The 144,179-nt window shown below is 34.5% G+C and overlaps 4 protein-coding genes across 6 annotated transcripts in view; 3 read left to right on the top strand and 1 right to left on the bottom strand.

Moving 5' to 3' along the window:
- Positions 1-1,871, top strand: part of LOC113391465 (B1 protein-like) — a 3,193-nt gene extending 1,322 nt beyond the window's left edge. Inside the window, exons 3-6 of one of the 2 annotated variants that reach the window (XM_026627434.2) lie at positions 1-138; positions 221-247; positions 1,163-1,408; positions 1,543-1,871. The exon at positions 1-138 is cut by the window's left edge and continues 102 nt beyond it. In XM_026627434.2, coding sequence (XP_026483219.2) covers positions 94-138; positions 221-247; positions 1,163-1,408; positions 1,543-1,689 — 465 coding nt within the window. In that variant the 5' untranslated portion in view covers positions 1-93 and the 3' untranslated portion in view covers positions 1,690-1,871. Of the gene's footprint in view, positions 139-160; positions 248-1,162; positions 1,409-1,542 lie in introns of those variants that run through there. The other variant, XM_064217964.1, reaches the window with a different exon arrangement.
- A 1,089-nt stretch (positions 1,872-2,960) lies between these two features.
- On the top strand, positions 2,961-34,787 carry LOC113391462 (uncharacterized). Of its 2 annotated transcripts, none has more exons than XM_026627427.2 (3): positions 2,961-3,208; positions 31,750-31,810; positions 31,942-34,787. In XM_026627427.2, the coding sequence occupies exons 1-3, from the start codon at positions 3,166-3,168 to the stop codon at positions 33,905-33,907; spliced, it is 2,070 nt and encodes a 689-aa protein (XP_026483212.2). In that variant the 5' UTR covers positions 2,961-3,165; the 3' UTR covers positions 33,908-34,787. The 2 variants fall into 2 exon arrangements, with proteins under 2 accessions (XP_026483212.2, XP_026483214.2); XM_026627429.2 differs by lacking the exon at positions 2,961-3,208 and adding an exon at positions 20,794-21,272.
- LOC113391463 (transketolase) lies at positions 34,674-43,763 on the bottom strand. The gene is made up of 12 exons (XM_026627432.2): positions 43,531-43,763; positions 42,372-42,489; positions 41,073-41,290; positions 40,770-40,920; positions 39,424-39,651; positions 39,128-39,315; positions 38,585-38,780; positions 37,493-37,641; positions 37,184-37,301; positions 36,973-37,084; positions 36,563-36,682; positions 34,674-35,491 (listed from the first exon to the last, which is right to left on the bottom strand). Exons 1-12 carry the CDS (start codon positions 43,626-43,628, stop codon positions 35,322-35,324), a joined length of 1,866 nt encoding a protein of 621 aa, XP_026483217.1. The 5' UTR covers positions 43,629-43,763; the 3' UTR covers positions 34,674-35,321.
- A 29,544-nt stretch (positions 43,764-73,307) lies between these two features.
- Positions 73,308-127,576, top strand: LOC113391456 (homeobox protein Nkx-6.2). The gene is made up of 6 exons (XM_064218149.1): positions 73,308-73,708; positions 74,347-74,354; positions 77,685-77,732; positions 91,279-91,425; positions 127,040-127,233; positions 127,387-127,576. Exons 1-6 carry the CDS (start codon positions 73,402-73,404, stop codon positions 127,574-127,576), a joined length of 894 nt encoding a protein of 297 aa, XP_064074219.1. The 5' UTR covers positions 73,308-73,401.
- The last annotated feature ends 16,603 nt before the right edge of the window (positions 127,577-144,179 follow it).

Here is a 144,179-nt window from a genome sequence, read left to right as displayed (position 1 = left end):
ATGCACGCGCGAGTACGACTGTAAGCGTTGCTCGGGCTGCCGCTGGTTCCTGTGCTGCGTCTCGTGTCGTTGTTCCTGCTACAGGGAGGAATCATGATTGTCATTTTTTTATTTGCTATGTTTTCTGGAATCGATCAGGTTACTACAGGAATACATTTCGATGATTGTTTTTTACATATTGTTTCGTATCGTGTCTCATAAATTGCTTATATTTTTTCAGATATCAGCTAATTGCAAAAACTGTATGGTACGTATACCACGACGTTATTTTTATTTCTTTGAAAATCAGAATAAGATAATTAAAAAAAGGTCTGGCACTTTTTTTAATTATATCTTATCGGGTTACCTTAACTCTTGGATAACTATGTCCTAAATCGGGAAAAAATATTTCCGCCATTTCGCAACATTATAATCAACTCTCGTAATACCTAAAGTAGTCAGACGAGGGCGTGTAAATATTAATTTTTCTCCTATTTTCTCAGTACATTTCGTATTTAGGTATTTCCTATCTGTTTGGTTATGATATTGTTCGGCACGTGTTTGTGGTTTTGTTTAAGGTATTTAAACGGTTTATGAACTCGTTTTGTTCCACAATAAACAAGATCTAACGTAATTATTTTGATAGAACTTTCGATTAAAGTCTGTTTATCAAAGTAACTTTTGTTATTACTTGGTGGTAGGGTATTGCAAGTCTGTTTGAGTAGATTCCACCCACTCACCATATATTCTACCGCCAAGCAGCAATACTTTGTAATGTTGTGTTCCGATTGGAAGGGTGAGTGCAACATCAGGTACAAGGGACACAACATAGCTCGCTAGCTTTGTGGCGCAACGGTTAGTATTTCTTACAGTGATAATGTGGGCGTACTATCAGGTGGTCCATTTTCCCGTTCGTCTAACTATGACATAAAAAAGGAAACATAACCGCAAATATTAATACTAAATCATTCGAAAGTGGATTTTTCAAAGTGCGCATCTAATATAATAATTAGTGCTCTTCACTCCGTTGCTCCGGGGCCTCCAATCCTCTTTCGCTTTAGGATCTCCAGGACTTTCGTGGCCTTAAGACCTTTCTATTGAAAGGTCCTGAGGTAAACACACATATGTAACTATTGTAACAGTTATGAACAAAAATAACTTCCGCTACCACACCCATTCACAGTTGCTTGGTAAAGATGAACGAGCAATGTTCCGCGCGCACTCCGACGCCTGCCGCACACAGTCCCAGGTGGAACACCAGCTAATCGACAATATGCTTAATGGCAAGCTGGTGGACGACCCGCGCTTGAAAAACCACGTCTATTGCGTACTTCTTAAATGCAAAATAATCAGCAAGGACGGCAAGCTGCAGAAGGCTGCGGTTCTGGGGAAGATGGGTACTCGCCTCGATGGGAAGAACGTCACTAAGGTAATACCGCTCTAATTTTAGCCGTATTATTATTATAATTTCAGAAAAAAATGAAAAATAATAGTAAATTAAAAACTCATAAAGTACAGATCTCGAAGCTATTTTAAAATTATGGACTAATATTCTGTTATCAGGTCCTAGAAAATTGTGCTAATCAACCTGGTGAGAGACCAGAGGACCTAGCATGGAACCTCTTCCGTTGTGGTTACGACAAGAAGGCCGTACTCTTCGACTTCATGCCCGCAGGGTCGAATGGAACGGACGAGAACGACGCCTTGTAACCAACTCTTCTTCGACAGATGGCGTTATATTGAAATTATTGTGATTGTATTTAACGAAACTTGTGTTATATTTTATTCATTGTTCTGCTATAATACTCTACATATTTCAAACAATTTAATTTTTTTTATACAATTTGTGAACAATACGATTTTATAATAAATTGAAACTGTATTTCCCACCATCTAAATTTTCTATTAATAATAACAAAAATGTTCTCGCAAGAAACAAGACAAAGGAATAATTATAAGAAATAAAATATTAAGTTAAATAAAACTCATTGAAACGAATACGTAAACAAAATATGTTGGTTAGATGTTTGTCCTACGACCTACGGTCACGTTGTTTAGTACTATAGGCTAAAGGAGTGAATTACTGACAGACAGTAACTAATGGAATTTAAAATTTAGCACATCGAAATATTAATTGAACACGGTTGCCACGAGTCAATCAAAATGGCCCATTGATTAGAACGTGTGAAGTTTATAAGTTTAAAGGTCCGGTACATGGCGAGTTCAGAACCTTGCAAGTTCCGCTGTATTTTAATGTGTTTATCACCTCGTGCTCGGCGGTGAAGGAAAACGTCACATGTATCGGATATATATCTGCCACGTGTGTCACCAACCTGCATCGGTGCAGCGATTTGTTACGCAAAGGGGAGGAGGCAGTTACTACCAATACAACTCTCTTAAGCATTGTTGAATCGCATGAAATTTTACCACACGTTTCTCGGCCAACTTGGCAACACAAGCACAGGCCACACCGCAGCGGCGTGGTGGCATAAGCGCCAACGTTGAGAGGAGTGGACGCGTTTGCCCAGCAATGAGTTATGTATAGTCTGTTATCGCTTTAATTAATACTTTCTTATACCGTTTATCCTCGGAGTTTTATGGCAAATAATTACCTTAACCAATACTTTAAGAGTTGCAAATCTAAAAGGATAAAGTGAAAGTTTTAACGTATTACTCTTATAAATCCTTAATAAAATAGAATTTAGACTACGATCAATTGCTAGCCTATTTTGTAAATACCTAAGAATATATAAACAAGGGTACAGCTAGTAGAAAAATAATTAAAACCATTGACAAAGTAAATTAAGAGAAAAACAGACGCACAATAGTAACTATTCTATGAAATATGCTCGTCACAATATGACCCTCAATATCTGTTGCCATACAATATAGTAATACTTGATATTACACGTAAGTGTAAATTATGTACGAAAGAGCTGTGATCTCAGTGTAGGCTGTAGGCGTTGACCCACAAGTGTAGAGCCTGCACGCGGAACGCTGCGCCAGTATGCACGTACCTTTGCCCAAACGCGCCACGAATTGATTAAATTTATTTATTATTTGAGCGCGAACTTTTTGTGTTAATGTAATGCTGTGTTTTGTGACGCAAGATTCGATGAATAATTCTGTGTCTTTGAATTTAAATTAATTAGTGTAGTGCTCGTTTTTATAAAAGTGCCTCAACTAATGTGTGGAATCCGAGCGAGATTTCGAGGGATCGTTCTTAAGCGTAATTATTTATTTATAACTATTTTAATAAATTAAACTATTCTTACATTTTTTTTAAAATAGTAGTTGTTCATTTGTTTCTTTTAAAAATTGAATTTCGCATTCAACCTTAATTGGAAATATTTGAAATAAGATATGTAGGTATTTTCACTGAATAGTTATTATATGATTTAAAAAAAAGGTAATTAGAATATAATTCAATTAAAAATTCATCTCGTGAATGAATGTTGTGATTCTTTTTATATACGTGCAATATATTGTACGCCTCTTTTATATAAGCTGGATCCATGTTGTATTTATTTATTTTCTCTGTGAGGTGTACAATAAAATATAAAGTAGAGTAAATGTTATTTTTTCTAAATTATTAATGAGATGAGATGAATAATTAACGGAAAACATTTTTATTAACGAATGATGTGCTTCAATTATTTCCAATGCAGATTAGTAATAAACATTCTGGAAATGCAGCAGTTGCGCGTTATACTTCAGCTCAAATCATTTCCAATTACCATATTCATGTATCTAGAACTGCAATCATCAATTCAGAATTTAATAAGCAAATGCGAGTAGGCGGTTATGATAATATCTAATCAGTTATTGTAATTTCCAATACACATTACAATATATTTGCTGTTTTTATAATTCTTCTAGAAAGAGCGATAACTTATTTCGATAACGAAATGAAAAATAATCCTTTAATCGTTTACAATTTTATAATAGTCTATTAATATTAATAAAAATGTTTGTTTTAATATAGTAAAAGAAAATTTATCCATCTTTTTATACAAAATGGGTGCCTGACCGAATATTTGTCACCGGATAATCTCAGGATATACTGTAGTGCAAAAGTGAGCGCGCAATCACAGGTGCACTCTATCTTCCCTCTTTACAATCTGATAGAGCAGAAACCCAACAAGACCAGCGAGAGATAACCTGCAGGCTTTACGTACTTTGCGAGAAACGAGAGAGCGTTAGTCTCGCTATTTATCCAATTGTATGAGATCTCTGTGCCTTTACAAGCATTTCTGTTCTGTCGTTATTTATCTAAGTTTTATAAAAGTCAATAATATACTGGGTACATTACTGAATTATATATATACATATATATTTAAAGGAATAGTTGCAATGTCCCAAATTAATTAAGGAATAACTAATATTGCTATTTACCCGTCCTTTTAATCACTTGTGTTAGGAGTGGGCACGACAATAGCGCAAGCGGTCAGGATCGATCCTGCGACTTTTCCATCGCTAGGCGGCCGGTAAACCATTGCGCTGTTGACACTTATATGCATTTAATTTTATATACATTTAATGCTCCGATGGGAAGAACTGAAAAGTAATTCAGTGTTAATATATAAATAGATATCATACTATATATAACTATATGCAAATAAATCTAAGTATATATCCTGCATTTAAATCAACCAATCCAATTCACACATTAACCTTCAAATGCCTAATTATGTTTTTATTAACAGACTCTTTTATTAATATAAGCTCAAAATTATCACTAACGTAGTAGTGTCACTTTGATTCTGTTATCGAATTGCAAAATATAGTACGAATGTGTTATTTTTTTTAAATGTAAAATTATGCTCGGCATATACAATGCGAAATCTTGAAATATAAAATAAAATAAAAAACTCGAAATCGAAATATACCTACTTTATTCTAGCAGGTTCCTATAAGAAATTTGAATAGTCATTTCATTTAAAGCTACCACCGGTTCGGAATGTAGATTTTGCCGAGAACAATCGGCAAGAAACTCGATAGATACTCTTTTTCTCAAATGAAATAGATATACGGATATACTTTATATAAGTACATGTGTACTGCTTGGAAATCAACGAACACGGTCTCCACGGCTTTTAATTATCTATTACTCATGTTTTGCATAATAATCCTTATTGTTTAAAATTACAAGAAATTACAAGTGCGGATTTTTATAATAGAAACTAACACCTTGCCCCTAGAATTAACAAAAATTAACAAAATAAAAGTTATCCTGGTTCATTATAGCTTACGTTTACTTCTCGTGTTTATACGAGGATTGTCGCAGACTCTATCAAAACGAACTATATTAATGTGGACACTGTAATAATGACTGTATCCTTACAATGACTACCTAGACATTATTTATATTTTGATGTACTCGTAACGGGACGGCTCTTTAACTAATACTGTAACTTTTCACAAGGCAATTTTAGAATTCCAATCGCTTGCAATTTGCCTTTGTGAGAGTTAGGAGTTACAGTTAGGAGTACAGAAAGTAATGAAGTAATTATGCTCGTTTTTAAGGCCGGTTAGGGTAAACTGTTCAGTGTGGTTTGCTAAAGTCTGAAATACCAAAGTCATATACAGACACGTGACCTAAAGTATGACGGGGATATGGACAGGGAGCGCGATACCATGTAGCCCTGAGGACGTGAGAGGGACCTTATTCGAAGCTTTTTGACGGTGTTTACACCTGCCAGTTTTGAATAAAATTTATCAATCGCATCTACAAAACCATAAGAATACAATTTAAAATGCTTTTCGCTTTCTAATGAAGCAGTCGCGTTTCTGCAGTGCCATGTAATGTCATCTTAGCTGCTGCGAGTCCCGGACTTTGCCATTCTCAGAGCTAGAAAGACTTCATTCTGGCAAAGACTGGGACCGATAGTTAAGTAAGCCTTTTCCAAAACTTTGATGTAGTCTGCATCGGTGTGGGACAATGCATTTATTTGAATTTTATTTTCTTTCTTTAAATGTAATATTTTTGTACTTTTTGATGTCTGTATATTTCTAAATATAGGTTTGATTAATGACCCGAAACAGTAGTTATTATTTTTATTACATAGTATATATCATAACAATACTGGATTAACTTAAGTGCGTCGATACACGTGATGTTCTATGGCACTACTTCATTACCACACAGCCGCGTGGGCGACACGCGGGCTCGGGTTATGGTCTGATCTTTAATGCTATGTCTTCAATACTTTGACTCGGGATCAAGAAGATTAATGTATATTTAATAATATAATGAACTTAACAAATAAGACATATTACTTAATACAAGACTATATAAATAAAGCGTGGTATTTGTTGATTTTCATGAAGCACTTTTTTCATCATCAATTTTATTTCCTCGCTAATTTCAATAAAATTTTCTATAATTATATACTTACTATGTAATGGAAGACTGCCTTTGTCACGAGTATTGTGTTATGTAATAGGGCGCCCCATATATATCACGGTAAAAATTTATATACTTATGTATATAAATTCGATTGTATATAATAAGCATACCTAATTAATTTAATTGGTCGAAAAAACTAACTAGGTGCTTTATTTCTTGTCGATTCTTCTCGATATAATTCATTTCGACAGAAAGCTTTAAGTATAGTCTTTTAAAATTACTATTCAACGATTCTTTTAAGATTTTTCTTAGATAAAAGTGTGTCAGTAAAAGTATTCAATATAACTGTGAGTTCGTTTGCTGGTGTTTGATTACCGGTGTCTTCTTAAATGTATTCATCTGTTTCCCTTAAATCTAGATCTTAATTTTTTTAAAGAAGTTACTTGTTAACTATGGTAACCCTACCACCCTCAACCCGGTAAAAATTACTGGAGAGGAATAAACGAAATTCAGTAAATTTCTTGGTTTCAAGTATTTTGTGATCTTATATAAAATTTGAGTTTTGATTGTGAGCGACGCATTGACGGTGTAAGGAGTGCATTCTACTTCTTCCAGTGTCCAAGCCTTAGGGCGACAGTGATAATGACCACTTGCCATCAGGTGGTCTGTTTGTCTCTGTCTTCCTACAATAATTTCAAAAATAGAACCTAATTTGACAACCCTGCTTAAATCAATCATTAGTCATAAGACTTCAGACCATATTATTGTGCTCGTAAGATTCTACTTATTGTATTGTAAAATACCACCATGACCATATTATTGTACTTGTAAAATATTATAGTGTAGGAGTCGCGTACACTATCATTATTCTTCTTAATGTGTTAAGCAGATCTATGTCTTTATGTTAATTACGTAGAGATATATTATTATTTTGCGATAATCGTTATTATTTTTGACTGCCTTAGTCGTCGGCTTAGTCATCACGGTTTAGTGACAAGCTTATAAAGCGACCGATCCAAAGGTCCTGTTCGAATTCAATTCCCGGGTCGGGCCAGTGAGTTCTCAGTTTAGTATTTGGTCATTGTATTGGTAGCTTGCATTCTAGTAAAGTACGTGAAGCCGTTGTATATGCAATTAAGCCTTTTAGTCGTGTAGGATTGTCGTGCAAAATTTTAGTTTCGCTTGAGACTGATTGCCGTGGCAAGGCGGACGAAGTCATTTTTTGTTCGTTGGATTTTATCGCGTCTCCTAAGTCTACTATTAATAAACAAGTCTTAATTAAACAAGTATTTCCCATCTTATAATATGACAAAGGTTTGGCTTTCATTTAAGGTTTTGTCGTCTTTATTTTCATTTTATCCCTTAAGCAATTCATTTAATTTTCGATCTCGTATTATTGTCCTCCATATTCATTTATTATCTTGCAATATAGATAAGGGAATCAAATTGTGAACATTTCCTACATATTTTTTTTCTTATTACGTGATTAGGATAGTTAAAATAATAATATTTATACTAAAAGCATTTAATAAAATAAGTACTCCCACGATCTACGTATCTATTAGCATCACTAAATAAACATATGTTTTTTATAGACAGATTTAATAGACATAACGGTCGATTGGACTAGTGATATAAATCAGTTTGTGATTCCAATGTTTTTGTGAAATGTTTGTTATTGAGCAGGTCAGTGCGCTGCACTTTTGATTTCGCGCCAAAAATATTAATGAGTAATCGAACCGAAGATGGCGTCGACAAGATGGCGGACCATAAACCATAACCGGGCAGATACAATGCTATCTGCGGAAAATTCTCAATAAGTATGGTATTATTGGCCGGTTATAAGGAAATAAAGGCGAGGACACGACCGCTTCTGGTCGACGTTCAAATTGTATAAAATTTATTGATGCTGCTTTTGGAACGATCGGCAATTCCCGCTCCGCCGATTTGGCATTATTATCGGTACTCGGGCGAAATATGACAGCGGTTTAATAAGCACGATGGAGTCATTCCTGTTTACGGAATTCAGTGTTTTAAATCAAACATTTTATTATTTTCCTAATGTTTATTTTGAAAGATTGACAAAATAGGTAGTTTTAACTTATACCATATTAAATTATGCAATGAGATCGCTTTGATAACTAGCAATGATTTGTAAACAGTCGTTAAACCAATATCGATGATGTCCTCCGGATCGATATCGACAACGGCGGCCACTGCACTGTGGATATGATAAAATCCGATGAGATCGCAAACCCGACCGGAATTGGACCGAAGAAAGATCAAGCGCACGACCAACGGCTTTACGTGCTCTCAGAGCTACGAATGCGTAAATACTGGAATTGTATTTGCAGTTCTGAGCTGCTGCTGAAATTTCTTGAGAAAAAACTCAATGCTATCCTAACCCATGTCACTATATATATATAAATAAAAACGCACTTTATTTTTATAAATGAAGTCCTTTGTAATAATATTCTCATCCATTTCTTGAGTAAAGTGGTTGTTAGAGCGTATGCTTAGCTTCCAAGTACGAGTAGAAACTGTATGTACACACGTCGAGTCGGGCGTCTTGTACGAGGCACGCAGGCTCCAAAAGTGAATCCCACGCGTGCGCTAACACGACCCATCGCAGCATCGTTATGAAGAACGTTAAGCCATGATACGAGTTTAGTTCTATTGTTTATGACACATTATGACCAAAAACCAAATATATGTTTTTATGCCATATTTGACCGATTAAGATGTACGTATAATAAAAAAAAATGGGGACACAGTTGAGCCTTTTCAGCATCACAAGAACATCACACACAAGTACTAAGACGATTTAGATCAATATTATTATGTTTAAAAGACATAAATTAGTGTATGTCATCTCACTGTATATATATGGGCGCAAGTCGCCATTTATCGGCAATGGTTTAAAATATTAATAATATAAAATAATAATTATATATTGTCAAGTATCATTTTAATGTTTATATTTTATTATGTAAATTTCTAAAACACTATTATTCAATAAGTAAAACTTAATTTGGATTCGTCTTGCAGCGCCACTTGTAATGTGTCATAAAGGACTATGTAATAAAAATATTATATTATTTTTTTAAGTAATTCAATTGTAATTAATTAAGAGCTATATTTAATAATAAGAACCAAATATATATTCATTTTTAATGTTACACTATATTTTAAGAATGAATTTGCAGTAATTGCATTAATTTATTATAAAAAGTTGTAGTTGTGAATATCCGTTTGATTCATTCGAAGAGGACGCGTTAGAAACGGGCATTGTTATAGCAACGCCGTATTGCATTGACACATTTTGTGAAAAGACAATAAATTGTTAACATAACGAATAAAGATTCTTTAAGTTAATTGCGTTTCACTGCGATGGAAGCTATAAACCCGACTACTTCTCCGACATATACTATCAATATAACTAGTATTATATAACTGTACAATTGTGCGTTTGCGTGCGTGTGTGCGTTTCGTTCGCTTGGAAAACTCGCGACTACATATATACCTAATATATATCTCAAAAAGTATGACAGAACCTGCCCTACATCCACCCCTTGCAATAACCTATGTCCATCCTAAATGTCCCTGCTGGGTTCTTTTTGTGGTTTCAGATTTAGTGCTCACTCCACCACCCTGCTCCAATGACACAGATATACGTGGCTCATTTTTATCCGCCACATGCAATCTTCATGTTCTTTACCAACGACCACGAGATCATGCATAGAATTATAAACACAAATTAAGTACATAAAAAAATCCGTTGTCCATACCCGGATTTGAACTCGAAATCATCGGTTAAGATTCACGTCTTCTAGCCGATGGACAATCACGGCTTATAATCAATCAAAATATAAAACTTCCTTTAATATAATAAAATGTATCATCAAAACAAATTATTTTATCCGTCAAAAATAATAATATAACTCAGCCTACTGGAAACCCTACAATCGCCTTTAGAATGGTTTTAAGCATAATAATAAAAATTAATTACGATCAGTGAACAATCAAGCATTGCCTAATGCGACATATTCCTTGTAAGGGCAGGTATTGTGTGCCACGTGGGCGACGCTCGCCGCCCAACGCAGCCAGTGGGCTTTAACCGCCCATTTGACACGTATCGATGACAAGTATGGCTTTAAACGAGGCGGCACATCGCGGTCAGACCAGTCACGTGTCATTCATTTAATTAAACGCTACTACTGACCTATGAAATTTAATCTAATTATCTCTCCACAACCTAACGTAACGTGGGCTGAAATCTTGAAATTAAATCATTAATTATTTATCAGAATCGATTTAATAAAAATGTAATGTAGTATGGTATTATTTTATTTTTTGATTGCACATAAGATTATTTCATATACTTAACGGTTTATAAAAAACAATGTCATTCCGAACCAACCAGTACGATGCGAATGCAATTTCTTTGTATAACTGAATGTTAATCAAATAAAATCTGTCTGCAGTTTGAAACACAAAAGCTAATTGCTACACTGCCAAATATTGGGAAGTTCGAAGCTTATGAGCCTATGGCAATAGTCGTACCGTAACTTGGCACAAGTTTTACGTCTTAGTTGGACTTAGAAGGACAATATTTTAGTATTATTTGTAAAGGCTCATTAAAGGTAATTTATAAGTAACGATTATCCTCCAATACATGGTAGCGCCGCGTAGTACTGACATACTTTCTAATCCTGCTTCTTGACAATAGGACATTAGCTGATTGTTATTTAAAAATATATATATCTGAAAGTAAGACGCGTAATCACGAGGAGTTATTTATTTATTTATTTATTTAATTGATACACCACAGTATTTGAAATATAGCACTTAAAACAAGAATACAATAAAATGACAGATACAATTTCAAACACTTAATAGGTATATACAGCATTAATAGTTACGTTAGCCTCCAATAACAATTTTTTTAACAATACTCTATTTAATAAATACTACAGACTGCAATATAGACGCTTATTAATTATTTAACATTTAAACAATTAGCAGAAAAATTAAATGAATTAAAAAAAAAAAAAATAACTAACAATAATTACAACAATGACAAATTAAGATTTTTAGAGATAAATCCATAGTTTACAATGTTCTAATATTAAGTAGAATATAACAAACTAAATACAACAGTAAAGATATCAAAACAATAAGGCTCCCAGCGTTAATTTTTTGCAAAAAAGTGGTAGTGAGTCGTGAAAAATGTCAATGCCTTCACTGTTGACTTTATTATACAAGTTTATGAGGTGGTTGAGTGGAGAGTATTTACCTATATTTGTTTTGGAAGTGCGAGAGGAGAAAATTTTTTTTAGAGGTTGTCTAGGTACAGTACGTGGCACTGCTATGTTAATATCTTGTAGTAGATCTGTTGCATCCAAGTGGTTATTCAATAATTTATAGAGAGTAATTAGAGAAGCAATTTCGCGGCGTTTTTCTAGAGTGCACAGTCCAAAATACTTGAAACGTGATTCATAGTCGGCCTTATAAGGACAACTGTTACTTCTACTAGCTAGTAATTTTGTAAATTTGTGTTGTATGCGTTCCAACCTTTCAATGTAAATCTTATAATGCGGATTCCATACTACAACCGCATATTCTAAAGCGCTACGTATAAACGAATTGTACAAAGTTATGATAGTTGCCGGTCTCTTAAAATCATTGCAGTTACGTCTGACAAAACCGAAGTTTTTCCAGGCCTTCGTGGCAATATGATTTATGTGAGTGTTAAATTTAAGTTTGGCGTCGATCATAACACCTAAATCACGAACAACCGAAACTTCTCCGAGCGGTTTGCCCTGTAAGCTATACTGATGTCTTATTATGTTTTTGTTTCGCGTAAACTTAATAAACTGGCACTTATCGACATTTAGTTCCATTCCATTCAAATCACACCATTTTTGTATAGAGTTTAGATCGTCTTGGAGCAATTTGCAATCATTCATGGATGTTATAGAGCGGTAAATCTTTAAATCGTCAGCAAAGATGGAACATTTGCTGTTCTTGATACAGTGTGCAATGTCATTGATAAAGATGACAAATAATATTGGGCCTAGGTGTGATCCCTGTGGAACACCAGAGGTCGCAATAAACTCGTGAGATTTGTAACCACCGAGTGTAACTCTCTGTACTCGATCAGATAAGTACGATCGGAACCAAGATAGCAGGGGGTCATGAATACCGTATAACCTAAGCTTGTAAATTAAGATTTTATGATTAACTTTGTCAAACGCGCTACTGAAATCGGTATAGATCGAGTCAACCTGTTGTTTATTATCTATGCACCCAGAAATGTAATGTATGTAAGTTGTGAGATTTGTAGTTATACAAAAGAAAAATATTTCAAACAGTTGTATTGAGTCGTTACAGCACTCAATCGTGTGTTTTCATTGTTTCCAAATACGGCCGAGTATCTGATGGATAGTGTTCGAAGTGCGCCCACGTCGAGCGCATTGCGCCCGCGCACTCCGCGGACATGCGCTAGGGCTGCCCCTCGGTATGAGTGTGGCTGTTTTGTTGATATTATTGCTTTTAACATACAAAAAAAGGTTACAAGCCTGCAGGACCTGAGGTGCAGGTTCTAAGCTCGAATAACTACTGACTTGTTTTAAAACACGCCGAACTATAAAAATTAAGTCTTATTCGCAAAATAATATGTTAGGATACATTTATGGACTTTACAACAATTGTCTATAAATAAAGAAATTGGCGTCATTTATAAGTTGAAAGTTATACAAAAGTATCAGATACGATGAATTGTTGTTTAAATAATGCAATGCAAGAAACACACCAGTGCTCTGATTACGCAAAACTAAAGACTAACGAACCGCAGCTGTAATAAAGTTTACCAAATTTATGAATTATAACCTCTTTGTTCAATTAGCTGAAGAGTAAATTTAGCAATAACCTGGATTTTGTTACAAAAGAAGTTTTTATAAAAATAAAAAATAAAATACCGATGTTATATATTATAATAAAAATGACCTCGTGTAACCAGCCCTGCAATACTTCTAGCTCGTGTCGTACCCACGACACGAGCGTCACCGCGGCATGCGTTGTGTCGACATGCACAAATTGCCGCGCACTTTTTGTTCTAATCATTTTATTAGCTCATTATGTTAATCGACGATCATTGTACTGACTGGTGGCGATCGTCGACCTCATGTAGGTTGGGAGAACAGCAGACATGAGTAATCTCGAATTTGTCATAGACGTAACGCATCATTAATAATGCGCACGAGCGATTTTAAACTATCACGATCATTTTCATCAAAAACAAAACGTTCACCCCATTAATTTCTTTGCTGGGCAACAGCCTCATAATTCTTGGTGTTTATTCCACCATTCTGCTAACGTTGTAGCGACACACGTGACAAAATGTTTCCTTAAATATTGTTCCATTTGTTAAGTGACTGTACGAACACTTAAGGTGGTTTAAATCTTTATCATTTTCGTATTCGTCATTACTGACCGAAGTTAGGGAGCAAAATATGTAGAAGAACTAACCCCTTCTCAAGAATTGCCCATTACAAGTTACCAGACTGATGATATAGGGTACACATTATCAGAGAACAGCGCCAAAATACTGCAAGTCTGCCTAATATTGGACGGCGTTTTCTTTTATAATTAAGTATAGCACTACAATACTCAAATTTCAAAGGGAGTAATAAATATTTTTATTATATTTCGTAATATTTAAAAGAAGCAATTTAAAAAAAACGTAATGCTAGCGAAATAGGCTCTTAGTTTCCATGTAAAGCTTTCATGGCTTATGTCACTTTGAGACATAACATAACATAGACTCGAGCCCTATTTTGAGAATGTTAACGATAATCATTAAAGTCACCATCGCTTAAGTAATTTATTGTCAATAATTGCGCTTAATAAAGATAAGAGGTTTGAGGAAAATTAAGTTATAAGGAAATATTTAATAATAATATTTTAATATTTTATATAAGGACTTCACTTGACAATGAGTTTATTTTATTGTAATTGTAAAAGACAAATTAATCATTCAGATTCATGTTAAATGGAAACATCATTTTCAATTATAATAAGTAATTAATTTTTGAGGAAACTTAATCGAACTTTTAATCGTTTAAACTTTATTGCTTCTGTAATGTTTATTGACTTGCAGTTTTTGTGTTCGAGAAATATAAGCCCTGTTTAACGTATTCGCTAGATTTTTATAAATTTTTAGGATGCTACGTCTCTAAAGAAAAAAAGAACCCTTATAAGATCACTCTGTCTGTCTATGCGTTTGTATGTATAAGTTAAAATTAATACCAAAAACTCAAGTTTGCAGTCTCTCGGACTTGTGAGTCATAATCATCAAACCTCTAAGTCTACGAATGCGAATCCGATTTACACTGACCCGTTTTTTTAACATTGCAAACATAAACAACAGTGTGTATTCCAGTAACCTTTTGCATGCATATGAGCATGCAGCATCGTTACTTAAGTAGCCTTACTTTACTCCTCAAAAACTCAAAATAACTCTTTCCGATTCCAGCAATCGCTTCCTCCGCATCTCTGCCATGTATTGAACATTAAAGTGTTAACTTACTCTTTAACTACGTATCCTCCTACCCATTACCTGGTCCAATCGAGAAAGGAGTTAAACAAACAGATTTGACCAGTCCGTCCGATGTCCAGCTCTACTATAAAATGCACTACAAACAGTTCTTCATTAATATACTCGTACCTTATTTCAATTTTACTACCAAGTTTCGAAGTTTTTTCAACATTCAAAACGTTATTTCTTCGCGAATCCATAATTAAAATCATTGATCAATTAAGAACTCGACCAATGATGATGATTTAATATCAAAGTTAAGTTTAATATAAAGTTAAGTCCTCGTGTGATTCAAATAGTAAATATTGACAAAATATATAAAACTGATTATTTACACTAGAAATATAAAACGTAATTGTTCTGGTATAAGTTAACGGTCTCTATTCTGATATATGTTTAGTAGATTTTATACAAGCACCAACAGGCATTTAGCTGCGTGTTGGCATAAGCTCTAAGCGTTATCCTCAAACAGAGAAACTTTTATTTGACTTTTTACTCTTAACATTAAGTAACTAATAATACTAGATCAGTCATTTAAATGTTAAATAAATAAATTGACGACAAAAAAATACTTCAGTTTTGGCTGATTCTTCTCCATCTAGATTCCAAACGAACTTATATAATTAGGGACTCAAAAGTATATTTTGTTTTAACTTCACTGTGACGTCATTAATGCGTTGCTATATATTATTGTATTTTTGAAAGAGCTCTATTCGAAATGACAAATACCGATAGTATCATAAGGCCCATAAATATAAGAGCCGGTTCAAAGACTTGAAATACCTGTAACTGCACGCAGCCGACCACTCTATTAAAGTATTACGTCCGTACATAGTACCGTAGTCCCAGCACCGTCCATACTATATACAGATAATTTTATTATATGTGTTAATTACATAGCTATGACATTCCTGTGTTTTTGCGGGGGAGTGGCGATTTACCGCGACACGCCTGCGAGTGCGCAGTGAAAGGTGATACGTGCGTGTACGTCATTCCAGCAGTTCAATAAGAACTCACTTCGTAGCTCATTCGTGAAATGTTAAAACCAGACTCACGCATTCACGCTGATACGCTATTTGAATCCTTTAAATGATTTAATTATTATAGTAAATTTCACATATTACTTTCTAACAATTTAAGACTGCGATGAGTTTCGAGTTACAGAATAACTTTTAGAGCAATAGCTAAACATTCTTACAAATATGTACGAATGTTTAGAAATCAGAATAATGAGTTAAATATACCTAAGTATTAATATTTTTGTGGAATAAGAAATGTTCATTGCAACCAATAACTATCAGCCCGACCCGGGCCTTGAGCCCAGGACCTGCAGCCATATCAACTAGCCACTAAACCAACGAGACAACGTTTAAGTGTATACTCGTATATTGCAATTCTATAAAGAAAGATGGTGCTAATTAAATAATAATAAAGTTTCTGAATCACGCAGGGTAAGTACTCCTTTGTTTCATTTAATATACCGAATCCCGATTATACTACGGGTATATTTAATCTGCGCTCTGCTGTTATTAATAAGTCTTGTATTCGATTGTAATTTCTAATAAGTACTCAAAATGAATATGTTATGTGAAATCACTGAAGCGAGGAAAACTAGGAAGAAGAATACGCATGATACATTGTGTAGTTTATGTTATTACGGCTAATAATAACTACACATTTGGCAAGGCGCGCCTTCCTTAGAGTCTATTTTAAAATTTAGGGCATTATGTTAACTGTCTTGTAGCCATGCTTGTACATGGAGTACAAATCAAAATCGTCTTAATATGTCAACATTCTTTCACAAACATTGTCTGTGCAAACTGTGCCGAGAAGACCCAGTGGCTAGAACGAATATTAACCGAAGATTACGAGTTCGCATCAATCATCTCTCGCTCGATGGTAATGGAAAATATTGTGAGGAAACCTGTTAGTGCCTTATAAAATCCTGACACATGTGTTTCCACCAAACTCCAAGAAATGTCTCCAAGAGAAGAAGACACAAGACACGCATTCAAGGACACATTCCGAATGTCCGTCTGGAATCTACTTCTTTTGCAGACAGACATTTATTTTGCTTATATCGGTCCGCGGAGATAAATATAAAAAAAGAAAAGCTGAAATCTTAAGTGATTAGTACAATCAGTTAAAACTGAATTTATGGATTATTTAGTAAAACATTTCACGAGATATATTTTTGTTATGATATAGGTACGTCAATATATTTTTTCTTTTCTTATATGCGTATAATAACGCAGTTATATGATATACGTGTTTTGGTCGTCTGGTAGGGAATGCAGTTAATGCCACCTTTAGTGCAATTGAATTTTGATGTGCAATACACTTTTTAAGTAAATAGATACAGTGTTGACTTATTTCTCACCTAGAGAATTATTGTGATTGAAAAGATAAATACCAGGACGAGGAACATATGCTCTGGAATATACAATTGGGTTTCGTGCAAACCCGACTCCGTCCGTGCTTAGTATTGTTGTATTGCGGTTTGGCGGTCGATTGAGCCAGTGTTATTACAGATGCAAGGTATTTTTAACTTCTTCGGTCTCATAACGCCAATTTCTATGGGCGGTGGTGACTACTTAACATAAGGCTCATTTACCAGTGCGCCTGCATGTTACGACCATAAGAAAAAACTATATCTCATAAAGTTCTGTTCCAAGGTGAAGGGTCCGTGTACCGTTGAGCTTTTGCGACATTGCTACTTGTCAAATCATTTCTAAATAAATGAATATATGTAATTTTAGACGAACGAAATAAAAAAAAAACTCAGCTTCGTCAAATTCATACAGAATTACTACTAACTAATAAAACTTATACAAACAGCTTAAGAAATAAACACAAAATACATCTTTATAATCCTAGAACTAAATACGGCAGTAGAAGCGTTCGGTATGACGGGGTAAAATTATATAATAGTTTGCCGAACAGTACAAAAGCGTGTACAAGTATAACTGATTTTAAAGAGAAACTAAAATATATGTTAATAAAATTAGTAAATATCATTCACAAATTTAATTTGCTGAAATTTAAATTTTTACATAATTTTTTTATATTTTATTTTTTTCTTTTCTTTTTTGGGCAACGTGAATACTGCCACAGATTCTACCACTAAAACAAACTTTATTTATAAGTTATATGTATTGCTCAATGTAAAGTGAACTGTAAGGTTCTTTATAAGTAATAAAGTTCTTTAACCTGAAATAATAATATTATTCGTAATGATATACAGAGTGGGTCCAGTAAGTTGCAGTTGCCAAAGTTATCCGTAATGGTGTCAGTGGAAGCCAGAGGCGTTAGTTTATTATTAATATCGAGTCCCACGTAAGCGAACAATTAAATATGGTCAAGGCAGTTCGTACAGTCGGCTGACTGCACACAGCTTGAGCGTTTGTACTTGTAAGCACATATTGTGATACAACACCAACTTATGATATTGTGCGTGATGGTTATATTTTTTTATTTTATTTAATCTGTCAAATCACCATAGTCGTGTAGTCTATGCTTCTGATGACTTTTTTTCTATTATTTTGATTGAGTCTAGTAGTTTAATGTAAAAGTTTTTATATAGGCAACTTCACAATAGAAATTCCACGATTAATAATTTAATTGCCTGCTATGGTCGATCATGACATAATTATGGAGATACATTTAAAGGTATCGTATGAACGTGTGATGCGGAGGTTAGGTATGAACGTCGATGTCTACAAGGTGAGAGGTGAAAGAGACATTAGACTTATGTTTATGTATTTATTTTTCATTCCACTCCATTTAGCGAAACAGGATTATTGAATTTCATTCACATATGTAGGAGAAAAAAGGTCGGATTCTACAAAGTAGCATTATTTGTAAAATTTATTGGTTTTTAAGTTATATAAACACCCAAATATGCATGACCTATATTAGTACTTAAATAAATTTGTTCAACGAGTTTATTTATAAACAGTCTTTTGTATTTATGGGAAGTAGATAAAAAAAGAGGGAGTGACTAATTAGACTAAAGACTGAGATAAAATGAAGGAAACAGCGCCTAACATGAATCAGAACGAAAGGCAACGAAGACTTTATCTATATTAAAACTTTCTATTAATGAATGAAGGCCCAAATTCCTTGAAATTTATAAAAGTGGTAGTATCCAATTATATATTCTCGTTTAACTTTGACAACACTAAGGCCGCTAATTCGGAATTATAATTTTCTTGATGCAAGACGCCATTAAATCTAAACTAATAAAGAGGCGACGTTATTTGTGTTTCCTCACTGAAAAACTACTAAACCAAGACAAGAGACCAAGAAATTTGATTATATCAGAAGATGCAGCGCGTTTCGGAAAAGTTTCAGTACACGGCAGACAACTACAGCCGACAGTTTTGCTTGTCTCACGTAAAATATCTTCTATCTTAACTAATTGCCCAGGTATTTATTTCATCTGAAGCGAGTTTTTTTTATCAAATAAATATTTTGATCAATAAATCGACATATCAAAGTGAATAAGTAGGTACTAAACGACTGCATTAAAACGTCAGCGCATTTTAAATCCTCATTTACATCTGGCTTTAGGTTTTTTTGTGTAATGATCGAAAGTAACAAAATACAAAGTATATTTAAATTCCAATTTGCGAATACGTGGCCGACTGTACTCTTTACCGTCGACATGCAAATTGTAGGCCTATAGGGACTTAAGCTCATGCTAATTGGCCGGAGTTATGCATAAAGCGGTCTGACAATTATAATATGAAATGTGAACAGGCGAAGCGGGCTGCGCGATAATGTTACCGGCTCTTTAATGAAGCGATGCCTTTAATTAGACGGCGACTTATGTTTCCACGTTTTGCGTATTCGCATTCATCAGTACCTTTTAATTTATGTTTTGGATAAAACACTTGTCGATCAACAACAGAGATCGCTAGTTTGAATACGCACAAGTGGAACTGACTACTGATGCGGTTGCTTGTGTTTATAAAATTAATCTGGTACTAAGTCGGCGAAGGAATTCTCATGAAAAACGTGCAGAATGCACATGTCGAATGAAGTTATTTCGTATGTATATCAACAAACCAGTAGTAGAGCGTGGTGGAATAAGCTCCAAGCCATCTCGGGAGATAAGGCACTAGCCCACCCATCCATAGATGATTTTTAAATATGATATGATATAAGGAAAATTATGATAGAAATCAGAACGGTCAGTTTATGGTTTTGAGGAATTATTTAATTTCAAATAAAAACTACGCTGCAGTAGGTATCTCATTTAAGCAACGAAAGTATCGTTGTTATTGTCAGTTATTGGTATAAGAGCTTATGCAAAAACATTGGTATTTAATTCAATATTTAACAATGTGATGCGAACGAACGCTGCATCCCGGGGTAGTCTCAGAGGCTTGTAAATCATTAATATAATGATTACCTGATTTATTTATTACCGTATCCAGTTCAGCTCTGACGCAACACTATCTTATCAGTGATGCATTAATTTACTTCTAATATACGCGCGCCGGCAAGCAACTGTAACGACGAATATAGGTCAGTACTCTGCGTGGAATTGTCGTTCATTTTGAGTGCTTATTAATATTTGATCGAACCATTGCTTAAATTGTAAAAATCAAATATTACCGCGTACGATAAGCCAATGTTATTGATTATACAAGTAAAAATGGATTCTAAATTTACGACGGCAATAAATTTGATTTCCAATTGCGTCGTCCCGTTATTCGTAGCGTGAAAACGTATGACTATATATGGTATGATCCCGCGCATTGCGGCGCCGGCGCGGTCGCAGGCAGCGCAAGCAGCGCGCCGCGAGCGCAGCGGAAGCGGCTCGATTTAGCCGCGCGGTGCGGGCGCACGGGGCGCGCTCGCCGAAACTAAATACCCAAAAGCGTCTCTGATCGCACGCCGCCAAATACGGCACGAATCTCGGGTTTCCCGCGCGCTGGCACGGCACCAGCCTCCGCGAAAACGCTCTCTATTCCCGTCTAATACTCGTGAAAAACACGTAAAAACGCATTTATTTCTGTAGCGAGCGGCCTCTAAATTTAGGCCGTATGGAAACCGAAAGCAATACGAGCGATTTTGGTCGGGGCCGCGTTGTCTGTATTTAGATTAGACGGCGCGAACGCAGCGCGCGCGACTCGCCTCCGACCCCTGTGCTGATAAGGCGCATCGGCAGTGCATCGTGCTCGCAGACCACCCGTCACCGGCGGTCACCGCCCGCACCGCCCGCCACCGTCCGTCACCGTCCGTCACCACCTGCGCTCGCCAGCGCGGTCGTACGGTCTCGCGAGTGTTGTCCTCTATCAGAGATTTGGATGTCGCAAATGCTACCCGATGCCGGAGGTGATTATGAATTTGCATTCGTTTTAATCTAAATTCGCAGTGATTTGTTTACGCGTTTTCGAAAAAAAAAATGGAAGTGAAACAGTGTATACGAGTTGTACGTTCGATTCATGTGGATGTTTGTAGTTACTAGCCGGTGCTTGGAATATTCATTGACACGGTAGCGATCAGCAATATCGAAACAGATGTAGAGAAATATCGCGTCACGTTGAATTGTTGATCGGTGATTGCAATTATTCATTGTCTCCTAATCCGAAAACTTTTAATTCTTAACAAAGTCAATAAAATTAAAAAAGATCAATCAGTCATTTGAAGTGAATGTTTTTATATTTATGAAGAGCATTGGCTGATTTAAAAACTTAGCGGTACTTTTGTAAAACACACAAATATCGAAACTCGAAGGTTAATCTTCTTTTCTATTACCTATGTCTGGCTAATAAATATTCTCAGAAACAGCGACGTTAATAAAATACGAATGCAAATATAAACAGTTATATTTAATGTCACTTACAGTTGAGAAATTTGTTTGGTCGTTTCATTACATCGGAAAAGTTCAGCTAGCGGCTTGCCCGTATACGGCATGTGTCAAAACGACTCCCGCGGAGACAAACACTTAACGAGTGCATATAATTATCACCTCTATTTGATCGCAATTGTGCTCACAATGTATTACGTGTGATATCATAGTGTAGAGCTGGAACTCTTCTAAATATACCCTCAGAGATTCTTATCAATATGATTGTGTAATGCATTACAAATACAATATTTTACTAGTTTTCATTAAAATACACTCTTATCCCGAACTTTTGAATCGCTGTGTTGCAGAATTAAAATGAATGTATAGCTACCACCAGTTCGGAATGTAGATTTGACCGACAAATACTGGCAATAAGCACAGTAGATACTCTTTTCTCAAATTAAATAAACAACAATATATTCAGAAGTATCTAATTTGATTCGGTTGGTTGAAGAAAACAGAAAATGATAAGCATTTGTAAAGAAACATTTTCCTCAATGGTTTTACGAAGAATGTGATGGATTTGCTAACAGATTTTACTTTATTACTGCTATAAAATCCAACTAGAGATTAAAATATACCTAAAGTGAATCACATAATTCTTTGTAACACAAAACTAAATTATGTAAAAACCGTTCTCAAATTAGTAATTCAAATTGTCTATTTGGAATGGAGTTCATTCATATTAAAAAGAACTTTTATTTCAATATTTCAGAATTTCCGAATGGAAAACAGTATATAATTTATATATTTAATAATAATAAATTTCATTTGTATACAAAACAAGATTTTTAATTCTCTTAAGTATTTAAAATAATTATTAGAGATCTTGGAGGGGCACACTGTTGACATTGTCGTAATTCTCTATTTCTTTGACATTTAAGATTAACCTGACATTTGCAAAACAATGATAATCAATCATAAAGTACATATCCATAATTTCATAAGCTTTGTCCGAATATAATGTAAGCCACTGCGTGTAGCAAAGCATCGAAAATAGGAATAATAATATACCATTTCCGGGAACTGGTCTTGACCAGATAAACATCTTATACATATATGTAGATTAAAAATTGACCGAAAGTTGAACCTTCAGAAACGACCATTTGCAATATAAGAAGGCACTTACTTCTTATATTTGCTTAAAACAATAATTTTAAAATGTTTGTCGACACTGGCGTAATTAATAAATTTGTCAATAAGTGAAGCGTTTATTGTTTACGTCACTGCGTAAACATTCAGTAACAACACTCAAACAGAATGCATCTCAATTATCAACAATAATTTATGCTTCTCTAATACAAGTTACATTCTTATTGTAAAATTAAGGAAAAGAAAAAATAAGTTTTACTAGTGTTCCACAAAACTATTGATTTATTAACCATATCAGAATATTTACGTTTTCGGTTCGATTTTGTTGTAAAAGCAATAAATAACGCATCGTTAGTCAATAGTCTGAGCAACGCTGCCACAATTTTTATAGTGGATTTGTTTATGGGAAGATAATATTAAAAATATATAATATAGATATTAAAATTGCTTGTACTAGTACGACAGTTTGTTCACCGTACGCGTCCTACGCTCTCCTTATGATTCACGCGATAAATTCCGTTTTCTGTACACCGTATATGGATGCTATTAAAATTCCCTTTAAGATATTTGACTCTATTATAATGCGGAATCTTTACAAAATAATAAAAAAGTGAAGCGAAGCGAGATGTTCCTTCGGATAAAGTATCAGTGTTCTGCAAAAAACAATCGTAGGTGTTTTGCATTCGCAAAGGAAAGGTATTGGAATAAAACACTACTTGCCTAATTTCTAGTTATGAAATATATCTGCAGGTGCGCTAACGAATATTAATAAAAACTAGTTATCGCCCGTGGCGTTAGAGGTTGGTTGAAAATTGTAGGTGCAGCAATAATACAATTAGTAGATAGAGCAAATTTAAGTGAAACCTACAGTAATCATGTAATTATATTTTAGTTTATGTAATTATTTAAATAAAATGCATTAGAAATGAATAGCATAGTTCTTAATTAAGACTTTGTTTCGTACGAGTAACGTTTAGTACTATCTTCTTTACTTTCTACTTAAATAACAAATTATTTACTTATATTACGTTGCAACATCTGTGAAAGAATATACAAGGAAATAGATTTAAACAAATAATTCATATATACATATATATATATATATATATATAAGTTGAATTTTAATATAAAGGAAACAAGCGGTTGTTTTGGATGAGCAAGCTCCATTTCTTGTGAATGAAAATTTGTAATTTCACAAAAATCGCTGATGAAATATTTATTGCAATCATAATTTTAACTATTTAATTAAGAATATTTATTTTCTAAAAATCATTTCCCATATGAAGCATAATACATAATTGGGTAAATTCGTGACTTGTGTCAACGTGTTGGACGCGCGCCAGCAGCTACGAGTTCGTAACGCGTGCTCGTGAGCGTACGATTACATCATAGAACTTTTTATATTTATTCGGATTCCCACTAACATTAATATTAAATCAAAGTTGGCTAATTGTGATTTCTTTTCTAAGGTAATAAAACTGTATGATCTAATTTGAGTGCAACTTTGGCGTGTACCGTTTCTGACGCCAAAGGATTTCTTACTTTCATCACGGGTACTAATTTGCTTGCGTCCCTTTTGTACATATGAACAATAACACGTCCTATATAATTCATTGTTAATAGTTCGCGGTCGTAAGAAGTCGTAACATCTTAACGCGATAGTGAGACTTCGCGATAGTTAGCATATTCGTAATCGCGTTGCAACATTCAAATTATATGTAAACTACGAGTGCATTACATAATGTATATAAAATATTAAGACGCGCTCAGGCTAAAACAAATTAGTCTCAGTTGAACCATATTATTATTTAGTAGCAAATCGTGGTAGTGCGTCGTGGTAGTTTGTGCAGGCTCGCCGGAGTCAGTATCATTCATCAGTTATTTAAACGCCAAACATAAATGGTTTGTATTGCTGCAATCCGGATTTAAGCATGGGTGAGCCAGTGTAATTATGGGCACAATGAATATAACATATTAGAACTTGTAGTTGCACATTATCTGTGCACAGTCTTTCTTCCACAGCTGTTATTACACATAAAATGAATAGTAATTATAGTATCGTAAAGTTTTGGTGCCCCCTTTATTTATTTGTATGACGGAAATGAAAAACTGATAGAAAATGGATTATTGCTGTTGTCAGAAACCCAAATAATGACAAATGAACTTCTCGTTTAATTTATCGTTGACGCATTCGACTCGAGAATCGACGACAACAAACATGTTCCCGTCCAAATATGGTTATATTACAATTTATCCTCTGAATTATTGTTTGATTATTAAAATACATAATGTATCATGTAGTATGGTCAAACTAAATATAAATTTTAACTATTCTTGTTATATATGACAAAAGGAAACCCAAATATAGTTTTGTAAATACAACACCGCGCAGACTGTGGAAAAAACGACTTTATAAAGAAAATATAAATAATAGGGACATAGCGCCGGCTTTCCCTCTCCAGAAACACAGAAACTACATAACAATAGTTTGCATTTTGTAATAAATAGTAAACTATGAACGTTCTTCATATTAAATTATGTTGATTTGCTTTATTATTGATGGTGATGTCCGCCTCACCGATTTCCACCATGGGGCCCAATCTCAACTTTATTATATAGTGCTCTGTTAATGTATAAGCACAGGTGCCCTCTCTCATCAGATGGGATGACAATCCGACACTATCGGAAAGAGTTCAAGCACGGAGTCTAATGGGCTTACTTCCAAACTTCGTGCTGCTACTGAGCACTCTTTGACATGTAAGACCCGAAACCTCCACGTTAACTCCGCAGTCGAATAAGATGCCTCTAGGGCAACGAGTTGAGGGCAAAATAATATAAAGCACAATTATAAATAAACGGACGAGCATCAGTTCGAAGTGAATCATCGGAGTCGGTCGCGCTCTCGTCACTTTTTGCAAACGAGTAACAATTCATCCAAGTGAGGAAAGTACATTTTTATTTATTCTTATCAGATTATCGACTTCCGTTTTGTGTGAAACCTACACGTGATGGATGCTCAGTACATGTGTGTCTGACAGCACGCATAGCTGCGTGGTGAAACCCTCTCCTCAAGAAGAGAGGAGGCCTTGGCCAAGTTACGGTGACAGGCTGATACTTCACTTTAAAGGAGATTTTTATGGCTATTCACTACATGGCTGTCCTCCAGTTATTGAATAGAGCTATATGACATTCTGGAGATTTATTCTGGATAGAATTTAATTCAATTATTATAATATAAAACATTTTTGTCGCAGATTATTGCTGAAGTAATATAAGGTTTGGATTTCTGAAAATTAGCATACGTCTATATGTCACCCCCTTATGGGATTTTAAAGAAAACTTCATGCCTAATTTTATCAACATTAATTCAGTGATAAAATGTACATCATGACATAAGACTCAAAAGAAAAAAAATGGATTCAAAACACAACATAATAAATTGATTATTAGGTATCTGTGCCTTGTAAGGCAAAATATTCGGAGGCAGGATGATTCACACAATTTGCTGATGTTTGGGCTAGTCCAAAAATAAATGAGAATTCAGATTTAGTTTACGATTTAGTGCGAAGATTACGACTACATTAACTGACCACCCGCGCAGACCGTGTAACAAAGCTCGAAGTATTTTTTTAAATTCAGTAATTTCTCGCTCCCAGACAGTCTCCTATAAAGAGAAGTTAAACCATACTGCTGCAAACTGGATAATTTTTTTCATAAATTACAAAATAAATTATATTATTACTACTAATTAATGTTCACACGATGTAGAAAATCAATAAATATAATTTTTTAACTTTTTTGGAAAATAGATATGAATTTAATTTATTTTGCCTATTTATATAGATAAGACAACAGAAACCAGAGACATACTGTACATGTATATCTATATCAGTAACGTATATCCGTCATTTCGTTTGAATGAGTGTGTTGTAGGGTATGTGTCGCTTTTGAGTTTTGGTATCTTATTACGTTTACAACAATAATAACATTTCATTATATGTTATGAATATGTGTTGTTTACATTTTACTTAAGATTCAAATTTGTTTCATGAGCATAGACTCGAGTGAAACTAGGTCACATATATCACTTATCAGTGTCAAAATATTCTGGAAATTATGTTAATTGTGTATTTGTAACTGTTGCTTTGATGTTTTTGATTTGAAACTCCAAGACTCACTATAATTTATTACGTTTATTAGCCAAGGACTCCAATCTATATCCGTCAAAACTCTTCCTGACTGAGTTATATTTCAGTGAATTCGTGAAAATTTATAATATTTTAAAGTCGAGATGGTCCAGTGGATCTTAAATCAGATCGCGAGTTGAAATCCAGGCAGCACCACCGAGTTTTACTTTGCTTAGTTGGTGTTTATACCTACTTACTCATCCGTGTCTGCGCACACACTTATGCTGTGTTGTAATTCGAGTGTGTCCCGCGTCGGCTGGTCGCATTTGGCCGCCGTAGCCGAAATCGGACAGGAGGATATCGTGCTTATCCACCTTTCCACTAACGCGTCGCAGGAGCACGATAGAATAAGGTTCAAGCCTTCGTCTTATGAAATAATGCTTTTGCCTTTGATTTTTTTTCTTTCGCGGTTTTTAGTCTTATATCAAAAGTTAGAGATGGGTAAAATCTGAAATCTTATATCAAAAGTTAGAGATGGGTATATCCTGGGTATATTCAACATTCGTTACCACTTTTTAATAGTTTTTAATCGTTTTAATCGTGTCGAACGCAAACAAATTACATGTTTAATTAGTAAATAAATTGTTAAAAGTCAAATTAATTAAAAAAATTTTAATGAAAATAATATTCACACTTTAAGAAACATTTCCGTAACATATGACTCACTTTAATGAATAGTGACAAGTCCACATTGTATTTTTTTATAAACAGTCATTACGTACGTATTCATAATAGATGAGTCACCTAATACGAGATGAACATCAATAGACCTAATCGTTTAATTACGTATTTACGTATCATTTGTATCTCATTAGGTATTCTGAAGGACTTGTACGGTGCTCATTCATTTTATTAATCTTTAATTCATTAAATAAATAATTTAATATACTTACCTATATGTATTTATACGATATATATATCAAGTAAATATAGATGTAGGTACTTATATTATTTTCGTAAAAGTTAAAAAAACGACAATTGTTTTCAAGCAATAACTGACATGTCTATTTAAGCTTCGAGTTAAGTATAAAGCTTCTGCTAGGAGTGGGGATAGTAATCCAACGGAGCAGGATCGAACCTGCTAGTGTCAGAACCACAAGGGGCCCGAATACCGTTGAGCCATGGACTTTCCTATTTATTATATTTCAATTTTACCATTTATTCTACTTTTTTTTCTATTTTTATCATTTTCCTCTCTCTCTCTCTAAATCTTCTGAAATCTTCGATATTGTAGGTTAGTTATCGAAGTTTCGTGGGCTTCGTCTGTTCATGTCTGCAGTTAATCAGCTAAGATCTCCACTCCTTAATATTCCTTTCTTCAGGACTCAACCTATCTATGGACCAAATCAAACTAAATTTTGTAGTTAGCTATAATACAATGTTCTTTGAGCACTTAAGCTCGAATACGCATTCAAATACAAATAACAAAACGGCTACTGTAACACTAACCGGATCTATAAAAAGTGAAGTAAGCAGTCGCTAGTACCCACGTCGTTTGTATGTTTTGTATTCAATAAGATATACTGAAGTACATTTTATTTGTTATGTTGCATTTTGCATCTTTGATAACTTGAGTCTAGACCGATTTCGGCAACGGTGACCATTTTTAACGTAGAAAGTCAACTCTGCAGGACACATTACAGTCCTCACTCTCCTAATCCGACAGAGTTCAAGCTGAAGCCGACGGCTTACCGTGCTCCACGAGATTTTCTTAACAGAAAGACTGGATTTGAATCCAGAACCACGTGGATCTGCCGGAAACGAGGAAGTCTAACAATACCAATATATCTAGAAAATAAAGATCAAAAGGAGGTTTACTTGATATGGATATTTTTGCAAGGTACCACCATACGAGAAGCCTTTGCTATGACCTCTGTTCCTCTAATTACACTAGCTATGATTTCTGAGACTAAGCACAATGCGTCTTGTTAGCAGTACATTGACGCTGTTAGCAATAGTTAAAAAAAATAGATCAATTGTGGTAAACTTACCTTTAAAACCTATTCCCGTCTACCTTTTTGAATATATTATAAATTAAAAAGGTATACTAATATACTAATACAATTTCTAATTCGAGACGTGACGATTTGAACAAAAGAGGTTTATTTTTATTGAATTAGAATGTTTGCTCAATTCTATTTATTGAGGACCTGATCAAATAAATACCGTAGGTTTTATTAGGATGATTTCAAGCGTGTATTGATTTATTCGGCGTTGATCCAGCGACGCGCTGTGAGTCAGCGATAATATTTATTTATGTCTGACGCGTCTCTCATTACGCGCAACTGGATTAATGGAAGATTGCCATTAATATAATGAACTGTTTTAGAAATTTACGTGTTCACGGCATCATAGTAATGTAAATGTTTAACGATGCTTGTGTTAGTGTTTATACATATTGCAAAACGTATTTAAATTCCTTTTGTCCCACACTTACGATAACGACGTAGGAAGTAATAATTAATATTATCCATTTAAAATGCATGAAATAACAATTTTGCCAAATCTAATGTCTGTAAGGTTCGGGTTTTATAATTCTTATGAGAACATTTACTGACGTTACCCAAATGAGAATATTGTTTTTGTTTTCACCGACTACAACATTTTATTGACAACTTTAGGAAGTCAGAACATCTTACAATAATTATGCAGAATTAAAAAGTCTCTATTTACACAGTAGTATTATTGAAAAATATATATTTTCCTTAATGCCTCATCGTAAGCAGTTATAGAGTGAGACGTAGGCTAACTGAACGTTTGTTTATAAGTTAATTTAATTGTTTTATATAAATGAGATAATGGCCCACAACAATTAATCCTATTCTAAGTACATGCATTACGAGTTCATTGTTTCAAGAAATATACTTTATATAAATTATTATATAATTTAATTCTTGTTTCGATGAATGCATTCAATAAAATAATATGTAATTACATATTATATTTAAAAAAAAATTAGAATCATTAACTTAATTTTATTAAATTTACATGACGTATGCACTCCGCGCCCGAGCCTTGCATAAATTAGCAATTAACTTTTTTTGTTAGAGGAACCCTTGATTTTTTATTATAATAACAATATTTAGTCATTCAGCAAAAGGAAACAATAGTTACATCTTTTTAGTGTAATATTTAGAGCTAATGAATACAGACATTTTACCCATTTAGAATTTTTAGTAAATGACATTCAATATAATGAAAATTAACAATTTTTAGATAATAGAGGCTGCTCTAAAATATCCCATATGGAATATTCACACGTAGAGTGCCTCTAGTACAGTAACTCTAGCTGGTGGTGAGAATAGCCCATACCATCTTCGGGTGTGTTGTTGCGAAACCCGTGCTGCATATTTCTGGCGACTACTCACCGCTCGGGTTACGAGCGACCGATTAAGACACGCTGACTGACTCGGATGCTCCAGTTTGGGATTGGGGTATTGGTTACGTTTTGGCATACCTTAATATGTATATGGCTATAACTATTCATAGGCCTAATTGAAATCTAACTTTAACTCATATGTAAAGTAAACACAACACGTTTACCTAAATATTCCAAGCAAAGTTTATTAAATATTCTTCTTAAGTGAGAGATATCGGTTAAACATGCGATGAGCCCCGGCTCGCGATTGATCATCTTTGGATCAGTGCAACAAGTTTCATAATTATTGCGTCTTTCTTGGTTCAGGGTATTCGATTCTATAATGTTTCCCAGAACAATTTATTTAATTAAATTATATCTAGCAGCCAGTTCTACTTTTTCCGAGTGAAATAAGAATTTTATTTCGATCGCAGCGCCACAAACTGGTTTCCAATTAAACCATCCACGGGTCTCAGTAACAACCGAAAAAAAAATGTTCAACATCGGTCCAACCGTTAAGGTGTACACACCACGTACACATGTATAAACATAAACAATTAAGAAATGCGTTTTATTTATACAAAATTAGCTCCTAATTATAACTAGGGATATTGATATGGAGACATTGCAAAAGCAAAATATATTTAATTCATACATACATCCAGTTACTATTCAACCCATATTTCCCCTCTAGTAGGGTAGATTTTCAAAAACACTGACACATATTTTATTTTTATTTCTAACCAGAAGTTTGTATATGAAAGGTCGTGTTCTTACTCCAAAAATGTCGGACTCCCGTATAAACTTTCAAAACCTATATCAACCCTTTAGGGGTAGAATTAGTGATCGTCTACTTTGAGAAAGGAGTACGCTAAATAACAAGTCAGTCGGACTTATAAATCGGGTTTCGCTGATGTTCATACAGGATCATGCATATTATTGTCTATGATTATTCCATATATATTTTTTGGTCGAGGCTCTCTTCTCATCATAAGCAAGAATGATTTTCCAAGTTATATATATGTGTAGCATAAATATACTGTTAATAACTATTTATTCAAATTCATCGAATATTGTTTATGTTTATTATCAAACTAGGGTATTTTAATAATTTCTTATCATACAAAAATAACATGCGAATCATATTTCAACACGAGCTAATAATTATTAAGTTTCAAAAACACTTTTTTCCGAGAAAAGAGATATTATTCCTCAATTCCACAATTGTTTCGCATCGACTTATGAGTTTTTTTTAAATTTAAATAACAAATATGTCGGCAGTTTTAACGAATAGATAAATAAAGTGTACGTTGGTTGTTCCAGAAGTGATGCGGCGCGCGGCGTGCGGCGACGCCGGCGGGCCCGCGCCGCGCCGCGCTGTCGCGTCAGTACCCCTCTGTACTATACTAATATCTCGCTGAATATTTATTATTCGTGACCTTTTAAAATGAACAAGTGTTGCTCTTTCAGTCATTGATCGGTGTGTATAATTGAATTTTATATAAATTGTTACAGTTCGTCTGAGAATAAGGAGCTTCTTCGTCGGCAACTCCTCTCGGCCAGTAAGGAGCGGAACGTCGATAAATCCGACCCGCCCAAAGTGAAGCACACGCGGAGCAGGCAGAAAAACCGGTGGAAGTTAAAATTCCACCACCAAGCGCTGCCCCAGGAATACTTGGACCACTACGAGCAGAGCCTCCAGAGGGCGAATAATAAGAAGAAAACCCCAGAAAAACCAAAAGACTCGGCCGTTGAGAACAATTTCACTAATGAGACTTTCAAAATTTGGGCGCAGAGATTAGCCGGAGTTCAGAAGGAGACTGGAACGCTGACCGTGCCCCAGGCGTCTGTTTTGAATATGGCAGCTAGAAATAAGGAGGAGAAGAAAAAGAAGGCTCCTGCTATCACACCCAGCAAAATCATGACGTACGAAGATCTACCCTATATGGGGGAGATGACGTTAAACAATTCTAAGCCACGACGCGGTCGAAAACCGAAGAAGGCCGATATTTGTCATTTAATCTACGAGAACTATGGAACGGTTGTACCGGGTCAGCCTCCCCCTCAAGAGCGACTAAACCAAGGAAATGTATGCCCGGCGTTTAGGAGTACAAATACACCTCACAACACGTCAAAGACAGATTTACAGAACAAGATTATTTCAAGCCTTCTGGAAAGAAAACTGTCACAAGAACAAAAACGACGTCTAGAGAATCCTTCGCCGCCACGATTCTGCAGCCCCGATGAACCAATGCCGGAGGCGCCGGCCACAACGGCCGGCCCGCTGCATAGCGACGACGAACCTCTCAATCTATGTATAAGAGATCTACATGATTTAAAGTTACAAATTCAAAAGAAATTTGGCAACATTTACACAACGCCTGAAGTTAAAGCTGAAATAGAAGACAGTTTAGAACAGGAAAGTTTAAAAAGTGAACAACCTAATGCTATCTCTGTTATACAACGGAATACAAACGTGCCCCCAACAGCTAGCAGTTCACCTGATCTCTCTCGGCAATCGAGGAACATATCCCCGACTCTATCTGAACCGGTTCAGTCTACAGTCAGCCCAGACGACGACAAATTTCCAGGCTACATATATTGGCCAAATGCAGGTATATACATGCATCCTTTAGCGTTACAGACCCAACTGTTATATTACCAAAGGCTAGCAGCTTCTGGGCAGCTCCCGTTTTCTCCCGAAGATCGCGATAAAGTTTCAACGCCGGGCAGTGAAAGCACTACCACAGATGCGTCGCCGGATGAGGGAAAGAATAAATTAGTGCTCAAACAAATATCGGAACTTCTGGACCCAAAGGTAATAAAACAAGTCGAGGAAAGAAAAAGTCCAGAATTTGCGAAGAAGAGAGCATCGCCTAAACTCGTCCAAGGACCTGTTAAGAGAAAAAGATCAGCAATATTTATTCCTCCAATGCCGGCTAAAAATAGTACCACAACCCCGACCACAGAAGTTAGCATTTGTAAATTCAAATTCACAGGCGGCTCGAAGCCGTCCTTGCAAGAGAAGAAGATGCTGTCAGTGGACTCCGGAGGGAACTTCAGGTATTACAGTGGGACGGGCAATAAAGGAAACAAAGGTTACGAGTACTTACAAAAAGACTCGACCCAAGGAAGAAACACTGAATCCGTACCGTCGATATCGACAGTACCCAAAACCGATCCTCAAAATAACGCCGCGCTCAAAGATGACTTGAACAAAAAAAAAAGAAAGTCAAGGAAGACATTGCAAAGGGAGAAATTAGAACAAACTTTTAAAGAAAAGGGCTTTCTGATCCAGACCCAGCAACTGCAGTCGGCGGAGGGCGCCACGTACTGCAAGTTTAGACAATTAAGGAAGTTTACGAGATACCTCTTTAGGAGTTGGAAAGACTATTTGCCGGGAGAATTAGATGACAGAACAAACGACCCGCCAAGCGAGCAGCCGCCGCCGGCGGGCGAGGCCGGCGCAGAGTGGACTTAGGGCTCTCGCTAGTGGTTGTTGAGAAGGCCAAAGACTTGAAGCCCCTTCGCGAGCTGACTTGCATTTATAACAAATCATCGGTATATAGTGAGACTTATTAATTTCGATCTGTTTTCATTCGTATATCCGTCCATATTTTTTTATAAAATTATTATCACGTTTATTAATAATTCGGCGTCGAATATTAGTTTTTTTAATAAGAAAATCGTGTACTATAAAATATTTAATATATTGTTGTTTTGTTGTTGAATGAGTGATTTGTGTCTTTAGAAGAATTAACTATGTTTCGTGGAGACAAATGTTGCCGAAAGATTGTTGTAGACACTAAAATTATAATTAGTGTTTTAATCTGTGCCTTATTAACTAGATTACTAACTAGTCAATTGAAACCTCTAACATAGTTTTATAACATTATTTTGAATGTGTACAAATAAGATTTTATATTTAAGGCTGAATAAATGGGACTATTTAAAAGAAATTGTAATACGAAAATTAATAATGTTAAATTGTATATACTTTTTTTAAATCCATGAAGTAGGTTTCTCTATGAATCAAGTGAGTGTTGCCAGTGAGATTTGTTTCAGAACAAGTTATTTATATCCATTTAAAATGTTTTAATGTAATATTTTTTTGGAATTTAATAGTTTGAACTAAACTAAGATCTTAAATGTAAACCAATCGAGTTATTCTAGTCACTGTTGTTAGTTTGTATTGATAATGTAAATATAAGTTTAAATTCGTTAATTAATTATAAAATAAGACTCAATTTTGTACTCAATAAACTTTATTAAGAAAAAAAACTCAAATAATTCTGTGATTATGAAAAAATGCAATTAAACAGGAATGTAAAATGTAAACCAATAAATTAACCAGATTACAACATTGTGATTTATTTAACAACGGAAGCCCTGTAGCCAGTTAACATTAAACACTTGGTCCCTATTATAAAACTCCAACATCAACGTCAGCGGTTTTGTGCGCCATAGAAAAGTATACAAAATTATCCTTACACTAACCCTTCACAAAATTCCATTCGGAAACCGTGCGACATATAAAGGCACTCGACACTATACTATAAAACGATAGAAAACGTCAACTTCACCGTAGACTGTATATAGAATACAACATGTATAACGACCGTGCCTCTCATTTAACACAAAACGAGATTTATTACAAGCAGCTCATCTCGCCACTAGGTTTTAGGTATTTTTGTAGAGCGTCTCCGATCGCTCGTCGATTAAAAAAATATATTCTAAAAATGGAGGTCCCCGCGGTAGGAACGTCGGATCGGTCCGACGAGCGAGTGACGAGGAACATTTCGACCACAGAGATGTCCGGGAATGCTTCGACTTCGTGTCTAGGGAATGTATCGGCGACGGCGACGGCGACGGCGACGGCGACGGCGACGGCGACGCTAGTGCTGCAGCAGGTCGCGCGCCGCGGCCGCCACGTGCTGCGCCGCCAGCCCGTGCGCGTGCAGCAGCTGCGCCGGCGCGCCCGAGCGCGGGACGCCGCGCACGCACAGGTGCCGCAGCACCGACCGCTCCGCGCTCAGCGCCGACAGCACGGCCTCGCCCAGCCCGCCTGCGGACCCACGGGTGCACTCGAAAACGGACTTGCATTATCGATACTCCTCTATCGAGAGACGATCTGAGGTCTATCGATAGTTAAGGTGTGAGATAGAATCTTTCTAAAGATAAGTAATTCGGTATGCCAAGTAGTGATTCTATATTTAAAGACGTTTAATTGAACTTGCACCAATAAAGAGTAAAAGAATTAGTACACTTTGTGCAAGAAACGAAGTTTAAATCTGTGGTACTGATCGAGTGAACCAAAACTAGTAACGCTGTTGCTATCAAATTTTTTTCTTAGATTAGATAAAAAACAAAATATTAAAAAAGTATTGTATTATAATAAAGATACATTTAATAAAAAAAGCAATACCAACGAATCAATCAATCACTGGCTATCGGTGCTCCAAAATCATCGATACTATAGATAGTATCGTTGTTATCTAAGTATTACCTCCCGGAGAGCTATCGTTACTATCGAGTCTCGATACAAGACGACACTATCGATTAGAGGTTCTCCGCCGCGTCCCAGTTATTGTTTTTAATCGACTTCTCGGTCGGCGTATTTCGACTGGTGCGAGTGATGTCTCTTAAACGTATCTACGATGTGAATGTAATTGACCTATTCTATGAATTCACCAGAGCGTTTGAATATGCGGAGCACGAAACGCCTTTAGAAACAGTATTACAGTGTTAAAGATGTAGCTCTTTATCGCATTGATTTATACTTTAAGACAAGTAGTTCGACAAGTTTTCATTAATGGAATAGTTTTCTGTGTGGATCTTTGCAAAACGGGGTGTTGCACAGGGATCAATCTTAGGTCCTTTTTAATTTTTAGTATATATAAATGATCTTCCTTTATATGTTAAAGATATTGTATTGCTGAAGATACTTCGTAGCTTTTAATAGCGGAGGACACTTTATTGAGGTATTATGAATAAATAATTTAATTTTAAACTACAATAACAATCTTCAATCTTTTAACAAATGTACTTTTTGATCATTGTTAAAAATCCGAACAAGCTGTCTATTACTGTTTCATTAAGTAATGTAACGCCATGCACATGGTAACAAGTAACCTACCGGCTTGGTAGTGGTCCTCGACCACCACTATTCTGCCGCCGACGGCTTTCGTGTGTTTGCGGATCGCGTCCTCGTCAAGGGGCTTAATGGTGAACGGGTCCAATACTCTAGCCTCTATGCCTGAAACGTGAAGTAATCGGTCGATCAGTATACCTTATCTACTAAAAACTTTAATTAGGTATGATTTGTAATTTAAATAATAGTTTCTTTCATCTGATATTTTTTGTAGGCAAAATCTCTACTTCTCTTAAATTAAAAGATCGACTCTCTGACGATCTGACTCGACTCAAACGTGTGTGCTTCTTTACATGCGTATTGTATTTTTTTCGAATATGTAACAAAACAAGCAAGCCTGTTTAGCGTAATAATGGGGATTAAATCACGCCACATATCAAACAAACGTCACCGACCTTCCTTCTGCAGCAGGTCGGCGGCGGCCAGCGCCTCGTGCAGCGTGACCCCGGCGCCCACCAGCAGCACCTTGTCGGCCGCGCTCTCGCGCACCACCTTGGCCTCGCCCACCTGCAACGCGGCCGGTCAGTGAGTGGGGGAGACGGGGCGGCGCGGGGCGGCGCGGGGCGGCGCGGGGCGGCGCGGGGCGGCGCGGGGCGGCGGCGGTACCTTGAAGCTGGTCCCGGCGGCGTAGAGGATGTCGGTCTCGGGGCGCGACGTGCGGATGTAGCAGATGCCGCGCGTGTTGGCGGCCAGCTCCACGGCGCGCTCCGTCGACACGGCGTCCCTGCGGACGCGCTCGCCTTGTACACAGCCCGTCTAGCGCGGCTTCATTTTTATTTATTAAGGTGAAAGTTTTGTATGAACCGCGAGGCGGGCTGTCTCGCGGGCTATCGGAGCGGAGATGCTCGACTGGGCGACGCCTTCGCTTCCCTTCTCTGCTCGTGGGGGGTACGGCTCACGCGGGGTAGTACTCACGAGGGGTAGAAGATGGTCGCGGTGGGTACGGCTCTGAACATGGCGAGGTCCTCGAGCCCCATCTGCGAGGGTCCGTCCTCTCCGATGCTGACGCCGCAGTGAGACCCCACTAAGTTGATGTTGCTCTGACTGATAGCTCCCATGCGGATCTGAACAGAATTATGTATCACATAAACTTTTACTTAAATTATAACCACGACCAATGAAGTTTACTACCACATGAGCAAGTATAATAATAATTGTTTGTTTTTTTTTTTAAAAAAATTTTTATACTAATAAATGTTATTTTGACTTAACAATTCAAATATTATATAATGCTTAGAAACAATCATATTTTACAGATTATAAAAAAGCAAAGGCCAATATTATTATTTGATAACAAAAATTGTCAATAAAGCCAGCATTACCGGTTTTCAATATATTGAAGAAATTATGTATTATATATAGTTCAGACTGTGCATTAAGTAAAATGGTATTCAAATCACATTCAGAAAGTTGAATAACAATGAAATGGAATGATTAAAAGTCCATGGGAATGAAACGATCTCCTGGGGGGCATTTCTAATAAGAATATATGTATTTTGATATTGTAATGAACACAATTATTCTACTCTTTAAAAAAACCGCTGAATTTCTTTCGCCGGTTCGTCTCAGGTCGGCGGTATTTATTTCCAAGTAAATTTTTGAAAATCAATTAGTGTATATATAGTAGCCTTTATAGTAAATAAAGGGTTTTTCATTGACTTCTATTAATATGAAATATTAAACACAGCGTAAAGCAAATATAAATTATGTGAAAAATGCAATTCCACAAGAGAGCAAACAGAAATATTTATAGAGTAGAGCGTATTTAATATGCAAAAAATATTTGCCGTTTTAGTAGCATTACAGGTGAGAATAGTTTGAGCAAAGCAATTTGTTCGAATGCAAGACATACAAGAAAAAATATAGTGGCAAGTGACTGAAATGAAAAGACGAAAATTGGACGAACAGAAAGTAGAAGAGGTCAGAAGGGAGAAGCAATGTTGCCGTTCATAATGTTCGGTTCAGATGTTCGCACTAGCAAAATTAGAGTTAACATAAACGTTGCACCTGGTCGAAGGTGCGCGTGAAGAAGGCGGCGAAGGTGGACGCGAACACGACGGCGCGCGCGCGGCACGCGGCGCCCGTGGCCACGCCCACCAGCGTCTGCTCCGCGATGAAGCACTCCACGTAGCGCTCCGGGTACGCGCTGCGCAGCTTGTCGCTGAACGTCGAGTTCTTCGTGTCGCCGTCCATCGCTATCACTCTGCGGGCGCAGTCGATTCGTCAGCGGGCGCGAGGGCTCGACGTGAGGTTCCGGGTTCGAACCCTGGGTCGAACCAATGGAGAGTTACTGGGTTTTTTGAGGTGCTTCTGCACCTGTGGTCTTTCCGGTCGTGTCGGATTTGCGATCCCATCGGATTACAGGAGCGTCAACATAGAGGGTGCGCCTGCGTCTGCGCTCGCACTCGCGCACTACAATATATCCTTCGTGGTCGGCTGGCCTCCCGCGATCCCGAAATCGGCCGGCCGAACGTCGAGTTCTCATATTCTCACGATACAAAGAAGCCACGCGTAAAACACGGGAGCAGCGAAACAGAGGAGGGGACTCGCCTGAGGTTGGTGTCGGCGATCTTGCGCAGCGCGGTGCCGTAGGCGAGGCGCGTGGCCACGCGCGCGCCGCGCTCGTAGGCGGGCGGCGCCGACAGCGTGATGTCGGCCACGTGCACGCGCGGCGCCTCGCACTGCGGCGCGCTCACGCGCGGCTTCCAGCCCGGGTTCTTGATCTGCGCCTGCAGGTGCTGCAACCACAACCGAGCGAGCTCGAGCGTTACTGCCGTCGGCTCCGCGGTCGCGCCGACTCGCTCATGCTGCTGCCTCTATCGGTACCTAAATAATTGACAGTTTACCTTGATGATCTTGTCTCCCTCTGCGCCCAGAGCCTTGCCGTGCCAGTTGTCCTTGTCCTCGATGCCGGGGAAGCCCTTGCCCTTGAAGGTCTTGGCGACGATGGCGGTCGGCTTGCCGGAGACCGTGGCGGCTTCGTCGAAGGCTTTGATGAGTTCGCCGACGTCGTGTCCGTCGACGACCAGCGAGTGCAGGCCGAAGGCTTTTAGTCGTGCATCATAGACGTCCATCTAAGGAATACAATAATATGTTAATCCCATTATTTATAAATAGTATGTGTTGTGACGCCTCTTTACAATTTTTTAATAAATTATTATCCGTCATTACAAACTCTACTACTATGCCAGAATGATACTATGAGAATGCAATAAAAGAAACAAACAAATATTAAGTTTTTTATTCTTAAATGATTAAAACAAAAAAGTACGGGAGATCAAATTTTCCGTAGAATATGGATTGTATATCAAATTAGCATGTGTATTAAACTATTTAAACTGAAATAATGACTTAAAATCATTAATAAAGTGATTTGTACATATTCAGTAATAATATAGGTGAAGGCATATGCAATATATTAAAATAATTACATTTCCCATGAGTTTATATATTTCTTAGAACTGTGTAATTACGACGACGAAAACGATAGGTCGAAAGTCAAAGTACTTAATTAACATATTATACAATGTCATTTTATTGCAGAGAAAGAACAAGTTCTGAGTCATGTGAAGTTCAGATTACACTGCCTATTAGATTATTTGCTTTACAGATTTCATATCTGTAGAGATTTTATGTCTCAAAGTAAAATGCCATTTTGATTTATGTATTCATACTCTTTATATTGATTATACAATTATGTAGAATTGAAAAAACATTACTCAATTTCAATTCAAAGGAAATAAATAACCTCGGGAACGGTATGAATATAATCACTGAAACGGCGATAACATGTATTACGTAAATGTCGAGAGGTTAATGTCGCGGCTTATCAGTTTATCACTGTATCTGTAGGTATATATCTGAGAGGCAAAGCTATGCATGTCTTACCGATCACATAATGCTAACAGCATATTAGCATCATATCTCACGATTTAGATGGCTTTTGTGCTAAATAACATTCAACATTCTGTGATTTGGTAACTAAGGAATTAATTATGACATAATTGTGATAAAGAATAAATTACAAAAACATGCTGAATGCAAGGACAGATAAGCAACAATGCATAAACTTACTACTACAATGCACAATAAGGAAAAAAAAATTGACACCATTTTAATAATTCATCATTATTTATCTTTACATGAGAATTAATTAGTAAATTAATTTGCTGTTGCTATCGGATGGAGTTACCTGGTGCTGTAGAGAAGTGGGCTCAGATTGTCCAAGACGGTTGACATCAAAGATAACAACTAAGTTGTCTAGTTTGTAGTGGCTGGCAAAGTGCAGGGCCTCCCACACACTGCCCTCGGCAGCCTCACCGTCTCCCACCAAGCAGTATACTCTGTAAATTAATAATTACATTCAAATTCTTATCCTGGGCTAAGTTCACGTGAATATATGATAGTAGTATACATATATATGCTGGAATATATTAAAGAATAATTTATAATGTTGATGATACAAAATGCGTTTATCGATCATTTCTTTACAAACCTGTATGATGTCTGGTCAAAGTACTTCCCAACGTACGCCATACCGGCCGCAACGGCCAATCCTTGGCCGAGGGAGCCAGTGCCTACATCGATAAAGTTCAGTCTTGGAGTAGGATGACCTTCTAAATCAGAGTCGATTTTACGAAGGTTTTTCAAATCTTCGAGTGGGAAGAGACCAGCTTCTGCCCACGCTGCATATAGAATTGGTGCTGCGTGACCCTGGGGAAAATAATTGAGGTACATTCAGATATCACTCATTCCATTTTTTGATACATACTGACTACAAACTAGTGTATATATAATATAAAGGCATAGCACAAGTGGCCTAGATAGAACTTGTTGCTTTTACATCATAAGGTCATTTGTTACTGACTACCACTACTACGAATAAAATAAATTTATAATATATACAACTAAAAATATTTATTATTATTTTTCACTTAGATATTATTTAAATATTGAATTTTAATTTTTAATACGATGACGAATGACTTATTGGCATTCCATGGTAAAATTATATACATACTACTATTAAATACTAACTTTTACTACTCTGCCTCCATTGGTTGTAGCATGGTGTTATATAATGTATATAACCTTTTTCAATGACAAATGTTATATGTTTTATATTCCAAGATTTAAAAAAATCTTATGCTTTATAATATAGATTAATGAATTAGTTATATATATATTTTTTAGTTGGTTTTAAATATAAATCCTGTCATAATTTTTTTTATGATATCATTAGGTGGACATGTAAATGGGCCTTCTGATGGTAAGTGGTCACCACCGACTATATACATTAGCTCTGTAAGAAATATTAACCATTCCTTACAATGTACCACCAACATTGGAAACAAAGATGTTATGCCACTTGTGCCCATTGTTACACTGGCTTACTCATCCTCCAAGCCAGGACACAATATAAGTATAGCTGTTTGGCAGTATATTTGATAAGTTGCTGGTACCTACTAAGATGGGCTTGCATAAAGCACTACCGCCAAGTGGTAGTATTTCATATCTTAATTTCATATTCTAATATATATGTAAAATAACATTAACAGTTATAATAAACTTCGTTCCACCAGTGACTTTGCCTTCTTGGGAAGGGGCACCCTTTTCTGTACCCTGACAATATGTATGCAAAATTAGAAGATGATCAGTTGCATAATTACATTTTAAAAAATCATGAAATTTTGCAAAAGCTTAACAAACAAAATCACTTTTGTATGTCTATATGATACTACATAATCTTATTTGGGATGATTCCGAGTGATGACTCCAGTCTTTTAATACTTACTTTGGAAAGTATAAATCTGTCAGAGGAAGGATCACGAGGTGCTGATATCTTGTACTTCATTGTGTGGAAGAACAGCACCGACATGATCTCTGCCATTGACGCGCATGATGTGGGGTGACTGGAGGGCAATGGTCAAAATTATTACTTAATTGAATTAAATTCCTCACCCTGTTGTTATGTCTCAGTGAAGTATACATTAGTATTATTGGTTAAGGAGATGCTTGCTAGTAGTAGCATATCGATTATAATTCTATAATTAATCCCTAAGTGAGTTTTAAGGACAGAATTCTATTGTTTAGTAACATAGATGAAGTTTAAGGATAAATATTCATATTATTTATCCTCTAACATAAGTTTAAAGGATTTTCCAAGCAAAAATATACTTAATCATTGGTAACAATAAATTGTTATGCAATAACAATTTATTGAACACAATAATTGAAATATAATTAAATCATTTTTGTTAATTGTCAAAAAATTTGATAAGTTCACAATGAGTAATCAATTTATGGAGTATTTAATTGGAAAATGAAATACAAGGCTTGTGGACTGTGGTGACCTACGGTAATAGTGTGGTATGTTATGGCCTATGCTGGTGATTGTCTTTTTTTGGTATAATACATTAAAAAAATTACCATTTGTCATTTAATTTCAACTACTAAAGCATACCATAATCATGAAATAAACATTTTTTTTCTTTAAAATTGCAGTTATTTTATATTTGGTATACCTGAGATAAATAATTATATTCCCCAAATTTAAAAATTGTTTATAAGCCTTTAATTCAAGTTTTAATACTTAAAACATCAGGCAGCAGTATATTGTTCTTTAGTTACTTTAAGTATGATAAAATTATTAAGTTAACTTTAGACTCAGAAATTATTAGTTAAGTACAAGTTGTATTTATGCAGCACTCATTATCTTGAAAGTAAGAATGTTAAAACTTTGAATTTGTATTCCAATTGACTTCTATGCAGTGGGCCGAACGTGCAATAATTATTTATAAAGATAATTAATCGAAAGTGTTATAAGATGTTTCGATAGTTGAATTTCGCAAATAAGATAAGAAGCAGTCAGAATCCAATAAGCTTTAACATTTAATAACCTTCTTATGACCTTCGATGAAGCGGCAAATTATAATAACCTCATTATTACTTACCCGGATTTCGAAGCGTTTGTTGCAACTATACTGTCGATCCTTAGCTTATTAGCCATATCCTTAAGGTTTTGAATGTCCACATTTTTGTCGCCCTTCATTTCAAACAAAGTTACTAACAAAAAAAAAGTTTAACAACAAGTTCTTATCTACCGGTCACACACCAAGCACGCGGTTAGTGTTGGCCGTAGGAATGGAAAATCAAAATGGATTGCTGGAATAATTTTAATAGTGAATTGTCATTGTCAATGTCAAATAATGCCGGTAATTGTTTTTAATCGTAGTACGGCTTGGATACTTGTTTTACAGCCTTGTGGTTATATATTTTTGTATTATAAATATAATGTTTTCACGACTTAGTAGATGAACAGAAAAAAGTCATTTACCGATTGATATAAAAGACAGTAATAATAGATATAAATAATATGTAACTCGATTGGATTTATATTATAAAACGAATAATTAGGAATTATAAAAATTATAGAATCATGTAATCGTTTAGTTCGCCCACAATTCTGTGTATAATAATTAAAGAAAACGGAACTGAAAAATACTTTTGGTTATTCTTTGTTTACTTATTCTGCTATCTTTCTCCTCTATCATTGTTCCTGTTCTTGACGATTACTCAGGAATTAGTCTCTATAATGGCAAGAAATCTGATACACTTACTGATTCCTTGGAAATGGAAATAGGGTAATATAATATTTTTATATGTAATATATTATGATTAATTCAATTGCCTTATCTCATTACAGTGGTCATGTTTATTAATAAATAAATATCTGAATTACATTTATGTAGTGTCATTTGAAACTTTTAGCCCTATTGTCTTTGCCTATACTAGTAGGCGTCTTCACTGAATCATTTTTTCGTCAAAGAATCTCGAAATTCAACTGGCAAATTGTCACTATTCCACGAAGTGATTAAAAAGATGCTTGGTGTGGTTAAATTAAGACAGCAGATATTATTTTTAATTTTGATTGGTATATATTTATATGAGTCCTAGATGACAAATTATTACTATAAACTAAAATAAACCTTAGCATTAAGCTTAACAAAAAATAAAAATAAAATTAAGCAGAATAATATGTGAAATTCAGTAGCCAAATTAATTGTGCCATTATTAAACTCCTATTTATCTTATAACTGAACGATATTTTATCACATAGAAGACTAATTTGGCAGGACAGCAAGTTTAACAATGATTGATTAAGTGACGAACAAAAGCAGCAGCCGGCTAGCTACTGGCCTCATAAAAACAAAATGAACGAAGTTTACACCACAAAAACTCTCGACTGGTAAGCGCCATCTTGTATTTAGATATTTCGAATATTCGTAGATGTATTTTAAATGACAATAATTGACTTTAGTTTTAATTTATAAATACTTAACTTTTAATTTCTTAAAAATAACATATATAATTTAATTATAATATGATATCCCGAGGTATCAATATATACAATGCAAGTACATGCAACATTCAATATTATTATAAAACCTAATTACTATAATCGAAAGCCCTCTATTGTCGTTAATGCTTAATCTATGTACAGTTACTTTAAAATGTGGTAGGTAGATGGCGCTAAAAGGAAATGCAAGAGATTTAAATCCTTAAACGCTTACTAGTTACTGCCTTTTAAATTTTTAATAGATTTGGCCATGATGAAAGATACAATTATTGATGAATGAACTAATGTTATGATAATCTTATAACATCATCTTTATTTATTTTTTATATTATTTAATTACATTTATTTTAACTAAGAAATTTTCCGGAAGCGGTCAATGTAATTAGATCAATATACGTAATAAATAAATCACAAAATGAATGTAGACTACATGCTACAGTTTATTTATATTTCTAAAACGACTAAAATGGTTTTACAACATTTTTATTTAATTATTTTACCATCAGTGCCTAGGATATCATGTTTTGACGTAAATGTGTCTTTGGATAAAAAATATCAAGTCAATAAACACATTATATTAAAACCTATGCGTCAACGATTACGGCTAGTTTAATATTAGCATTTACATAGCTTAAGAGCGTTTAAATATAATGATTAGTTATTAATAAATATGATTATGTATATTATATAAAAAACTAATGCATTGGATTTTCAGTTTGAATAACAAGGTTTGATTTTGTTAAATTTTTAACTAAAATTATTGAGCGTTGTTGTGATGCTGTTTTTAACACCTTAGACATTCTGGTATGGACTAATTGGGCTGACCAAAGGCAGGTATGTTTTTCTGTAACTACCAGTAAATTCCTTATTTGACCTTTTATAACGTCGTTAGTAATTATGTACAAACTACTATGGTGATGTGTTATATACTTTAATCATTCAAAATAATTGTTAATAATAGAGTATATTTGAAGCAAATTCAAAAATAACTTAGTTTAGTTACCTTGGATATGACGCCCTGAAACTATGTAGACATGCTGCGAAGCTATAAACATTCAAAGTATTATTTATTTACATCTCTATAATTGGTAAGCTTGCATATTCAAGTCAAGTATTAGACGCTAAGTCTTACGAGTGCAATGTCTTCGATATTCTGATACGAATACCGCGCTTTTAAATGATTTCATTTGATGTTACCTGGTGTATAAAACTGCCTCAAACTAACTGGGGTCCGTGAAAGCAGCAACGCAACATCAAGCGATGCAAAAAAAAAAGTCCTTTGATCGCGAGATTCACGAAGTCGTATACCGTATATTACAGTTCCATTGTTGAAATAGCTTATAAACTATAAAACATCATGGTATAATATATAACAACATAACATTTAAAGCGGGTGATACCGCGCGAAACAGCTACTGTAAAATAAAGTACATAATACTATTATTAAATAGAAAATGTTCTTATATGTAATATAATGATTATTTGCGAATTCTTAAATAACAAGAGAACAAAATGAACGAGTGAAACGATGCGATCAAACGAGACGTGATATTGAATTGATAAGCACAAGAACATGGCTATTTCTCCTCTCACAGTATAAACGAACTTACGAATGCGGAGCGTCGGGACTCATGCCGCTACAAATAGAGTCGATTATCGAACGGGACATGTAAGAAATTATTTTGTTAGATATCCGATAAAACAAGGGAGGCTATTCTGTTAGGAATCGCTGACGTATCATAGCGAGACCTTTGTCTCACCTGATACTACGGACATTGTATGGACATTACATTATTTTGACTGCTTATTATATTTTTTTATATTAACATAAATATTAAATAATGACATCATATAGCTTTGTTTTGTAATTATGTTATTAACAAGTTTGGCTTGTAAGAACACAATGCGGTCAGTTTTTTAAACAGATTCTTCAGAACAGTTATAGGCAATGTAAACATAATATGACTCATGACTTGACATAAGTATAATATTTCGAATATTTTAAATAATTTAACAGTACCTAGTCGTAGAGTTGTCAGGTCAGTTCGCAGGCTCCTGTACATTACTATTCCGCTGCTGAGTGAATGTTGTCATTAGTAACTAATAATAAGAACTTAGGCCTAGTGGTTGGCGGCGTATTAACGGTGTTAGGTTTAGCTCATAGGTCATTCTTACAGTGCCATTGTCGAAGTTGGAGTCCCTCGTACATTTGTTTTAATATCCATTTTAGAGAGCATATTAAATATATTATGCTCTCTATAATAGAATAGACGGAATAGAATTTATATTAGTTCGTTATTTAAATAATACCGTTCTATGGAATATATGTAAACAACTTACACTTGATAATAGTGCCCGTGTGTTAAATAAGTTATTAAAGTTATGTTCTACAAAAATTGAGAAAATATCGTTAAAGTTTAATTGCCTAGTAGAATTTTCTTCTTAATAATAGCTGATGTACGCTTCAATTCATAAACAGTCTTATTGAACAAATATTGAAATATGAAACAGTATTATTTAATTAAAATTACATAAAATATTAAATAGTACATTTTTTTTTTCAAACAAAATAAATACTGCGTAGCATTATTATCATATCTTCAAAATGTCGCGTGTCCAACTTGCCCTTTGCTACGTCATAAAGACGAGCCAACAAAAACGAGGAATAACGTAAAAACACCGTTGCCCGGATAAATAAATATAAAAACAATAAAACTGTTGTCTATGGCCAAGGAAATGGCGCTGGCCAGGGGGCATTTGGGGTGACCATGTTGTTTGTGTATCTGAGACTGTGATTATGTTCTCTGAGATACTTTATAAATTTGTATTATAGTAATGATAAATTCATGTTAATCATAATTTTACTATTATTACTTATGTAATCATTAAATTAATACTTTACGAAATATACTTTTCTTAATATCCTCGCTAGGTAAAAAAGGCTTATCTGGATATACAATAGTATATATTTGCTTATTTGGTTCGAATATACTAGAAATACATTTAAAATTGTCTATAGGCCGAAAAATCTTGTCACATGGCGATTACACCGGGTGTATGAGGGATGGGGTGTGCGAGGGTGGTTGTTCTGTTTTCAAATTCAATTGCGAGTCCCGCACCCGTCCCGCTATCCCGCACTCGTCCCGCGGCGATCTTTCTCCGCTAGCCCGAATTGAATATCAATCCAAAGATTGGCCGAATTGTTATTGTGGACAAGACTTTGCTTTTTTATGTCATTTTTATTTGATTTTTTCGTTTACGATTTTATTTATATGGTTAACATTATCACTAATACTTATAACTACTTCAAATTTAATTAACAATATTTATTAATAATGTCACATAAGTTGTGAAAAAGTTTGACTGAGATATTCAAGATTAGTTTATTAACTTGTTTCAAAATTCTCGTTGCCTGCAAATTTTATCATCATCCGCAGCCACTCCTCACCCACCGCTGGGTATAGGCCTGCTTTTCTGAACTACTAAAAATAATAGGCAGGTACTGACGCTGATTAGTAATAAGTTTCTATAAAAGTATGATTTTAATAATCGAATCTTTAAATGTAGGGTTTATTTGCTCAATGCGTGTTTTTATATTATAGTTTATTGTAAGTAGGTACGTACTAACAAGCCAGTAACGCCTAGAAAAGTAATTTTAAGGATTAAATGTAGTTTGTATTTCCTTTACATCATGTGTTATATTATTGAGATGGCTGTATGGCTTAGAAAACGTGAATATAATCAAATATCGCAGGTTAGTCTTGTGGCACCACGTTACAATCTTTGAGTTTATTATACATAATTGATTAATTATTACTATCGCGAATCTTTGACTCGGGTAAAGTTCTTCTATGCATATATGTACAGTCCAAATCAATCCAGCAGTGGGACTATTGTGGGCTATGTATTACATAACTTACTTTTTACTTAAAAAATTTGAAGAATAGCTTAACATTGATAATATTAAAATATGTAATGTATCGACGGATACAAAACTGTCTCATCCACATTAGATCTGTTTTGGTATTCAGTTACGTCAGGAATTGTAAAAGGGCGAAGTTTTTGAGCCGCGGCACTCCGACAGTTAGTTTGGGAATTGTACCGTTCGTACGGAACTGTTTACCAACTATTACCACATTCTTTGATGCATTTCTCGTTCTCAGATTTATTGAATAAACAATAGTTCAATTCTTTCGTTATTGCGCGATTCAGACAGCGGCGCGGCAATTATTAAAACAACTGTTATTTTACTCCATGTACCGTGAGTACAAAGCACTAAAAGTATTTGCGAATTTTCAGCCAAATCGTTTGTGTGGAACTGGTTTAAAAATTGGTAAATACTGTAATTATTTTCGTCCATTAAAAGGCGTAACATGAGAATTAACATCAGTGGAGCGTTGCTGTACGTTCGAAATCGAACGCAGCACGTGCAGCATACGATCGTGAAATGAATGAGAGTGGTACGATATTGATTATAATAATTATAACATAGTATACAATATTTGCACGACCGAGATGATGCACCGGCCAAGGCTGATGACTGCAGATCGATCTACCGATCAGACGTGTTCATAACATGTATCGTTTTAATAAGTGACAGAAATAATACGTTACTTAAAAATAAATGTAGATTCAACTTAAAGTGCGAAATCAAGCAAAATTAGATTAGAGATTAGAGGTTCTATTGCGAATAATAATAAATATTTATATAAACTCGGACTATCTTCAATATAAGCGACTCAAATAAATGTATACTCAAGTACGTGTTACCAAAATGAAGTAATTGATTTTATAACCGAAAATGTTCTCACTGAATAAGTTCGATAACGAGACATTAATTTGTTAACATCGATCACTCGTGTAATCCAGTCGTAACGTGATTAACGTGTTTGTTGTCACGCCGCAGCCTCACGCCGAGCCCACGCCGCATGCACGTCGCGTGCGAGACGCGTGCGTGCCGCGTGCGTGCCGCGTGTTAGCCGCTCGCCACAGTTAATAAAGCGTAAAGGGTTAAACAAAATTACATGTGTTTGTAAACAAAGTAGTTCCTTGTTAGACTTGTGTAACACTATCGGTTGCCCCGCTAGGAGTCACATTTTATCGAATGTTTGGATTAGGTTTAACCTAATATAAGTAGTTGGTCAAACAATATTAAATAGTACGATGGTTAGGGGTTGTTAATCGAATATTACATGCAAGATAAAGGTATTATTTGGCATTATAACGAAATTATATTGCATTTAATATCAAATACTTGAATATAACTATAATAGATATTTGTGAAACGTACCTCGTAGGTAAGCAATAGTTTCTTGTTTACTATATACACATACGAATATATCTTGAAAATAGTTTTATAATTTGATATTTTTCGACTTACACGATATTGCAATCAAAACATACATCGTAATTTTCAAAGATATTGACTGTAAAGCAACCACTGATTTGAAATGTAGGAGAAGAACAGGATAAAACCACCCAAAGCGAGAAAAGTTAAGTGGTTAGGTACTCTTCTTCACCAATTTAATTACAACTTACTTAATGTTAATAAAATCTTAATCAATTGTTAATTTATATTGATACTACAGTAATTCAATAAATAATAACGCTTGAAATAATTATGAAATTATGTCTGAGCTACGATCTCGGCTCCCTGCAATACAACATGAGACACAAAGTCGATTTTGTTGCGATTTATAAACAAGAAAACATCACAATCAATGTTAGCTGATAATGATGTCGACTCATATCGGTTGCGGCGCGAAAGGATAGCAGTCAACGAGAACATATTATAATGCACTAGCGTATGCACAAATACATGTAACTGATCTCACTCTCATAATCCGATGGAACAGCAAATCCAACACGATCGGAAAGAGTTCAGGCGCAGCGGCAACCACTTTAACTTCTTATCGATGCACGATGCACTTCAATTGTATACACTTCGATTCTCAATACAGCCCGGACTTCAGGTAAAAGGAAACCAGGTCATCAGGATCTATGGTGTTATATCTAGCCAAGAGATGTTTGAGGCAGTCTTTCTAAAAATGAATCTCAGTGAAGTTAATAAACAGGAACTCACATTTTTTAATTAATCAATAAAAAAATATAGAAGAATACTAGCCAGGCCTCTTTTAAAAGATTATTATTTTAAATTTTTTTGTAACATTTTTAATTAGATTAATTTATTGCGTTTTAATATTGCAATATTCAATCTTCTACATTTTTTTTCAGCAATTCCTACTACATTTATACATTTATTATAAATGCTAAAGCAACTCTATCTATCGGTCTGTCTGTTTCTCTTCCATGTTGAACCATTGATCCGAATTTGATGAAATTTGGTACCTACGAAGCAAGTTTGAACTCCAAGAAAGGACATAGGTTACTTTTTTTATGCCGAACCCCTGACTACCGACCCCTAAAACTACTACGATAACTAGATAACAAAAAAAAAGAGTTTATAAAATTTTAAGTAACTTTCAAATAGGCTTAACCTTCTTAAATACTTCTTCATTTAACTTTTGTATTGTATTGTAACGTAAGCTTCGCACATTCAAAGTCCATTTGTTATACAACCCGTATTCACAAAGTGTACTTAATAACGTATAAATTTCTAAGACAGCGACTTATAAAGTGCTCTATTTACAAGACGCACATACCTAACGAACTACTCGCGAAAACTTAAGCCTATCATACTTTAAGTAGCGTCTGTAATGACGAAGGAAATAATTCGCAGGAGCTCGCAGTGGCCCGAGACAGCCCATCTCCGAACTATCAATTTTACATCAGCGCCATACTTGATAGTACACTGAGAGACAAAAGCTTTATCTTTTAGAGAATATATAATAATAATATAAATGGGAAAATCATCCTGTCTGTAAACCCATTGCGACTGATCATGCAACCCGATGTATGCGTGTAATGATAAAATCTCACTAGTAATGTCACTATTGCATTTAATTTGGTTAATCGTCTTTATTTCTAAGAATTTAAGAATAAAATGCAGCTACATTTTAATGTCACTGAGCACATTGCACATTAATAATCCTTGTTGAAATTTAGATTGTGATGACGCCTGGAGATAAAATGCAGACGCATTAAAATAACAAATATAACGTAAGGATTTATTTAAGGAATGTTTGGGATTTTCTTCTGCTATCAAATACTAAAGTTCTTTTATTAACTACAACAAGCTATAAGGACAGCGCTAAACACAAAAATAAGGGTGTAAGGGTGTTTCATCATCATCAGGACACTTGTGTGGTCCTGTCAGAATTTAATGAAACTTACCAAGATATTGATGTGGTTCAAGATATCAGAAGTGGTAATAAAATGTCTATATCTTCATATTCATCGTCATTGCAAATGAATTCATGATAAGAGTTTGAGCACGGACTTAAAATGTTACGAAGATATTTTCAATTGGAGTGATTTTCTATTCGATTATACCAAAATATTATTCAAATAAGTGGTGGAGCGGAATCGTGTAGGGTGTTACACTTGTCGCGTCGCAAAAACTTTACTCGTCCCGCACGTTCGGAGAACTCACGTCGACTTTGAACAGAGTGTACTAATGCCCGACACACCGCCGTACTTGCCTGTGTTAATGTTTATAAAACTCTTTATTTATTATGTAACTTGACGTGTATCATCGGAAAACTTATTCCTTACAAGATATTTGGTTATCGGTACGGACAGTCAAGTTAAAACTAACGTATTGTAGTTAGAACTGGTTATAATTCGGGAGCGAATGGCTAGTGGTTCTTCGAATGCTAATGTCTTTTTGCAAGTATGATATTTATTGATTCGACCATACTCGTATATGATAACAGTTAACGTGTGTACCTGTGTGGGTGGATACCCAATTTCACGTCAAAAAGTTACAGGTTTTAAAATAAAGATATATTAAACATATATTCAGTTGGTGTGCGCAAAATTATCTAATAAAATTACCTGATCGTGAAAAAGAGTGATGGAAAAAAGGGTCCGTTGGTCAAAATATAAAAGTTTACAGCCATCACACCTGTTTTGGTCAGAGGAAAATGAATGCCTTGTTCAGTATTTACAAAAGATTGATACTGGTTGTTAATATTTTAAAAAAATCTTATTTGATAAATGGAATAAGCTAATACCAAATAGTGTAATCCAATTTAATTCTGAAATACATCAACACTTTTGATTTTGATAGAAACAGTGGTAGTTTATTTATTTATTGTGAAATAATAATATTTAGTTTAGGTAGTTCACACACATATATGAATACAAATTTATATACCTACTTTGTTCCAACTCCATAAGAGGAAAAAAGCCAAATAAAGAACATTTGACAGCAAATTGACGCGCTATCATTGGTTGAAAGCTTGATTAATCTATGATATTCACTATGGATTAGCGAAAAAATTGCGTTTGAACGACGAAACTTATCGGAATTTTTGAAGTAAAATTTAATTGGAAATAAGTAGTCAAATGAAATAGTGTTGTTTTAAAAATAAAGATAAATTAATGATAAACTCTTAGTAGTGCACATATCGCTGATTTGCTTAAATCGCATGAAATACGTAAATCTAACGTTTGTTTATCTTTTTTCCTACTTCATCATATCATATATTGCAAAATAAAATTTTATAAATTTATGTCGTTATTTTTTGGTTGCGACAAGTAATAAACGCGAGGAAGAAAATCGATGATCGTCAATAAATTATTTTTTAAGTTCTATACACACAAGCGGTCCACCGTCTACCTCTTTGACTTCTATAACAATACTGCTATTTGTGTTTTGGTTTTAGTTTTCAGGTATGGTTAACTTTTTCCAATTTCCAACGTAAGAATGTGATGGATTTATTGTTAAATTTCAATATATCGCTCGAGGAAAGTATTAAGAAGAACATATAATCGCATAATTATTATAAAAATTAAGTGTTATTTTCTGTTGAAACATGTGAGATTTGTGGTTTTGTGTGTTTGTTATACACTCGATAGGTTGAAGGGAATCTAATGAAACACGGTACATATATATTGTATTTAATAAAGATTTTGTACTATCTAATTAAAATATAACACAGAATTGAGTTACGGAAGAATTGTGCTAAATATAATATATTCTCACCGCGTAATAATTAATGCACCAATACCTTGTAACGTAATATATAAAAAAAAGGCGCGATGACCTGTCACAAATGCTCGGGTTTTTGGCGCGAATTTTGGGTGACAAACATCGGACAAACAATTACTAAGCATCGTTATAGTCCTTATTTTGTCATTTTTTTTTTAAATTTGATTTAAAGTTATGTAATTGTGGATTCTTATTTAAGTACTTATTATATCAAATCAAATCAATTTTATTCAAGTAAACTTCACAACGAAGCGTTTTTGAATCGTCGATATTAAAAAACTACCACCGTTTCGGAAAGCAGCCTCCAGCGAGAAGAAGAAATTCGTGTATAAAGTCAGATATTCGTGTATTCTTTCTAAAAAATCATTTTGACTTCTGTGAGTATATATATATACAAATCGGTCGCTAGGATATCTGTTTGATATAAAAGCTTTCACAAGTATGTACAGGTGCAAAATTAACCCGAGTCCGGTTGTTTCGGCTTCGGGTTACCGCCGCCCGTAACTGCCTTATAGCTTGTATTATTATAACTGTACATGAATAGCTTGATACTGGAAGTGACGGAAAATGTACGAATGGAGAACTAATCATACCATTCTTTTGTTATGTTTTCATTCATTTTATCTTCGTTAAAATGTGGTCACTTCATTCAACGAAACTTTTTTCCAACGTTAAGTATAAACTGAAAACTGATCAAAGTTTTTAGGAACAATGCGTTTAGAAATAATGTTTGATTTACATGTATGTTAAATTAAACGTAAAGGTAATTATTATTAAAGATAGAACGAGTGATGGTGTTTATAAGTAGGTATTGCTACAAGTTATTTACGTTTATGCATATTCATCCAAAGATAACGTTAGCTTTACAAATTTATGTTATGCTTTCAATAAAACTAAAAATTATTTTTATAAATTAAGGAAAACGAAACGTTACTTAGAATCAAATACAATGCTACAAAAACAATTTGTATACTTGTATTCAAATAAATGAAAATCAGAGGCCTAAAAACACCTTAGATTTAGCCCCTTAAGATATAGTCTGACGAGCTTATTATTATAGTCAGTTTTTATTTTTTCAAAACGCAATTATTTGAGCAGTCAGTCTTGATACTCGTCAAGTCGTACCTCAGTGCCACGGTACGAAATCTGTTCCATTCCCTCTAGTTGCTTGTACTTGAGGTTATAAGTTACAGAGGTCGGATATTTATTCGTTCGGTTGGATTGTAGTTTTATGGATGGCCGTAAATGCTCTCTTATTGGTTCGCATTTGAATAATACGAGCGCGCCGAATGTTTGACGCGCAAAAATATTTACCTTAACAAAACCACCCGCCTGTGTACAAGAGTTACGACTCATAAAACTTATGGCCGTAGCATTGAAGGGTTAATTAAATTTATCAAAGTTAATACATCGATATATTGAGTGCAGCGGGCCCTCACTATTGCGGAACAGTGGTAGGGCATGGTTCTTAATTACTTTTAGGTAGACGAGTTAGCACCATCTCATGGTAAGTGTAGGTATCGAAACTGCGAGAAGTATCGCGCTTATTATTATTGAGGGTAAAGGCTAGTGTGAGGATGAGAATTTAAAATTATATAGAGAAAACATACATTTATTTGAAAATATAACAATTAAGAGATAAATATCTCATACCATTCTTAAAATATCAATTTGTAATATATCAACAACGCTTAATACGTTTGAATTTCCTTTTTTCATCAATAAACTGTTAGCTGCTGCTGTTATTTTCATCTTCCGAGTTAATTATTTTTACAGTATAATATACTCTATCGGGCTCAGGTCTGATGAATATGTTTGGACCTAATTCCACCACGCTGCTCCAATGAGGGTTGGTTGGCAGGATTTCATTTAAATTAGATACATGTAACCTGCATGTATCCAATTTCCTCACGAGTTTTTCCCTCACCGAAGACCACGATGAATTATCAAATCAAGCATATGAAAATTCAGTGTTGTTCGCCTGGATTTAAACTCGCAATCATCGGTTAAGATGCACGCCTTCTAACCAATGGGCCAAGCAGGTACACCTCAGGGGTACATTTTTGGTCGTATTATTTTTAATATATTTATTAATGATATTGATATCTTCCAGCAATCTAAACCATTATGTATGCACATGACCTTAAACTAGTGCGCAAAATAAAAGCGAGATTTATTAATTCATCAAAGTAACATCTTCAAAGCAACCTTTAAAGACTTATTGAATGATAATTACACCAATTTTAACTGATTCTACAAAAAAAAAACAACAACAACAACTTAAAAAAATACCTCTACAACCTGACAGTTGTAACTTCTCTTTACCAAATAATATGTTCCGTAAAGTGCAAACAACTAAGAATATAGGAGTGATTTTAGACCTGAAAATATATTTGTCGGCTCACATTAACCACATTAATAATACAGCTCTATATATATCTTTAGGTTTTGTACTTTAACGCTTTTATTATGACTAAAAAGGAATACTGTTCCGTAGTATGAAATCATCAATACAAAACAAACAGTCAAAGAATTAACAGTCTAAATTTTTTTAAGACGTTAACATAAGATTTCGCATTTGACCACCCGTCTCTATCATACATACAAAAAAATTAAGTAGATTTCATGGCTTTATTTTCCCGACGGAAATTACTAGACATGAATATGTTGTTATACGAACTTTTTAATAACTACGTCAAGTCGTCTAACTTGGTATCCAAGGTCCATATGAATGTACCTTTTAGAATACCAAAAAATTGATGTAATAGATTTGAAATCAATAAAACACAGAACGAACCACGAATATGCTCAAAATCGACTAAATATATTGGCTTTAAGCCGTCACAATTTTAATGTTGACGTTGTTTATATAATTATCCAAATGAACTTACTATATAAGTATTATCAAAAAACATTTAAACGTTGTTCTTGTATCCAAACTTAGAATAAACTGTAATTCTTCTGGCCGATATGATATTTATCAAGTAGTAACATCCTATAATTAGCAGTGCAGTTAACATATATATATATATTACATATTTACTTTGGTGGTAGGATTTTGTGTGAGTGCGTCTGGCTAGATACATTATAAAGGTATACTTAATATTGTTATTTTCCGGTTTTAAGAGTGAGTTAATCAGTGTAACTACAGGCACAAGGGACGTAATATCTTAGTTCCCATGGTTGGTGGCGCATTGGCGATGTAAGAATTGGTTTAAATTTGTACGGTGCCAATGTCTATGTTAACTATGCTCATCCGATGGTAGTGGTAAACACTTACCTTCATGGTGGCCCATTCGTCCGTCCACTTATCAATGTATAAAAAAAAAAGAGGAATTTCATTTATTAAAACCATTGTTACTTCTGTCGTGTTCTGAATACATTCATAAAGTTACTTGCTTGCTTGCCGCATTCGTTTAATGAAAACGTCGAGAAGAAATAAGTCAAACTCGGAAATAAAAGAAAGTATCAGATGCGAAGGATTTATTAAAATGATATAAACTCATATACATAACGAGATCATATTAAATAACACGATTCGGCGTTTTATTAACGTTCCTCTAAACTTGTCCATGAGTTATAAATAGTCACAAATGTCATTCATACTTCGGATATATTCAATTATACCATATTCTATAGCTCTATTACTTTTATTTCTCATAATATTATTCGTTCTTTTATAGCGCGCCGTGTTGCCATATTTAAATTTTATTCGCCTTAATGTTGCCACACACGCTACTCCATGCAATCTCGTACCTATAATCCTGCAAAAGTAAAAATCACGGTTTACACTCCCTATTGTAAGGAAGTAAGGTTTATATTGCGCATCGTGGCTATATTTCAAAATTGGTTTCCTGTACAGATGTTAGGAAAATAGAAACGGTTTCCAAGCTATGTTTTTATTTAGAATAAGGCCATTTCGCTATGAAAGGGGACGTTTGATATTTTACCTGTGTTTTGATTCGATTGCCCGCGATCAGCGACTTTGATCTTGTTTTGTTAGGGAACGAATCGGACCCGACTAAACTTGAATTCTCGAATTATTGTAATGTAACTAAACGCTTGGAGGCTGATTCATTAATCGCCGAACAAACGTTTTCCTTTAAAATACATATTGATGTGTTCACTGTATTTGTTTACTCCGATTAATTTGTTGTTTATGATGTTTTTCATAATATATGTATTTGTAACTTTGTGTAAGGAAAATATCGTCAAGAAATATTTATTTGCACTACAGTTTTAAATTAGAATGGTAGCCATCGGAAACTATTACTATTACCTACTTTTGTGTAGCAAAATTCTACCGTTATATTGGGTACAGTAATGAAAGTTTATGAAAAGGATAGAAGCAGTTGAATCAGATGCTAATTGTGCATATCGTTAAGATGACAGTCTGAGAGGTGTTTAATGCGATTTTTTTTCACTCTAATTAAGGGGGAGCGCGCCGCGTGCTTCTGGCGGCGTCGGAGAATAAATCATCTGTACTTATTAAAACTACGCGACGAATCGAACCTTGAAGAAACCCACCTCTAAATCCCTCTAACGATCGAAATTCAACTTTAATATATGCACCTAGGGTTGAAGTTTCATTTATTGAACCGAATCAATTGTTTGTAATAAGATTGAAAAAGTAATTCTTTTTAATACAATCGTTAGGTGCGACTGTGAATGATTGTTGTTGGTGGAAATTTACGGCTTTTGAGTCGGAGTTTTCGATATTAATTTTCTTTCTACTAAGGAGGCAATGAAAGCTAAGTTTATGACTTCTTTCGTTTAGTCATATTATGATCGAGACTTTTTCTTTAGTATTTTGGATACTCTAGACTTGGAAATTTATAGAAAGATATCTGGAAAAGATAGCGGTTCCATATCTGTACTTGTATTGTAACTACAACTACAAATATTAATATTAGCTAGTTTAAGGCTACATTTCAAATTAGTCTTTTATCTTAAACTTTCCACATGTTATAAATATATTAATTTAAAAAAAAAATTGTCCTCATTCGTGTACGTAACCTTATAAATTTTAAATTAAAAAATTCATTCAATGTATACGCTACATAATTATTTATTAATAATATAAATACCCTGACATAAGAAGAAAGAAGAAAAGGAACTGTGTGAAGATTTTTTTGTCTAATTTTCTGGGCGTGATTTGAATTTTTGTACAGTCGTTGGTGACACTTGCTTATATATTTTTGGCACAAAATAGAATAGCGTACAAAAATCTTTACTAGATACTAGACCGGATTAGATTGAATAAATGAATTTAAGACGCGTTACGCGCATGCCAACCATTATCTTCCCGTAGTAAGAAATATAAATTAAATACAAAGAAAGAAAAGCAAAAATATAATCAACAAATGCAATACAGCAGTGCACACAAGTGATTACAAGTCTTAAGCGTTGTAATGAGCAGCGACGAGTGCCGGGGTGGGGGACGGGGGCTGCATTATTAGCCCCATGATCCAGTATAAATTACACCCACTGATCGGAAACGACGGCCGTGTATACAGGCGGCTATAGAGGTGAACAAAGAATGAGGCTTGCTATTATTATTTTATATTGTAGCGAAATTTCTTGGAATTTAAATTGTGTTCGAGCATCTTGAGCAGTTTGAGAATGCAGTGATATTTTACTATAGGAATCCTTTGGTAGATATGAACGAATTTTCCAATTGCAGTTATATTTTAAATGAGATTTATTCACATTATCTAAAGAGAGCAGACACCTCTAAAAGTTTACATTCCTATTTTCGATATAAAATATATTAATTGCGATAATCCGTTGGGGGTGTGAAATGTCTAGTGTCTTTTGCGTTAAGCAACTAACCCAAACAAACATAAATAATCTATTTATGGGGTCGCTGAAATTGCTTAACTTTATTAATTTTTGGCATCTTGATGGACTTATTAATTTGATTGCGTTGTGTGATTGAATTTAAGAATAAAAAATAAAGATTGCCTTAACGACCTGTATAAGGCGATCGCCGGCCCCTTTCAATCGAGCATATTTTCATAAATGCAAACATTCAGAAAGAATTTCCTTCGAAAGCTCATAAATATATCCCACTTTTACTACTCCCACTTTGATCCAGACAAACGATATTGTATCTTAATTACTAAATATAAAGTCTAAAATGCTTGACCGCGCGTAAGTCAGAAGCGTTTTAAAACGGAGCAAAGGGCGAATTAAAGATTATTCCGATTCTCCAATAAATATTGGAACGAATTCGTTCCGAAATTGGAATCGAAGAATTGAAACTTATTTTGGATCCATTTCGTAGATGAGGTGTTTTTTCCTCGTTGAGTTATGGCGGGCGAGATTTAGAACCACTCCGGACCCGTCGATGGCATGCCCAATTTTTTATACGACTAATTGTGAAATGCTTTGCTAATGAATATTCATTCTCTGTAAATGGCTTTGTTTTTCCAACTCTTTCTTAAGCGATACTTATCATAATTGTTTATTTAAGTCGAGTCGTACTTTCCTTGTTGCTTTTGTTAAAGTAATATAAGCGAACGGAGACGTTGTTAGTCGATACATATATAAGTAAATATTTCATTTATTTATACGAATACTATAAAGAAGTAAAGTCTGTTTGTTTTTATGTAGAGGGTAATCCCCGAAATAAATGGCCTGATTAAAAAAAAAACTGGTAGAAAACTACATTATTAATAAAAGCACTCACTGCTGTATGTGTTTTGTAACTCTCATTATCCATAATGAATTACTATATAAATGGTTCTAGTACTTGTTATTATAAATGTTTCATTTGTAACATTATAATCTAACACGTTCGAATTTTAAATTAGCAGACCTTGAAGCGTTATATTTTGGAATACATTGAATAAGTATACAGTTAATTGTACACACAGGTATACAAGTTAATTATTATCAATCTTCAGAAAACCAGGATGTTGATTAAAGGGACTTTATTCTAAAATGTTGTCAAATACTAATGAAAATACCTTGAAAAACCGTATTCTACATCCTATATGTTTAATGAACCTACTTATTACGAAAAAACATCATATTACATGGTTTTGAAATCCGTATATTAATATATATTAAGCGAATCTAACAGTATTTCAGACTAACGATATCGCAAATACGAAAAACACCTTCAAATTGTTCCGTTCTACAAACAAGCGCTAAATCAGCAAAGCGCATACTCGCTAATCAAAAAATATATCCTCTGTTCCCATTAAAATCCCATTGAGGACCATTTCCGACTCAACCGCAAGTTCTGAACACTTAGCGTGTGTGTATAAATTGGGTTAGCGTCTGGGTGAATTAGTGTTGGTCGCGCGACCGCGGCGCCGTGAAGACGCGTGGCCGTGGGACGTATATCGTAAATCGCAATTTGCAGCGGCCAGAGATCGACGGGTTACTTTCGTGCAAACTTATAAATATTATAGAAGGTACAGAAAAAAACACATGAGCAGCGTACTCTTTCGGCGAAATCCAGACGATACATTCAGAGGAATGTAATTTTAAGCGTCTCACTCTACACGTATAACGTTTTATATGAAACGCAGATAACATCGGTGGCAATTATTATTACTAAAAAATTAAAGGTAGAATAAAGCTTAATATAAGATTTATTTGATGTTGGTTTACTATGTCCAAACTCACCTGGGTAATTACTTACAACCAAGACTTACCTGCTCATCAATTATACTACTGTTGAACAACAAGAATTTGTACCTATCGGTTTGTTTCGCTATCAAAGAGTAAGTGATTGGTGTAACAAGAGTCAAGGGACATAAAATGAAAAGACAAGGGTAATTATGCGGAATATATCTGACGTGCTTGCACAAAGCCCAACTACCAAGTAAAAGTAGTTCCTATAATTAGCTCATAGGCTCAATTCAATCATTATTATTTCATATAATAACAACAGATGGCCTATTTGCCAGACTGCCTTCCTTCTTCAAGGAATAAAGAACAGGACAGGTACTACCAGACAGACACTGATGTTAGATAAAAATTTGGTTTTCGGATTTTTGCCTATATTTGTGCTAAAAGATATTGCCTGTTGCAAAATTTCATGATTTGTATGTACGGGAAATGCGATAAACTAACGGCCTATCTTTTGCATGCGTGGACTAAGAGGTTTAATTTTCACAACTCCAAGGGACCGCAGACCTCAGGGTCTTAGGCGTTCCTGAGAATGAGGATCTTGACGGACAGACAGACAGACGGACATCAAAATGGTATGACATAAGGGTCCTTTTTTTCCTATACCGGTATGGAACCCTAAAAACATAAAAACCTTAATTATATGATATTTTTGCTGTTGCATTGCTGTAAATTTCAGATGACATAAATAATTCAAAATCTTATCACAAGTTATTTCTTAGTAGGAAAATTGTAGCCTGGCCTTCTGCTTTATACAAATTTAAATGTTTATTATTTTTATTTTCGTGAATGGCAATTCCATCAAATATTAAGCAAATTTGGAACTTTTATATGTTCGGATACAGTTTTTATAAAATTAAATCAAAATATACTTTATTCTAGTAGACTTTTGAATCATTTTACAGAATTCTATTAAAATTAGAATCCTAAAGACGACAATTTTTGATTTGAATCTTTATAAATTTAAAGTCAGCGTTCGTTTAAAAAAATATAATACAATAATCGTTTGAACCCTCTGTAACTTTGCTAGCTCTATACGATTGGCTCTTAACACTTCCCTGCACTTAGTTGTCCCAAAGCTACAATATTGCTAATCGTCTCCAACCTTTTTGGCTCAAAAGTGTATTTGATGCGCCAATACTTTTTAACTGAATTTTTAATTAAAACGACATTTTTATAATTACCATTTGGATAACATCTTGAAATCACACGATCTTTCTACTATAGATCTAGAATATTGTTACATTTGAACAAAATATTATGACAAAAACACATTTATATCAAAATTAATGATATACAAATCAAATCAAATCAAGTTTATTCAAGTAAACTTCACAACGAAGCGATTTTGAATCGTCAATATTAAAATACTACCACCGTTTCGGAAAGCAGCCTCCAGCGAGAAGAAACGGCAAGAAACTCGCATAGTTGCTCTTTTAAAATAAACAGATTAACAATGCTGTTTTTTACAATAATTAGTGTTCCTGTGATGGAACCCGAGCCTAAATCCAGGCGTTTTTTTCTAAAAAGTACTCTTTTAATGAATAATAAGGCTTATTTATTAATTTAGTCTTAATAAACTTTTTAAATTTCGTAAATGGTAAATTGGTTACATTTCCCGGTATCTTGTTATATATGCGTATACCATTGCCCAAAAACGTTCTCTGTACCGTATGCAAACGGAAAGTAGGGGTTACAAGTTTATTCTTATTTCTTGTATTAATAGTATGTATATCAGCTAAATATTATATATTGTGAAGCAGCCGTTAATACACCTATTTCTTTAAATTTTTCGCGTAATGATGTCCTAGAGCTAATATTGTAAATAGTTCGGATAGCTCTTTTCTGCAGAATAAATACTATTTCAATATCTGCTGCATTACCCTCCATATGACATAAGACTGAAAATTACTAAAATAAACTAGTCTAGCAGTACTTATGTCCGTGAGTTTTCTTATTGTTTAGTTTCCCTGCTAGGGCATACAAATGGGTGCCCCACTGAAGTTTGGAGTCAAGGGTTATGCCTAGAAAGGCCGTCGACTCAACAAACTCAAGCTTTTCATTATTCAAAATGACGGCAGAAGAATTTGATTTGACATTTGGCAGAGAAAACAAAATACATTTAGTCTTTTTTGCATTTAGTACCAAATTATTTATGTCAAACCAACCAAGAACCCGCGACAGAGCACTGCTTACAACGTCATAGTTGTTTATTTTTCTGTCGAGTTTAAAAATAAGGGATGTATCATCTGCAAACAGTACAATGTCGCAAGTCTTATTTACAAAATAAGGAAAACATTTATATATATTAAGAACAGGAGAGTTCCTAAAATTGAATCCTGTGGTACACCCAACCACAAAGAACGCACTTGACAATTTATAGTTGTTAATACTAGGTGGTAGTTGATGTAACAAGATCCAATGTTCTGTTATACAAAATATGACAATATTGAAGTACTTTAAAAATAATTTTATTTCATTTTCTTTGCTGGATAAGCTCTGTATATTCTGAAATACAATATTAATAATATATTTACAGTGCTTATCCGTTGTCTTATTACCTAGTTTTTTAATTTATTATTGTTAGTAGCACAACTACTAATCAAGGGTATAATATTTTTTTAAATTGTAGTATCTGCAATTGGATCAAATATATTATAAGCTAACAATGTAGCTATATGTCGTTTACATTTAAGTGGCAGGTACATTGTATCCTTTGTCAGCTTAAAATTAAATATAAATTTATTGATGTCAAAATTAATAAATATGTCGCTATGACGGCATGTCATGCTGTGTAGTAATTGGTTTAAATTATAAATATATTTATTTTGTGTACATACAACGTTAATATAAAGTTTTAAACAAAGTGGTGTCATCAGCATTCAACTCTGAACAACATTTATAAAGTATAGCAAATTAACGATTCAACCCAATTGAACAATGTTTAGTCGCAAACGACCGAACAACAAACTGTTGTTACACTCAACAATACAACAGTTGTAATTTGCGGACGCTTAGTTTTCGTAACAGACAGTTTAGTAATTCCCTTGCTAATTGATAAGAAATTGGTGGGACGGAATTGGGTGCAGTCTTGTTGATGTAGATTGTTTGCTTTCGAGACATCTTAAATCACATTCTTGTACGGTGAATTTGATATAAAACATCGTCATCTAAAGATTCTTTCATTTTTTTTATATCCAGAACAAAATATTCTTTTTTTACTAAACTCTTACAAGCGTTTAATTTGTCACTTTCAGAGGAACACAAAATTATTTGTTAGAATTGTGAATTAATAAATTAAATTCTTTGGTTTGTTTTGAGCTTATAATTTGGCCTCTGTAGACACTTATTTATGTTTTAATTTCTTAGTATTTAAGATAATAGTCACTTACATTATATCGGCCTTGACTTAAATAAATGTTTATAATTATTACTAATATATAAAATAACTGATATTCCTTTAAAATGTACTTTATTAATAGAACCTAATAGAAACATTTTGCTACAGTACGTTGATTTTAAAATTAAAAAAATATAGTTATTGATTTTGTTATTAAACGTGATGCAAAAAAAACGATCTGAGATCTGAGATCAACACTCGTACTTTATTAACGTAATGTATGCTACAAAGATTTGTATGCTACAAATAGATATTTGAATAAATAATTAAGTTAATAAATAAATGCACCGAATTAGTTATTTGAAAAAGTTAGTACACCACAATATGTACTTATAGCTACAGTAAATCTGTACATTTAAATATTGTGGATTCGATTGCTTCTAATAAATAATAAAGTAATGCAATATCGTGGGCAGTTAGCATTCGTTATCGCGTTAACATCATCGCTCTTCTATAAATAATGAAAAATTTCAAAGTTTTTTAATCGCGACCCGATGTTTTCTTATACGGCGGGAGTTGAATATTTATTGTTTTTCATTTACCGATACCTGCGGAACAGGGGCGGAATTGGGATCATTCGCTCCTATGAATTGAACGCTTAAGTAGCTTTCGGCTGCTAGGTAGTGATGTCATTTTTTATATCGATAAATAGTTTTATTAGATTTTATAACTGATATTCCGTGTCAAACTTTTTTTAAATTTAATATGTGTACTTATTGCAAACGATAAAAAATACCATTGATAAAGTTAGCATCGACTTTCTGATAAGTTTTTCTAAACATCTGTTTTGAATAATTTTAAGGGATTTTAATTATTTATTTATTTTAAGATTTTCTTTTAAAAGTATATTATACAATATAATCATATATTATTCTAAGCTATACTATGGATTTGGATGCAGCTTTTATCATAATTAAAATATTTTTTCCGTAAGGTTTTAGTGTACTTAGGTTATTAATATTAAATGGAATAATTGTAGTGCTATGTGTTTTAACCAATACATTAAGAGGTACATGTACTCAATTTTTTTAAATATCTTCTTTACCTATACATAAATAAAAATATAAGATTTTAAAAAATATTTTAGTTTCGTTATTAAAAGATATAAAATGGTGTCCGTAATATCGTAATATAGTATTGAATGATGTCGTCCTGACTGATTTCGGTTACGGCGGCCAATCTACAAGGAGACCAGCCAACTAAACAAGGCATATTATACTTAGCGCACAAACAGGTGCACTCTCTATTTCCTCACTCTCATAAGCCGATGGGCCGGTAAATCCGACACGACCGGAAATAAATCAGGTGCAGGACCAAAAGTTAATCCAAAACCAAACTCAATAATTTTTTATCGACCCGACCTGGGATTTGAACCCAGAACCTCAGAATCTGCGAGCTACTATCCACTAGACAAACGAGGCAGTCAATACAGTATAATACGACGACATAGACTGAAACGTATCGACACGGCCCAGGCCTAGGCCGCGGTGTCCGTTTGTTAATTGTGCAAGTTTTCCAATACCCGGCCACCTGCGCCGCGCGCCGCGAGCGCCACTCCCCACGTATTTATTGTTTAAACACGGCTCTAGATGTCGGCGCGTTACTATTGAATTGACCAATAACTTTATTAATTACGACCTCACAGCCGGCTGTTTCCGCGAATTCTTTCATAAAACGATGACTTTACTGAAACAGCGGACTTATATAAGATTCATTGTTTTCATTTTATGTGGTGGTACTCTAAGTATCACCCAATCATCAATTTTACTGCTACCTTACGATTTGAATGCTGAGTCTGAAGTGTATTTACAGACACAAGAGACGCAACATTTTACACTCGGATTGACTTTAATCAACAGTAGCGTCGGTGGTAATCGATTGAATCATTAAATTTATGAAAATTTATTTTTTATTATTATAGTTGACAAACGAGCAGAAGGACCACCTGGTGGTAACTGGTTGCCTATGTCTGTAAGGAAAGTTGCCGATGCGTTGTTGGCCTAGAAGGAGCTTGTCTAGTACGTAAGGTTATGCTTTACATTTTATACGAGCTCCTGCGCTGTCAAAATAATTCTTATTGCTTATTACCTAATCTATTCATGAGTAGCAATGTCAATAGTTATTGCGGCGATCGTTAGAGATTCTTGATCATTCTTTATAAACTAAGGCACATCGGTTTCCGGTTTTTGTCATGTTTAACGAGTGAAGCTCGGTTACTGCGGCTATAACTTCTATTCCTTTTCAATTTTTACTATTCCAATATAGGTAAAATCATTCCACAATTTCTTCAGAATATATTCTAAAAATAAGTGCTACGCGTTACTAAAACTATGGTATGTTAATCTGCACAGCAGACAACCAACAAAGGATGTTCTCTACATAACATGTTCTTAATTAATTTTCAAATCGATATTGATTGTGAGTTTATCTACTGATAAGCTATAAAGTTTACATTCTAATTAAAGTTCGGAACCCTGAAAGACATCGATAAAGCGTCACAATAGACGTAGACCTGTTATTTTTAAAATGCCAACTGAATGATCGACTGCCATTAATAATATCAAAGTCCATTTCATAAGGAATGTTTGCTCGTGTTAAATCGTGTGAAACGATTTCATTTGCCATCATAATTTAATTATACCTTTTTGCGGGCCCTCTGACGTCACCCTCGCCGGGCGCCCCATGCTACGCTGATTTAATCCCACTTTGTTTAGTTTTAAGTAAGTGACGCCGTACAGCGATGATTAAAACTAAATAGGGTAGAAAATTTTAAGGTTTTAATGTGTTGGGTCCATGTGATATTTTATGGGGATACGAGAAATATGACGAAATTTAATTTTGACTTTTTGTTTTATAATGAATTAATTAAAATAGAGTATGGTGTGAGCCCAGATGCATAAACACATTTTAATCAAACTAAGCTCATCTAATGGTTAGTGCTTAAGGAAAACATCGTCAGGTTAGGATCGGTTCTTGTGAAGTGAGTTAGCCAGCGTGCCCTGCTTTACTATTATGTATGTGAATACGCAATGCCATACACTATCTCATTTATTTCTTCCCGTTTTAGTATTTCCATGAGGAAGTGTTTAGCTAATTAGTTTTAACTGATTTTAATAAATTTCCGTACAAAAAAGGCTTAACGGATATGCTATGTTTTCAGTATGTATACCACAAGCACATTGAAATATTTTTTAAAAATTTAAGGCCGTAATTTTATTCTGAAAATATTAAATAGCAGGTATAGCTATATCTAAAGAGTAGCTTCCAACTTTTTTTTTGTAAACAATGAATTTATTGTCAAATATTTTTGGCAGAATATGAATTCGGAACCAGTGGCAGTTTACCTACTCTCTTGTGCAATCACGAATGCATGTAAAAAAACAGCTCTTTGTAAATGCTTAGTATATTTTAAAAAAACATGATCTCGTACAGAAACTTGATATATTAATTTAAAAGTTCGATTAGCAATACTATATATTCAAATATATTATATTTCTTAGCTTTCTCATTGACAATTTATATATTATGGTTACAAGTCTGTATATACATTATTCTGAACCATTCAAATATTTTTTTAATTGCTTTGATACAAATATTTAATATTCTATATTTTGCCTGATTTAACTTATTATTAAAATGACATGTCATTTATGAAATAAATACTGGGATCGTATTTTCATAAAGTTTATCAGTAACTACTGCACGTCCACTCTGTACTGCGGATGAAAATCGTCTGAGCGCTACAAAAACACGTGGGTCTCTTCACGGGGGAGGGCGGGGTTACATCACTGCGATCACGAATCACAAACAGGTTACATTCGCGATCTCTCTCGCACAGATATATGTCTCTCTCTTAAACGTAGATTGGCGTAGTCGATTCCTCATATCTGTGAAGTTGATTTTTTATCGTTCCAAGTTTGAACGCTCGCGGATATTGTATTGAAAAGTATGAACATGTTTCAATTTTATTTCAGAATGGAAATATTCGATTTTTATTTTAATAATTTTAATATAAAACTATTTAAATATGATCTGGTGATCTGAGAGTGTGAAGATTAATAATTTATTACAATTATAGAATTTAATGTAGTTTTAGTATCGTAATAAAAAAGGATTTCCAACCGATACGAACTGTTTTTTTTTAAATTAAAGGTTTATTAACATATTTAAAATAAAGATAGAAAGTTGATTAAAAATTGCAAAAAAAAACGGCGACTACGATAAAATGACATAAATTATTCACTCCAAATCAATTATTTAAAAGTTAATGAAAGATAACACCGAAAATAAATTGGTAGATCTTGTAAAATAAAAACAATTGTTGTTTTTGTTCACCAAAATAATTATATATTTTTCTGAATTTCTTATTTATAATTGGAATTATACCAATAAGAAAAGCTGTCTATGTCTGTGAGTCCAGCGAGTCCAGCGAGTCCAGCCAGTTTATAGGCTTTCCTTATTAATTATAATATGTTATCTAATTAATTAAATATTGTATCATATTTTTTATTACTCAAATAATTACAAGTAATGAAGAAAATAACATTTTGTGTGGTCGACCTAATAGTGTGTCAACAGCGATTAAAAAAAATATCCCAAATATTTACATATTTTATTCTCAATTTAAGCAAATTGTGTATAACAGTAGAGTAGTATATAAATGTCGCGAGGATTTTGCGTCAGCAATACTGACTTAGGTACCTAATATCATATCATTATTTGTTTGTGTTATTTTCGTTACAAAGCCTTTTTGTATAGCGCATGTAAATCTATAAAGTCGCAGAGCGTGTAAATATAACAAAGATCCAAAATTTCTTAAGAAATAAAAATAATTAGGTAATTGATATATGTAATAATTTACTACTGTTATTTTTTATCTCAAAAATCAATGAACGACAATCTAAAAGCCAGTAACACTACAGGCGCAAGCTAGATAGCATCTTAGTTCTCAAGGCATCGGCGAGGTAAAGGATGGTTAATTGATATTTCTTACAGTGGCAATGTCTATTAGCCTTGGTGAATGGGTACTTACCATAAACCCTACCTATTAAAAAAAAAAAGAATTCGTCGTAACTCGACTTTAAGCATCTAGTATGGTCTACGAAGGATCATGATAGTTATAAAAACGAATAAGTAGGTATTTAGAACCATCTGTCCGTGAATTTTCAAATAACACGAAAAAAATCAAAAAATATAATACCTACTATTAAAAAGAACAAAGTTTCCAATCTCATAAACTTATCAGACTGTGTGTGACTGTGTGATGTGTCATATACAAATTTAGTTCTTACTGCCTTGTAATAAAAACGATCGTACTAGACATAGGGAAGACACAAATACAATAGCTTGTTCATGTAAAGGTGTACTAATTGACGCGCGATGAATGGTCTGCCGCTGAGAGGCAGTATGGTGTTACTGTGAGCGAGTAAGAAGCTCGAGCGATTTACTAAAATTGTTTGTTTTCTAAAAACTATGTTAATTCAGTTTAGTATAGTTAGCTTCAGGCTATGGATAATGATTTATTATTACCTACTTTATTATATTGTTCTTTTATCAAGTGTTGATATCCTCTAATAAGTAAGACCCACTAACTGTTTCTCTATTGCCAACCTGTGTTCTGGTATAAAGTGCAAGTGAGCCAATTTACAGGGGTAATGTTTAAATTAAAGTATGTATTTAACTTAACATCAAATGGCAGCCATGCCTAATTGTCTAAATTATTTCCATTAAAAATATACCTACTTAAAATAAACTACTAGAATTTGAATACTATAGTTGGATCATGATTGCTAGTACATAGGTACGAGTTTTCCTATACTCATATGTTTAGTATAGTAAAGCATTTGTCAGTGTAATGGGATTTTTGACTTTGATTATGAAACACTAAGAAGAGGGTTGAAGTCACCATCAATGTCGAAAGATTTGCCTGAATACGAAGTTATATGCCAACAAGTGCACGTGTCTTGTGTTATCAGCAATGTGTAAACGTCTAGGTTATCTAAATATTGTATTGTAGTTGATTTTTTTCTCAAATGTATTATAATACCTACCGAGTTTTATTGCCTCCATTAGTGACAGGTTTTTTGCCCTGAGGATCGGAATTAAAATTCAACCATACGGTCGTTTAAAGTACAGTTTAAGGCCTTAATATGAATAAAATCTTACTGAATATAATTATAAAATATCTGCTTAAAAATGGGTATTGTTTATAATGCCACAGCCTCGTTTAGTGTGACCACACCTCACGATTAGTTCCGCGTGTACACAGGACTCACAAAACGACGTCCGGTCGGTCGACAACAATGTTTTGTGTCGGCTTCATTGAAACGGTCACTTGTATTGAAGTTCGACTCGTCTCGACCATCGAAGCGGAAATGATTTTTTAACCCTTGGGTAAGTTATATTTATGTAAAAAAAGTGTTTTATTTATATCTTCATATATTTAATTACCCATATGTATTTAAAGAAATGTTTTAAATTGTTCTATAATATATTTTATTGATGAATTACCCTTATACAGTAGATAGAGTACCTTTCACAGTTTTGCGGCCTATGTTTACCTAGCTGAAGCCAAAACGAAAATTTATGATATTTTCATTAGTCCATGTGTGGAGTCGTGAGCTTCGTCCGAGAGTTCTTATATAAAATCCAATATACCTACATTATATGATTAGCATATACAACAAAAACAACTGTCACACACATTTACCAAATCTATTATTAAAAATAAATATAATCCTATCATTAGAATAATAAGTAAAATGGAAATCAATGATACATACTTAACATTTATAGTTATATGTTATGTAGGTATCGACCTCATAGTAAAATGGAAATCAATGATATCTCAGTGGATGGTAATACCTACTACATCGACAACTTCACAATCTCGGTCCTTATCCAATTAATTTAACGCTAAATTTGAATATCCATAATAAAACGACCCTAAACATTTATATGACGCAATTTTTTAAATACAATTTCAAAGCATTATTGTTATCTAAATTTACGCCGCCATTTTGTTTGGGGGAATATTTAGTTGGTCATTACGGATTAAAAAACGTTTAGAATTGACTCTATTGCGGGGATGTTTTATCCGTCTGTGGTATTACTAAATTTGTCATCGTATTTATAATGCGTGTAACGAATATTAGGTATTTGGTTAATTATTTCGTTTAAAGTTTTTTTTAATGTAAGTACGTAATTTAAAATTTACTGGATACCTAGACGTACCTAGCGTTCTTTAATATTTATATGTTTATCGATCATTGGGTAGAGTATTATTTAGTTGGATGAGACACTCTAATAAGGCAGCGATTTATTAAATTCTTAAAATTATTCACTTTCGACATAAAAAAACATCTTTATTTTATTTAAGTCTTAGTCTTAGTCATGACACATTTTATATTTTTACCAAAGTGAACCTATATACCTACATAAATATTACTTTAATAGGTCTCAATGATAATTTAAAAAAAAAGTAGTTTAAAAAATTGGTTAACCAGGCAGGTATGCTTTTATTATAAGAATCTTCTTATTAATATTATAGATTGTCATTTCGATATTTTTTTAACTGTACTCTCTTTGCGTACGTACTTATTATAGTTTAAATAATCGCCAAAACAGCCAAGTACTATGGTATATCACACACGGGAACCCTCAGGCAGATGGCGAGTTAATGCTCTGGGTGTTTTATTTCCTTACATCGAGTGTCAATTAATAAAATATTTGTCACATAAATTGTCGCGACAAATAGATCCTTCCGGTATTTAGAAAGCAACATTAAATAAACTGCTCTATTCAGTTTGGGACTTATTATTCGGTACAATAGTACGGAGCGCAGGGAGGACTGGGCGACGGGGGGGGAGCGGCACCGCAAAAACTGCACCCGACTTAATTATAAAGAGACAAGAAGCGCCATTAAATAGCGATTCGTTAAATCTACGCTCTCGTGTTAACACTACGGGTAGTGCGTCTCGCTCACGCGTATGAGTGATGGAGCGGGACGACGACAGTTTCCGAGTCGGAGCTGCGAATGGGCGGCGACTCGGATATAAGGTTTAGATTGACTGGGCGTTCTCTATTCAACGTTTTTTTTTGTTTGCTCCCGGTCCGTGAAGCTTTTCATTTGGTGTCGGTCCGCGCACGCGGCCGCTTGGCAGACGGCCTTCGATATTCAAATTCGTGTCGTGACAGACGTTTTGGAGAGACATCAATGTGTGCGCGTAACGTGATACTACTTTGAACATTACGTGTGATATAGACTATGTTTTAAACTAACCTGCCAGTGTTTGTGAACTTTAATAATGTCGGAACTTCGTGGTTCGCCGCCTCTTTCTAGGGCTCTCGAGGGTGGATTCGGGGCTCCGTTAGCCGCATTGAGCTCCCTGGCGGAGGCACCTCCTCCGGCTCCCAATCCTCACGGGATAGATCATATATTATCTCGACCGTCGGTAGGGTCGAATATGGGGACTGGTTTGTTGACCCCGAGGTTGTCGCTGGCGGCGGCGGCGGCAGGGATGGCGCACTACTTGCAACATAAGCCGCTTTACTGGCCAGGGTTCCAGGGCCTGGTGTCGAACCCCATGGCGTGGAGAGAGAGATTGCAGTCGAGTAAGTGCCAGTATTATGTACATTACTATTTACGATTCGACAGATGGCAGTGAAAATCGTATTGCTTGTAAAAGACATCAACGAATTCGTTGCTTAATATTTTGTTGCGCTCTACGGAAGTAGAGCCATTGATATAATTTCCTATTCCTTATTTGAATTAATAAATAATTGCAATACTATCGGTTTACTGCGAAAATGACATATTTATATTATATTGCAGTCTCCCTTACCTTACACTGCTAAATATCATACTTATGACTTCTATAAAAAGCATTGAAAATGTAGTGAAATAAATGCTTCTTATAATAATTAAGACACTTGAATTAATGATCTTTGATATTCAATAAATATTAAAAACAAAGCAAACAGAAGATAAATAGCCTTATTGGAATTGGTGACAAAATTGGTACAAAAGTTGGTTGTTGAGCCTGTAAGCTATTGTATATACTATTCATACTTAATTAATATTTTTTATTTAATTTTAATTTAAGTTATAATTTACAAAACAGATAAATTAAGTATTAATTACAAATTAAGCAAACTTATAAAATATATCTATTCGTTTAGGTATTTGTGTTGTGGTTTTAAAAAGAAATACCTATATTTATTCTGAATCACTTAAGATACTAAACACTCAGCCTTATCTGTGAAATTATCCATATTCATATTTTTTTTATTAAATTTTTGTATTTGATTCTGTAATAAAAAATGTTTTTTAAATATTTAAATTGAACGTTTACATGACTTAAAACAAATCTTATTTAAATTTACGTTATATTACAATTTACGTAATAGTTTATTGTTAAAGTATACACATTTGTTGTGTTACGAACAAACGTTGTGTTACGTTTTTCTTAGGATCTTAGAAACTATTTCCATATCTAGGTACTTAGCTCTCCTAAACTATCTGTTGGGATACGGGTCCCGTTACAAACATGGATTTGAGTTTTTTTTTATAAAAAATATATATCATTGTAACGTTTTCTGTATAATCATACAGCTAGCCTTTAGAGCTGTCGAGGATGCAGGCCTGCGACAGTTAGACGAGTAGATCTAGTAATAAACTTACATTATTTGCATGTAATGTAATTTTTTAGAAGTATATTACGTTTCCTCTATTGCCATAGACTTATAAGTCCGCGCCGTTTTTTATTGCCTTAATGTTAAAATTATCTCCCTCGCTTACAAATTCTTAGTTACTAATTAAATACATTTACATAATACAATGACATTTAATATACATACTAAGATTATGTTTCATTATTCACGTTTTTTATTTACATATTCATGATACAGATTAGGGAAGGCATTAAAATAGTTATTTGAATCGTAGTTCATTTGAATATATAATTTTATCATTTAATAATAATCAATTAATTGAAAATAAGTAAATAGTTCTGTGTTTTAAGAAGTTATTATTATTCGAGTGACGAAAATAAAATGTCAAAACACTAACTAAAACATAGATTTATTTTATTTAAAAGTAATATAGGTAGTATACGGGGCTTTGGCGTTTATTTTTATCTCATATTAAAATAAAATGTTCAATAATATTTATCTTTTACATTTACCTTTCGTTAAGTGGATGTATTTTTTGCTAAAATAAATACATAGTGTTGTAGTTTGGCAGCACAGAGAGATATATGATGCCGCCTGTCTATACGCGATAGTTCGATAACTTTGTGACCGTCGGTCGCGTTACGAGCCGCTTCCGTCATTCCTATCCGTCGGGCCTACGTATAGCGTGCCTTCTGATAATGCACAGTGCATAAATCATAGAAAACACAATATTCTATAGGCACACGTTGTAATACGCCTATAGACTTTCTGTGGACGGTGATGACCACTCACCGTCAAGTTTTTTCTTATAATAATTTAAAAATAAATAATTATTTGATATATATTTATGCTCTAGGTAAAGTGTGCGTGCTTTGAATTCCTTTACATGTTTTAGTATATTTTTTTAATAATATATTTATACCATATCCATTAGACGCTCTAAAATATATTTTTATGATAACGTTGCATTATTTTATTACTTTCGACAATTTCTTTCAAAAAATATTTTTAAAGTGAAGGTACAAATCGTTCCGTTTTTTATAATCGTTCTTTTATGTCATATGATGTTATACATTAAGTACTTAATTATAAAATATAGGTACAGTAATAAGAATAAAATAAATATTTTTTACATAAATAAAATAACGAATTAATAGACAGACAGACAATACAATTTGTCTATTTATTTTTAACACTAGTTATAATACATTAACAAAAATATGCAGTCTAATAATTTATGTTTTTCTTCATTTTGAGTGTAAAATGTCAGTATAGGTAGTTTTTAATTAAAGTATTTTGGTGAAGCAGTAAAAAGTGATTCTATAACACAATTATTATGTAATAAAACCACCATGTCGTAAAGAAACGACTTACTTATTTACATTTTTATTCGCAATTAATAAATTTATAGCGTAATATGTTTAACTTAAAATTGTATAATGTGTTATCATAATAAGTATTTTATTAATCCCGATGTAATCGGTAGGTATATCAAAACAAAATATATTTTAAAGCTCCCAGCTTCTGGAAGTCCCTATGCTTTATAATAAAAATAATTGTGAAAATTATTCTGTCTGTTTGTTTTCTCATTACGTCTAAACCAACTATATCGATCGTAATAAACTTTGACACAAAGATAGTCTGGACTTTGTATTAGGACTTAGGCTATATGGCTAAGGAATTTTCAGGAAAATAAATTGAGGAGTAGGTAATTGAGGAGAACATGCGCAGTAATAAGCCTGTGAGATAAATGGTGAAATCATTGTAATGATGAAATGGTAGAAATTTCAATTGAATACAATCCCATATTTTGAAATTTCCCGTACGTCTGGATAGAGCTCGACTGAATCATTCTTGTAGTTAAATTTACGATTGACGTTTTGTTAAAAAAAAACTATTAAACCGATTTACATAAAACTTTTACAAGAAGATGTAGCGCGTTTCGGAGTGTTATGGCAGATAATTTCGGCCGACGGTATTGAGTTTATATAATAAATAGATTGACTAATCATTGTTTCAAACTATCCGTGTGGGTAATGTCACGATGAGCTGTGTAGAACTTATTTTCAAGTTTAGAATAGGATGAGCTTCCGTGAACTTAAACCGCCTATATGACGTGCCGCTTTCTTGTATCGATTTCTTATACTAATTGCATATTTAGATTACGACATAACATTTTATGTTCCGTGATAATTACATTTCTTTAAAGTCATCATTAAAATAAGTATTAAAAAAATTACCTATAAAACTAAAGTATCAACAATGCGTGGACGCTGTACATACCGTTCGACAGGATTTATGAAAAAAAAAGCTAGTCTATGTAATAATCGGTGCTAGTGCGGGTTGAATCCGCAATGTTTAGTTAGAAATCACGGGTTTTGACCACTAGACTATCTCGGCTCCTGCCTTGTAATCTATTTATAAAATAATTAATAATAAAATATACGCCATACAACAGTAGCTTAAAAGCATGCACGCTTAAGTTACGCTAAGTTATAACACCATTTTATTTAAACAAAAAACAAGCGTTCCGCATTAATAATTTTACGATTGTTAATTAAAATAAACATAACTCGCTTTAAGACTTTGGTATTTTTTATGAATAAATTGAATGTTTAATAAAAAAGTAGGTGCCCACACTTTTTTGATATATGTCGCCTGTAGATCCCACTGCTGGGTAAAGCCTTGCTCTCCTCTTTTGTAGAAGTTTTGGAGTTCATGCAAGTAAGATTACCTATAAACCAAAATGTAGTTTATGCATGTAAGCAAAAGAAACGCTAAATCGTTATAGTACAAGATTACATAAAATTAAATCTGAATCTGGATTCCAACGGGAACAACCGGTACGAAATTCAATAGTTGTACGAAACCTACAAACTACGATTATAGAACTACTATTATTCAATTATAACCTTAGAATCATATAATAGACGAACATAAAAACCATCCCACAGATTGGGACAAGGTACTGGCTAGCGTTATGGCCGATGTTATTAAATCGAATTGCCTTTTTGGCGATATTTCTAAATTAACTGTATTCTATTGACAATGCTCAATTGAATGAATCCTGATACTTATAAACTGTTATGTGGAATTATAAACGTAGAAGAAGCCAACATTATTACACACATTTGCAATAAATTGTCTCAATCTAAATCTAACTCGCAAATGCAAATTCAACAATCTTTATTCTACATACTTTGCTGACTTCTTGATAGTCAAAATAAATACTATCACCTGTTCGGAAAAGGCAAGACCCTGACTCGAGAAGAAGCTGTGAAAGAAACTGACGGTTCTTTTGAATCTAAATTTTATAATTATTTTACATTTTCGATCACTTAATTTCCAAGTGATATCAACTACGATGAACCCATTGATCTTATACTGAAATTAGCGACATAAATATATAATGAAACAAAAGAATACCGTTAAAGTGATGACTCCTTTCCTTCCTAACAATAAAATATTACAACTTATATTAATTTAAGCCAACCGATAGCTCCATCGTTCGTAGATTTGCGATAAGAAACGTTTTATTAATACAATTGTTATATCATTGTGTAATATAGTAGTAAAGTATATTATATGTTTTTAATAAACAAATGTGAACATAGAACAGAGCCGCCCCACTGGACACACGCCAGAAGAAAAATACGAATATTATGTTATTAATATTGTAAATGCGATTCGAAATCACTTACAATGGCCGATGGAAAGTTTTGGAGGGATGTCAAGAAATGTTATTATTCTCAAGGGTAAAGATATACAAGTTATTTGTATTATCTTTACTATATAAGAAATATATTTACAAATGATCAAGTGGACAAGTCACGACCGCTTGGAGTGATACGGGCGCCAGCATTATTTTTCATTATTCTTAATTATTTGTAAGTAGAAATTAATTCTTCAAACGAAACAAACGAATTGAATTGAGTTCTGCTTGACACTTTGTATAAATTTTATTATTTGAGTATTAGATGTGATTAGATGTGATGAGTGATTGGACTATTGTGTATAAGGTTCACTTATAGTCCGACTCCTGTCCACGGCTGTGACACAAGACGCAAAGCAAATGAGAAATAGAAAATTGTATACCTATTCGATGTTGTAATATAATACTCATTACGTGGTAGGGGTTTGTTCAAGCCCGTCACGGACCTACCCTGATACCACCCTCTCATCAGATATTCTACCGTCAGACGAAAGTACTCACTATAGTTGTGTTCCGGTTTGAAGAGTGAGTGAGTTAGTGTAACTACACGCACAAGAGACGAACCATCTTAGTTCCTAAAGGTGTAAACAATGGTTAATATATTTGACAGCACCATTGTCTATGGGCGGCGTCTACTTACTGTCGTGGCTCATTTGCCCCCTCGCCTATCATTAAAAAAATTAACAACTTCAAAATATCTTATTTTAAAAAATCTCTATACAACTAACACGTCAGTAAATATTTCAGTTTGCCATCACAACACTCGTTCAGGTAGGTACCTACTAGTAAGTTAAATTCTCGCTAAACCAATTAGGAAGTCGATGAGGTTATATAGTTTTTTCTAATTAATTAATATCTATTGATTCCTCATATCTCCGAGGTTATCTGAATATTACAATATTACAGTCGTAATGCGTGTAATCTCGCGTAATCTCCCACTCGGCTGATAGCTTCACGCTAATTACATTCGCTGAATAATATAGTGTTATCAGTTCTATTCCCGGCGCGGATACATCGCGGAACAGGTGCTCTGTGTGTCTGTTTGTTTAACGATACTTCGAGTATGCTACAGCGATATCGATTCAGCCGATAACCGTCGCTCTCTTGTGTCACAATATTCTTTATTATATTTGACATGTCATTTTTTTTATTTTAATTTATCGACTATTCTCTTGAGAAGAGCGTTAAGAGCTTATTTCACCACGCTGCTTTGATACTTTGTGGATACAAAAGCGAAAAAAAAATACAATTAAAGCTTGCTGTATACCAATTTAAAAATTCGGTTTAGTTGTTTTGGCCGTGAAAATGTAACAGACAGACAGATAGATAGACTGACTTTCGTATTTGTAATATTTGTAGAGATACACAATCAATTTTATTTGTTTATTTATCTAGACCAATTAGACCACGATTTAACAAATTTTGATCATATTACAATTTTAAGTTTAACGATTCTATACGAAATAATTTAAAGCCTTTATATGGATATCGTTTGTAACATGCGAGCTTGACTATAATAGGTAATAATTATAATATCAACTGAACACGTAACGAAAGAGCGTATCAGCCGTGAGTACATTTCCAACAATTTAGTATCGGGATAAGCAAAAACATATTAATAAAGCGGAGCTACAATAATGTAATATAACTTGTTCAATAAGGCAAAGTATTTATCACGGTCGGATAGAAAATTTAATTAGCTATATTACAGCTTATACGCGAGCTGATAACAATATCATGATAACGAGCCGACGCATCGCAATAGCTTCATATCGAGCAATAATATTTTTACCTATTGTGTGGTATCCGCGCCGGAACACTGACATTCCTCATAGTGCTCTTATGCAAAATTTTCCATTTAATACTATCATTGAAATTTAATAAAAAAGATATAGGTACTTATATATTTAGGGTAGTAATATGTGCAACTTAATATTTAAGTGCCTACATAATATACACAATAATGAAAGACTTCAAGCTCTCGCCTTTGTTAATATTTTTTTTATTATTCGGCAATAAAATTATAAAGGTAATTATTAAAAATTAAATATATATATATATTTTAATTGAAACTAATAAAAATAATTGAATTCTAAAGGACAACTTGATAGTTTATCTTCTATTACATGTTACTCTCAGTATGTCTCTGCTGACTAGCGACCTGCCCCGACTTCGAACGAATTTAAATCGAATCGAATCGAATTTAAATTTGTACCCATTATATGCATCTCAGGAATAGTTGTATTTTCGACTTCTTTACAGTAATAGTATATATAAACGATGAGAAGTTTTGCTTAACTTTAAAATCTAATAAATGATTACACATAAAACTTATACGATCAGGAGCGGCGCGTTTCAAAGTTCGATTAAACATATACCTATATGGTTACTTCGAAATGATTAATTGCTTAGAATGTATTTAAAATATTACAAATAAAACTTAAATATTGCAAACAAACAAACAATAGATATATAGTAATAAGTTACGTAAAAAAAGTGGCGTGAAAAGCTTCTATATATGTATATGTATGAGTTTGCACAATAAGTATGACTATAATTAAATGTTGCTATTAGCTAAGTACCTATTTACATGTGATGTGTTACTTTACAAATACTTTATACTAAACATATTTATTTATTTTATGTTATTTTATGTTATTATTTTTTTTATGTTATGTTAAACATATTTTTAATCGTCTGGGTGATAACCCACCTGACGGTTAGTAGTTACACCGCCCTCAGCGGTTGGCTCATTTTCCCTTCAAAATAGAATATATATTTTTTAACATTACCTAAGTATAGCTATTTGGCGGTTGAATTTGTGATAATTGCGTGGTACCTACCCAGGCGGGCAAAGCACAAAGCCCTACTATCGGGTGGTATTCATAACAATTCAAAATATAATTATAAAGGTCTTTTGTAATTCTAAATTTATACAAACCATAACAAAGTCAAATAATCCGCGATCCGAAGCAACGTAATGGCGCTTTTGAAAACACTTGATGTTTATTAAAATCACAAAACCTTCGCAGGACGTTTTATATACGGACAGCGTTCTACTGGAAGATATGCGTTGCTATATTATAGCTATACGCCATGCATGAGCAGCTCGAAGAGTAGATTGTAATTTACCAAGTCTAATCATATCGGTTTCAACGGCAATTAATTTCACGTCAAGTTTCCATAATTCTAATCAAATGAAATTTTTATAATAAACAGGACGACAATATATTAATGTTTATAAACGATAAGGAAGTTATCGCGGAACGTTTGCTTCATAGTTAACAGCTTAGGTTTCTTACTGTCCGTTTCAAAACATTTAGAATTTACCAAATCAATTAAAATATAATATTTTCTATTCGAGGAGGATCTCACAAGTACTTTCGGATCGTCATTTACATATATTCTGCCGCGAAGAACTGGCAAGAAATCTTGTAATTATACTTTAAACAATGATGCTAAGATTAAATAAAAACAGTTTATTTTGAATCAAAATATTTTGTAAAAAAATTTATTGTTCAACAATATCGCTTGTATTTTCGTAACGAATATAAAACATATTATTTCATATTAATAGTATCGCTCCGTCGCTGGAGTGCCTACAACGGGTCCGGTCGGATGTTATTAATTAGTGCGGGGCGGGCTGCGGTCGCCCGCCCGAATGAAGTGGGACACATTTTTTTAATTACCTCCCACCCCGTGGGGTGGACCCACTCCCACGCACGGCGCGCAGCATATGTCGGGGATTAAAGTTGCCCAATGCAAGTTGAATTTGTATGCTCTTTTCGTTGATATGGTTTTTGACATTTTTTTAACGTCCGGTATATGACATTTTATATAAAGACTATGTGAATTAAATATCGAGATGTTATTTTTCATCTATTAACATTGTATGAATCCCTGTCAACGTAATGATGATTACATAACAATTATAAATCTAATAATCAAATAAATGTTGCCTTTAGAAGCAAAGGCAAACAATTGAAAGCAAAATGTAAACTCTATATCAGTTAGAAGACAAAACATAGATCGCATACTCAGGCGCTGACGAACACGGGCTGCCGATGATCGTAACAGACCTCGAATCAATCTTTATTAGCAAAATTATTATTACAACGTAATAATACAAAAACGTAAATTTAAGTCTCAATGATGTTATGAAATTAAATTATAAATGGTAAACGAAGAAACGGACTGAATTATTTTGCATCGTAAATTAATCTCCGGTGACGAGTCCGCACCGACCGAATGTACCAAATTTTTACGTTAAAAGTGGTACTCGCTCCAATTGTTGGTCTATATCCTATAGCTGCTCTATCTTACTAATCTTAGATACTAATATATGTATGTCATACATAAATGGGAGGTTTGCTACTATATCACGCCATAATCGCTAAGCTAATCGGAATGAAATTGGGCACAAGGATAGATTACATTCTGGAACAGCACATTGGGTACTTTTTATACCTAAAATGTCGCGGCCAGAAACTAGTGTTTTCATAAAGTAGTCCTTCCACAGCCGTGTTAATGCGCCTTAGGTGTTTTTTAATTGTTTTGATTTACGTTTTGTTTAATGGCCCAGTATTTTTGTTGTCTTATTTGCGACAGCACCAAAACTAAAACTTTAAGACTACTGTAATAATATTCTTTTTATTTAAAAATATAATATAAAAATAGTAAAAATAAATCAAAATTAAAACGCACTAAACCAAAGAACACTTGAACGACTTTCGATGCATTCATTAATTGAGTCGTTTTTACATCATAATCTATAACAACATTATAAATCCGGCAATCACTCTGTCTGTCTGTTTGTCTGTTTGCTTGTCTGTCTGTTACGCTTTCACGACTAAACCACTAAACCGAATTCTATGAAGTTTGTTGTGAGAGCAAAAATGACATGCCTATATATTGTATCTAGTATACCTACATATGTGGTATAGACCCTACCACGTAAGCCGTAAGTGTTAATTGCATGAATACAATTCCATCTTAAATGTCATTTGTATTTAACGGTGAGATCTGTGTTTAAACCGGGTCCTAATGTACAGTCACAATGGGGTGTCTGATTGTACGCGATAAATATTTTAATGAAAACACCCTCAAGCCCACGCCGCTTTATCTCCAAGGGATGAACCCTACGGGATGCCGACACTGTTCCGTACAACAGGGCGATTTAAATATGGCGCCCCGTGGAAAATTCTAATTCGTTTCAGAGCCTCGGTTTTCAATATTATAATTTTCAAGTGTTAGTTTCTAGTTAGTAACGGATGTGTTGTAACGTAGGCTGCCGTCAGCTTTGAATAGTCAAATCCTGATCTTATACACTGGAGCAATATGGAGGAATAACCCTCAAACCTTCTCCTGAAAAAGAGAACTTAGATCAGCAATGAGATTTACAGGCTCTACGATATCATATGCTTTTACTAAACGAGGATTATGATATCATACGGAAATAAAATAATGTCACAAAGTTATGAACAAGAGACGGTTTTTAATTATTCGTATCCTCGTTTTTATTCGCTCTCCCGCGTATTTTATCGAATCACTTTGATTGATTGGTTCATCGCTGCGTATAGAAGAACAAACCAACATATACACTTTCAAATTGATAATATTAGAAGGACTAGTGCCAGACGGCGATTGGCCCTACTTACCTGCTATCGTCACTAGAGTCAAGTAGCTGGGCACTGAGTGCTTACAATTAGAGAGAAAAGAGAAGCTCACGTTAGGATTTAAAGCCTTAGGACATCTTAATAGAGTCTATGACAACGCAGATCGAAAACCTACGTCATTGAATTTAAAAAACAATCTCTAAATATTTAAAATTCATGTGATATATGTAGACAAGGCGTTAAGCGTTAAGCGCCTTTTTGTATTATAACGCCATCTATCGACTTTAAGAGACGACTCGGTCACAGGTTGTTTGTTCAAGTATGCCAAATATCGCGGTGTAATGACGAGCTCGTAATTGTTTTATATTGACACGTGACGAGGCGCATACATTCGACGACAATTAATTAAGCGCAGCACATGGCGGGGATATCAGGGCGACACACGCGGACTGGACAAGTGCACTCATTTGTTAATTATGATTAGTTGGATATTTCAACGATTCTATATTTAAAATTCGAGCTTAGACTATAGTTAAACTTCGAGCTGACTGGGAACCGAGTAGATATTCGGTTCAAACAGGGTTCCGCATCTTCACACGCCGTAGTCACTAGACCAACGTGGCAACCAAATGTATATACATACAAATCAATTTTAATTTAAAATAAAAGGCAAAAGTCAAAAATCTTTATTGAATATAGAAGTTTTATACTTGTTAATCGATGGTCAAAAGTCCACCGCCGGATCGGAAATTAATGCCTCGCACCTGAGAAGAACCGTCGAAAGAAACGCAGAGGGATTTTTTTAATTTTTTTTTTTAAATGTACAATAACACTAAATATATTTTCGTTATTTGAAATAGCGTGGAGGCGGTCGTCTCATTAAAATAGGTAAACAGACTTACAAGTGGGCTATTTCTCTGTAGAGTCCGCGTTAGTTAATATTCCAATATTCGTACATCGTCTTGCTGCTCAATTAATGTCCAATCAGGGTATTAAGATATTATAATCGATTCAATAGGAATAACAATAATCGTTGTACGCGCGCCGCTTATTGGCCGCAGCGGCGTGTCACCGCTACGATACGAAATCAACACCATAATACTGTTTTCATTGCCGTATAAGTTTAAAATACTAAATCCTGATTATAAAAAGGCGAATCAAATGAAGGCAGACAAATTATTATGAACAAGTACCGAATGCAAACGCGTCACATTTGTCAAATGTTTTTTTTTTAATTTGTTTAAAAAAGTCAGATAGGGAGTGTTTGCGGGCCACCTGGTGTAAAGACATGAGTAGATTGGCACTTTAAGAAATATTAACCATATCTTACATCTATGTGCCTACGGCCTTGGGAACTAAGATGTGAAAACTAAAGATGTTGATGAAGTAACAAAGTATAAATCCGCACGTAAGAGCCCCACTGCTGCGTAAAGAACTTGTAAGAATTATGTTTAAAGATAATTCCGCCACGATACTACAGTACAAGTACTTAGATAGGTAAGCATGATCCCAGAATTTCATCTAACACTGATATTTCCTTTCACCGAGAATTATTAAAGACATTCTTCGTTTGAGGAAATTTATCTTAATTTATAATGTTCATAATTTTGTCATAGTATTATTGTGCCGTTATTCAATATTATATAATACGCGCAACGTATCGTGAGCTTTACCTAAGGAACTGGTATTAATGTACCGGAACCGGCGCTCGTATGAAAATTACTTGATACCGCCACACAATGCGATGCACAATATATATTTTTTTCTTTTACAAGAAAATAGAAAAAGAAATCATTGCATTAATTACGTACGCAAGTTTTTTAAATACCGTTTAAAAAAAGAAGTTTGCCTAGATGTGTGCTCCATTAAAGGTCTTGCTGGACATCCTCATAACTCCACTCCCCATCGCTCTTATTCCCTCTGAATGTCGGCTTTCGTTGTCTTCTTCAGGCCGTCCTGACCTGGCCCTCCCTATTCGTTGACTTTTTGTAAGCATGGGTTATCTGTTCTTATGTGAATGGTTACTCCTCTATGAGCAGTAATAAGTCCGTTGTAGCATTTAATTTAATAAATCTGTGCTTAAAATACCCAACTATAATTATAATGTTGTGTGACTATTAATCAATACCAGTAATCGTATTTGTCTCGAACAATATTAAATAGACGAATATACGCACAAATACAGAACGAATACGTACACGTTTCCTCACCAGATTCCTGGCCATAGGTATTCATTATTACAACGTAACACAGATCGCGTGAGAAAGACGAACAGATTCACGTAGTCGACGAGGAAACACGCGTTCACGAAATCTGCGCTACATCATGTATAAATAAATCCTCCCCTAGCCCCCTCCCACTCCGGCGAGGGTGAAGGCTTCGCGGTCTCAAGGATCCCGACTTGTTCGCAGTAATCGTAAAGGGTTGTACTGAATAAACTTGGTGCAAACAAAAGGTTTTAATTGTCCCGCCGTGTCCCGCGGTTTCCTCGGCGAATAAACTTTGTCACGGTAAGTTTATTGTTAGGATAATAAAATGAAGTTAGGCAGTTTGCGAGACGCGATAAAATTGTATTGATATGACTTTCTAACTTCGTACTGAGCATCGATCGTCGTACATATAATATTATCATCTTAAACTTGTAAATGCAATTTATAGCTGTTGTTGATTAAATATTAAATAATATGTTATATTGTATATTATGCATATACAATAAAAATATAACGTGTACTACAATTATAAATGCGAAAGCCATAAAAGTATATATTTTGATGAGATTCGATACGTGGCAATATTGAAAATGATGTAATGTTCGGGATAAAGGAATGTAAACAAGTTCTTGAAGCATTTTTTCGCAAACTGAACTCCAAGCGGGCGAAACTGGGGCTACATATAGTTAAATATGAACAATATGTTATGTATGTTTATAAATGTATAATGGGAGCAAAACATATGGACAATATTTCAACTTCCATATACGTGTATGGAAGTTGTAATGTTGAAGCGCCACCCAGTGGTAGGTTGCAACAAAGTGGATGGAAAAAGATTCACATGCGATATATCATGGTGGTAGGGAAACTATTATTATAGCCGAGATGGCCCAGTGGTTAGAACGCGTGCATCTTAACCGATGATTTCGGGTTCAAACCCGGGCAGGCACCACTGAATTTTCATGTGCTTAATTTGTGTTTATAATTCATCTCGTGCTCGGCGGTGAAGGAAAACATCGTGAGGAAACCTGCATGTGTCTAATTTCAACGAAATTCTGCCACATGTGTATTCCACCAACCCGCATTGGAGCAGCGTGGTGGAATATGCTCCATACCTTCTCCTCAAACGGGAGAGGAGGCCTTAGCCCAGCAGTGGGAAATTTGCAGGCTGATTATGTTATATGTATGTAGGGAAACTATTTAAGTCGAAGTCTTTTTGTCTGAAATAGATATACAAACATCAATTTTTAAATGTATAAATTAATATTAAAAAAAACTACAGTGAAATAAAATTAATCGTAGTTAAACAATTCAGTTGTTGCAAATATTCTTAAGGGCCGGTTTATTTATCTTATTATGTTTCACAAAATATATGTAAATGGAAGACAAAAATATTCAATCCAACCGCACGCGATACACACGCAGACAGCCCCTCGCCTCCCTCTATGTTATCGTCTGAGCCTTCCCGTTGGCTCCTCGTTAGACCTACAAATTGCTCTCTCTCCCCCGGGAGCCGGGCACAGATTTACCCGGGATAATTGTCCCGGTAGAATCGTCCCGGTTATAATTGTTATTAGCCGCATTAGAGACAACGTTTGTGAGGTCGTCAAGATAGGCCTCGCGCTCGGGGGCCTGAGTATGTGTGGAATGTTTCTTGATTCCAGTCAAGCATTATTAATTAAAACTGATATTTATATTAAAAGCATTAATATTCATTAATCGATGTAACTTAGATTTTTTCGTCTATCAATCATAATAATTAAAAATTAAAATTAAAAAAAAAATTGCAAATAAACAAAGAAAAATATCAAAACCACATATATTTTGTAAGAGTACCTAATACTAATTAGTATAACTATATATCTGAGTTCAATAATGAGATGACCCTAGGTTTATCTCTTGATATCTTGCCTCTGCCGTGAGGTTGCGGGAGGAATCGCTGTCTTAGGTATTTGGTCGCTTCTACCAGTTTAATTGTAATACACAAAATATTTTCTATCTAAACTTAACATATAACAATTTAAACATACATATGTAGATATTTTCTAAAAGAGTATATAAATGTCGAACATATAAACACTACACGTTTCATGCATTCAAATGAAACGCACTGAAACCGTCAGGAGTGATTAACAGGCGATTTTAATCCCATTTACTATTGCGTTAAGGTTCGAAGTCAACTAGACACAATTGTGTGCGGGCTCGACCGTTGGCTGTCAAATTAATTACGACCATAAGTTAAGTGTCACAGAGTTGGTATTCGGTTGAGTGAATAGCTCGGGAGACCGAATCGATGTCGGCGTAGAGCGTCATATGTACGGAATGAATTAAATTCTGATGGTACATAAACGACTTTTATAATTATATTCGACTATTCTATATGCTTTAAATTGTTTTCATAGTTTTTTAGAGTAAATCAATTAGTTATTCATGTTATGTGATATAACTACACATACTGAAGAGTTGACATTGACAGTTTTGTTAATTATAATTGATTTGATAATCATAGGATGTTTTTCAAGTGAAACGACTTTAGATATTTGTGATTTGAAACTCGATGAAAATAAAATGACTCACTGTCATAAGAATATATATGTATATAGGTACATATTATCAAGTTTCAAACCTGCTGTGTGTGAATCGACACACAATTTTTTATTTTATCTTGGAAGATACTACTAACTTCTGGTTTCTAATGGCCATTGATGATTCTGATGGCTGGATAATTTTAGGTCAGTGCTTATCACTGGCTAAGTAAGAATTTATTTTCTTACACCGGTCTAAGATTTTCACTTTTGTCTGTGATAACACTACCTCACTCACTGCGCCCGAATGGAACTACTATGTTAAGAGAGGTAGGTTAGGGGCTGTTTCAGCTCCATTCTAAGCACGACTAGCTTGAACATCATCGGCATCATCATCTTAATGTTTCGCACCCCTGAAACTTCGGGTGAGGCGGCTCTTTGTAGGTTTGTCCTACTACAATGTTTATATCTATTATACATATATATGTGGGAGTATTTAATGCCTTCAAAAATAAAACAATATATTTTACAAATATATATATGCATTTGCAGAGACAGATAACTAAATGTTCCGTATATATTAAATATACTTACTTATAAATTATGAAATATTATTCACGAGTTACGGGCAGAGACACGCTATTTAACTTGTCTAAGAAAGCAATTCTGTTATCACATAAAACATATAAATCGTCTACAATGACTCGTGAGGCGGCGATACAAAGCGTCCGTCCGTACGTTCCGCATAAACAAAATACCTCTGCGGAAAGTTACATTAATATTAATGCAGCATCCGATTAACCCTGTCTTGAATAAGATTAATATTTATCATAACGGATAAATCAATCGCAAATGCTTGAATGGTAAAGAAAATTAGCTAAAGTATTCAGTGAAAATATGTTTTCCTTTTTCTGAGGAAATGTTCTGTATGAACTGTTTGCCGCAGCTATGCCTATCTGCAAGTAAATTAGGTTTATATTTTAGTTTTTAATTAAACATATATTTTAACGAATAATCAGTCAATTGTTATAAACATTTTACGGTGGCAATGTTTGTGGATGGTGGTCACATTTACCATCAGGTTTACCTATTTTAAATTAAGATATAAATCAATCATGTAAACATGATTTTAATAATGTATTTAACACCGATAGAGAAGAGTCATAGTATTCCTCTAAAACGAGTTAATTTATTGCCGCACATATATGCACTATAGTTATTTTCACCATTCCTTATACCAATGCAGCAACCTTCTGAACTAAGATATTATGTCCCTTGTGCCTGTTTTAAAGGGTGAGTGGTACCACCAAATGAACTGCGTAACTACAGCCAAATAGCGAAATTTGGATAACAGCAGCAGTGTACAGCGAGCGATATGCAGTGCGCTATTTATTTCTTTACATATTTAGCACTGAGAGGACTGGAGGGCGAAGCACGCATCCTTACACGCTGTGTTACGATCAGATCGAACAGCTTAATTTCTTTCATTGGCAATAGAAGGAATAGCCAATGTATCTCATAGTGTCTGCGTGTGTGTGCACATAGATTATGGACGAAGGCGACAATTCCCTCTGCTTTGTACAAGATAAATAACGGAGTAGACAAGAAATGTTGATTTATATTTGAACTTCATAATATTTCGCGATAAACAATGGAGCTTGTGTCATTGAAACAAATAAAAACACAATAAAACCGCTCCGAGTCCTGAGGGCGAACAAAAAGCGTATCACATTCAATTGTTATATATTTCATCGCGTATAAATGTTTTGATGAAGCGACCGCGCGGGAGGGCTCCCCGGGGAGGAGCTGGGTAGGAGGGATGAAATGAAAATAATGATAAAAACGTCGACGCCGCTGAGGGAACGAGTGAGCGAAACGACTAACTATGCACATAACGAAGTCTTTGTTTTTGCAATTTCAATGATGTAATCGTTAATTAGAATATCAAAATATAACGAACATAAAATGTATTTCAAATCAAAATAATAAAAAAACATTCGTGTGCTTTTTGTACAGAAAGCGATCGGGTTTAAAACCGATTAAACTAACTTCACACAACAGCTTCTGCTAAATCTAGATCAACGTACTCATTTTTTTTTTATTTAGGTATATGAAAGACTTCCAATTACTACATTCCATTCATTCGTTCATTATGATTAAAGAGAGTGAATATTTGTATACGCCTCGTTTCTGTCGCATAGTATTGTGTACTATAGCAGATGACGTAGTGTTAACACATATGTATGTACAGAGTGTTATATCTCCTGTATTTATTAGAATTATATTTTATGATTAAATGCTTACGATAAAATATTATCATTTAAAAAGTGTCTAAACTACTAACAACTATTGCGCACTTACTTCTGACGTGCTAAAGATAATACTGATGATTTCAGTGAGCAATGGCGCGCTCAGCGCATGCGCAGCTCAAGCCGGCGGAATGGACAAGGATGGCAAGAAAAAGCACACGCGACCGACCTTCAGCGGACAACAGATCTTCGCGCTGGAGAAGACCTTCGAACAGACCAAGTACCTGGCGGGGCCGGAGCGCGCCAAGCTGGCCTACGCGCTGGGCATGACCGAGTCACAAGTTAAGGTAAGCTGATTTGTCGTGTCATGTCCTTCATGTTGCAAGAATAATTTAGATCTTAGTTTAATCTGGAATGAACCGGTTTTGACTTTAAACCTCGTTGGGGAGCTATTTGGTTTGGTATGTGCCTTGTGCCTGTACACTGACTCTTTCACCCTTTAAACCGGAACACAACAACACTGAGTACTGTTGTTTGGCGGTCGAATATCTGATAAGTGGGTGGTTGGTGTTACCATCAACTATTCTATTCTTTCGAAGTTATACCTTATATACAAATGAAAAGAAGCCCAGATTCATGAGATGTCGGATTCAAACAGACGCAAGTGTTATTGAGTTATAATGTGTAATTTCCGCGGGAAAGTGACCAGCTGAAAACCAGAGATGTTTTTGACATGTTATACTGAGCTGGCACTTTTTGCCACATAATGTTAAACGTTAAATTTAAATTGTAATTACTTTTCTTTTGGAGACCTTTATTATTTAAGGGGTCTGGCGTAGCTGTACCTATATCAAAGAGAATACAATACGAGCCGCGAAGGATTTTTATAGTTGATAAAAATACCTAATAAAATATATTTTTTATTTTTACAAATATAATGAAGGGACACAGGGAACATCCATATTTGTGCATCGGGACCCGAAAAGCTTGTTACGCCTTTGTCTGGGACTAGTTTTTTCTAGATTACTCGTTAAATCAGATATTACTTTAAACACGAGATCAATTACGTACAAGACTTACTTAATCCCTTTATTGTTAAATGCAATTAGTTTTAATATTCGAATAACATGAAACACAATAACGTATAAAGATTAAATAACGGCCACTCTAATAGGGTAACACCTCCGTACGGCCTTCACCCCACATACCCCGAACCGAGCACGCATATGGCGCTATCGTTGCACGCTATAATACACCAAAACTCGTAAGAGATAAAGGTGAAAGTCATTCGATATGATTTGTTAAACAATAACCGATGTAGTCCGTCCGTAATCGGATTACAGAGATTGAAAAGTCAATCACTTAGTCGCGGCGCAATCAAACGTTTCGCTCTATTGCTGGGGATTAGCGAGTGACATGTGGGCCCGTTGCTTCGTCTCGTTTACAGATACGAATATCTGTTGTTATTGATACGGCACGCTTTTAATATATACGCCGTAGTTCGTGTGTTGCTCGATATCGCTTCGATTGAAACACATGTTTTAATTCAAATTGTATCTATTTTTAACTCGAAACGCTGACTGTGTTTAATTGTTTACTTGTAAATGTATTTCGCTTTAGTTAACACTTAAATCTTATGGCTAGAGCGTAACAACATTATTTCAAAATATGTTATACGTATAAAAATGTATTTCAATATAAGTATGTACATTTTAGATTAAATATATGTATTTGCACCTAGTAAAACGGGCTCGGCAACTTATAATCTTGTAATATGATAAATAATGACTGTGTGTGATATGTCCGTAGAAGGATACGAAGAAAGTAGCAACAAAATCACTCCACTATTTTTGAGGAGAAGGAGCTTGTTCTACCAATTTTTTCCAATGCGGGTTGATGAACATCAGTTTCAGGTTTTCATCCAACGCAGGTTTTCTGACGAAGTTAAATTCAATTCAAGCGTGGTTTGAATCTGCGTTCTTGGGTTAAGATTTTAACCACTGGTCTGTTGGATCGACTAAGGCCTTATATATCAAGTACTGCTAAACTACGCTTATTATATATCGGGGCCAATTTAACTATCTGACTCTATAAACAGTGTTCATGTGACATATTGCTCAACAGATAACAAATAATAGATATGATTACAAAAATAGATACCTCGATAAATGAATATAAGCAATTAATAATTTGTGAACGTTCCACTTCTGAGTTTGTCTCTTATTACGGAAAGGTTACGAAGCCGTAATGGAGTGGCCATTACGGGTTTTTACGATGTTACCTTTAAACTAAGAGCAAAATTTAATTGGAACTATTTTAATTCTATGTAAAAATATTTACTAGATATATTAATAATATTGTAAAGCTGAAAAGTGAAGAGTTTATTTGTTTGTATATATTATAGCGTTAATTTATATTATCAGTTTGATATGAAAAAAATGTTTGCATTGAATAGCCCATTGTTTGAAAATGGTTATAGACTATTGAAAATAACACAGATGAAACCGCGCGGAAATAAATGCGTTTCATAATTGTAATACAATTAAAAAAAATTAAAACTTTATTAAGTGTAACAAGAGCGAGAAAAATAATTGAAAGTACAGTATTTGATTTTATACTAATTAGGACGAAGTTTTCCCTCGAATAACGATCGCTAAACGCCGGGGACATTAGCTAGAACATTAGGGATTATTATGAACGCCGGACGTAATCGCAACGAAAACACGACCTATTCGTCCGGTATACATTGCTGGCAGGACCACGATGTATAGACTCAATACTTTGTTCAGCGGGTAATGGATGTGCGGACGATTGTTTCTGACTCTTTGTTGGATTTAGTAAAGCAATAAAGGGGTCGACTGCTCGCTGAGTTGCGGTCACGCGCGCTTTGCGATACGTTGGGACTATTATTGAAATGTCCGCTGTTTTGTGTATCGTTTAAATTCTATTTACGTTTTGCCCGATGCGGAAGAATTGAATTTATGATTCGAGATTCTTTTTTTTTTATTTTTGAAACTTCTTAGGTGCTCAATAAAAGTAAAGTAAGGGGTATATAATATATAGTTTCTTGAGTTGAGGTGAGTTTCAACAAGCTGCTCCAATATTGTTTGGACACACATGTGGAAAGTTTTTATTTATCAAGTGCGAGTTTCCTCGTGATGTTATCCTTGGTCGCCGTACATGAGATTAAATATTGCAATTCAAAATTTAGTGGTGATTGCCTGGGTTTGTACCTGCAATCTTCCAGTAAAGATTGTGCCCTTCAATCATTCGGCTATCTCGGCTCTGTGAGCGAAATATTCCAGTAAACAAATATAAACGAACATATTACTAGTTTATTTGCGATAAACTTGAAATTGTGATGCAAATTATAATTTATTACGCGACAAATGTTCAGTCCTTTAAAAGAATCAATGAATTCAATTGGGGAAGTTATCATTCATGTCTGCGTATTCGTTTAAGACTTCGTCTATCATAAATTACACGGCGATGACGCTCACCCTTCGTTCCCCCGAAGCGAACGCATCGCGTAGTTAGCGTTTAATTCCGAGGGGCAAATCATGTTAACTAAGTAGAGAGCTCCATTTAGGGATGATGTTGGGCCAGCAGATATCCTTACCCTTCTGCGCCAAGGAGGATTATGCATTTTGTGTAAGCAAATCAAGTGAAGTTAAATTTGTACTTTATAAACGACCTTAAAAAAGAAAATATTTCGGGATCCTTTTTACGTTGACGTCATTACAACTCCAGGGTTTCGTCTCAAATTCATTGCTATTAGACATTGTTAAGATTATATTAAAAGCGTATAATTAAGGCGAATTATGAAGCATTTTTATTTTTTAGAAAACTTTTTCATATAATTAGAAACTGGACTTTTATGTTGTGATATACAGAAAAGTTCATCTGTATACATTTCTCAATCCGCAAATCACTAGAGCGTGTTGGAACAAGTTCCAAAAAAAACTTTCTCCTTCAGGGAGAGGTAATTTAAAGGCTGTTACTTAATTATGTCCACCCCGAGTGCACATCCACAGTAATCCATTTTATAAAACATTAAAACTATCGTGTATCGACTCAATACAATTGAATATAATTCAATATTTATCGCCGAATGTATAGCTGCGTGTAAGGTAGTACGCCACGCAATGAACCGAGAGTAACACGGTTAATGTACGAAGTGCAAACGCCGATACTGACGGCTCGCGATTTTTGTTACGTCATTTCGCATTATGTTTTGTTTTTGTAACGCGTTCGCGAGGCGGCTTCGTTGCGGAGTTTGTTTGTAAACGGGCGAGACTTGCAATTACATGTTCTAGTAAAATTATAATAATATACAAAATGCAGGTACATATCATTGTTACACGATATCATTATTTACTTGGTAGTAAGGCTTCGTGCAAGCCAATCTGGGTAGGTACCTCCCACTTATGAGGTATTCTACCGCCAAACATACTTGGTATAGTTATTAAAAAAAGATTAATATTTCTATAACGCCAATGCCTATAGGTAGTGATGGCCACCTACAGTCAGCTGATTTTGACTTTGAAAATAACATGACAAGTATCTTAATTGCATTTATCAGCGTAAGAGCTTTAAACGAATTACACTAACAGCCACATTCAATCCAATACAGACGAATGATCTATAATACTTTGTAACGCTAAATACGCACAATACGACCTCTTAGTTGCCAATTGAGCTCAAAAGCCAATCCACATCGGTGCATTCGCCCTGCAAACTGCCAATCACACCTAAACAACATAAAATAAACTCTACCGTATCGTAATAAGGTTCAAATGAGCTGCACACATCAGTGCTCTCATTTCCCCTATATGGTGTCATAGCTCATTTGGCATTCGATAGAATTAATCCATAGGGAAGATTAACAGAGGGCTAGTCGCGTGTTTACACATGTGGCGCTCAGCCGGTGCATGGCGTAATGCAATCAATTGTTTCACTCCGATGTTTATTTTGTTTGGAATATTAGAATATTTGGGGCGCACAGCGCGTAATGTACATTAAACTAATTATACGGAAATAATGAATTGTAACGCTTACATTTGCAAATACTGTCTATATTATCAACTCCAATGGCGTAGACGAACCTTTCATTTTTATTATCTGTCGACTGGGCAACGCTTCTATAAAGATTTTACAATGACCTCGCAAATATAGTTTAGTCCCAAAAAGCTCCACGTATAGTTCTTAGTAGGAATGAATATAAATCATTAAATTTCATATCCTTAGGTTCTAGTATTTTTTATAGAAGGATTATTCCGGACTTAAAAACGACTTTACTGAATCCATTTTGAATGAACCTCAACATCGGCTCAGTAAAAAATTGTAATGGTTACAGAGTCAATGTGCCACCAACCTCGGGAACTGGGATGTTCAGTCTATTGTGCCTGTAGTTATGCTGGCTCACTAACCTTTCAAAACGGAACACAATACGAAGTTGAGGTTTTATTTCGGTAGAATATATGAGTGGGTGGTATCTACCCTGGGCTTGCACATCATATCACCCAATAGATACTAAACTAAAATTCCTCCTAGAAAATGCTGTGGTGTGTGATCGGTTTTCCACATCTATAAAAGTTCTTAAGGCACTAAGTACGATGGTGTTCATTTTTTCACAAAAATATCCTATTGTCGACGCTTACGTCAACAATGGCTTGAGATGAGGCTCTGTTCTAATTTGCAGAAAACTCACCACGTGTGATTTCTATCCTTGATATCTTATTTACTTGTTTGTGTAGATGTTGGATATATTTTGTTAATACAGGACAAAATAACATGAGAGTAAGTTATGATTGATAACAGGTATAAACCTCAAACCTGGAGTCTGCATTTAGAATCTCTTTACGTGAAAATCTGGAATCACTCTGTCCAATGTCCATTTGAAGTTCAGCACGGTGTCGTAAAATTATTATTACAATTAAGAGAAATATTAAAATTCTCGAGTACTATATTATGCATTATTAATGACGCGCTCGCCTCCAGTCTGAACTACACATTTGATTGATTTATAGAACTGCCATAAACATCTCGTACTTTTTTGAAGCAAAGATCATATTTGTTTTTTTTTCCTTCGATCATTAGATAATCTATACCTCATACTTAAAGATGATGCTATTGTACCACGTCATAATAACGAACGAACATCGTGGGAACCGTGCAACGCGGGCCCACAACTAATTCTCGGTAAATTTACAGCTGTAATAAAAGCAATGTACAACGATTTGCATTTTGAGCAGTTACGAGAGATATGCCTGAATACTAGTAAATCAGTCGGTTGTAAAGTTTTAAGGGCCTACGACGCATGCTATGTCCGCAATTGTTTATGGAATTTATATTAATTAGACATGGGATGTTGTTTAGAAATGTTGGCAAGCCAGTCTGGCAGATAGAGCCGTGTTTGTAATTAGAGCTATATTTATTGTCATCGCTACCAGCTTAGTGAAGCTTTGTGTTAAAATTGCTCTTTGGTGGATTTTTCAATTGATTTTCACTAAAATTATCATAAAATAAAATTTAAACTCTTGTAATTAAAATAAGCATTAACACATAATTATAAATATTATCGACGTTGAAACATGCTTTATTCAAATTAATTAAGTGCTCGTAAAATCAGTTTTTTTTCTTTTCTCAATTTCACTATATAGATTTGAATCTAAAGCCACTACCCCCTCAATAGTAATGATATACAATTTAATTTATGCAGGTAAAATCAAACGATAGATTGAAGGGTGAGTGAGTGACTTCTGTAATAATTACAGGCGTAAGGAATATGACGATTTATATATCTTGTTATAGGTTCTACGTTATATTATATATTTAAATGTTATAGATAATGAACTATCCTATTCCAATGTTAGTATCTATAGATCATAGATACTATCAAGCAGCTTTTTCATTAAAATAATTTCAAATTATTAAACATAGAAATTACGCTGGACTACTGACAGTTTCCTATTAGAAAACTCGCCTTATTTTTGGCTCGACCTTATGATCTTATGAACAAGCTTAATACTATTATATAAAAAACTAATGAAGTTTCTAAATTTCTAAATTTGGAATTCAAAGGATCAAACGAAAATTTAAATAATTTTAACGAAACACAACAAAAATAGAAGGAACACTAAATTAATCATTACATGCAAATCTACTCTTTGCAATGAACAGAATCTAAATAGCAAACTAGAAATCAAAACAGGGACCTTCTCACATATCTGAAAGTGCGTTCGCATCCCCCCTGCAGTAAGATAAACGATAGTTTAAACCCGTGTAGATCACAGATAGGGGGCTTATTAAATTATAATGATGGATCGCTATAATTCAATACTAATGTGTTTTCACAAAACACTTTATGAATGCTTAATCGTGTAACGGTTTGATGGCGTTTTTTAATTTTATCTTAAACGAGATATAATTTGCTATGCATTTTTATTCTGACTTGCGTTTTATTTGATCGATTGCGCTGTTAACTGGTTTACTTTTTAAAATGTTGCTTATAGCCGTTTTTAGCGTTACGAGAATTTTATTGTAATTTGTTTTTTATATTTTATAAATGCTTAAATTTTGTTTTCACTGTAATTTCGTATTTTAATTATTTATTTTAATGAGTAAAGGAAACGTTTTTAAGAAGGTCAGCTGTATATACCTATTCCAATAAATTGAGAAAATCGGAGGAATTATGGTAAAAATAATTACGATTAGCTTAAAATACTTTTTTTATTTATATAATGTAGGTAGGTGGACGGACAAATGAGCTACCTGTTGGTAAGAGTTCACCATCACCCATAGACATTGGCGCTGTAAGAAATAATAAACATTCCTTACATCACAAATGCACCACTTGTGCCTACACCGCCTCACACGCCCTTCAAACCAAAACACAACAATACGAAGTATTAGGTCCGGTAACTGCTAAGTCGGGCTTGCACAAATCCCTACAACGAAGCATAAATGTCTTGGAATTATTTCTTTATTGTTTATTTTATTTTATGTCTCACAGATTTATTTTTTCTGTTCATTAAACATAACATACACGATTCATAAAACAAATACAATATAATTTAGATTGCTAATATTTTGTTGTTTTAAGTCCATTAAAGGAAGGCATTTTAAAGGATATGAAAAACATATTTGATATGATTATGGATGTTTATAAGATGTTGTGATGTTCCATAAATAAACAACTGTTCGAAGTGATTTATTTAATTTTGTATAATTTTATTTTATTATTTTCGTAATATCTACCTTTGATTATTAGAATGATGCATTTCCCAATCCACTCGGTTCGAGCGTCCGATTGTTTTAACAGGCACTCCGAGAAACATTCACTCATTAGTAGAGCCGATCTCAATCAATCGAACCGATTCATTCGACGTCATTCACATAATACTAACTGACGTGCCTAAATTCACGCCTAAATCTATCCGACAGATTCATGCACCCTGTGTAATAAACACTAGCACAATTCTATTTCAACTCTATTCCGTTTGAATAAGATTGTTTTCATAATAGCAATGTTGGAGCAATCAATCGATTGCGCCGATGACAGCCGAGAGCGAACGTTAATCGACGGTCATTAATCGAATGTATGAGTGAATGGTTCGGTCGCAAATGTATTTTTATAATGACTGTGAAATTAGTCAATGTTTTGGTATTCACAATGGTTACAAATAAATCTCTAGCGCCTTCATTTGTAACGAGACTGCTACTAATTAGCTGTTAATTAACGTAATGCGAGTTCAAGTTAGACGTGACCCTAAAATATTATAAAACAAAAACAAATTTAAATTTCGTTCAAAAATCAGAAACAAATTTATTGATACAATTTTGTTTCTAATAACCTTAAGTTATTTTATTACATACTAGATAGAGGTACGCCGCCTGACTCCGAAATCGTTCTTCTTGAATATTATATTCGTAAGTTTTTTATCAAAACCTTGAACCTTATTTACTTAGGTTAATATAAACTGGCATTTGCAAGTAATTATAGTTTATAGTAATGAGAGCTCAATTTAGAAATAGGTACTAGTGACAACATTTATCTCATAGCGCCGCCGTAGCACCGCGTTTGGCCGTATTATGTGCAATATATTGGTCATACATGTAAAATTGAAGTAAAGAAAAATACTGCTATTGTGCCATTGCTGCGTGGAAATGTAATTAAGAGAAGAGGAAGTTTTGGAACTTATTCCACTCCTTTACTCTAGCACTGATTCGTGGACACACACATGGCAGATTTCATCCAACTTTGCAGCACTTATTGATCATTCAGTTTTTTTTTTTGGTCCTATCTTATATTGATATATGTACAATATTTATTAATAATTTTGTGCAGGTCTACGATAGACCCGATCGAAACCTATCCACAATTAGAAATCGTTGAAAGAGAATGATTTCTAGTCGACATCATATATCCGCAAAATACAAAATTTATTTCGATTCATGAAATTCAATGACATGAGAGTTCAATGTTTGACGTTTACGGGTGCGTTCGGAAAGCTATGTAAAGAATTATTTTATTGTTAGCTTTCACTTTTTACCACAATATAGCTGTTTGATAATCTCGTTTATAAAAAAATATATAAAAGGTAAATGATAAACCGTATTTGTTTCGTTCTATTTATTTCACCCGAGCGAAGCCGAGTTTTCATCTAGTATTATTATAATCTTGTGTCGTATATTCTCGCATGTCATGAAATGACAGTTTGCAATTAAAACGGCTTCAGATTGTAGACGAGTTTTTCTTTAACAATAATTTTAACCTCGGGTTTTTATTATTTACAAACGAAATAAATATCCCATAATTGATTTTAACCAAAGTTTCCGAAGTACTTTTTTTATTGAATCATTTTAGAAATATATATATTTAATAAGTAATTTATTGTTGGGAGATATTTTTCCAGAGAACTATTTAACTCATTGTTCTGTTGCGACAGTGAAAGTCAGTGGGCGTGAGGCGGAGCGCGGAGCCCTAATTGATTCTCGAGTTACTTCGGATGTAGATCTTTGTAATATGTCTCTTGTTCGTAACAAGTTATCTGTGGTCGGATATAATATTTATGGCTTTCATTAAAATATAGTTCGTACATGACGCTGTGTTATTTGCGTGTTAGCAGATTGTAAATATATCGTTTGTAATAAATCTAGATAAACATTAAGAATCATATTTACAATAACATGACTAGATTTTAGATTCATACTAAGACCGTTTTTATTGTTCTCGCTTGTCTTTACACAATTTCCTCGTGAGATGTGGGGAGAGGGGTTTCTGAAAGCCGATGTCTGTGCGCTGACCACTCACTCATGAAAATAATATAAAGTCATTTATAAGTTATTTTCACCTTTTGTTGGATACAAATATTTTATTGTGTTCAAATGCACCGCCATAACACCAAAATTGAGAAACCTAAATATTTGCCGCTATTATATAGCTGCTAATGTCAAAACCGAATTCAAAGATTAATTAATTAATATAATCTTGAAAAATAGGTAGGCAGTTTTGGTGTTTTAGCGGCCTATAAAAATAACCCTTTATTTTAGAAAACTATATGCATCATATGCAATTGTTTTTATAAGCTTCATAATAAAATTAAATGCAATTCTTTAAATAAGCTAAGCTGCTTATACACTGATCCGATCGGACCATTACTTTGTACTTTGCAAATCGTAATATTTGTTAATATATTACGAAATTTTGACACATTAATAAAAAATCGCATGTGCGTAGGCGTGTCTGATGCGGCGGCGCAGCGGCGCGGGCGGCGTATTATTAACAACAACTGTGGTCACATTACCATCACAATGGCGGCCCTCGCTTGAGGTCTATTTGTCGTGTGACAGATGGCTTTCTGCAGTCATTGGAAAATATGCTGCACTAATCGCCGTTTGATGATCGATTCCTTTTTAAATACACAGTATCTGTCACATATTATTTGTGACATACTTGATTACATAAAATTATATATATTTAGAAAACTTTTTTTGTGTTAAGTGCTTGTATTCTGATAGGTATCAATATTACATATAACACAGAAATAAGAATTATATTTAATTCCTAATCATAGTATGACCTACCGGATTCGATATATATCATGCAGGATCCCATTAAACAACATACAAAAAAAATCATCGCAATACATCTAACCGTTTATTAGGACAGTTTTGTTACTTACACATTTAGAAAAGACTTACAAGTACTTATATATAATGATATATAAACATATATACATAAAACACAGCGAACGATATTAATTCATTGTTTAAATACCTAAGTAATTTAGCAATAAAAACAATATAACTATTTGCATCAAATAAAACTTAATACTCGGAAAAAATACAAATCTCCCGAAAGTCCAAGGATATTCGTACTCGAAAACAATAAACGGGGAATCCGGGAACAAATCCCGCAATAATAAGGAGCGAGAGGAGTGTGATTGATACAACAACGAAATCCCCAGTCGACACCGCCATTTGCATTTTTATGGCGTCGCGTTCCCGCCCTCGCGCGGTAGGAACGGTGTTCAGTTGAATGAATGAATGAATTGAATGATTATGTGGTTTAGCATAGACTGATCCAATTTCCTCAAAAGTTTTTTATTCTTTACAACTAAATACGTAATACTTGTAAAGATTGTTGATGGCCTTAAAAATTGGATTTATGAAAATTATGTAAAGTTAGTAATATTTATAATAACTTAGATGCCATAAGTTAGAATATCTATCTTAACCGAAAATTTCGCGTTTAATCCCAGGTGTCACCCCTGGTTTTTCATGTTATTATGTTTAAAATATTTATTTCACGCTGGGCGATGAAGCTCAGATAAAGGTTACCTAAGAAAAAAGAGAAGACCCTAGCCCAGTCAGTTACATGTTTTTTTGTAAGAAAATTGTACCGAATGTTTAAAATATCAACCGTCAGAAAAGAAATCATTTCAATAAATCGGCCTTTATAACTATTATAACAAGTAAAGAATAATTTACATCAAACGAAATGGATAGATATCACATTCAATTTAATATAAGGTAGTCGATCGCAGGCGTTGAAACGGCAACACCTTTATCCACACCATAATCCGAATAACACATTAGACGTTACAAGAATCGAAACATAATTTTTAATTAACTTTGTCAGCCGCCGAGTGACACTTCCTGCTTCGCTGTATAAAATCGATTTTTAATCGACTTAGCATCGATACTATCGAATTGAGCCGCTTATTAAATCTACCGTTAAATTGTTTTAGGCCTCTATGATCGTTTTGAGGCGTGGGACAGAATTAATCTCATTTTGTATGTATAGGCTTCGAAGGTACTTTACGATAGCAATTCTGAAACGCATCGAATCGTCACATTCCTAATATTGTTGGATCGTTTTACGTAGGTAATTGTTTTCATTCAAGTCAAAACAGTCATTAAAATATTTCTGTAATAAGAACAGGAAGGCAACTGACGATTGGGCCACTTGTTGGTATATGGTCAACTCGGCACAAAGATATCGCTCTGTATAAAATATAAACCTTTCTTAATAGTGTGTCTCGAGACAGGATCAAGATGTCCTTTGTGCAAGTAATTGCACAGGCTTAGTCCACTATTAAACCAAAACAAAGAAGTAAGTCGCCAAGAATCTAAAATTTGGTGAAATAAACTTATCCGAACGACGAGAACGAATTTTAAACCTTTTAATACGAGTGCGGTCCTTAGATACTTAGGCGTTATAAAATTGGTAACTTTTTATTTTTAAAATTATTATTATTATATATTTTGTTAATTATTTTAGGCCCAAAATCAGTAAAAACCTACATAAGTACGCCCTTAGTTTCATAAACTTTAAATTTGCAGACTAATCTGCAAATTTAAAGTTCATTTAGTAACATACACTTTTTAGGGTTTTATATGTGAGTTCAGTTATAAACTAGTTACGAAGACGGGTGGCGGTTTTTTTATCCGCCACCCGGGTCAGATCTGGTTGACTTTTCATCGTTTATCATTCTCTGATTTATGTTATATTTCGAGCAGATTGATACTTTAAATACTTGTTATTTTGTCTTAATCGTGTTGTTGTATCTATGAAAACTACACATAATGTCCACGTCCACGTTCCCTTCATATACACTAGGCATCAGCCGTAAGTCAGATCCATGCATTAGTCTCATCCCAACATCCATACAATCAGTTCTTGCGGGTATTATGTCCATCTAAGTGTATTCTAGGCAGTCGGTTGTATCTTGAAGTTTTTCACAAACGTTAATCTTTAGGCGTTTTACCCAAATTAGCTTTATCAATTTTAGTATTTATAAAAACAATGTTAAAAATAATGTTATGTCAAAATTATAGTGGCGAAAAAACGCTTATTCACATTTATTTTCGAACTGTGCAGCTATCGCCCATTTCAATAACAGGATTTAAGTAAAATAATGTCATATCATCTTTCCGAGAGTTTTAGCTCGGAAGGTCTGCACGACGTGTTTATTGTCTCATCTCTTTGCGTCGCTTGTTATCCGAGATTACCTCAGCCTTCAAATAAAGCGATTCCACTGACAGCCGACTAAACGACGGCACTCTAGTTTTACGCAAACAATTATTTATTGCACCGAAAACAACCGAACACCCTATACACGCCATCTCAGCTCATATAAAAGTGCACTCTAATACTATACAATAAAGTCGTATATCGTGTAAAACGAGAAAATACTCGCCCGAGCAAGATTAATAGGGCATAAAACGTAAGATAATACAATATACAAGAAGACACGTTGTTAACCGTTCTGTTTGACGTCGGAACTGAGGAGATCTTTTCTCTCTTTCCCTCTAGTATCGTCCTCAACCACCGTTCCCTCTCGCACAGTTTCAATTATCTGCCTAATCCCTCAATTACGTCGACAGATGTCGCTCGCGTCTTCGAGCTTATGTGCGACTTTAAAGTACCGTCCGCAAAAGCAATTACCGTTGATCGATGAGAGCTGCTGAGATGCTAAACGAATAAATTGAAAACGATACGATTTTATTTCAAATATTACTTTTCAATTGAAAATGGATTTCGATAAATCTTTGTAATATCAGAACGGCTCGGCTCGACGCCACCTTAGTCTTAATTTATTGTACTAGGTCAGGCTTTGCGCGGTTTTAGTTTACTCTCTCCGTAATATATTATTATTTATTTGAAGACCAGATTGAATATTCAACAACTTACTGACTGTAACCCTAAGAAAGTTTTAGTTTGAATGAAGGTTCGTTTAGCTCCGCAATCAAATTATATTTTGTATGATTTTAATTAACAAAATACAAACTCTGGTAACACGCGACAACAGTAGATACAATACACTAGTAATTTTCTTTTTTAAATCAAGTATATTATTATGTACATTTTATAAGTATTGCTTATTTAAGTTTATTTAGTTTAGCCCATTAAACTCGATATTCAGTTAAATAGGTATATATACTTTAAGTTATAATTTATTAGTGGAATTTTACTCATCAGCATATTAAACTAATATGCTCATAACTTTTATGAGCTTATTTCTGTAACATATACAATATATATTTCGAACTTCGATTAAATCAGTCGTCGATTCAAAAGCGCTCGTATGAAGTTAAGAATCTGGTTGAATAAATTATTTTTTGAATTTGAGGAAATAATAGACTCAGTACAGTAGAGCTCGCACTTGTCGGCACTAGTTAGCTCAGCTCTGCAGTTCATGTTTTATCGAAAATTAAGCAATAAACATGAGCTCGAAATCGCTAAAATTGTTTAGTTCAGTAATTTCTGTAATATTATGCACTGCATCTTTCTTCGAGGTAAGGGTGACATTGGAACAATTTTTGTTCTTCGTGAAAGAGCCATACATATTTTTTTAATTATATTATTTTATATATTATAAATTTTATAATATAAAGCGGGCGGACTTATTGGACACCTGATTGTAATTGGTCACCACCCCCATAGAGATTGAATTGAAATCAATTTAACCAAGTTCATTTGTTAATAATAAAAAAAGAGATAACTACAGAGTTTTGCTGTACTGTAGCTACAGTAGAGTCCTCATTCCGAACTGATATTGACGCTTGAGGATTCAAAAGTAGGTATATATGAATAATATAAAAGTTTTTGTTTTCTAATCCCATATACCATAGCCTAATAATACATAACCTTAAGGGGAAAATTTTAAGTAGTAAAATTTTGTTAACAAATTATTTATCAATCATTAATTAGTTCTTTGTAAATAGTTAGGAAATTAAATAGGTGCCCTAAAGTTCCAATGTTTACAAGCAATATTTATTTATCTCAATATTTTTATAAATTGCGAAGAACATCCGTGTCTTCTTGATCGAAACTGGACAAAAAAATTAACAAATAAACAATAATTACCTAACGTTGCACTGTTTTAGAATAGAACGCAATGTTTTATAGAGATTGTATCGTCTATGTTTATAATATTGTTACAAATAGAAAATGAAATGATCTTTTTAAAAATATTGTAATGGCGGCCAACAGACATTTTCCTTCTATGACAGGCAATCGCTATATTCGGACAGCTAAGCGGTTAGACAAGTGCCGCCAACCGTCGTCCTTATATATCCGGTCGTAGTGTTGCCATTTGTGACTTTAATTTTCTTCTAACACGGCTTCTCCTGACGGGACTGCGTGCTCGAAGTCCTTAGCAGTAACTCAAGGATGGTCCAGCAACTACCTCCGCGTTCAATGGCTGCTCTGCGTCATCATCATCGGTTTCTGTGAAGATACACAGTCTAAAAATCACACTTATTTACATCTGTTATTATTAGCAGCTGCCCTAATTTCACATAAAAGCGTTAGATTACGTACGAATTAGCTAAGTTCAATATGACCATCAGAAACGCCACACATAAGAATTTCAAATCACATAGGCTTTACACAGGTCTGTTCCCACGCAACCAAATACCCCGCATATACTCGTCTATGCACACAGGATTTACATCGGTCTCTAGTAGGTCACCCCAGATACCTAATGATGGCTGGATTTACACAGGTCTGTTGTCGGTTGCGCCACCGACTCACCCCAGAAACCACCAGTGTCAGGGTCAACCCAATACCATGGCGCACAGGATTTACACGGGTCTCTTCCACTGAACACAACACTTTACATAACATGGCCAAAACTCATAAATATGGGCTAGTTTAGTACATAATCTAACTCAAGAATAGGATAGAAAACAAGAGATATATCAGCTAACAAAGCAAACAGCGAAACAAGTACAACAAGTACCTTCCATGGGTTAAATAAGTAATGATCTCTTGACGTGCATTTTCGTGATCGTCACTCCAATTAAAGATTACACCTTTTCTAGTTAGAGCGGCGATTTGTGCAGCCTTAATCGCGTAATTAGGAATGTATCTTCGGAAATATCCTGCGAGGCCAAGAAATTGGCGAACCTGTTAAGATATTATTTGGTCGCGGCGATTTAACCAATGTATCAGTTTTATAATTACTCGGCCTAACCTGACGATCTTTTATAATCCTACCTAGGTATTCTATCTCATTGGTAAGGAAAGTACATTTCTTTAAATTAAGTGAAAAACCAGCATCAGTTAAACAATTAATGCTCTTATGACCGAACTGATTACACTGGAAATACTTTATTGATTTTAAATCTTTAGAATCATATTGACGTTTTAACGGTTTGCGATTTGAATTTTTATTGTTGAAAGAATTATAAGTTCGATTATCATTAAAATACACTTTCTTAAAGTTGTTAGAAGGTTTAACAAAGCTCGACAAAAACTCCACAATAGAATCGGGTGATAGTTTAGCGTTGGTAACCATGGCAACCTTAAAAGCGATTTGCGAGTAATACTCAGCGTATGTGGTGAATTCGGACTCTGTCCGCATTACATCATAAAGAATGTTCGCGATAACGACTGATCGTGAGCATAGCGCTTTTAGTTCTAATTGCGAATATTGCTTGTCTATTGGCTCAGCCAGGTGCGAGATTCCCCTTTTAGGCAATGTCGCAAGCGAGCAAGTCATTCTCTATCGTCCTAATAGTTCGCAATACAGCTCTTTACTTCATCACACCACGAGTCGAAATCATGAACACTCGGATCAAAATCAGAGACAAAATATCGGTTGGATCTGACCTGAGCACAGTTGATGGCGGTCAATAGACGCTCCACGGCGTGCGTCACCACGTCCTCAGACTGCGTTGATTCCATGTTTCTGGTGCGTGGAGTCAGCGGCTGCGTCCCCAATTGCGCGGACACCAGCTCACGCAGTGGTGTAGGTGCCACAAGCACCGATGCCGATGGTGTTGTGTTGGATAGCTCGGCGGCGCGGCTAGGGCCAGCGCTGGTCGTTGCGATAGCTTGTGTCTCCACAGACGCACGGGGTTGGTCTTCCAACGCGCGTAATCTTCTCAAAATCTCTTCCATCGGATTGGGCGAAAGAGTGCGCTCGCGACGCTTTTTGCTTGTTGCGTTGGTCGTTGGAAGGCATCGCAGAGACAAAAACTCATCAGAATATTAATTTCACTCAACAGTACTAATTTCATTTATAAAATGAGAAATGTAGGCTTTCAGTGGCTTTTCAGCCTTCAGATCCCACTTCTGATGTTACAAATAGAAAATGAAATGATCTTTTTAAAAATATTGTAATGGCGGCCAACAGACATTTTCCTTCTATGACAGGCAATCGCTATATTCGGACAGCTAAGCGGTTAGACAAGTGCCGCCAACCGTCGTCCTTATATATCCGGTCGTAGTGTTGCCATTTGTGACTTTAATTTTCTTCTAACAATATATATACCGTTGGTTGACATTTAAAATAACGTCACTAGTCATTCAGTATATCGTACACATTAGTTATTAAAATACACAGAATAACAATTTAAAAAGAGGACAATTAAATATTTATTCTGTTATCGCTACCAGGCCCGACCCTTAAGGGCCGGGACACGAGTTAGCTAATAATTAATATTATAATTAATGTTGTAATAACGCAACCGCGCCATTAATCCCGCCATTTTGTAGTCGTTGTTACAACCTTTAGACAAGCTTTCTCTATAAAGCATTTATTGTTATTATTGATTTCGTTTATTAACTAAATGAGTTTTTAATAACATGTTAAGATATTTAAGATATATTTTCATTGTTTCTGATTAATAGATCGGCGTTTTCGTATAACAAGACCTAGACACGGCGTTTTTAGATGGTGGTCGTTTTTCTAGTGACGTTATATTAGTCGTTCGGGTTATAAAGTGATAAATATATTTGATTACCTAGTTGTCGCCCGCGGCTTCCCTCGCGTTTTACGGGTTGGTTACTTCCATCTTCAGGTTTTTGGCATAAATCAAAAAATACTTTATTCAAGTAGGCTTTTACAAGCACTTTTGAATCGTCATTTAACAAACTATTTAAAGTAAAACTACCACCGGTTCGGAAGGTAGATTCTACCGAGAAGATGACATAAAAATGTCCTTCCTTGAGGTCCAAGATTGTTTCATAGCAAATCATAAATTTCGCTTGTGGTTTGGCTGTTTACCTGGTGGTAGGGCTTTGTGCAAGCCCGTCTGGGTAGGTACCACCCACTCATCAGATATTCTACCGCCAAACAGCAGTACTTAGTATTGTTGTTATCCGGTTTGAAGGGTGAGTGAGCCAGTGAAACTACAGGCACAAGGGACGTAATATCTTAGTTCCGAAGGTTGGTAGCGCATTAGTGATGTAAGGAATGGTTAATATTTCTTACAACGCCATTGTCTATGGGCGGTGGTGACCACTTACCATCAGGTGACCCACTTGCTCGTCCGCCTACCGATATCATAAAAAAAAAGCAACACAGAGTTACTTTCGCATTTATTATCTTAGTATAGACGTACATAAGGCAGCTCATTCAAGAAACCCGCATGCGGTGGCACGCTAGAGGTGTGTATCACTTAAATGTTATAATCATTACAGTCGATGTCGCACGTCAAGCACCTGACACTTCATGATTGTGTTCGGCGCTGATATTCAACGTTTTTGCTCTTTTTAATATTTAAATTAATGAATAATATAAGACTTTTGAAATATTTTCGCGATTTGAAGCCTCATGTGGTTAATTAGTATTATTAATTCATCTCCTGCTAGTTGGTAAAGAATTGCGAAAATTGTCTACCGACCCCGTGGTAAGAACTTCAAACTCCCTTAAAACATTCTAAAAACATTTAAGGTTAAGGTTAAGCTATTAATACAATAACCCCATATCTATTTCACATGTAGTGGTTGCAATATCGCGTCATATGAAAAACTTCGTATTTTACACCGACAACCGCGAAGACTCGGTGGGGGACTCGTGAAGAGGGCACAAATTTCAAGCATTTAGAAGTTTCTGGATGGCGATGTATAATAGAGATGACCAAATTATGTAAAAACTGACCAATTACAATCTCGACTAGATGGGGAATCCAGAATCCCACAAAAAATAATAACACCAGGGAAAACTACTCAACAAAGACAAGCTCCGAGTCAATGAAGAAGTCGTCATCGTAGAGTTCAATATTTAACTTCTCGACATACATTTGCAATCAAAAATTTTGATTTTAAAAATAACACTAAAAATGATAAAAAACCTCAAGGACAGTATTACTCCGAGCAATTATAATAACATTAAAAAAATTACAATAATACGACATAAACCACAGATGAGCTCCGATGGAATAATCAGAACACCCGCGAACGAAAGTTGCGGGCACCTCGTACTGATAATAACATTACGAAATAATTAATACCTAACAAAAGAAACATACGATACAGAAGTCGGCCGATACTCGTGCTGCTCTCACGGCCCCGCTCACTAAACCGTCATTAGTAGCTAAGCTAATGACATTAATGTAATCGTCGACCGCTACCGTTGCTACCGCTAACACCGTCTGCAATACGCCTATTATGACATCAATCGACGATCGACATACAGCTAAAGCAGTCATAAATCAAACCATAAATCGACCTAAAATATACTCTATCGCATCGCATTAGAGTATGTATATCGTCGAGTCACTATTGCGTCTTAAGTCGTTATGAAATTAGTATCGGCGCAGTGATTCGTATAATGAGGCGCGATATTAAAACGTAGCAACTTAATGATTAATTTTCGAACGGATTTAAACTCATGGTAATTACGTTAAAGGTTAATTTACATTTGGCATTCCTTAGAGATAATTATCAGTTCTATTTAATTTCTGTAGCGGTGGCTTTCATTTGTCAAAGCGACGGACGGACGGTTGTCGATGGAGTGATGTATTAAACGGAGATGGTATTAAGATAAAAAGCCTTCTATTGTCCGTCGCCAGTTAATTTCGTCCGGTGTTCGGTGAGATGTCGTTTTAATTGATTTTTCGTAACGCTCTGGTTGCGGCTGATACTGTAATTGGAATTCCTCTTGATTGATATCTGTATCTGTAGAGCTCACACGTTTGACGGATTACGAGATGCGTCACGTATGCGATGTGAATCATCAGGCACCTCGATTAAAGAACTCTCGTAGATTTTAAGTTTTAAAAATACTTTTATCACATAATAAGTATATTCATATGTATAATATATTAAGTTACCTGTGTTTAAGTTGGGTACTTCATGGTTAAAGTGTTCTAGGCTTGAAACTAACACTCTGTGAACATATAAGCACATGTACTAGAAAGCATTTAAATAGTTATTTACAATGTATGTATGTACATTTTCATTAGAGGCGTATTTCCAGCGTGAAAGTCGTCGCGTTAGTTCGTCAATGATCTTATTAGCGCTGAATGATACGCCGCTGGTTATCTCGTAACATTAAAGTCGCATCGAATACCCAGTTGCGGAACATCTAATCCAGACGACCGCGGCACTGCAAACGACAAGCCAATCCTAAACGCATTATCCTATCGATTTCGACCGCTACATGTGTCTAGCGCGACTACATCTTCCCCCTCCCAATCCCCGGCCGCGCCCGCGCCCGCGCCCACCCCCCGATAGACAACGCAAAGTCAATATGTGGAAATAATAATAAAGCCTTGCGCGCGGCGCATACGTATCGCGATATTATCGTTGTATTATCGACGTAACATCGGTAACAAGTCGATGCGAGTCGCTATAGTTTAGTTATTGCTTACTCTAGCCCGATTTATTGGACGATCGAAGTGTGTTTTGTTGGCGAATGGCCATTTCGATGGTGATGGCTGTGTTGAATGTACTTCAGCGGGTCTACGTCGGCCGGTCGTTTTGTCTAAACGTTTTGTAGTCGATTCAGTTATCAGGTTATAATTCAGATTCCTATATATTTAACTTTATTGCTAAACTAGCGGTCTGTGATCTTAAGAATTTAACTAATGAACTTTATTGAAAAACTTTTTTGGGTGTGATTCGAATGTTTCAAGGTTGAGTTTGAGTCTTGATGCATTTGTTTTGCTTCTGCCCCTTGCTTCTATTCACATAAAACCATTAAAATACAACTTTGATGAGTTTTAATTTAATTGTTTTGTGTTTATCATACTTATAATTTAGGACCTATACATTTTAATTCCACAAGAAATTCATTCCAATCCATCCAATCCAATTCCAAAAAATATTTTGAAATAGTAAGTTAAGTTAAAGTATTACATTGTGTAAAACAATCAAAGTAAATAAAACTCACTTATTCGGATAAAATAGGTCGTTAAAGCACTTAAATGTCCCAGTGCTGGGCAAAAGCAAACCTCCTCTCTCAAGGAGAATTGGCAGCTTATTCCTCCACGCTACGTATTCGGCCATCACCTGACACACGCAGGTCTCCAATTCTCCATACCATGAACATTTATTAATTTCCCGAATATGAACTGGCAATCTTCAGTTTAGGTGTTATTTCCATCGTTCCTTTGATTCATATTGCTCTGATAAAATAAATAGGTACTAATCTAATATCTTAATAAAAAAATTCGTCGTGTCAATATTCAGTTCCTCGCATCCACAGCGTGTAATAACAAGAATCATATGATATTAACGCAACAATAACATCGATGTCGTGAAGACAATCACACTGGATGTTATTCCGTGTAACGGTGTATTCAGTGTAATATGTATTCATGAAGCTACCACCCGTTCGGACGATCGTTACGCTGTCGCTATAGCGCATCAACTTTCATTGGGATTTTATAACATTATTAAATATTAGACGTTTCAGCTTTATATACAACTTGTTCTTACGCGTGACTTATGTCATATACAAAATACATGAATATATTGCTGCGTGAAAAATTTATAAATTGACGCACAAGTTAATATATAAACCTGATTAGAATTATGTATGTTAATGAGGTGTCAAGTACACTTCAATAATGGCAACCGTTTATCAGGCGGTTAAATTATTTGTCTTTTTCAAATAAATAAAAAATATAAGAGATAAACCTCTATAGATATGTAAATGGAAACTTTTTTTGCACGTGAATGTCGCTGAGACAAAAGTTTCACTCCGTAACTTTTTAAAATTATACGTTTCTAATGCAAAAATATTTCACATCTATCCTGTATATGCTAGCGCTTTATTTATTTTTCCTGCTGTAAGTTACTATTTTATATAACGTCTATTAGAAATCAATATAAAAATTGCGACTGAACAAATCAATACAGTGTAGAATTCCGATACATCAAAATTACGATTACGTTATTATTTTGCATCGAAAAAATAAACTTAGGATTTAATTAAATTTAAATTTCCAATAACGTACAATATCGGTTGACACATACCGTCAGCACAAACATGTAACTTTAATGCTCGCCATAAAATAAAAACATTATTATTAAATGAAATAAAAAATAAAACATTTCAAATATGATAGTCTGTACAAAAGTACAATCCAAATACGAAATATATAAAAATCGCCGTAGCAAAGTTGGGAAGTGGCTCATAAGGTCGCTAGAAGGAGGGTGTATCATGGCGCAGCACTTTCACAGGGCGATAGCAATAACTTGTAAATATTCGTTCGTTCGTACACTGTCGGACACTTTATCGGTATAGCGAGGATATTCAAAAAACTTTACAATTTAATTTTTATTAAAATTAAAGCTTTAACTATTTTAAAATAAGAATTCCATATTTAAATATACACTCGTATTTAGTAAAATATTTTAACAAATGCTCGTCGGTTTTATTAATATTTTCCATTTTCTAATAGTAAATAGTCGAATGTTCTACAAGTGGATTAAATACACTATATACAAGTTGGAGTATTGTTAGTGAATTTCACCATCACACAGGTCGTGGATGCGAAATAAAATATTAGTATTAAATATGTATTCAATATAGTTGTCGCTAATTTGAGGGTAGATTTGCGACAGTGGACTTGAATTGTGAAATACCTTTCTTTTAATTGTCAGAATAAAATATTTAAAATCGTTAATGATTTGTCCGTGTGCAAGTGATAAATAAAAATTCTTAAGCTATGTTAGTGCTCTAGTAACTGAAACGTAATTTCTGTTTTTGAGCAATAAATGACTTTAACCAAGCTATCATAAATACTGATAGTATAAAAAAAGCCCTAGTTTGGCTCCACGAATTTAAATAAGGCTACGCGATTCTAATCTGAAATAAGTCACGTGCGACAAAGTGTATACTTATAATGTCACCGAGTGTAAGGCGTGTCCCGTGTAGTGGCGTGTTATTGGTAAAGTTGCGTTCTCTCTACGATGTAGCGGGAACAGCGCCGTACTTTATACTCGTCTTGTTTTTAACACTTTGTAAGAAAATCTGATGACCCCTTACTAACTCACGATGAGTTACACAATATTGTAAGACCGGTACCGTAAATGGCGCTACAAGTATTTAATTTATTTAATATACTATTCATTTGTGCTATAAGTTCATAAGTATAATTTATTTGATACGAGATTATGATATAAAACGAAAACCTCATAACATAATCTAGAGTTCTTACAATGTATTTAAAGAAATTAAAAGATACTTAATTCACAAAAAATATATTACCTTACAAAAAAGATACAAAAAAGGTATTACCTTTAATGTTCTTGACCTTTGAATAATCATTATATGATGAAATTAAATATAAAGCTACAAGATTTTCTAGACATTACAAAGGCAATATCATATATTTACTAATATAATGACGCTACGGTAAAAAAGAGACCAAATATACGTGTGTGTACAGACTACATATGCAGTTAAATGATAACGTCCTACTATTTGCTCTCTAGCTATGGACTAGTGATGGCGATACCACGAACTATGAGCATATGTGGCTGTGTATCGCAAATACTGTGCCACACTAGCGACTTTATTAAATTTCAATGTGTGTTGCTGGACTTACAACTCCAAATAGCCTTTTGATCTATGAAAGCATATGAAAATTAAATACTATTTGTACAATAATATGATTGATTGTACAATTGTAATATATTTTAATGTTATAGTCAAAACAATAAAAAATAATAAATTTATAATGAAAATTTCAAGGCACATGAACTCCATAACCAAACACAGACACGATATAAAATATATGATATCAAAATCGTTTTTTTAAATTCATACATACAATGAAAACGTTTGATAAACCCGATCAATCCTCACTAAACTGCGACCATAAACAAATTCGTAAAAACACATCCATTATCCTCGCTGTCGTGTATCTGTGCTCCATTAATAACCTGGCCTTATCCCACCTAATCTGCCTCTCATTCCCGCTTTCCGCGGCCGATTCTTTTTCGCGGGAAAAAAGGACGCCATGTTGGTTCCACGTCGGCAGATTTATGGCGGTGGATTAAGAGCTCGATAAATAATAAAACAGTGCTCCGAATCAGTGTCGTATTGGTTTTATGGGATATTTTCAATTTGTTACGAGGTGATCGCTATCTGGTGGACAACACATCTCTACTGACGAGATGAAAACAGAAAAAATATTTACGGTGATTTTTTTCTATCGGTTCTTCTCTTGTCCTTGGTTTTAGACCGATAGTAGGTAAGTATTATCATTCACCTAAGACTTTAGTATTGTTAGTTATAGAAAATATAAAGACTATGACTGGACAATACCTTCGGACGCAAGAATTGGAATCGGGTGAAGACGGATTCATTCTTCCCTGTTCCATTGTAAAATTCAAATCTAAATCCAAATTTAAAGTATCATTATTCAGTACTGATATTAAAGTGCACATTTACGTCGAGTTCTTCAAAATAAACGCTAGTGAAGTTTTGAATAAGAAAACGCGGCGCTTTTTTCTATCAAATTTATAATCATTTACAATTTTAAATATAAGAAATGGCGCGGAACCTATAAATTTATAATAATGTTAATCCCGTTTTGGTTTTATTTCACTTAAGGCCTTTTGTTGACAAATTCGAGCCGCTGTTGATCAAGAGAATAATTAATTAAACAAACACTATTTATTGACTTCTTGCTTAATGATTCATCTGTTAATTAAGCACAAATCACTTAACTAACGTCATACGGGAAGTCTGTTTATTTATATCAATATTTACGAAACATGATGACAGTAGACCTTGTCTTTATGATGTACAAAAAAAAAAACTAAAAAGTCGCTCACTAATCACTATGTAATATTAACAATGTAATTCGTGTAAGATACATTATATTTGTCACATAACATATTATAATATAACTACTTGTAAGAATTTTAGTAATTCTTAGGTATCTAGTTATATTTTGATAACAATAAGCCTATTCTTCATTAAATAAGATTAAAGTCTACGATGTATTAATTTTCTAGTGATTTTATATTTAAACAAAGTTTAAATAAAATAATATTTTAAAACACCCCACAGAGTAGGTACTCGACGGAATGATTCGTCTCATGCGTCACCACGATTACATTGTAAAGCTCGCCGCACACTCGCCCCGCGATTACGCCGTAAAGCCAGGGCCACACCCACGATAAGGAAAACGAATGCGTGCGGCGGTCTCAGTCAAAACAACGTTTAATGCCTTAATTTAAATTTAAATGACAGTTAAGCCCGACCGATGGCGGTCCCGCGGCGGACGACTTATACGCTGCAGTGGCATTGTTGAACGAAACGTTTGTTTATCCTTGACTTTAAAGGATTACTAAGATTTTAAAATAAAGATTAAAACAAATCAAATCATTGGAAAGCTTGTAAAATGCTTGTAATTGTTTTTCAAATATATTACCGAAGTTCTTTTACCAAAAGTTATCTGTGGGAAATCCATATGTAATCGCATCAGAGGTTTTTTATCAGTTATTTTTCTATCATCTGCATACATGTTGTGTCATAAAATAAACAGAAATATATTAAAGAGTATATTACTCTGCAATGTATACAATTTCTTCGTTAATAATGCTATTATATATAACAGTATATTTTTTATATAAATAATATAAAATATAAAACCTTTGCATTACTAAATGACCATTAATAAATAACCTTCTAATATAATAATTATCAAATCTTCTCAATGAGATCTTTTTTATCACCTTTATGTTTGTGTTACGACTTAATTCCTAAAAAATCTTGCACGTCACCACGTCACCATTACACATTATAAAAACCATTTTTAAAATTCGACCTAACTCCGACTTGACGAGTAGCTTACACCCGATAAGGGTGGGATTACACGGAACACCCCCGTTTTAAAATTACTGATCTAATAGATAGCGCGAGATTAGTGGCCAGTGAAATTCGTTCTGCTCATTTAAATTGTTATCGCTTTTGTGTCCTACGCCTTATTACATATGACGAATTGTAAGGGTGTTCTTATTTTGAAATGTTTTTTTTGTTTGTTGCACTTTATAAATACTAAGGATACATTTTTTATTTTGTATAGCGCCTCAAGAAATATACTTATGCTGCTCAATATATTTATTATAATTTCTATCAGACAGCATTCATTGTAACCAGAAAAAAAAAACAAATTGAGTTTCTACTTCCCCAAGTGTTTTATAAAACAAAAAAGAAAGTTATTAATTAAAGTTTAAGAAGTTGAAATTAAAAAAATACGCCTATCAGGAATCTCTGCCGTTTCATTAACTCACAAAAAAAATGTCAACGAAAAAGAAGAGCACAGATTAAATTTTAGAGGCACTTTTTCTTTTAATTAATAAGGGAGAGGTGACGGCGGGAAAAAATGAAATGTCAAAATTACAACAAGATTCCGTTTAATTATGTCCGCGGAGGGCGGACTAATTACATTTTCTTAATTTGCAAAGTTTCGCTGTTTCCCGCTGTCCGGTTTTGTACGTGGCTCGTGATTTGTATTGGAGTTTTTTTAGTAATTTAAAATATAACCGCAATGGAATTAATGGTGGTGCAGATGTTTTTTAATTATTTATTTTCATTCTTATAAAATATGCTGGTGACGATAAAGATCACGTTTACAAAAGAGAGCAATCCGGTCTATTTATAATCTTGGAGCTAGAGACTCTCTTCGGGATGTTTTAACAAAGTAGGAATACTGACTGTTGCGTCACAGTATATTTACAACAATATTATGTATATTCACAGTAGCATTGATCACTTTGATAAAATCAGTGATAATCATTGTATGTGCACAAGAAGTAAGGATAAGCTTAGAACGCCAAGTTTCCGACTCCGCAAAGTCAATAAATCATTCTTGGGGCAAGGTATCCGCTTCTATAATAAAATTCCGCAGACATTTTTAACTTTGCCGTTTCATAGATAAAAATACATTGGTTAAAAAGGCATATTATTCGATACAAAATTATATAGATGATAAAAAAGCGTGGAGTTAATGCTTGTTGACTTCCGGGCAGGAGACATAACATACATATATAATTGTATTTAACTAACCTGACTGTATTTTTAGATATTGAAAAAGAGTAACTACTGAGTTTCTTGCCGGTTCTTCTCGGTAGAATCTAGATTCCGAACCGGTGGTAGCTTTACTTTAAATAGTTCGTTAAATGACGATTTAAAAGTGCTTGTAAAAACCTACTTGAATAAAGTATATTTTGATTATTTTTTTTTTGTAATATAAACTTAATGTTAATTGCAACAAAATACATATATGATACGTAACATATACAAAGTAAAAATATTCAAGCCTATTTTACTGGGATATAAACCTATATAGGCTTTGATTATTTCTATGCCTGGATAGACTGCCACTGAATACACACACACTAGTAAAGTCGTTTGAAGTTCGGCAATTATCGAGCGTAACTGTCACGCACACCAAGATAATAAAGTAAGTTCGTTTGTTTTAGTTTGCCGAAAAAATATGTTCTTATTTTTTGCCGGTTCTTCTTAGTACCATCATCATTGAAAACCGGTAATAATGCATTATATTTTTAAGTAGGTACGATTTAAAGTATATTATTATTTTTTATTTTTTTTTATTCTACTGGCAGAATAATTTGCGCTCAGTTAACGTAGATAAAAAATATATATTAGATTTAAAATATATATTCTAAATTTAACTGATACTGTAGTGGACTAAATATATAGTATATTGGTAAAAATATATTAGAACGACAAAATATATACTTTTCATATTGCGCGTTCAAGTGTTGCTATCTTTAAATGTATTTCATTAACATTTTTATACGTCTTAAAAAAAAACAAAAGGGTTCCCCCCTCTTTCGGCCCTTCGTCCAAATTGTAGATAATTAAGTTTATCGCTTTAATATCTTCTTGTCTTTCGAAATTTGCAAATGAGTTTTTTTAATAACGGCAAATTTGTAGCCGCCATTCTAATCCTTTTATGATTTATGGGTTCAAATGCAGATAAAGGAAAATCCTCTCGTAAAAAATAACCCTTTTATGACCTGAGGTACTTGTTTATTTTGCCTCAACCGAAACTAATAGATAGTCAGATCAATCTCACTTACTGAAAATACACAAGGCCGTCTACACACTATTAGTACGTACCTACTGAGTTTCGATAAAACCAAAAATTGCCATAAATACATAAAGTCTAGTTTTTTGTATTGATATTCAGAAAGTTATGATGAATGATTTATTTATCCGCTTATGTATCTATATGTATAATGGCGTATTACAATTATAAATATATGATGCCATTTTAAATTATATTAAAATTGAATTAACATTGTGTTTAAAATTAAAGATAAAACACGGGTAAGTTTTATGTATATATAGGAGTATAATAACTTATTATTTAAGTTAATTCTTCATATAATTCTCGCTTATTCCACCGCCCAACAACAATAATGATGTTGTCGTGTGTGTATGAATGAATGTGATAGTCAGTCATTGTACTTACTTAGTTCCTGTGATGTAAGGGATGATTAATATTTCTTAAAGTGCCAACGTAAATGTGGCGGTTATGCCTATTTAACATTAGGTAGACCATTGCTCAGTCTATCTTTACGTTAAAAAAAAAATAAACCTCCTTAATCGTTCGATTGAGCTTTATAATTAGGTTTATACTCCTACAACAAACAAAACCAAATCCGTCACATGAAGACAATCGTTTTAAGTGTACTCGCTTAAAAAGGGTTGAATCACATCGAGCGGTCTCAATAACCCAACAGAAGCTTAGGGCGTTTCCAAACGTAGCGCGCTAAGCCGAACATCATTAGCGCGCGTCATTTGTCACGCCTTATCGGCCGCCGCTTTTAATAGCCGCCGCGATTTGTCCCGGTAATGTTCTGTGTGCTCGCTGCCTGACGATTCTGATACTTGATTTGACGTATCTATCTATATTCGAGCGGGAGAGTTTGTGAGGACGAAACAGATAAATTCACGAACTATGAGTCCTATATTGGATGTAGGTACTGCTCCGTTTTATTGAGGCAGGTTCTACGGTACTGAGAGCCGACCTGGGCGAGTGGAACACGTGAATCCTAATCGAAAAGCCCAGCATGTTAAGTGATCCGGGTATAATAATTACACTTTCAAGGGAACGAAGCGGTGACTAATAAACGTAAACCAATCTGATAAACTGGCTTAGCTAGACAGAGTACGAAGATTGCCAAAATTTCTGCAAAATAGTTTTCGATAAATATTTAATAACTTATTGCTTTCTAGTCAGCAATTGAACAGTTGTGTTTAAAACATATTCTAATTTTACTTTATTTATTCAATAAATAAAGTAAATAAAATAATTCTATCAACAGAGACCATACTATAAGTATAACAAAAGGGAACTCGCGTAAATTTGTTCTGAAAAAAAGTTATTATTATACCATTAAAAACTAAGTAAGTACTTTTACTTACTTAGTTTTTAAGAAATATCTTATTCTCTATAATTTAAATATTAGTTTTTTGTCACTTATATTATTTTTTCATCAGATATACTTATATTAACAAATCGTCATCATATGTATATTTACTGATTTCGGATATTATTATTATGTCAAAATGTGCACATCGCACAAGTAGCATCACCAGCGCTACATCCTGCAAGAACACAATTGACATAACATCTTAGTTACCCAGGACTATATACTACTACGTACTACATACGTTTTCACGCTGTTGTGATGCGTGGGTCCTTTCATTGTTGTAGTCAATGTCGCATATAACTTTCTGACATTTTACGATCGTCTTCTGCGATGAGTTTCGAAATTGTTTTTATAGTATAACTCTATTGCTGTCAAATATTTATATAATATTCTTAAGCAGTTCCGATGTGACTATTATTTCGGAATCACAAAGACAATTTTATTTGATTGACATTAATACGAGAATAATTGTTCTCTACAACGTTATACAGTGAGGAGATACACTATAATTATTTACGGATACATAAAGCTCACATCCCCAACGCGATACACAGATTAAAAAACCGCGCCACGCGTACTCAATTTAATTTTTATCTTTATTCGTGTATCGCAGTCGTTTTGAAGAATTTGTGGCCGATAGGTAAATTGGAATTGTGTGTTTGATCGATGGCGCTCACTAATGGCCGCTGGATAAAAAAAAATGAAATACACGAGTCGCGAGCTGCATTTTATTCGCTAGGCACAAAATGGCGGACTTTTTTGATTGATGACTCGAATCTATTGTTTGGACATCCAACAAAGTATATACAGGGTGTCATAGCATCCTTTACAATAAGTGCAATTTAATTATACCACAATTACAATACGTTTAATATTATTTGAATTATATTTTAATTAATATACACTTATTTTTTTTTTTTATGGCATTGGTTGGCGGACGAGCATATGGGCCACCTGATGGTAAGTGGTCACCACCGCCCATAGACAAAGGCGCTGTAAGAAATATTAACCATTCCTTACATCACCTATGCGCCACCAACACTGGGAACTAAGATGTTATGTCCCTTGTGCCTGTGATTACACTGGCTCACTCACCCTTCTAACCGGAACACAACAATACTGTTATTTGGCGGTAGAATATCTGATGAGTGGGTGGTACCTACCCAGACGGGCTTGCACAAAGCCCTACCACCAAGAAACTTCACTTCACTTTACGTTAAATTTTATACTGTGTTCTGGCACGTGGTAGCTTAAAGTCTGACAATTTCAGATGATAATGTTTATTACGTGCGATACATGTATGACGTCGTTAGGAACGATGCAAATTTCTGAATAAAATTAATTGTATGTGCTGACTGAGGTGCGCTCCACACACAGGAGTCATATAATACATGACTCAATTCTAAATTCCGCTGACCGTCTAAGATTAGCCCTAATAACAAATATCAAAATGTATGCATGTATAACATTAATGAGATTTAAATTACTATTTTTAATGAGTACCATACTTACAATATTTTATCCCATTGCTCAATGGAAGGTTATTAAATCTCTCATTGTTAATAATTCACTTTATGAGCACAGCATCAATTGACGCTTCAATAAAACCGTTACAAGACACAAACATTCAACTTCTCATTCAAAATAATTACCCAAAAGAAAACATGGCCGCTAAGACGTTTTTATTCGACGCCACCGAAAGCGTTACCTATCGACCATCACGAAGTTCTCGTGAAAAATAATAGATATTCATATAATTATCCCGACCCTCCCCGCGCGAATGAGATAGCGTTTATTTTAAGTGAGGCGACGGAGGGAGACAGTTATACGTGTCGATGTTCGTCTTTTAGCACTTAAGTAATTGAATACAGGGGCTCGGGTGACTCGGGGTATAATGGAACAGTGGAAAATAATAATAAATGTAATAATATTATTGCGAAGATTCTCGTTCGGTCGTAAATATAATAATAAACAGGCGTATGTTTGACGACACCCGACGACCCTCGCCTGTTCACTCCGGTCTACTTCTTGTAGTTTTATTATACATCTAAGTATTACCGGTTTCCGTTGTGACGATAAATAAACAACTTATACTTATACATCGCCTGTTCAATTTTATACAAATATTTATACTGCAGTCGTATTCACTCTAATGAGACTCCATCCATTCCAATTCATGCAGTTAATTTCAAATGTTATTGTTAATGAATATTTATTGAAAATAAACTAATTTAAGAATACGTCGGGGAATTAAAGTTTCTAATCTTATTAATAGTTTGCTAGTAGGCAGTAAGTTAATAGCTAAGATCATCAGTTAAAATGTTAGTCCGTAATGTGACGTAAATATACTCCACTAATAATAAATTATTATAATAATAATTTTAATTTTTTTTTATGTATAAACTACAACACTAATATGTGGAGTAAGGAACTCAAAAAGATGATTAGTTTGATTACACTAGGTTTAGTGACAGCGTAAGCATCCCTACGTATGGTCTATTCCAATCGAAGATGGAATGAATATAAACAAATCTTAGATTTACGTATTCCATGCGATTTGCTAACAGCATAACTATATTGTGCGCCACTAAAAACTATCGATTAATATGTATTTATTTATAATACAACACTATTCCACTAAGTACTTACATCCACTTTAATTTTACTTGCAAACCTCCGATATCGGGCTCGTTGACGTTCAAAACGTCATTTTTCCGAAGATCCATAATCAATAAAATAATTTTGATAATAATAGTGACTTACTATTTAATATCATTATTAAAACAAAAAATGCAGATCACTTAGGTATTTGGTACTTGTGGACTCTGCGCACTTTACGGGGTCGGTGCAATAACAACTGTAATATGAGTCGTAGTTAGATATATATACATATGTATATGTCGGAGGAGCAGGATGCCGAACAGTTGGGTTCGGGGATTGATCCGACATTTGGAAGACTAATAATTCATCTCGATTAAGAGCAAATGCGTTTGCAAGCAACCATCGCATTCGAGTAGCTTGTCGAAACATAACGACTCGCGTTGCCATGACACTTACAACTCCATTCGGGTGACCCGCTCTTAAAAGTAAATCAGCCATCTAACATTATTGCCAACTATTCATTAATTATCCAAATCAACAATCAAAGTAACCTCGCCCCGTTATATATATATGGAAGGCAGAAGATTGTATTATTTAAAAATTTAATTGAATTGAAATAAATATCACCTTTATTATATATGTACAACTAACTTAAACGTTATACTAAATACTATTAAAACCTATTATGTACTATGTAGACAGTCAAATAAAAGATAATAAACAATTTATTACACAAATTAAAATATTTTATTATGAAACACAAAGACAACGAGTCAAGTTTATGGTTATTTACATGATATCGTATAAAGTTAGGCTTTAAATGTAAAAGTGAAACAAAAGGCATGTTTCCACGCATATCCGTCTCGTAAAAATAAATGGAGCAATGATAATCCAAGGCGCTGCGCACATTCGCGACACGACACGACTGTCTTAGTTCATAAAATAACGTGAAGCGCTTTACGCTGCGTAAAGTATTTAGTCAGATATATAAGGATTATAATTACGTATTCGTACGCTGATTGATTTAAAATTACATACATTTTCTACAATTTTATTTTCAGATTGTAATCATAACGAATAAACAGCAGCTATTTGCAAACGACAAACAAAATATTTTGAAAGGCACATTAAAAATTAAATCGGGTCTAGTACACGAGCCAATTTAGAGCTTCCTAAAATCAAACAGTTACTTAGAAATATCGGCGATTTGAACCTATGACCTTGGTTATATACAGCGTTCAAACCTGGTAACTAGACCACCGATGCCTATGCATCAAACTCAAAGATCCAGCGCTGTTGTATTCCGTGTGCGCAACAATAATAAAACTGAACGCCCGAATACAACGCGTAGGCATGGGTAGTTGTAAATCTTGTTTTGTTCCTACGCTTTTTTATAGCCGCCATGTTGTTTCGCTGTTAGTTTTATTTTCGCGAACGCAATCAGTGCGGAATCAATCCGTGATATTACTTCTGTTTCATCTTCTATGGGTATTTACTATAGACTACTATATTTACATAACTATGATTACATATGTACAGTCTGTGACACGCTTGTTACTTTTTAATCGTTATATTCGTTACATAAAATAAAGTCGAAACGCAATGCAGATGTTCATGTAAGTTTGTAACACATACCACACTCATTAGCAATTTAATTATAAAAAAAAAACATTGCTTGTAATGTAAACGTGTCTCCAACAATTAGGTTAGGTTAAACCGCTGTCAAATACAAAAAAAGTTAAACGAAGAAAAATAATGGCTTTAAAAGGATTACATACATAAAAAAATATTCAAATATTGTGTGAAATAATCGTATTTGTACATTAATTATAACCTCTCCGCTCAGAATCTCAAATAACGTTTAAGTAATATAACGAGGCGCCATCGACAACACCGAGATGACGATTAAGCCGTGTAACTGCTCGCTACGAGATGTTAACATCTTGCGACATACAATTATGTTTCGGAGCCGTATTCCGGGGGCTCGTTACTACTAAATAATGTACAATTATTCTACAGTTTGTTTTATATGTGGATATGAGGATGTTGTGGTATTTTTGGTTGATATTTAAATTGGCCTCTATGTGGTTCCTTGTTTTTTTTTTCGTAAAACGTTTCACTAAAGTAATTCTTAAAGATGTAATAGTTGAATATTTCTATAAATACTATAACTCGTAATAATTATACTAAAGTACAAAATATTTTTGTCAAATGACACCTGAAGGGATGGAATGATACCGAAGGATGATGAAGGGATATTAATGATAGTCAATTGCTATTTGATTTGTACATACATAGTAAATATTTTAGCTTGGAAATCAAAAGGAGTCCGTTTTAATAACCCTCGAGATTACGACGGGAATAAAAATAAAGTGACAAATAACAAAGGATATAAACGATAACGACCCCGACTCAATGCAGATCGCTTTATTAGACGTCGAAGGCTCGCAGCCTCCGCACCATCAGCCGCTGCTAAGTGCGGGATCGACAACCTTTCGAGCCCGCTCTAATCATGAAAATGTATTTATGACCTAATTAAACTCCTGTCTACCGCCCGAGCCGGTGCGACGAGGCCCGCGACAGGGCCCGACCCGTGCGCGCGAACGAGACACCAGACGCCCCGTCTCGGTGATTAATGAGTGTTATATGGCTGGTTAAGTACCGTGTAATTTGCAAAACGACCCTTAATTACCGTAGAACATGGCTACTATCGTTGTCTTTATCGCGCGCAACAAGATTTTGTGCGGAGGAAAGAGATGTACCACCTCCCGGTTGCGACTTAAAGGCGGTATTTAATGAGGCATTATGATGTCGGTCGTACAGATTAGGTTCACATGGCGCGGGGAATGTTGACCCGCTCTTTATATTTGGCTTTCAGGGAAGCAAACATGGAGTTTAGTGGCTCGTTTCCAAATGTAAAATGTCGCTTTACACTGCGCTCATCTGAGCACCTTTTGTTTGAGTTTTGGCCAAATTATGGCTGGATGATTCTGGAATTTTGTTGGCCAACTATAAAACTTTGATCGCCAAATACACAAGTAAAATCTTATGCTACCCTTTGGAAACCGTTATACCTTCGTAACATAAACTATTTTATTCCTCAAAAGTCTTTATTGTTGTATCGCTCATAAAAAAGGTAAAAAGAGTGTTTAAGTATTTGTTTCTAAAGACGCGTTCTCTTTCGTCAGGTTTGGTTCCAAAACAGAAGAACGAAGTGGCGAAAAAAGCACGCCGCCGAAATGGCGACCGCGAAACGCAAACAAGAGGAGCTCGGCGAGGAGTGCGACGAGCAGGAGTCCCACGAGGCCGACCCGTGCAGCGACGACGACGACGCCAAGCGGCCGCGCCTCGACCTGCACCTGCACATGCCGCACCACCGCCAGTGATCCGACCCCGGCGCGGACACGGCTCGGCCCGACCCGACCCGCGCGCCCGACCCGGGCCTTGCCCCGCTCCAAAGAGACAATACAGACGCGAGTGCCAAATACGCGAGTGACCGTTACGATAACTTTTATTACAATTACGATTATTCTAGAATGTGCAAGGACTCCAGCGACGTGCCGTTCGATCTGTCGAACTGGCACGTCAGGGTGAACAGGTTCGACGACATTCGTGAGACGAAGACGAGTGAGTCGGTGGACAGTGACGACAACCTTAATCTTAACGTGAACGACAACGCCGAGGACAACAGTCAGCCGATAAACTTTGCGTACTACCACTTTTGAGGCCACAGGCGATCCGAATATATCATTTAAAGTGTTTCAAGTCTTTGAGTCGTTACAAATATATTTTTAACTCAAATAAATTTATTACTCCATTTTTTAATTTTCTGTAATGTCTTGTTATCTGTGGTCGCTAATAAAACGCTTTGTATAAATAAATAGATACTAGGATTATAATTAAAATAAAAGCTCTGTAAATATACACTAGCTATGTGATAATATTAAGTAATTTATTATATTAATTAGATTTTACAAAGGATTTCGTCGCGTTACTAGTTATAAGATTCTGTACATTATATGAGATTCTCGGTGCCAATGTCTAAAGTAGTACTTTAACGTGACGTTTCTTCGCCAACATAAAACATATTTACTGAATAAATATAAATTTTCTAATTTTCACAAGCAAACCTGGTTTTGAACTTGGCCGGTACGCATCTGTGCGCTGAGTTTGTTTTTTTTTTATTGAGGCCAGTGCGGTCTGATTTTTCTATGATTATTGCAAAGAAACGTCATTACTGGGATTCATACGCAATATGTTCTGTATATTGTATAATTAAGGCATTATAATGTAAAAAGATATTTAAACGAATTTAACTATTGTAGTAGAGATGACCACGCGAGAGATTCTGCAGTACCGTCAGCAACAAAACTGAAATATATTTAATTTCTAAACTGCCATATTATAGTTTTTATCTGTAACAAAAGAGTATTAAAAGTTTTATTGTTTTATAAATTAATATAGTTTTACTGCTGACGGTACACGACAGAGCACAGCTGTAAATATTGCCATTCATTTAGACTATAAATAAACTTACAGTTCTAATATCCACAAAACGTGAGCGAATAACATTCAACAATACAAGGAAATATACTTTATACAAATACAAGTATAAAATATAATTAAATTTATGATTAAAACTTTGATTATGTGTAGGGTACGAGTAACAAAATAATTAAAATGTTAATTTTTTTTTCTAACGTTACATTCAGATATAACGTCGATCGATTAATTCAGTTCCTAAAAAGAAAATAAATAAAGAAATCGCCTGTAAATGCTATTATAAGAACAATCACTATTCATAAAAAGACAAATTAACATACTATATTATTATAACTGAGCCAATATTATATTATTATATGTACTAAATAATAAGTATATATACTTGATTATAGGTTGAGTGATAATAGTTCTTTACCTTGTAAAAAACTTCTAGTGTCTAATTTAAAAAAAAAAAAACAACTCGCTAACACACTCACCTACACGCATTTCTTTCGATATTTCGAATATTGCATTTAATAACATTATTAAACTAAAAATGTATAAAAATAGATTGCGATTCACGAAGGTGGTTTAAAAATGTCCAATATATTTTTTACCTTATACATATAATGTGTATTTTTTATCTGTCTCGTTTGTGTATGTTATCTGTCTTCGGATATAATCTGTGTTGATGAATATAATATTGGCTCAAAAGTGATTCTATTAAATAGTTCATACATTAAAAAGTACTTGAGCGTGGAGAGTCTACGTGATGTGGTTGAAATAAACAGTTAGCAAAATATGCTTTTCGTTTTACTTGTGAAACTAGCCCTACTCGAAACATGACCTTGAAGCCCTCCTACTAATCATTATTACTTATAATCGGGCCGCGAAGGTGCAGTACAAATCTACATTTAATAAGTAAATTTTCGCAATTTTTAGCGACAGAACACGTCACGCTTTTAATGACCGGACATTTTAGTACAGCCTTAAATTCTAATCACAGGAGTGAAAACAAGATCTTTGACATTTTTCGACGCGACATTTGATTATTGGTTCTGATTAGTTGCTAATCTGTGGTGTTCATTATGGATTCGTGAAAAAAGACATCGCCAGCGTTACGTTGTTACGGTATCTCCTAAAGGAAAATTAAAGTAGGGAAGTTCGTGGTATGGTGCTGATAAATAAAGATATATTAATCAGAGTTATTAGCAAATGGCAGAATATGCAAATCTGAGGTTTGTTTATCTTTACGCCTTCGATTGGAACAGGCTTTATCGTGTTTTATGTTAATGTCAGATTCACACAAGGCTTTACAAGTTAGGCGGTTGCTTATAATGTCTCTATATTTATTTAAAAAATATTTAAGAAAACGCCGCTAATATAAGGCATTTAAACAGATAACTCAAAGGCGAATTGTCTGTTGTTCTTATAAATTAAATTCCTAGAGTCGATATCTCTTTCATATGCTGAGTACGATTGAGCAACAGAATCTATTCGTTACTTTTGCAAAATGTTTTCATCACACTTTAAATGCTTTATTTTGAATTGAGGGATTGTTCCACAAAGTATTATGAAATGGGGTTTGAATTGATATCATTATAATAGTAGTTCGAAGACATAATTAAAGTACTACCCAAAGGTTTTTATAAACAAATACATACATATATTCCTCGAATTCATCGAATCAAGTCAATTGATCAACACACCTGATTTTGAATTGAGGGATTGTTCCACAAAGTATTATGAAATGGGGTTTGAATTGATATCATTATAATAGTAGTTCGAAGACATAATTAAAGTACTACCCAAAGGTTTTTATAAACAAATACATACATATATTCCTCGAATTCATCGAATCAAGTCAATTGATCAACACACCTGGTGTTGTAATATACTGTTGTAAATAACTCGTTAAAATAATCGCTCTCATATTAATTTTTATCCTTTTTATAACATGTTCTTGCGGATTTACCGCGTAAATCTTAGTGAACTAGATCTTCCGAATACGATTCTGTAATATAAACTTTATAGTTATGTCAGCGTTTGCCTATAAACCGAATTCAGCAAAGATATTCTTCAAATTCTCTGAAAACAATCATTCTTTGTTTTAGGAGTTTTAAAACCTCTCAGCCATATCGGATAGCTTCTCTTAGAGTTATGTTATCTTAATAAGGATGAACTGGCAGGCTCTTACGACATATAAATACAAATTAGTAGGAAACATTTAAACAAAAGTATATAATGGAATAGACCATCTAAATTGGTCGGCCCATTTTAATCTAATCATATAATTTTTAAGCTCATTTATAAGTCTGTTAAAATACATAGTCATCGTTTTATCGCTGTACCGTATATAATTTCTTCCTATTATAATACAAAAAAGAAGGCTAGACAATTCTACAAACCTGTAGCGGTAATCCGATTATTATATTTTAAGTATATTAGCAGTGCCCCAATTGAATTAAGGAATTACTAATATTCCTATTTACCCATCCTTTCAAGCTTATCACTTGTGTTAGGAGTGGGTACGGCAATATCCTAAGGGTTCAGAATAGATCCTGCGACTTTTTACATCGCTAGGCGGCCCGTAAAGCATTGCACAAACCATGCACTATTGAATCTATAAAAGATTTTATTCATCAACTGCCATTATTCCTTACAAAAAAAAACTTAATTTAATTGTAACTGAGGATATTTATGCTTGTTTATAACATTTACAATACGATCCCGATTATATTCCGATACAATTTTGATCGAACCGCAACTCGGACATTGCGTTTGCAGAATAGGAAACCCGCTGAATAAAAACGATTATGTTTCGATACGATTGGGATAAACTAACAATCTGCAAATAGAATTAGACCCAGATCTCTAAATGTAACGAAACGTACTGTGTTAAACTAATCCAAATGAATATGTTATAATACCATATAACGAAGAGCCGAGATGGTCCAGTCGACAGCGGACCTTAACCGATAATCGTAGCTTCAAATCAGCCAAGTAGGTATCGCTTCGAGTGTTTAAATACAATCTCATACGTGTACAACCTCACATCTATAATAGAAAATGCCAAGATATGGGTTTATCGTTTTATTTATTACAAGCATCTGTAGATTCAACGATACTAGTTCGCCCCCTTAGGCCGTAGCAAGATGTTATATAGTTTAAAACCTTTCCCAAATTGCGATGATATAAAATACAGTATAAGTATGGCCGCGAATAAAAACACAAACTGTTAAGATTTATATATTAGTAATGATATGTTTGTACTATTAAATACAAGATAGTAAATGATGGAATAGGTATAAAAGTGCAGGTTCAGTACATGCTGGAGATCACTAAGCGAGGGTCACACTGTATGTGAAGGCATCGCTATCTACAGAACTGTCGGGACGTTTGAGGCGGTACAATTTATTCGTACCGACGTCGTTTATCGAACCTACTAGTAGGGTTGACACTTTCTGATAACTGTACATATAGTTAAAATGTTTTCAAAACTAGACTTGACCTTTATGAAAAATATATGGTGATCTACTCATATTAAAATAAAGTTATTCGAAATCAATATTATTACCAGAAAAGTATGTAACCTTATGTATATATCTATAATACATAAAAATGTCCATTATAAATATGCCAATTTTATTTTATTTATAATACATTTTTTTTATTTTCTACACAATTATACATTTTTTTTTTTGTTATATGTTTTCTTAAAAGTATGATTGAAAGGAAATAAATGAATATTTACTATTAGAAAAGAAAAAATGACTACGTAGAAATTGAAAAGTAAACTTAATATTTTTTTAAATATCACATAATATTTTCCTCTGCGACAACCCTCGAAGTATATAACAGCCACTTTCCACTGCAAGTGATCAGAAAAACCTTCGCAGCAATCGAAGGAGGCGAGCAAAAATCGCGACGCGGCCCCCCGTCGCTATGGCAACCGATCCAGCACCCACGGCGCGAGCGAATCAAAATCAGTCTTATCACTCAGGCTTTACATTTCATATTCAATTACACGAAATATAGGTAGTACCCTGGCGTCACTCGCGAATGCGGCGTGTACTTATAAATGTAAAACAGGGTTTTACTGTTTCAAGTTGAAAAGAGATGGGCGATCTTTCCCCTGTGCAAGACAGGGAGGGGGAGTGAGAACGGCGTGGTATGGGGTACGGTGGCATTCTTTCATTTGTTGTGGCTCAGTTGGAGCGATAAGGTGCCTCTACCTTTTATTTATGACTCCATTTTAAACTGCGGGTAAGTGTGTTAGGCAATTCGAAGGAGTGTGATTTCTTACCGCGCTGGGATTCACGAATAAGGTCAATATGTAACGATGTACAGATTTATACGCAGCGGGCGGGTAATGAGATACGTATGAACCAATTCGTCTGAAATTGAACAGAATATTAATATAGATATCGCCTGATTACAACGTAAAGTAAACTTTTGCCTATAATTTATCTTCTGATCATCCGTGAAGGTAGTCATCATATTAACATGATATTCATATAAGTATACACCAACTCACACCAAACGGTCGTGGCGGAATGAGTTCCAAACTATAAGAGATCAGTAAGAGTAAGAGATGAGTCCGATGGCCAGCAATATACCACTACTAAAAAGCTTAAATATACGACTCCGACAATATTACGAGCACCGTTTCTGCGTCTATGAATAGAGTTATAAATTATTAGTCGTTAAAGTGATAAAAATTAGGACACGAAACGTTAATCCAACAAACGTTAATATAAAAACATACAACAATAAAATTTAAACCGGATTTGTGCATAAGTGTCGATGTTTATTGTTCTAGCATCGAGTTCGGCCACACACGAAACGAGATTATTCTGAGACATAGTTTGATACCGTATTTTGACAGATCCCATGCTTTGTTTAGTTTTCAAATCAAATCAAAATATACTTTATTCAAGCTTTTTTGAATCGTCATTTAACAAACCATATTAAGTGAAGCTACCACCGGTTCGGAATGTAGATTCTACCGAGAAGAACCGACAAGAAACTCAGTGGTTACTCTTTTTCAACATCTAAAAATACAGTAATGTTAGTTAAATACAATTATATGTGTATGTTATGTCTCCTGACTGGAAATCAACAAGCATTAACTCCACGCTTTTTTATCATCAATATAATCTAGTTTCGAATAATATGCCTTTTTTACCAATGTATTTTTTACAAATGATTCGAATTATTAAATGGCAAAGTTAAAAACAATTCTGCGCAAAATTGCCACAATTGTACAGGAAAACTATTTTCCACGTTGTGATGTTCAGAGACAGTATGAGTACAGTACTATCGCTTTCTTGGGAGTGATTTCGTGAAAAAGGGCGAAAGTCAAATGTTAAACATCGTATACGACTACTGTTAGAATCGCTAGTCGTATACAAATAAGTTTAACTCTTACGTTAATAAATAAGTTAATAGTGCTACCAGTTAGTGATATCCTCAGGAACAGCACAAGGGATAAATCCTATTACCTCACTCTCTTAGATCACTGTAGCTGAAATGCGATACGATTCGAGAGAAACCGGGCTCGGAACTAAACATTTTCCGTACTTTCCAGGATATGGAATTGTTAACACTGGCAATATTCAAACAAAATTAACTTTTCAAGTTGCAATTACATACAACAACAAACTAACCCCCTTTTATAGGACACATATAACAATTCACAAACGAAGTTTCCTAAATATTAAATTAACAGAATAAGAGCGTATTGTGAAACATTCAAAATCACCGAAGCTACGAGTGATTCACTTAGATTTACTGCGTCCGTCCGTCTGTCCGTGTGATTTACGATCACCCCCGCACCGCCCACCGCGTCTAATTAATATCGAATATCTTATAACGCATGTCAAACCGTATGTGTAACTTCACTGTGATAACTGTTGACATTTCTTTCAAAAATCTATTAATTTGCTGTTTCTTTGTAAATATTGATAATATACATATATCGATTTTACGGTCACGCAGGAAGTCTTTTAGGAAAACTGATCAACTGCACTGGACATATTATGGTGCACAAGTCTGTGTGCACCATAATATTATAATATTATTCGATGGGAAAGCAAATCCTTTATAGAAGATTTTATGAAATAGCATACGTATAACATCGCAAATGTGCTACCAACCTTCGAAATTAAGATGTTATCTCCCTTGTGATATCTGTGGAACATCGTCTCCCTATTCCCATAACAACCTGTAAATTTGTAACTGCTGGGCCTTAGCCCATCCTCAAAGGGAATAAGGTTTTTGAGCTGTTCACTGGCACATATGCACTAAGGTCACGGAGCTCCATAACATGCCTGCTATTTAGTAATAAAGAAAAAGTTCTGTTTAATACATATTTACAGAAATGTTTTAATTTCAGCTCTTATCCTTCTCAGTGTATTATATCAAACAAAAATTAAAATCAAAATATTCTTTATTCGAGGAGGCTCATAAAAGCACTTTTGAATCGTCATGTTACAACGTTGAATTAAATTAAAGCTACCACCGGTTTTGGAAAGTAGATTCTACCGAGAAGAACCGGCAAGAAACTCAGTAGTTACTCTATTCTACCATTTTAATTACAGAGTATGTCAGTAAACATCCATAATTGTTACATATCCTGTTTAGAAGTCAATAAATACTAAGTCAACGCTCTTATCTTAAATAAAATCTTGTATTCACATTAATAGAATATTCAAATAAATAAAGCATTTAAGATAATACTTATATACTAAATAGTCTGGCTAAAATAAATAATTAACAATTTTTCGCATACAGCTATCAACACATCGATGTCTGGAAATCCAGAACAGCGATTATAAAGGCATTTACTGCCTCGCACGACGACTTTGGAAGCAACTTTTTTGCCGATTTGTCCGAACCGATATGACTTGAGAACCTTCATGAAAAGAGCCTATTTATTTTAAGAGCCTCTTCCTGCACTAGTTGCATTTCTCTTAAGTTGGTTGTTGTCATAAAAAAACATAGGACGATAATTGTAGATCATGCAATTGTCTACAAAAAATATTCATGTACTTTTCTTCCTAAGAATCACTGTTCGAAACATTGATATTATTATATGCACGGAAAATTGGTACGGCTACCACTGACTGAGGAAAATGAAAGATATAAGGAATTGTTCATTTTTTTTTCCGCAGCAATGAGCACCTCACCTTCCAAAGCCATAGAAAATCATGAAGTAGTTAGAAAATCGAAGTCATTAGAAATCATTATAAGACATCTTAGTAAGCTATCCTATGTCAGGCGATCGTACGCGCAGATAAGACAGTAGTTGTGTTATGTGAAGCCGTCTTAGTCACCAAAGCTTTAAACATTGATTTACGCGATTATACAAAGCAGTTAATGAATCCAGAGAATCAAAATACGAGTGTCGTATAATTTATTACGAAGAGCCGCAATAAAAACAAATCGATGTAATCTCTATATCTCATTATTTACTTGTATTAAGAAAATTTATATAATAAACACAATTTCAATCATTATAGTCTATATTTTGTTTTAATAGTCGATGTAATAGAAAACTATACGAGTAACTTTAAGTAAGTTGATGTCTCGACGGTGTCAGAAAACATCGCGAGGAAATCTCCATGTGATGGATAAAACCTCAAAACAAACTAATACTAAGTCATTTATATGATGACAAGCGAATACTTTAACCGAGATACCAGTGTACCGGTAGGCGTTGATCTAAGGATACTTTCAAATCAAATCAAATCAATTTTATTCAAGTAAACTTCACAATGAAGCGTTTTTGAATCGTCGATATTAAAATACTACCACCGTTTCGGAAAGCAGCTTCCAGCGAGAAGAAACGGCAAGAAACTCGCATAGTTGCTCTTTTCAAATAAACAGCTGTTTTTTACAATAATTAGTGTCCTGTGATGGAACCCGAGCATTTTACCAGAGAGAAAAACCGAAGGTTGCGAGTTTATACAGACAAGCGCCACGAAATGATCATATTTGATTTTATTTGTCATTAAAAACCGGCGGTGAATGTAAAACCACAAATGATTTAGAATCAAATTTAACTCTTTAAGATTGACTTTCATAGTTTTGAGGGCACTAAACATCACATGGTTTGTAGACCACATGTTGTCGACTGGCATCTCGACTATATTAAAAATATTGTAATTAATTCCTACAAGTACATATTGCTCGTCTAACTCTCGGTCGACTCTCTATAGTCGTACTTAAACTCAAATTTTAACTATTCGGTTCGGTCACATTCCTCAAGCAACACGAAACTCATACATAAATAAAAACAAGAACACAATTAAGTGTTTTATTGCAGCGATCAATAAATAAAGACATCGGCTCGAAACGATCGTCTAAAACAAAAGGCTCGTGAATACAAATCATGTTTGATTGAAAGACGTTTCGATTCTTGACAAGATACTATATTTTTAACCCGTCTTTGCTTGGTTTAAATTAAATAACAATATTGATAAAAAATCAATTAAACTTTTAAATTGTGAATACAACATGTTATAATATTATAAATCTATACATATAATAAATTTGGAGTGTCTGTTCGTAATATTAAAATAACCACTTTTTACTAAATGCATATGTATGTATACACGATACATACCTATACCAAATAACATTTTTTACAATTTTTGTCTGTCTGTCTGTTTGTTATCCGGTGTTTATTATGTAGTGTCCGGCTAATCTGTGGAACGGCTGAACTGATTTTGATGGGACTTTCACTGACAGATAGCTGATGTAATAAGGAGTATCTTAGAAGTCGTGGGCACAGCTAGTAGCATCCTTGGGGTTCAAGCTTGCGTCATAGCAAATTGCATCAAATTAGATTCAATGTTTTGGTCGTGAACGAGATTACGAGATTTATTAACTGTTTCATTAGCTTAGGCTTGCTTGTAGGATTACAAATCAAACCTTCGCTCACCATCTTATTGGGGGGGGAAATTATAAAAAGTAGAAAAAATAAGATGAACTATCTCCATACAAAATTCTCATCTAAATTGGTTCAGCGATTTAAGTGTGAAGAGTTTATAATATTAGTACATATTTAGTTTGTAGTTCATAATACAATTTATTTTAATCATTTTCAATCTGTAAGTTGAAATTTGATTCCTAACCAAACATTTATATCAACCATAAAAAGCTATAGATTGAGGTTTTGTCATCATTCCTGCATTAATGTTTTATGGCGTATTGGCTCATGATCTTAAATCAACGGACGCAGATTCGTCAAATGATAACAGGACTTGCTTTGTGATGACATTTATCTCTTTTTTATAGTAAAAATAAGGATTTTAATGAATAATAAGATAGACAATAAGGACATAGAGACAAGTAGATCCAAGGTTTGAGTCCCAGGTCGAATAAATAGAAGTGATTTTTTTACTGCTTTAAAATCTCAGTATCAGTCTGAATGGAGCAGAAGCGTACGACCAGTAGCGTCACGTCGACACGCCCCACATGAAATGTTATTTATTTTTTACTAGAGTTTGAAGTTACCAATTATTTTATCACTGGGGTTTTCACTTGAGTCGTTATTTTATATGCTAGTTCCATCTTCATATAACGAAGAATATGTGGCCTGTCCGCCTGAAGAATTCTACAGTTAGTAATTTCCACCATTCCTTAAATTGCCAATGCGCCAAGACCTTGTGACCTTGTAAGTTGTTTAAAATAACACTGGCCCTATCCTGCTAACCAGAATACAACAATACTAAATATTGCTGCTTGGCGGTAGAATATATTATGACGCGTTGGTGGTGCCCAGAGCGGAGTGCGAATAAACAATATAAAGATAGAATAAAACATGAGTCAATTATTCCTCCCAGCATCGCGCCGCGCGCCGGTGCGATCATTTCATCAATAAGGAGATAAACTTGACGCGAGCTTACAACAGGTCGCCATCAAAATCATTATATTGGACGATTTTATTGAAATTGATAAGTTTGCTTGTAAACCAATAAATGCAATAAACATCGACGCGATGCGATGGAAACATAAAGACGGAACCGTTTTTTTATACTTATACGTCGCTCTCGACTTGTGTGTTCATAAAAGTGATAATTACTATTTGATTAATATGAATGTTGTTTTAAATTTCGCTGAGTATTTGATTATTCATTAGCTCATAAAAATACACACATACGTTTAAACCGTGTGTGTTTAGCATTTTTTATATGGTATGTGGTCACCACTGGCCATAAACAATGGCGCTTTAAGAAATATTTACCATTTCTTACATCACCAATGCACTCCACCAAGGCACAGTCGCTTGTGCCTGTAGCTACACTGGCTCACTCACCCTCCAAACCGGAACACAGCAATACTGAGTGCTGTTTGGCGGTAAAATATCTTATGAGTTGTGGTACCTAGCCGTCTGGGTCTGGGTTTGCACAAAGCCCTACCACCAAAAAAACAATCGTTTGAATCCTAACATTAAATAAAAAAATCTAAGCCATTAGTTATAAACAGCACTAAGACTGATATTTAAAATAGAGTCAATATTCTAAATGATAATAAAAAAATATTAAAAGTTTTTGTATGTGTGTGTGTCTGTTTTTTACTGTATGTATATTTTATGCATTCTCTTATCGTAGAAACGATTGAGTTAAAAATTCGAAGAGATATGTTGCGTAGTAAGCTGCGTTGCGTTTTCAAGTAAGTAGAAATAAATTTAAAAAATTAAAGCGTCATTGCAACTCGACCTCAGCTTCTATCCATACACACTAATGAGTGAAAAGACGTCTGTTTTTGTAATGCCTAACTGAAAGAATACTGAGCCAATATACATGAAACTTATACGAGAAGATCTCGCTCGTCTCGGAGCAGGTTTCATATAATAGACAAGTAGCTGCGCTTTACATTTGACAATCGCGATGGTCAGCTCTAATAATATATCAGCACCCACAGATAGTGACAGGCAGCCAATCTCTCCTATTAAAGAAGTTTCAAGTTCATTTTACAAATTAATACATACATTCATAATTTGACTCTGCGTGTGCATACTTAATAATTGATTATTTCAAGACAAAACTGAATGTTGAAACTTGTTAAAGCGATATTGATTGGCAATAAAGGGGCAGGTCGGGTGCAGTAATTGTCAATTAGCGTCCATTCGCGAGGCGAGGCATTGCCAAGAAACATAATTAAATCGCGAATCTGATGCGCGCACGAGCAACAAACAAATCTTCAAGATTATTACTCTCTAGTATTTTCATAAATTGATTTTATAATTTCGAAAAATATAGCTATGGTGGATATCCATAAAAGGTTTATCTTCAAGCTGTGGATACCTTCAGATACCCGAACCTCTAGGGTTGCACTTACGTGGGCATCAACAGGGTTTGCATTACTCAGTCAATAGCTTTTTAATTATTTTTTTTAGGATATCGATAGGCGGATGAGCAAATGGGCCACCTGATAGTAAGTGGTCACCACCGCCCATAGAGAATGGCGCTGTAAAATATATTAACCATTCCTTACATCACTAATGCGCTACCAACCTTGGGAACTAAGATGTGACGTCCCTTATGCCTGTAGTTACACTGGCCCTTCAAACCGGAATACAACAATACTGAATACTGCTATTTGGCGGTAGAATATCTGATGAGTGGGTGGTACCTACCCAGACGGGCTTGCACAAAGCCCTACTACCAAATTTATCAAATATGCTAAATAATATACCATCCTGTCTAACTGTATATTCTTTTGTTATCGAGTAAACGCTAATCCATTGTTAGCTCAGTGGAAGAATACGTGACCTTTAATCTATAATTACGAGTTCTAGTCCTTGCTGTCTTTTCATGTGATTAATTTCTCTATAGTTCATTTTGTTCTGAGCACTGAAGGATATTTCCAACCTGAATCGGAGCAGCGTCATCTGAATTTTCTCCTCTAGGCCCTCGGAATTTATAGACGTTACGTAGCAAACTATTTTACTAAGCCCAGGTTGAAATGCGTGCACCACATGATCGTCCAACTGTCCAGATGAAAACTACATGAATAACTCGACTCAAGGATTTTTTTGTACCTTAGTGGAACATTTTCGTACACTTCCTGTTTTAATCTTCTATTTTGAGACAACAAACATGACACAGCATTATTTATGAGCGTGTCAGATTAAGTAAGAAATAAATAAATAATTAGACAATTACAAACAAGGCTTACACTATGTCTTGTATGTTTTAATCAATTCTGTAATAATAATAATTCAATTTAAGTTATTTTTGAATTGTGTTGATAACATTGATATTAAATAAGAGGGTACTTTGACTTTTCTGTTCATTATTGTGAGTCGCGTGATTTGTAGTGAGGCTTTTATAAGTGATGGAAGCTCCGTACGGAACACTTTACACTTTACACTTCCTGGAGCAGCAAGGTGTTAACATTTAAGGTACGATATAATTTTGTGATATAGTATAATTGTTATTGCTTGTTAAATTATTGATGAATACCTATATGAATTGTGTTTTTGCAATTATCATTATACAAAGTTAGTATTGTATGTATATACAAAGTTAGCATCATTGTATTAAACTAACATTACCGTATTTTTGGATATTGAAAAAGAGTAACTACTGAGTTTCTTGCCGGTTCTTCTCGGTAGAATCTACATTCCGAACCGGTGGTAGCTTTAATTTAAATAGTTTGTTAAATGACGATTCAAAAGTGCTTGTAAAAGCCTACTTGAATAAAGTATATTTTGATTAAGGTAATTGGTTTTATTGTAATTATTAATTGATACAATATTACGATTACTACAGCTATTACAATGGCTAAATAAATATTTATGTTTCATATATAATCTTTTATTGTCTTATAACCTTAAAATATAATAAAGTAATAGAAATGATCTTAAAATATCCTGACACGATCCATTAAGTCGCTATAAAAAAAGGTAACAAGCACGCGTCACTCGGCGTGAAGTTAACCGAAGAATCGAACTAACTACATTTCGCGCACAAGTCACAACACGATTGACGAAATTTAATCCGTGTCGAAGCGTGTTCTATATAATTAATTTTAATTACTCCGGCAGGTGGCGACTGACGAGCTGTGTAAATAAATCATTAACTTTGTTTAACGTAACCGTTGTTTTATTACCTACTTTAATTATAAATTATTTCTCAACACAAAATAAAAATATTTAATGCTTCATTTACTGGCTACAGGTTTCGACTTCACATTGGTACAATTCGATTTTTATCAATACAGGGAAAAATATTTCTCTGGTTAACTTTCTCTACTATAAGGCTAGAGACCTTCTCTTTGCCATTACGGAGCCAAGCCTGGGCTGATTATCTTGGTTCTTGGAGGGACTAGGAGAATTGTGGGACTTTAATAGCTCTATTTTATACATTTAAATAAATATATATAAGAAATAGGTATTGTATATGTGTGTATATTACGTAAATTGATTATCGAGGCAATATATATTCGCCACAATATTGGTCAAGACAGCAAATTGTTAAACCAAAATAATACAATGAAATTAAGATGTAGGGTAATTTGAAAAGTATAATGTCAAAAAATTCCAATTGAATAAATTGGAATGGTTTTCGTTAATTTTTTCTTATTTTATACGCATATTTATAATATCTGAGTCTTATTTATGACCAAACACATAATAAACAAGCTTATGACGGAATCTCTGACTCGTTGAACTTTAGAGATTGACAAATCTTACATACAATTTTGTATCTAAACTATAAAAGATATTATGTATGAATTCTGTACGTATGAACAGTATTCTACCTATTATGTATGTATGAACAGATAACCTGATAAGTCAGCACCACCAACCTTGGAAGCTAAGATGTCAGGTCGTTTGTGCCTCACAGCCCTCTGTTGCTGCTCTGGCTCACTGACCCTTCAAACCAGAACAAAAAAACCTACTAACTAACTAACTAAAAGGTAGTGCTGATTTTTTTATATAGTATTAGTATGTTCTATCACCGAATAGCTAAAACTCATTGTTTAAAGCCTTTGAAGCCTTAATAATAAATAAATATAAATATTGGACAACATCACATACATTACTCTGATCCCAATGTAAGTAGCTAAAGCACTTGTGTTATGGAAAATCAGAAGTAACGACGGTACCACAAACACCCAGAACCAAGGCAACATAGAAAACTAATAAACTTTTTCTACATCGACTCGGCCGGGAATCGGACCCGGAACCTCGGAGTGGCGTACCCATGAAAACCGGTGTACACACTACTCGACCACGAAGGTCGTCATAAAGCCGTAAATCCACCGCGCTCATTAGCCTCATTAACCGGTCACATGTTTGTTTCATTGTTCCACAATCGCGAGTGTGTCATTTTAGCCACATCTGTAAACGTTACGGTTGAAAGGTGTCGGTCGTAGATATGATCGCCTTTAATGGAATAATGTAATCAATTTTAACTTTAAGAATGTATGTCAGTTGTAGTTGTAAATCATTTCAATCATTTTATATTTAATTACATTTTTTGACTAAAGTGTAATACAAAACAACGTTAAACAAATACGCTGTTAGTGAGCTTCTAGGATTTTGTTTACTTTTAATTTATACATATGCTTTGATTTGACTTCAACATTATGGTGAATGTGTGTCTTTGTATTGCATAAATGATAGCATTAGTGTTACAAGACAACAATAATGAACACCGTGTCAAAGTCGTACTTTTTAAGAAGAAGGTATACCCGCCATGCCAGTTCCCACATTGGAGGTCAATCTTACGACACTCTCCTTTACTGACACGACCAAACAAGAAATGTAGAAACGCAGTGATACTAGTCAACAACTTAATACTGCTTACTGAGATTTGTATTAGTAAAATGACTGACCGTAAAATACAGGCCGTAGATTCTGAGGTCCTGGATTCGAAGCCCAGGTCGGGCCGACAAAAAGTTATTGAGTTTTAATTGCGAAAAATTTTCAGCAACAGCCAAACAAACAAATAACAACGGAGTCCCGTGCCTCGGAAAGCACGTCAAGCCGTTGCTCCAGCGCTCGAACTCTTTCCGGTCCTGTAGGATTTGCCGTCCCGTCGGATTACGAGAGTCCACCACAGAGAGTAGTGTGTGTATAATATGTGTGTGTATACTTGATTGGTCTTCCTTGAAATTGTTCGCCGTGACCGAAATCGGTCAAGACGACTTCGTCATATGACGACGACATAGTTAATATAACAAATTATCAATACGAGGATCAAATTAGTACAAGCTGAGCCTTGTTACCGACCACCGATCAGTGACAATCACCCGCTCTACGACTGATACAATTACCGAGCCGTACAAACAACAATAGCCGTTGTCTCCGCATTCCGAACGCACCGATACCAATAAAAACATTGATAATAATTCCCCTTGAAACCCGTCCGAGACGATAAAGCTCCGCTGGCACGCATTAAAACATTTTAAAATGTTATAAATAACGACTCTTAACGACTGAGACATGATCCACTATTAATCACGACTCCATTTTAATGTTACTTTTTATTACATGAAGATGAGTGAGGTGTGCGCGTACCCTTATGTACTCCTTAGCTGCGTGTGTTTATACCTTAAGATTTAAATAACAGTTATTTTAAAATAAAAAATAATAAGGTGAATGATAGTAAAATCTTATCAAAGACAGCACTGTTTTACCAGCTGTACTAATACAGAATCATTTCAGGCTGTAGATGTTTGTGCTCGCTGTGTATCGCTCACATACATTTTATTCCACTATATAACAATTGTCTGTATTATTATACGGTTGAAATGCTTCGCGTATCCACTTGCCTATTATAAATTTAATAAATGTACAAGAAAATTAAATTACAACCTATAATT

Source organism: Vanessa tameamea, chromosome 20 (genome assembly GCF_037043105.1).
Source record: "Vanessa tameamea isolate UH-Manoa-2023 chromosome 20, ilVanTame1 primary haplotype, whole genome shotgun sequence".
NCBI classification, from domain to species: domain Eukaryota; kingdom Metazoa; phylum Arthropoda; class Insecta; order Lepidoptera; family Nymphalidae; genus Vanessa; species Vanessa tameamea.
Note: the sequence above shows the minus strand (reverse complement) of the source record. Positions and strands in the feature narration are given on the sequence as shown.

What these genes read in the sequence shown, in the direction of transcription:
- LOC113391462 (XM_026627427.2), top strand. Translation starts at nt 3,166, where the DNA reads ATGTGTGGAATCCGAGCGAGATTTCGAGGGATCGTTCTTAAGC. An exon ending in TCGAGGGATCGTTCTTAAGC is followed by an intron (nt 3,209 to 31,749) that starts GTAATTATTTAT and finishes TGGTTGTTCCAG; the next exon opens with AAGTGATGCGGCGCGCGGCG. An exon ending in GCGCCGCGCCGCGCTGTCGC is followed by an intron (nt 31,811 to 31,941) that starts GTCAGTACCCCT and finishes AAATTGTTACAG; the next exon opens with TTCGTCTGAGAATAAGGAGC.
- LOC113391463 (XM_026627432.2), bottom strand. Translation starts at nt 43,628, where the DNA reads ATGAAGGGCGACAAAAATGTGGACATTCAAAACCTTAAGGATATGGCT. An exon ending in CCACTTCTCTACAGCACCAG is followed by an intron (nt 39,652 to 40,769) that starts GTAACTCCATCC and finishes TGTATTCCTTAG; the next exon opens with ATGGACGTCTATGATGCACG. An exon ending in AGGGAGACAAGATCATCAAG is followed by an intron (nt 39,316 to 39,423) that starts GTAAACTGTCAA and finishes TTGTGGTTGCAG; the next exon opens with CACCTGCAGGCGCAGATCAA.
- LOC113391456 (XM_064218149.1), top strand. Translation starts at nt 73,402, where the DNA reads ATGTCGGAACTTCGTGGTTCGCCGCCTCTTTCTAGGGCTCTCGAGGGT. An exon ending in TGACCGAGTCACAAGTTAAG is followed by an intron (nt 91,426 to 127,039) that starts GTAAGCTGATTT and finishes CTCTTTCGTCAG; the next exon opens with GTTTGGTTCCAAAACAGAAG. An exon ending in CACATGCCGCACCACCGCCA is followed by an intron (nt 127,234 to 127,386) that starts GTGATCCGACCC and finishes CGATTATTCTAG; the next exon opens with AATGTGCAAGGACTCCAGCG.